The following is a 126722-nucleotide window of genomic DNA, read 5'->3' as shown; positions in this document are numbered from 1 at the left end:
CCATCTATCGGCTCTCCCCGCCGCCTGTCGGTGCAGGCGGATGTCCATCGCTCTCCTAACGGCCGTCGTGTGTGCTCTCGTTCGGCTTCTCCTGTTGAGACACTGGAATCCGTTGCCCGGTACGTAGTTGCTGGGACACCTGTCTCTTTAAGTCAGAAGCGTAAGCCTGGCTCCTCTCCTTCCTCTTCCCCGGCGGGTAAGAAGGCTTCGCTTTCTTCCTTAGCTCCTACTTCTGGCTCTGTTGCTCCTTCCCCTCCCGTTTCAGTGGTTGCGCCCCCTGTTCCTGCTATGGAGGTTTCTTTGGCCCCTGCTTCCCTTTCGGTTGCTGCTCTTGCTGGGGTGCGCTCCCCTCTTTCTACTCCCCCTCTTCCTACTGCTGTCCTTGACTGCTCCTCTCCGTTGTCTCCTCCTCTTCCTCCTCCTCCTCCGGACCCCGCCCGCCCACCTCTGATCTGTTCTCCCGTTTCCTTCCCTCCGTCTTTGCTCAGTTTACCCATGCCCCTAACCCTGACTTTGCTGACCCTGATCCCGACCCTGATATTCTTTAACGTGCTCTGTTGCTCTTTCGCCTTTGTTTCTTCCTTGTTCTCTGTTTTTGTCCTTTCTCTTCCCGTCGTTGTCCATTCTTCAATGGAACGTTCGAGGTTATTACGCCAATTTCCTCGAACTCCAACTTCTGATTTCGCGGTTTTCGCCCCTTTGTGTCTGTCTCCAGGAGCCAATGCTTGGTGCTCGTCCTGGTCGTTTTCGTGGCTATTCCTTTCTCTCCCCCCCCCCAGCCATTGCTGGGGCTTCTAATTCTTCTGCTCTCTTGATTCGTGCAGATGTTCCCTTTGTTCCTTTACTTTTTCCTTCGCCTCTCCATTGTTCTGCTGCTCGTATCTTTGTGGGGAAATGGTACACAGTTTGTTCCATTTATCTCCCCCGAGTGTCCCGCTCTCTCTTCCTGATTTGAAACACCTCCTAGACTCCTTGCCGGAGCCTGTGCTCCTGCTGGGTGACTTCAATTGTCGTCATTCTCTTTGGGTGACGTTCTGACGAATACCCGGGGTCGCCTCCTTGAGCCGTTTCTCCTATCTTCTTCCCTGTCTCTTCTGAATTCTGGTGAGCCCACTCATTTGGACTCTCGGACTCGCGCCCTTTCTTGTCTTGATCTTTCTCTCTGCTCTTCTTCTCTTTACTTGGATTTCACGTGGCAGGTTCTTGATGACCTCCATGGAAGTGATCATTTCCCCATCCTTGTTTCCTTTTTCTCTTTTCGCCCTTCCCTCTCTTTCCCTAGGTGGCAGTTTGCTAAGGCAGACTGGACCCTATTTACCCTCAGTGCTGCTCTCTCTGACCTCTCCCTTCTGCCTCTCTCTCGCGCTCTCCTCCTTTTTCATGACACTGTCTTCAACGCTGCCCTCCGCTCTATTCCTCGCTCTTCCTCTCGGGGTCCACGGAAGTGCGTTCCCTGGTGGAATGCGGACTGTGCTCGGGCTGTCCGCTGTAAGCGTGCAGCCTGGAAGAGGCACCGCCGTAGGCAGACGACCGATTCTTTTCTTTTCTTTCGGAAAGCGAGTGCGGTGGCCCGTAGGGCCATCCGTACGGCTAAACGTGAATGTTGGGCATCTTATGTCTCAACAATTACGTCCGAAACCCCTCTGGCCCAGATCTGGAAGCGTATCCGCAAGATAGCGGGTAAGTTCGTTCCCGATGTTTCACCGGTCCTTCACCTCCATGATACTCTTGTGGCGGACCCGTTGCAGGTCGCTTCCGAACTGGGTTCCCACTTTTCTTCTGTTAGCTCTGGTCTTCATCTTCCCCAATCTTTCCTTCTTCGTAAACCTATCCTTGAGTCTCGTCCTTTAGATTTCTGCACTCATCTTCAGTTTCCCTATAATGATCCCCTCTCTCTCTGAACTTCGTTCTGCTCTGGCCCTCTGCGGTTCTACGGCGGCGGGCTCCGATGGTATTCATTATGAGATGCTTCGCCATCTCCCTCCGAGCACGTCTCAGTATTTACTGAGTCTGTATAATCGGATCTGGGAGTCGTCGTCAGTCCCTGAGGACTGGCTCGATGCCGTTGTCCTCCCTGTTCGCAAACCGGGGTCTCTGGGTACTTCCCCTAAGGACTTTCGCCCTATTGCTCTCACAAGTTGTGTCTGCAAACTTTTTGAACGTATGGTTAACGTTCGTCTGATGTGGTTCCTGGAACACCATCACCTCCTCTCCCCTTCTCAATTTGGTTTCCGCAAGTGCCGCAGCACGACAGATGTCCTGGTGAACTTGGAGGTCTATATTCGTACTGCTTTTGCTGCGAAGACCTCCGTTGTTGCCGTCCTTTTTGACCTGGAAAAGGCTTACGACACCACTTGGCGTTATCATATCCTATCTCAACTTCATTCTTTTGGCCTTCGTGGTCATCTCCCTCTCTTTCTCCGCAGCTTCCTCTCTCGTCGTTCCTTTCGGGTGCGCCTTGGTACCGCTCTCTCTCCCTCTTTTCAGCAATATGAAGGTGTGCCCCAAGGTAGTGTTCTGAGCACTACTCTTTTTCTGGTTGCCCTCAATGGTCTTCTTTCCTCTCTTCCTTCTGGTGTCTTCTCCGCTCTCTATGTCGATGATCTTACCCTATGCTGTCAGGGTGATGATTCGCCTCTCCTTCAACGCCGGCTTCAACTTGCAATTGATGCCGTGTCGTCTTGGGCCACTGATCATGGCTTCAAGTTCTCTACTTCTAAGACTTGTGCCATGACATTTACGCGGAAACGGGTTGTTCTTCGTCCCTCTTTGTCACTTTATGGTCATCCCCTTGAATACAAAGATTCCGCGAAGCTTTTGGGGTTATTTCTTGACACTCGTTTGTCTTGGTCTCCCCATATCTCTTACCTCCGTGTTGAGTGCTCTAAGGCCCTTACCCTCCTTCGGGTCTTGTCCCATACTTCTTGGGGGGCAGATAGGCGCACTCTCCTTGCTTTACATTCTTCTCTCGTCCTGTCTAAGCTCGATTATGGTTGCCCTGCTTACTCGTCTGCTTCTCCTTCTACTCTTCGCCGTCTTGATGCTTTGCACCATACTGGGTTGCGCCTCAGTTCTGGTGCCTTTCGTTCGACTCCCGTCCTTAGCTTGTATGTTGACACTGGCTTCCTGTCTCTCCAGGACCGCCGTGATCGCTACTGTCTTCGCTATCTTGCGCGGTCCTTGCAACATCCTTCCTCTCGCCTCTGTCGTGCTTTAACTTTTACCCCTCCTGCGGTTCCTGTTCCTCTTCACCACCTCCCTCTTTCTGTCCGGTTATCTCGCCTGCAGGATTCTCTTTCCGTTCGTATTTCTGATGTTTCTCCTCGTGTTGTTCCTTCTTTGCCCCCGTGGAGGGTCCCTCTTCCGCGGTTTTGTACTTCCTTGACCCGTATCACTAAAGCTTTTACCCCTCCTACGGTTCTAAAACGCCTTTTCCTCGAGCACTTTTCTTCTCACTCCCGCTCCGTTTCTGTCTTCACCGATGGGTCTAAGTCAGCGGACGGTGTTGGCTACTCTGTTGTTTTTCCTGATCGCACTTATATGTGTCGCTTGCCTCCGGAGACTAGCATCTTTACAGCGGAACTTTATGCTATTCTCTATGCTCTTCGTCTCCTACTTTCTCGTTGTCAGTCTTCCTTTGTAGTTGTTGTTGACTCTCGTAGTGCCCTCATGGCTCTCGGGTCCTTTAATCCAGTTCATCCAGTGGTTGTCGAGATCCAGCATTGGCTGTTTCTCGTTCATAGTAAATTTAAGTCGGTTGAGTTTTGTTGGGTTCCCAGCCATATTGGTGTGTCTTTAAATGAGCGTGCGGATGCTGCCGCCAAGGAAGCTGTCCGCTCTTGTCCCATCTCTCGTAAGGGCATTCCGTATTCCGACTTTTACCCGGTTATCCATTCCTCAGTCCTTACCCGTTGGCAGGCTTCTTGGTTGTCTGTTACTGGTAACAAGCTACGTACTCTTAAATGTTGTGTTTCCTCGTGGCAGTCCTCCTTCCACCGTAACCGGCGGTGGGAAACAGCTCTGGCGAGGTTGCGTATTGGCCATACTCGCTTAACCCATGGTCACTTGATGGAGCGCCGCCCTGCTCCTTATTGTCCTAGTTGCATTGTCCCTCTTACGGTCGTGCATGTCCTTCTTGAATGTCCTGACTTCCAGGACGAGCGTGTGTCTTGCTTTCCGACCGCCCCTCGCGGTCACCTGTCCCTCGATAGAATTCTTGGTGACTCGGATACTTTTGATATCGTTCGCCTTATGCGTTTTTGTTCTCGTATTGGCATCCTTGGTGATATTTAGCGCCCTCTGATTATTTTGCGTATTTGATGGTGCTACATAGCCTTCCCGGTTTGGTGCCTTCTTTTGATAATTACTTACTTACTTACTTCAGACATAAATACTAATCAAATTACCATGGCTCTGACAAGGAATTCATTATAAGGCGATATAGTCTCCGTGGCGCAGTGCTAAAACATTCGCCCGACGCTTCACGAGCGCTTTGGCCTAGGTTCGTATCCTGGCCGGAGAGACTTGACCGGGCGCCAATCCATAACTGTAGCTTCTGTCCACCCAGCAGTGAGAGGGTATCTGGTTGTTAAAAGATTTGGCGGGTCAAATATTCCGGGGCAAATTACGATAAAGACCTGCCCGAAATGCTATGCATACAAGAATGTAGGACTCGTGTGTATATAAATTCCTACAAAGCTCTAGAGAGGAGTGAGCTGTGGAATACAAACGCAAGAGCCTAATTACACTGGAAGAACGAAAACTATGACATAGTTCCAGACAAGAGCCATAGGAACGAGACAAACCCGGGGTAGGGAATCACTGCAGTAAACATAAGACAGAAAGGAAAAGCGGGACCTGGGAGTTGAAATTTTCTTACAAACATAATTATGCTATTTTTTTTTTTATCCTGACACTATATATCTCGCATAATATATAATAACTCATTGTACACTTGACTGCAAATAACGCTAAAACTCCCAGGAACAAATCCACAGGGGCCGTGACGAGGGCTCGAACCTACGTCCGAAAGGATCCCAGACGCGAGAGATCTCAGGAAGGTAATCATGAGGCATCGCCACTCAGGTAGCAACTGCTGATCAAAATATGTGGTCTGCAAAGGTGCTCTTCTGAATGCACAGATAATCTGCTAAATAAATCGCTGTCAGCGTTGCTTGGTGTGAAGTGTTGATACCTTTGAGAGTTGCTGAATCTTAAGGGCATAAGTGACGCACTGCTTCGGTGTCGTATTGCCTAGCAGGACTCCTTAAGCATGACAGTCCAAGGAGCGGGAGGGGGGGGTGGTCTTAGGTTTGAACCCTTTCACCCCACGAATGCGTAGGACAAAAAGCAAAATTTTTCTTCCGTGAATCTAGAACGTTTTCACTTAAGCGTATAACTAAAATATTGGATGTACTGTATTAACAAAAGCCTCTTCCACTTCCTAAAATGAAAATGACTTAGCTGATCAGTCAGTCGACATCATCTTCAGTAATGAGATTATGTTGTGGCCTTTTCCTTACAAAGGAACAACCCCCCTCTCCCTTTTCCTTAGGGGAAGGTGGTGGGTGATATGTATAAAGCACAATATTTGCTTTAAAAGTTCAATTATTATGGGCCCCATCCTGTGATCAGTGATGCAAATGTTGAGACGTCTCTGGAACTTGTTTAGCATATTAAGTTACGCATTAATAGAATAGTTAGTCAATTTACAGTACCTTTACTGAAATCAGTTTTAATAAAGCGTTATACACATTCCGTGGACTGTGGCATATTTCAGGAGCTGGTTCAGTTCCCTGGTCCTGTAGAACTTTGTCACCCCCCCCCCCCCTTTTCTCCTTCCTTGTCCCCCTCTACAAGCACTCCTTTTCCCCACGCCCACCTCTCCTCGGTTCGCTTCCTTACATGTCCACCTCCCTCATGGTTCTCTCCTACATTCTCATCCCCCTTAATTCTCCCCACTTCCCTTTAGTGCCCCCGCCCCCGTGTCTACCTCTCCCTTAGTTTCCCATGTCCCCATCTCCCTTCAACCTGTCCTCCTACAAAGAACGTCGCTTTTCGATCGTTTGCGTTACATAAGGCCAAAAATTGTTGTACAGTATTAGAAAAGGGAAGCGGTTGGCGAAAGTGACGTACTGTACCATTTTCTGTTTTGGGTCCTCTGGTAGGTTAGGAGAGGACACTTTACATTAACCGTTTTCTTGACGTTGGGGAACCTTAGGACAAGCTGCTCTTTTAGTTCTCCCCTGTATGTGCCAACCTCCCTCGTTATTTGCCCCCTATGTGCCCCACTTTCCCTCTGGTTCTCCCCTAGCTGTGCCAACCTCCCCGTTACCTTCGCCCCAGTTCTCCCATGTGGGAGGGTTGGTACTCCCATGTTAGCTAGGGGTGGGGGGAGGGGGCGGGGCGGGGCATATTGTTATGCATCAAGTTTAACCATTGTATTTGTTGACCTTTTAAGCTTTTAAAATTTATGTACAACCAAAAATACTAAATTTACCCGAGGGCCACTAACCCTAGTGGCCTCGTCGAGGACTGGAAGCCGGCGGCTTGTCGAGGAGCCGCCCCCTTCCCCCCCTCCATTTGTAATGATCTTTTCCAGGTATATTTTAAAACAGTTTTGGCGGGTAGGCGAATCTATGGGTTAATAACCCTGTGGGTGAAAAAGCATCTTCTGTAGTCAGTCCTACATTGTGGCTTGTTGAGCTTGAAACCGTTGTTCCTTCTTTGTTACATCTGACCTTCTGAAAAAAAAGTCCAGATCAACATCCTCTTAACTTGTTCAGTATATCTTAAGGCTTCCTGAAATGTGCATTGCTTTCTGAAAATAAATACTGCACCTGTGCATTTTATAGTGTAATTATATAGTGTATTTTTCAATTACAGTATTGTATTTTTCAATATGGTCAGATACATATTTGCATACTATATTGCAAATGATACATATTTGCAGTACACACACTGCATTCAATAATACTTTTTCCTTCAGTTATGATTAGCAACATCCTCATTACACAAGTGTTCATTACTTGCATACATTTTGTGTGTGTTTAAGGTGTTGCCTCATAGATTTGACAGATAATGTTGCTTTCCTCAGATTAGTGATGTATGGTAATATTTTCCATAATTAGCAAGACATAGGTCAATCTAGAATTGTAATATATCTTATTAATTCTTGTTATTTTGTAACTTTCCTACTCCTAACAAAGCATTTGTTCTGCAAAACAGGCTTTGCTGAAAATAATCCCTGAGTGTGTAGGCTTACCATTATGGGTACTATGAGTGAGGTGGTTACATCAAGGCCTGCCACCTTTGATAAGAAAACTACAACCCCCCAAGCTCCAGTAACTGACAAACAGAAATCTAATTCTGCCTCTGACCACCACAGCACTCGGGTATGTGATTATTATTGTATTAGCAACATATTACTCACTAGCTTACTCTATCTTAGTCTCTGCATGAGGCTAAAGTACAGTAGTTCAAACCCATCACCCAGTAAAAAACAACTGTCTTCAGATAACATATAGTCCATCCTTTCAAACTATTGTAAGAATTTACATATGCTTCATAATAAAGTAAAAAGTACATAACCTAATGTCCTCACCATATTAGTGTAACAAATTACTTCCTTTTTTATAATTCATAATTATCACCTTTGTCTAATACTGTTATGTTCAGTGGTCATTATCCACTTATTATAATCTCAAATAACTTCAATTTAATATTTTCAAAATCACTAGTTCAGTTTCTTTACTGCTCACCTTCTGCAGTTTTCTTTATTTTTGTCAGATGTTTGTAAGTTGGGGAACCCCTGTACAGTACAGTATACCTTCTTTCATTCACCCCAACATTATTTTTTGTTACAGTATTTCTATAATGTTTGAATGTTTCAGAATGTGGATAAATCAGAGTCGTGCACTGAAAACCAAATGCAACCTGTCGAATGTTTTGGTCCATACTTTAGACTAATTCCTTGTAGTGGGCAAGTCAAGGAACTACAAACAATCATCCGGGACAGGCAAGTTTGGTGTTGTGTAATGCAGTTACAGTTCAATTTAACTGACACAGATGCAGTTAAATAGTACTATACATGGAAATAATAAAGTTACAGTACTTGGAAAATGTATATAATTTGATAAATGTCATTTTCCTGAATGATAATACCTGCATAAATTGATAGATTAATCAGTGTTGAAACATTCTACTTTATAATCTTAATACTGGCAATATTTGAATAAACTATTACTACAGTATATGCCTTAAATAGCAAGCTTAATGCTATACAATGTTTTTATTAAGAATTTTAGGCAATGTAAATTTTTTTTTACAGAAATACAACAAGAAGCGACTTCAAATTCTATGCCGACAGATTAGTAAGTAACTGGAAAATGCAATTGTTTAAATATTGGAATATGATCTAATATTTTAGAATTATCTTTTTGAAGCTTTTGTCTACTAGTTAGATCATACATATACTCTGTGCCATATTGTAGAAAATAAATTAAATTTTGAAGGAGGTTTTGGGAAGACGAACATGATAGCCATGTACTGTATGGATAATGAACACATGACAGTAATTCATGTAGGAAATATAATTTTACATAAAAGGGAAGCAAAATATACGATATTACAAACATTGCACTAACACAAGAATAAATTGGTCAGCTGCATGTGCTGCCTGTCTCCCAAATGGACAATTTCCTTGATGTCAATCTTAATTCTCAATTGTAATAAAGTCCAGTGCTCTTGTTCACAGGTATGACAAACTAAAGAGCTAAGATTTTTTTACCTAATATAACTGTAACTAGTCCTGATTTAACATTTGTGTGGCCTCCGTTTAAATAAGGACCTGACTGGTCAATGGATTAGTCGTTTTTTTTTTTATTATATATACAAAAAGTTCTTGCATTCTTGTTCAACCACTAGCATGCATAGTGTTTCAGGCCAGTCCTTATTCTTAATTTTCCCTGGAATGCGACTTGCCAAATCATTTGACAACCAGGTACCCATTCACTGCTGGGTGAACAGAGGCTGCAATTAAGGATTGGCACCCAATCAATCTTCCCCGGCCAGGATACGAACCCAGGCCAATGCACTAAAACGCTGCTGCTTTACCACTGCACCACAGGGACTGATTTGGTTACTGGTCACCCTAACTCTAGTAACAACCGACTCTTAACGACAAGAGAATTTCGGACACACCTGAATGATTCTCTCCTATAGTCTACAAGTGTGTGTATTTTGACACAAACTGAAATATTTAGTACCAGAATTACATGGCAAGTGACTGATGTCTCATCCCTTCAAAAGTTTATCTTGTATGCTTTATCCGTAATTATTACTAATGCGTCTGTTCCTGTGCCTCTCACTGGTTTGCATATTAGGATGTGCTTCAGTGCTTTTTGTTTTATCCTTTAACTACCTATTGCCTCATTCGGTCCAGAAGTCCTATCACTCTCGGCATGTGCTGTCTGTTAGCGCTGCCCTTCAGTTTTGGCTAAATCTGTGGCCATTTTGTGGGACCAGACAGCTTTTGCTAATCTTCTATTGCTTGTTGTCATGTTACTGGTCACCTGTTTTATAACTGTTTTCATTATTGGACTGTGCCACCCAGCAGTAACTATCATCCTATTTACAGCTGCAATACCTTGCTTCCTCCTGATAGCTCTCAATGAGTGGCCACAGCAAAAGCCTATTCAGGAGACTATCGTGCACATATCTTTTTTCCTTAAAGTGCACAAGTCCACCCACCTTTTTTTGTTAATCTTCCTTTCCAAGATTCTGGTCCTCTGGCTCTACCATGAGATAACCGTAGTTTCATCTTTGTACATCCTTCTTATTAAACTACTCTCGGGTATCTTATGTTCATACCAAGTGATTGATTTGCATTTCCTCACCATTTTCCACTGCACAGTGTCATTTAAGTACCCATCTCGACTCGCAATCAGGGATCCTGGGCTGGACCGAAATGGTTGGTCACATTTTTTCACCTAATACCTCTGACCTAGCAGTAAATAGGTACCCCAGGTGTTACTGTTGTTGGGTTGCATTCCTGGGAAGGATCGGTAGTTCCTTCGGGGGTGGGGTACCCTCGATATATAACCGTGTGCATTTAAATATAGGCTGCTTGTCCCCAACGAAGCAAAGTTGGTCCCGAGTTTGTGCATATTTCAAAGTTTAGGCCCCAATTCTAAAATTGAAAATGCTGTAGTTTTAGTAACTAAACCATCCACAAAGTTTTTGAAGTTAATGTAATTATAACTGGTCTAAGATTTTCAAGAGTGCATTGTACTGTACAGCATGTTGGAGGGATGCATGTGGTAATGGCATATTTTCTTGTACTGTAATGAGTAGTTAGTTTTTGTAATATTTAAGGCGTAATAAAATTATATCACAGCAATTTTCTTAGATTCGCTTGGTGGTTGAAGAGGGTCTCAATCAGCTGCCATACTCAAATTGCACCATTACAAACACCAACGGGTTGCGAGTACAAAGGCTTGCAGTTTGTTAAAGGCAACTGTGGTGTTTCCATTGTCAGATCTGGAGAAGCTATGGAGCAGGTGAGTTCATTCTCTTGTTTACAATAAATAAATCATTCCAGCAGTATTGTAAATTGTTTCTAGAAATGTGGTGTAAAGGAATTGATAAAAAAGGTTTGTAAAATATTGTATGGGACACTTCACAGGCAAAATGAAATCGTGTACAGTATCTTATTTTGGTATTACATCAGTACTGTAACTATAATAGAAATTAAAGCAGTAACATCTCTATAAAGAGTAACAATACAATGATGAAACACATAATATGTGGTTGATGTGTGCATTAGAATAGTGTTGGATACTATTATTATTATTACTGTTATTTTTTTTTACACAGGCACAACCAAAAATTAGTAGGTAAAATTTGATGAAAATTTTTCTGCAGATATTGTACAGGCACACAAATGTGACAAAGCCAAACCTTAAATACTGTACTGTTACTAGTGTTCCATTCGGTTAATTGTAATTTGTGTAGGCGTTCTTTTAGATACGAGAGAAATTGAGGTAATGGGGTTTCTATTAGAAATTAAATAAGCTATCTAGTCGTATACAGTGTTTGCAGGTTAGACCTTGGAGCTAATGGATAACCCACAATGTTGTGGGTGCAATGGGCAAGTTTTTGGAATAAATGGAAATTTAATACTTAGTTAACCTAGTGGTAGTTTTTTAGTCCAATTTATGATCGTTTGTAGATGTGTGAAGTCTTACTGGTGTGCTAGTGTTCACTGGAACCTAATGGATAAAATTAAATGCCTGAACCTATAGCAGATGCCTAACGTCTCAATGCTGAAGCCTCGGCTGTGAATCTCTTGGCAGCTGTCTGCCAAAATTCTTTGAGGGTGGATTGCTTTATGCCCATTTTCCAACTTATCTTTTCAAAGCAGTCAAGCTCATCCATTGTCTCCCTACTCTTCACTTTACACAAGCACTGTTATGCTGTGAACCTCGTGCTCGTCCTACTTCCCACCTCATCTTCCTCGCCACCACCTAACATTTCCTATGCATTCAATGTTCAGAAGATGGTAAACACTAAACTGATTTGGCATCTGAAGTAAAGTGGAGTTCAACAAAATAATTTTAAAACAATTTGGTTATTTATAGTTGAAGAGAGATTCATGTACTGTACAATATCCTACAAAGAAATATGCCAAGAGTAAGCCAAATATCTGATAACAGCCCAGCCCTATTCAATACTGTTTGCCAAGTTACTAGTCCTGCAGCCCACGGCCTTCCTTGTAAAATTGACGTCGGATGTTTTCATCACTTTTTTTTTTACTTTTATAGAGCAATAAAGTATTTTTGTAGACAATCTCTGATTGGGAACAGTTGACTGGCTATAGGCACACAAGCCAGTTGTTCTAGTGGATACCCACTTACTTATCATTAAAATTGTAGAATTGTATGCTTCTTCATGTGTGGGAAAATTTGTAGCAGGGCAGCATTATAAACTTGGAAAACTCGGGAAAAGTAGTCCATTTTTTAATTGCTAAAATGGTAAATTTTGTTGGTTGTTCAGTCATGGTTATCCTCCCCTTGAAACAAGAACAAAGTAGTTGTCAGTAGTTATAAAATGTTTGATGGGGTCACCCGGCTTGTCAGCATTTAACAGGATAAAAGGAAATGTAGGAAAATTACTTTGCACAAGCATTATCACAAAAAAATTATTTTTTGCAAATGCATTCATTAAAATGCCAAATTTTTTAACTTCATAATTCTTAGAAAATTTGTAATTTTGTGAGACCTAATAAAAGGTACATATTTAATGAGCATTTGTATTTTTTCCTCTATTTACAGGGTTTACGATCATGTGTCGATCAATCAGGTTGAGGAAAGATTCTAGTTGAATCAGATCTGGAAAACTCATGAGGCACGTGTTGTATATGCAAAATTTCCAGAAGATATTAGCCAACGGAAAGTCCTCCTCATGTATCCAATTATGAGTAAGTGGCTAAATGATGAGCATTTAGATTATGTAGCAGGTGCTGCTGTTGATTATTGCTGGAGTGGGGTGGGTGTAAAGGGGTTTGTTTGTGATGCTGTATATCATACTATAGTGTGGATATGATACTGTAAATGGATAAATGATTTTTTATAACTTGATATATATTAAGGATTTCATTTAAAAGTTGGTTTATGCATTATTTTAGGTTCGGGTAACACGGTGAATCAAAGCAGTAAATGTTCTTCAAGAACATGCTGTGGATGAAGAGAACATCATACTCCTCAACTTATTTTCCACTCCTGCGGCAGCACGTACCATTACTAGTGCATTTCCCAAGGTGAGTTTTGATACAACTTGCTCAAAACCAAATTTTGGCTCCTTTCATTTCTTTCACTATACTTTTACTGGTTTAAATGGAAATTTGTAATCTAATTGAGTTATTGTATTAACTTTGGGGAAATACCACTCCTAATTGTGCTAGCAAAGTTGAGCTTTAGCTCTTTGGTCCTGCCTCTTAACCTTTAATTAAGTACTTTGTAGGTTCTTGAGCCTATTGGGCTTTGGACCTGTAATATGTACATTTGAAGATGTATGTAGAGTCTGCTTCCACCACTTCTTGGTGAGGTGAATTCCATTTGTTCACTACTGATGCTGGTAAAAAAATGTATCTGGCCAGTTTGGGTTCTTTGTTTCCGCCAGTGGTTTTCTGTTGGTTTACCACCCGTGCTAGGTATGGTCCTCGTCTCCTCAGTTTCCCTGATATTTGTGGCTATGCCTACCCTGTTCTTCCAGTGATGGGGTTTAATTCCTCGAAGTCTTTTTGTATAATTCAGTCTACTGATCTCTCTAGTGGCATACCTCTGAACTTTCTCTAGTGTTTTGTTAAAAAAAAAATTGCTTCCAGAATTGAAATAAATACTGTAGTATTTAAGGTTCTGAATGATATTTTAGATTCCTAAAGGCAGTTTTTATATTGGCCAGCTTCCCTATGCAGTTTATATTAGTTTAATATGGGCTTCTGGTGACATTCAGTAATATCAGCAGTCATTTTGTTTCCAGGAGTGTCCTCTCCCATATGGTACTCTCTCTCTCCAGCCTCCTATTCCCAGCATTTACTTTTATTACTTTTCACTTTCTAGAATTACTCTAGTAGACACTTGCTGGGCTATTTCATTTTATCCGGGGTCATTTTGTAGTTTCTTCCGTCATAATATAATTTTTTGTAGTGGAGATGTTAAAAATCTATCCCCCTCTAGTACGTCATTTGCATGTATAACTTAGGAATACGATTGGCCCTAGTACTGACCCCCCTCGAGGATGCAACTCGTAAAATCATCACTCATAGGGGTCTCCTCTCGCTCTGTTTGCTGTAGTTTTTAGTGTTTACTCTGTAATTTTTATAGATTGTGCATTTATTCCTTAGTATTTAAAGAAAAATGTCCTAAATATTTACCAAATTTCATTCTAATTGTATAATTAGTCATATAATAGAACTACACTAATCCACTATATTTGTTTTTAACATTTTTGTTATATATCATGTTATATAACCACTACAGTACTTTACAGTTTTCAGCTTTAATTTCATAATTGTCTACTTATTAAACTTCAATACATGTATTGATTTTATCATTTTTGTATTGGGCATTAGCTTCTCTCATATTTCTAAAAAATTCAAATCCATAATTATAACACATTTTGGTGACAAAATTCTTGCCAACACTTTAATGCTCTTTTGAGTTATCACTACAGTTGTGGTAGTAAAGCATCACTTCATCATGAATTTTAATTTTTCAGATGCATATTCTCACATCTGAAGTTCATCCAGTTGCACCAAATCACTTTGGACAGAAGTACTTTGGTACAGACTAATAGAAGAGTGATTGGCACAGAACAATGACCAGTACATTGAAAAAACTGAGTAAATGAATGTAGAAATGCTAAGATGGGGTGAAATTTAGAATCTATATATATACTATATGTGTACATTGTGGATTGGTGGTGGTATGAGAAATGTTCTAGTTAACAAGGCAGATGCAAACGTTTCACTTATCATTTATTATAGTGATCGTTTCCATACGTTACGCGCTATATTCTAGTGGGTAGGTAGCCTGCATTTGCAAGGTTGGTTATTATTTATATTCATGTTTATATAATTTTTGACATTCAGCCTTAAATTTGGTAGTGTTATTGCATAGACTGAAGTGTGTAATTTAATCAAAATTGTCTTTAATTCAAATACAGTAGTTAATGATACATGCTCTTCAGTGCAGAGGCTTAGTTGACACTGCCAGATAATGTTTAGAAGTAACTATAGAGAAAAGTAATGTACAGTAAATCGCTGTGTATATATAATGTATACACAGGTTCGGGACGATTAATGACAGTAGTTATGGAGAAGTAGTGTGATCAAATTGACCCATGATGACCAATATTCTGACTACAGATGGGATTTGCCCTTTATCTCTGCTGTTTCTTCCTAGCTCTTAAACTATAAAGGTTGTGTACTAAAATCTTAAACTAGCTGATTGTATATCCAAGAGATCATCTTTAAGTCGGTAAAGTTCTGCATCTCAAGAGCTTCAAAAGTGCTTCCAGCTAGTAAGAACTAAGTTTGGCTGCAGCTTGTAGAGAGATATTGCACAGGGCAAATCCATGTTTGAATGGTAAACTTTTATGCATTTATTTTTTATTTTTTTAACTAGTCTGTGCCATCTCATCCTGTTGCTCACTCAATCATCAGTCTCATTGTAACTACCAGAATGTCCTCACAACATTCCTACGTTAGTTCATATCTCCTCCTACTCCCTTGGTGACAGAACAATGTCTCTTTACCACTCAGGAACAGGACACAATATATTGTTAAACCATGTGAGGGAATTGTTGGAGTATTTATTTATTGTGCATCATTGCATGTCGACTGATGCAGACGACTCCTATTTATATAAATATATATTATATACCCATGACGTGTTCCATATTGAATATAGTTTTTTCCATTTTTCTTCGTCGAATGAAGGAATAGTATTTATTACTGCACAATCTTTATAATCTCAATTTTTTAGCAAAGCCTTAATGGGCTTGTCAATTTTTGAAGCCTTTTTCAGACGGTACTTCCCAGATAACAAAAAGCAGTGTATGCTGTCAATTATGGAATAAAAGTTTTTAAATGTATTACTGATATTTTTTCTTGTGTGGTTCCTATTGTAATGCCAATCCTACAAATACTTTATCATGCAATACAGATAACTATCCCTTTTTCTTTTTTCTTTTTTTAAATATTCATCACACTACAGGATATGGATTCATATTTTCCCAATTACTCCCTTAATTAGCAACAATTTAACAGCAAATTCAAATGGCAAGGCTGGATATGATAGGAGTGAAACTTAAGAATTAAGAGTAGCAGCTATTTAACCTGGCCTCTTTGTTCCATGTTGGAAGTGACTAGTGATGTCATATAGAAGTAATGCTTTGTCATGGCGGCTTAGTTTTTTCTGGCCAAAGAATAGGAGCCAGATCAGTTACACTGTTTAATTAAAAAATACTATAACTAGATAAGTTGAACTAACATCCCACAAAAGTACAGTATTTGTGTGGTCAGGAATCTGCTCACCAGTTTCATGGAGACCAATAACCTCCAATGTAGGCCAATATGGATTTAGAACAGGAAGATCATGCCTCGCAGCTACTTGACCCGTACGACAAAATCACAATGCTGACATGGTATATACGGACTTCGCAAACACATTCAATAATTATGACCATGGAGTGATAACACACTGAAATCAGTGGTAAAGTAGGATGGTGGATACTTTTACTGTTCTGTTTGACAAAAAAAAGTCAACCAAATATAATGGTCAAAGCTCTGTACCTCAGGGTACAGTCCTTGCACCATTGCTTTTCCATATTCTCCTATCAGACAAAAATAAGTCGGGTTCATATCATCCTTTAAAGATAACGCAAAAAATCAGCATAAAAATTACCTCTGCTGAAGACATTGAAAACTACAAGCAGATATTAATAGTTTGACTGGACAGCAGAAAACCATGCTTAAGTGATAAATTTCTGTGCAGTAAAAATGAGGACCTTAAACAGAGTACAAAACACAAATGTGCCCATAGTAGGAAAGCAACATGTAAAGATTTGGAATAATGCCCGACAACCTAACATTTATGAAGCACAACCAAGCAAATATTGCATCGGCCAGAAAAGAGATGGGATAGATTACGGGAACTTAAATCCAGGGATCACATCACAATGGTTGTACTATTCCTCTTTTGTGCCGTTCCATTTTGAGTACTGCTGGAGACACTTCCCCATTCAAAGTGAGAGATTGCCGAAAGATGTAATAGAGAACGTGTACGGCATACATATACGTTAAAGCACCTAAATTAGTGGGATCTCAAAAGCTTTACAAATGTACTCGCTAGAAACAAGACTCGAGAGATTAAGTAATATACACGTGGAAAATACTGGAGGGTCAGGTCCCAAATCTACACTAAGATACTGGAGTGAAAGATATGGGAAAAAATGCATAGAACAATTGAAAAGCCAGGGGGTGCCATAGGCACAGCACTGTATAAACATCAGAGGTCCACAGTTCAACATATTCCCAAGTACAAGAAATATTGCCATAACCGTGAACATTTTGGAGAAAACTAGATAGTTTTCTTCAAAAAGTGCTAGACCAACCGGAGTGTAGTGGATATGTGGGCCACTCCAAGCAACAGCTTGTTGGAGCAAACTCAAGTCAAGCTTGGCCTCCGGCTAGGCTTGGGGAGTAGATCCCCCCTTATCAAGCAGGTATAACATTATGGAGAGCAGCGAGGCTTCTGACCTTGACCCGGTAGGGCTTGCATGATAATAGGCCGAGCTGTGTGTTCATCACACGAAGTTTAACTAATATTAGATGCTAAGCCACCTTTCTCTCAGAATACAGATTATGCAAATTTTGACCACCCAACTGGATAACACTGCCATTGCTATTTCTGTGGTTATGTCACCAAGTGTGATAGTTAATACAAAACTGTCAACTTTAGACCTTTAAGCTTCCCTTGTCAACCTAGATATCAGCAGTCACACAAAATCAAACGAGGACTTGACAGTATGTATGTATTCTATATAATATACTTTGAAATTGATAAATTGCTTCCTTTTTTTTATGCACAATTAAAAATTTTGTAAGCTTACAAGCATAGAACCAACACTGGTAAAATTTAAAGACAAGTCTTGACACTGCAAACATTCTACCTCTCAAATTGTAGAATATGGTAATATTTCCTTCTAGCAATATGACTATATTGCTTAGGAAATAACTTAAAATAACAAATTATTTGCTTCCAGGGTAAATACATTTGCTAAAGTACCCTAAATAATGCAACTGCTAAAAATCCGGACCTTTTCTACAATCTTCCGAATGCAATAGTGACAAATTTGACAATGGATCAGGGGCCATATTCATCACGCAGTTGTGCAAGTACTTATGAGCCTGTACATCAAAAATATTTGCCGTTTAATAAATTGAAAGTTCTGGAGCTCTAAAGCAGTTGGAGGCTGTGTGTAAAATAACAGTTGGAAAGTTTCGATGCTCGTAAACAGTTTCAATAAATAAACTTAAACAAAGATTGCCAATAGATAGATGCATAAATGCTTGTCAAATCCTGGCCCAGACTTTTGTAATCCTAATTAGCTTAGATTCTTAGTTGACTTAGGTACTTGGCAATTTATTAGGAAAAAAAAAAACCTAGAAATTGACCTAGGAAGCTAGTAAGGAAACCTAGGACAAAGTAACAAAAAATTACCCAGCCAAAAAGTTCACAGTACTTAAAAAATATTCAAAACTTCCTAGATATTCAAGATGCCACCATCATAAATCTTATCAAAATCAAAAGTGTAAAAGGAAAGTCAACATATTTTAGACAAAATTTTACTTCAAAAAAATTCACACAATATTACATTTGTGCAATAAGCAAACAACTGCAAATACAATCTTACTTCTTAGAAATTACCAAAATTTCACCTCATGTCAATAATCGGTTCCAAAAACTCTTGCTTTCAGTTCTTCTACAGAAGAAAATTATTAATTATTTCAAGAACCTTGTCTTTAATTTTAATTTGAAACATTTCAAAACTTACTATTCACAAGCATGTTAAAAACACTGACAAATTAGTATAAGTAGCTTTGGCAAATGCTTGGAATGTAAACATGAAGCATCTTTTTTACGTCAATACCTTAGATTAACAAACAAAAAAAAAAAACCTGCCCAAGTAGCTTCTGTGTATTAAATTAGGCAACCTACTTTTGTTAATAGCATTCCATCAAATTCAAACTTTCAATCTCTTAAGGCATTTCAATTTCAGACCTTGGTTCACAGCCATAATAACCTGAAGCTGCATTTCACAAAGTCTGTTCTCAACATGAGAAAATATGCCTTTGTTTACTATGGTTATCTCCATTTCAATTTGGAGAACTAGAAGTTGTGACCAACACACTTTTACAATTCCTCTTTTGCAGTGTCAATCACATCATCTAGATCAACATCTGAAAGATCTATATCTTCTTCTTCTGGTAGAGCACCATCTTTGCCATCCCATGGTTCAATTTTTGTTACAGAAGGCAACTGTGCACCACGAACTGGAGCAGTTCGTCCACGTCCGTAGGAAATATCACGTAGGAACTCATTTATTCCTTCTTCGCTAAATGATCCTTTTAACAATGCGAACTGCATCTTTTTGGCATTCAGTGCAGCTAGAGCTGGGTAACCAAAACCACCAATATCCAATGCTTGCTCTAGATCACTTTGAGCCATGGCTTCAGACCAAACCCAACCCCACATCTTTTGTTTGTACTTGTCACCAAGTTTAGTCAATGTGGTAATGTAGTTGTTACGGCATTTACTTTGGCAATCAAGAATATGTGGAAGGACAGCAATAATGCAGATAGGATGTTCTTTGCAAGCTTCTTCCAAACTTTCCTCATCAGTAATCTGCGTTACTTCTGGAGGTGGGATATTTGCCGAAACCTTATCATTAGCCCAGGCCACTATATCCGATGATGTTCGACCTCCATTATACTCTTCCACTTCTCCCTTATTGAAGAACTTTATAGTAGGATAGCCCTGTACACCATACCTCCTTGCCATAACAGTATGCACAGTAGCATCTAGAGCTCCAAGCTTAATTTTGCCTTTTAGCTCTGTGGCAGCCTTTTGCCAGTGAGGAGCCAAGTTTTTACAATGGCCACACCAGGGAGCGAAGAACTCAACAAGCCACTGTTCATCTGATTTTAGAACTAGTTTCTCAAAGTTGTTATCAGTCAGCTCGATTACATCATCAGCACTACCACTGCTGCCGCTGTCACCACCACGACCACCACTGCTGCTGCTCTTCTTTCCAGACATCTGGGCGTTCACTTTTTCTTTGGCAGCTTTCAAGCCCGCATCCACAATGCTTTGAGCTGTTCGTTGTCCATTGAACTCCTCCGGCTTGTTCTTGTCTAAACCGAAGATTTTGATGGTAGGAAATCCACGCACTCCATACTGTCCCGCTAAACTTTGATGATCATTAGCATTAACAGCACCAACTTTCACAACACCCTTTAAGGCCTGAGCAGCTTTTTTGTACTCTGGTACGAGTGCCTCGCAATGTCCACACCAAGGGGCATAAAATTCTACTATCCATACTTCGTCACTATTTATCACCTCTTGCTGGAAATTTGATGGTGTAAGATCTATCACCCCACTTGATGGCGAGTATAGCGCTGAAGCTCCTCCAACAAAGACTGCGTAGATAACTGTGGATTAAATTACATTACAATTAATAATAAACTTCGTAATTGTTTAAATGCCTTTCACTGCATAATTTAAGTAAATCATTTAATGTCAAAGACAGTGACAAATCTGACTCCAATATCATACTCGTCCTATTATTATTTGAATTTATATTTAACGTGTCAAGTAACCTCTATGGTGCACTCAGAAATGTTTATAACATCAAAAGACCAACTATTGTATTTAACCTATCCATAATTGTAATGACCCACCAGCCGTTCTTTGAGCCTGTGGGTTTATCTGGAAATAACTAGGCAAAAAAGTTACAAACAACCTAAGAACAACAAATTGGAAACGGACCTAAATACCTTAGATAAATAACTCGCAGCAATAGCTTTAAAATTAGGTTTTTTTTTTTTGTTTTTTTTTTTAAAGAGGCTATAATGTACTTCTTTAGGCCGGGTAATAATATTACAATTAACTAGGAATTATAATACTGTACACAGTAGTAATAAGTATAAACATTAAAATTTTATAGTCAATCTTTCCATAAACACCCTAATTTAGATCTAATGGTCGGTTGCTGATTGGACACCTTAAACCCTCTGAATATGACAATTATAGATCAAGAAATTTTAATACTTCGTACAAGTTGGCAAGATGTTTATTCAGGTAAAGGTATAAACATTGAAAATGAGTTACAAACAAGGTTGGATTTATAGATAAGAGTAGTATATACAGTGCCCTAAGCCACTTGTACGCATGGCATTTCGGGCAAGTGGTGGGAAACAACTTAAGACAAACTTAATACAGGTACTGTACTAATCAAGATCAAAAGCATAAATGGGAAAAAAAATTACACGATGGATTTAACATTAGAAATTTTACCTAAATAAACAGAGGATTACAATTTTCTTTAAGTTTATACATGGCAGATATCAGAAGTTAAACAAGTTGGTAAATAATCAATATTGTTTGAAAATAGGTTGATATTTAGGAGATAAAGTAGGTTACAAGGAGTTATTAGGTAGTACTTAGTTTTTCTCTTAAACTGGTTGAGTGGGGAACAGCCTTTGGCATGATTGAGAAGGTCATTCCACATTCTGGGTCCCTTGATTTGCAGAGCATTTCTAGTGTGGTTAAGTAGCACTCTTGTAATATCAAATACATTATGTATTGTTTCTAGTGTGGTGCCCATGGGTTCTGCTACAACATTCTAGGAAACATTTTAGGCCAGGATTGGCATTACAGTTCAGAGTTTTAGATATATATAGAGTACACTTGAGAAGATGTGCAGTGACTTAATACCTAACATTTGATTTAAGTAGGGGGATCAAGTGCTGAATGGGGCCAGAGTTTGATATTGTTCTAATAGCAGATTTGTGTTGGGTAATTAGAGGATGCAGATGATTTTGGGTAGTAAAACCCCCCAAGCACAGATACCATAATTTAGGTAAGGATAGACGAGAGTAATAAAGCGTTACAAGAGCAGGGCGAGATACATAACATCTGATCTTAGAAAGAATGCCAACAGTTTTAGAAACTTTTTTTTCCTATATAATTAATGTGGCCCTGGAAATTGAACTAGTTATCAATGAGAACACCAAGGAATTTATCATCTACGTACTTTGTTACTAATTTGGATACTGTTAATTCTTAAGATTAATTTAATTTAATCCGAGATTTAATACCAAACATAATATAGAAGGTTTCGTCAACGTTAAGGGCAAGTTTGTTAGCAGTTTGCCAAAGATGGACTTTATTTAGTTCAGTATTTACTGTATCATTCAGAATAAGAGGGTTTGGACCAGAGAAAATGAAGGTTGTGTCATCAGCAAACAAAACTGGCTTTAGATGTCGAGAGGCACGTGGAAGGTCATTAATGTAGACGAGAGAGGAGAGGGCCAAGTATACTGCCCTGTTGAACACCAATGTTGATAGGTAGGGTAGGAGATATGGAATCATTCACAGAAACATATCTGAGCCTGTCACTAAGTTAAGTCTGAAGGTATTGGAGCAAATGACCTTGACTCCATAATTATGTAATTTATGAAGGAGGTTGTGGTGGATGACAGTGTCAAGGAAAGGCCTTACATAGGTCAACAGGGAACTAATTTTTATCAAGAGCTGCATGTATCAAGTTAATCATACTAATCAGTGCATCATTAGTGCTTTTTTGGGGGTCTGAAGCCATACAGGCAGCAGCTAAGTATATTGTGTTTGTCTAGATAAAAGTAAAGCTGCTTGTATATTAGCTTTTCAAAGCTTTTTGACAAGGGTGGCAGAATTGATATACATGTAGGTATGAAATTGTTGACAACAGTGAGATCACATTTATGGATGGATTACTTTTGCTTTTTTTTTTAGAATATCTGGAAAGGGTTGGAGTTCAAGGGATTTGTTGCAGAGCAGTGCAATGTCTGGATCTTGAAATCTAAAGACTTTTGTAGATTAGAGTTGGTATCTTAGCAAGAGCACTTTACTTTGTTTTAAGAGAAAGGATTCCCTCTAACAGAGGAATTAGTGAGTTAGATATAGAGACTGGATAGTTTCCTTTAAGGTAGTCCTTAACATTAGTTAGGGAGGATGGGATATCATTTCCAAGGGATGTGCCAATGGATGTGGAGAAACAATTGAATTTAATAGTGTCAGAGGCAGAAAGCACACCATCATCATTGTATAGGAGTATTGGTTTTTAATTAAATATCTCCTTTGATCCTAATACCTGGGAAATAGTGCTCCATCTTTCCTTAATGTTGCCCTTAATTTGATCAAATTTATTTTCATAGTATTTTGTTTTGGCTCTAATTATTTTCGACAGCATTGATGAGTATCTCCTTCAAACTACTTTGGAGATGACCCTCTAACCTATACTACTTCTCATGGCCATGTTTTTTACTAATAGATTTAAGTATACCCTTAGTAAGCCACGGATTGGTTAACCTTTTAGTTGCGACTTGTTTCGTTAGCATTGGACAGTGGGTATTATAAGAGGCTTCGAGTTTTCTGAAGAAATGCTTGCAGTTAGGTGGAACACTAAGCACTAGAGCTTTATGTAGCAGTAAATTGAAAACATGGCTTGGTTTGATATAAAGAACAAGTTTATGTATCTGTTACATATCAAAGGGGCCCCGGCAGCCGACTGTATGAATGACCTCGTCCGTAGCTAAGAAACCTCATTAAACCTAACAGGTGGGGTATGGTAAAATTGTACAGACTTTTCATCAAAGTTTCTTCCATACAAAATTGTATAGTTTGATCAGCATATATTACCTTAGGTTAGGCTCAGCTGGGTTGGTTAAAGTTAAAGAAGTTTTAAAATTTGTTAGCAAGGTCTTCCCCCCCCCCCCCCCCCCCCTCTTGTGTAACAAGATTAACATGCTTCGTATTCTAGACATTGAAAAATTACTGTATAATGCAATACTCTGAAAAGATCATCTGTCATACAAGCCGATACATTTATGCAATATTAAGTTAAAATTTAGAAAAGATTAATTCCATATCGAGTACAATTAAATCTAGATCAAGATAATACGTGATGCCCTGGAATACATTCTTGACAGTTAACAGCCTGTTTCTTACTTATTAACAATCTCATGATGAAAGGTGCCGTAGTTTAACTGAAGGTGTAGAACCCACACCAGAACTGGTGACAAGTGAAGACTGGAGAGAGAGATGCTGTACTGTGGCTCTGCCTGGCTCTTGCCCTCCTCCTACCACTTGGCCGTAAACAAACCTTCCCCGTGTTCTAAACCCTTGCCAACATCTTGCTTGTTTTATTAGTAACCACCTTACTCGTATATAACACTTTAAATCTTCTGTGAAATGTATACACTTTTATTCTATTACTCAGATATGCAAACTAACCATAAGCAGTTGCCGAATAACTTGTATTACATATGGTAACGCCCACGTATTAATAGGTATAAGTTTAAGGTTTCGGATTCAGACACTGGTCGTGGAGGGCGGTGATTGGTCCAGGTAAACCTAAGCAACACGCGCCAAGTTTAAACACCTGTTGTCGTGACGAACGTGGCCTCGTTATATGTAGTGTGACGTGTCTCTCCACAGTGCAGAAATTTATGAGAAAATAATTGGAATGACTCTTACCCTTCCATTACCTGCCTCCCGCACCCATGTCTACCGTGATTGATCTCTGCTGTATAAACAGTCAGGAAGTTGTTGTTGTTTTAGATTCACCTTCTTGGAACAAAACTTCCATTCGGACAGGTTATCAAACAATCATTGCATTCAACGATGTTTATATTAAATTTTGAAGCAGCATGGGGTATACAACTGTCAAAGTGACGAGGTAAGATAGGAATTATCAGGCGAAAGCACTTAGAAGGGATATATGAGGATAAGGATTTAGACCGGACGAAGGAAAGAAATGGCCAACCACTTGGAATGTTGGGAATTGAACGCTGACCTGCAAGAAGCGCGTCGCTCTACCGTTCAATCCAAGTGGTTGGGGGAAAAAACGAGGATTGGGGGTGTTTAAAGTGGGTGATGTCAGAATTAATAACTGTGGTTTTATGTGAAACTAATTTGACAACTTATTCAAATTGGTGTTTTTTATGGTGCAATCTATATGCGAGTTATAAGTGGAGACCATTCAGATATTTTAAGAAGTCATTAAAAAATTCTAGCCGATATTGATCATTAGTAATACATGCAAATGTCTGTCTGAATAACCTAGTCTAATATAACAGAAAGTCTGTCCGTGTACAAATTCCCTGCATATACACTAGGTCATCTTGGCAACATATATCACCCTTGGCATCATGTCTCACCCTCAGCTACACGTCTCACCCTTGGCATCATGTCTCACCCTCAGCTTCACGTCTCACCCTTGGCATCATGTCTCACCCTCAGCTTCACGTCTCACCCTTGGCATCATGTCTCACCCTCAGCTACACGTCTCACCCAAGGCACATGTCAACTTAACCTTTTTCAACTACATCATTGTTTGTGTAAACAAAGCTATGTAATCCGTATTTCTGCAGCAACCTAAACTATACGGTATACTGGTTGCTCATAAATAATACTATAGCTTTTGTACCCGGCGTTACTTGGGTGCTGAAGGCCACATCAACGCTACACACGACTTTCATGACTGTAATCATATAAAATTTTAGACCAACTCCTTTAGATCAATATCAACTCCTGCCTTCCCTTTCACTCCTGCCATTGTGTGAGCATTGAAGGGAGTGACTCCTGACCTGCAGTTTGAGAAAAAAGCTATTGTGGTTAACGGTATCAAAAGTCTGTCACAGGTCAACAAATAAACCTATTTGGGGTACTCATTTTTGTCAAGAGCTGCCTGCGGCAAGTCAAGCATATTGATTAAAGTTGTGGGTCTGAAGTAATATATTGGCAAAAGCTATATACTTAGCTTTTGCCAATATATTACTTCAGATTATAAGAAGGGGACACAGGTGGAAACTGAGTACCCAAATGAGCCACAGGGACGTTAGAAAGAACTTTTTCAATGCCAGAGTAGTTAACAGATGGAATGCATTTGGCAGTGATGTGGCAGTATGGCAGTCTAATACCTAATTAGGCATTAGGCAGTACGGCTGACTTCATACACAGTTTCAAATGTAGATATGATAGAGCCCAGTAGGCTCAGGAATCTTTACATCAGTTTGATGGACAGTTGAGAGGCGGGACCAAAGAGCCAGAGCTCAACCCCCGCAAGCACAACCCACACTGCCAGTTAACAGTGTACGCGTTCCACAGGGTAGTATTCATGTTCATTCCGTTTTCTCGTTTACATCAGTGATTACTAAGTGTCACGCAACACCTGAAACCAATTATGTTTAATTGCTAATGATACAACCTTCATAATTTTATAAAATGCTAACTCACTTATTCTAAATGACACAGTGGATACAAAACTCAAAAATTTACAACTGTGGCTGACTGCGAACAAACTTACCCTTACATTGAAAAAATAATTTATATATTGTTCGGAATTAAGTCCCTCAATCAAATTAGACTATCAATTAGCAATAATTAAGAGCAGAGTAAATGGGAAATTGCTTGCTGTTCATATTGACAAAAAACTGAACATATACGAACAACAAATTGTCATATACGAAATATAAGAGAAAGTCTCTAAAACAGCAGACATTTTCTCTACAATTCGATACCTTGCTCTGCCTTGGTAATATTTAATTATTCACCCACCTACCCATCTCACCTACGCGCATCTACAACTCAAAATTACATACGACGCAATCTTACTCGATATAAATCAGCAATCAGAACAATAACAAATCCCAATTACTCAGGACACCTATTGCAAAAAATTACCTGTATAAAAGAGGAAATGTATATGTTTATCTCTCAGAATGTCCGGCAATATGTTTAATGTTTGTGATGTGTGTCTATATATGTATGAACACGTTGTACTGAACGGGGTGAGAATAGCTGAGCTACCTCATCCCCTTGTGTGTATTTTACCTCAATAAACTTATTTCAATTTCAATTCAATTCAACTTACTGCAATCCATGATTATGTTAAGCACCTCACACACTCTCAAGTGTACTCTGTATCTATCAAATTCTGAACGGCAATGATAATCCGGAAGCTTGAACAGAACCCATGGGCACCACACAAGAAACAAATATCTATTTGATATTTCTAGTGAGACTTAACCAAACCTGCAACTAAGCTTGCTGAACAAGCACGTGTGCAGTAGATGACGAGCAGGGGGCCCACAACGCAAGCAACAAAGCAAGATAGGACGCAACTGGCGAGGCAACACAGAAGCGGACAACGGAGACAGCGGAGGAAAGAAACATCACGTGAAGGACGCCAGTGCTGAGTGTGGGGGAGATAGCAAGATCTCCCATGACGTTGAAGACAGAAGATGCTCTACACCACCAAACAATGTAGATGGTGATTCAGGCGACCAGGAAATATGGGGCTTCCCTACATCACTGTACCCTCATGCTCCGCCCTGAAGGCGTGTCGAGAGCTCGCCGCTCCGTCCCCGGTCCCCTCGCCCACAGCAATCTTCTCTGTGAATTTCCTGTGGCTTATTTTACTTATTATATATAAGTTTTATAACTTACGAATTGTTTTACCTGTTACACTAGATACACTGTAAATTAGGCTAGTTTCCCGCGAAGACTAATTATAATTATCCATTATTTACAGGTTATACATCAACCTTGGGAACCGGTCGGCTGAGCAGACAGCACGCTGGACTTGTGATCCTGTGGTCCCGGGTTCGATCCCGGGCGCCGGCGAAAAACAATGGGCAGAGTTTCTTTCGCCCTATGCCCCTGTTACCTAGCAGTAAAATAGGTACCTGGGTGTTAGTCAGCTGTCACGGGCTGCTTCCTGGGGGTGGAGGCCTGGTCGAGGACCGGGCCGCGGGGACACTAAAGCCCCGAAATCATCTCAAGATAACCTCAAGATAACCTGTCCTCTTACAAAGAACGTCGCTTTTCGCTCGTATGCGTTACATACAGCCAAAAATTGTCGTACTAGAATTGTCATACGTACGAAAGTGACGTACTGTCCCGTTTTCTGTTTTGAGTCCGCTGGCAGGTTAGGTGAGGACACTACATTGACCGTTTTCTTGACCTTGGGAAACCTTAGGAGGGCGGATACATTACCATTTAGTACAGTTAATTCAATTATAATGCCACTTATTGTAAACCTTATACTGTAATTCACTTATTATCTACTACTTTCAGTTATGCCACTTATTGAAAGCCTTATAATTTACTTATTATTTTCAATTATATTACTTAGATGTTCATTTAATTATTAAATAAATATTTAGCCCAAGCACAAGTATTAATCGCCCTCCCAAAGTTTCAAATGTTGATATAACAGAGCCTATAGTAGTCTCTAGAGCCTGTAACTCATAATCGGGGATCCAGGGTTCGATCCTCGAGCGGGATAGAAATGGTACATTATGCACGTTTTCTTTCAACTAATACCTCTATTCACCTGGCAATAATAATAGGTGCACGGGAGTTAACCAACTGTTGTGGGGTTGCATCAAGATCAATAGTTTGACCTATTCGACAACGGGAATTATACCTTGAGGTACAATTAGGTGAGTACTAGTGGGGGAGGCCGGGCGGCAGCGTCTCCAGTCCTCAGAACCCCTAAACTTCCATTCTATATCTTACAAGCCTTTATTTATTATCTTAAGGGTTTTCACTTGTCTTTTGTCTAAGATAAATGAGATGGTAAGATGACAATAGTAATTCATTTTGTGTGTTAAAGATATTTAGAGTTTTGGGTTTAAATGCTATCAGTGTGTTATTTTTATATTTATCAATGATTTACAACCCAGTTCTTACTCGTTTATTCAACATAATACTATATAAAGTATAATAGATAAACATAATTATAATGATAATACTGAGAATAATAATAATAATGAAAAATAATGGATACGAAACCTTGATTTTAGATAGAATAATAAGAATATTCATAATAATTAACTTTTTTAATTTTTGTAATAAGTTTTTGACAATATTAGTGCAAAATATATAGTTATGAGAGAAGTAGTGGAGGAGGTTCTGAGAAAGAGAGAGTGTGGTTGTGTGGGTGAGCCACCATTACTGCAGCAGCCGGCGGTCGTCATCCACCTCTCCTACCACCATGTTGCGCTCCTCCATCACCAGGGCCTCCTGCCTCGTCAGGGCCGCCGTGCTCCCCACCACCTCCAGGCTACCTGCAGGTATGTTCACACACACACCACCTTGGTGACCACTCCTGGGACCCGACTCTCACCGCTCACCGGACATGTTTGCTTGTGTAAACGCGAACCATTAATCGAACGGCTTGTATAGCTGGGAGGTCATGTGCTCGCTCAGGTTAAGCACCGGTGGATCTGGCCACTAACTGGATGGGTTACAACATGTACGCCCTCGGCAAGAGTGTCCGTGGTAAGTCTTACGGCTTCCTGTCCCCCAGTCTGCTTTTTATCAGGTAGATAACACATTTTTGTTTTAATTGTTTAAGGTAAAATCTTCCATGATATGAAGAGTTCTCTCTCAATTTCCGCAATTTCAATTTGCCACAATTTCTCTCTCCACCTCAACGTTGTTTATCCACAAGAGTAAACACAATTTTTTCCTATTGACTTAATTTAGCTTGCCATTGTTTTGTAAGCATCTGAAGGACGTCTAGTGTAGTAGCTGGGAATACAATACTGTAGTAGCTAGGAATACAGAACTATAATATCTGGGAATACAGTATTGTAGTAGCTGAGAATACAGCGCCGTGGTAGGTGGGAGTACGGCACCGTTCCTAACACATTTGAAATGTAGTTCATTAGTTATAAATTATTTCATGTTTCAACATCTACCTGTAAAGTACTTTAGGCATTGGAAACTTTTAGAATATTGTACCACAAATATGAAGTTCGATTCAAAGATAATTAACATAGGTGTAAATGTGTTAGTTACCTCTTAAAATGATGGCATGAAAGCCTGGGGATACCTCTCTTGATAGCCAGCAATCAAAACCTACTAACTCTAGGCTATGGTGGTATTTTTTTCCATATCTCCAAGTTTAGTATTGGCTCTTTAGAAGCCAGATTATTTCCATTGCTTGGCTGAATAGTTTTTGTGAACTGTTCAAATGGTTTAGCTTGGGCTAGTACATAATTATTTACACTTTTGCTTTCTTTATGTACTGTACCAAGCAGTGGCCTAGTGGCAGTGCTCAAGCTTTAAAAAGTTTCTTTTAGTTCACTGATAAATTAATTTAATTTTCTGGAGAAAGGGTGTAGGAAAATAGCAAGTGAGCATAACAGTATTTCTCTTGCAGCCACAGCGAGCCGCAGCATGTCCAAACACTCGAAAGAGACTGACGAAGAATTGGATGCTAGATATGAAGCTTATTTCTCAAGGCCTGAAATTGATGCTTGGGAAATTCGTAAGGTGAGTGTAGGGTTTAGAATTTTGTATACAACATAGTACACTCTTAGTCATGTTTACAGGTACACTGTATTTTGATTTCTAGTATGACCTGGCCGCAGGGATGCTAAGCCCGAAAATACCTCCAGGTAACTAGGTACAAATACCAGTAACTAAGAGGTGTGGCTCAAAGAGCAAGATCTGCTTGACATACACTAATGGATTTTATATTGGTACATTTACTGCTGCCTCCGCTGTTGCTGCCACTATTACTCCACCTACAGCAGCTGCTGTTCATTATATTAATCTTCACACTCTTGGTACAATACTAATTTGACCACACTATTTGTATCCCAAAATATGCTGGTCCTTAGATATCTCTGATAAGTTATAGCCAAAGCCTATATAGTTAACCTTAAATTCAATACTATTACATAATGGCACATTTAAATGAAATTTAAGGATTTTTTTTTAAATGATAAAATTGACTACCCCATTCCTAGGCACTAAGTTGTGAGAGGCCACACTGCATCCTGCATACCTAACTCAAAATTCAGACTAGTTAAAATCTTAATTTTCAATTACAGTACATACAAGGCTCCAGTTTTAGCCTTAAACCTATTAAATGTGTAATATAATCTTGTCCTTGCTTTAATGTTTTAAATACTTTAAAGGATTGTTATGTTGCTTTCCAGGCCATGAACGATTTGTGTGGTATGGATTTGGTGCCAGAGCCTAAGATTATCATTGCTGCCTTGAAGGCCTGTAGGCGCAACAACGATTTTGCTCTAGCAGTTCGCTTTTTGGAGGCAGTGAAGGAGAAGTGCGGTCGCAAAGAAAAGGCTATTTACCCATACATTCTTCAGGTGGGTTTGGCATGTGTTGTTGAATAGTATCTTAGGTATTGACTTGGAAACTTTTATTCTTGTAGTACAGCAGTTTATTTTGTAAAAGTGAGTTGAAAGTGACTCGCCCATAATTTTACCTTACAGTATTTGTTATCCGTAGTCGAGTACCATTTTTTTTTATTTTTTGCTGATTTTCATTTAGTATCTAATACCTGATGTTGATGAAGTCCAAAAAGTATTGTACTTATTGAAATAAAGCATTGTAGCCCATTTAAAACTTTCACAAATTTGTAATAGCCCAAAAAATGCTGCATTATTTTCTTGGAAGCTACAATTTTTAAGTATGATCATATGTGGGATTCATTTTATTACAATTATATTTAATTATTTAAATCGGTAGAAATAAGTGAGCATTGTAATAAAATATTAGGTACCCACATTTGCATCATCCTAATGCTTCATACTTCAAAGTGTGTAGGCATTGAATTTGTTTAAATATAAAAAGCTTAATCTTCTTTCCATGTAAAAGAAAGAAGAAAGGAAACATTTGCATGCAAACTGAAAATATGCATAACATGGTTTGTTATACAGTATAGACAAGTTATACAGTGGTGTCAGACAAGTTATACAGTGGTGTCGGAAGAGAGGGGGAGTGAGTGTTGTGGAGTTCAATAACTAGTGAATGGGGTGGGAAAGGTATTAAGTTGGTATTGTTATAATTAATTACAGTATAAGTATATGCATGTAATGTACATGCATAATTGAGGCAGTTATGAGGCACATCAATGTATAATGTTATGTACATCCTCACACAATGTACTATACTCTAAATGCACTCCTGTTCCCTTTCAGTAGTTTTATTATAGTTCTGTATATTGTACTCAAATATGCAGTTTATACCACTAACATTACATTCCTGTGTTAAACTTAGTTATTTCTTTCTTCAGTGAACTTGTTGCACAATTTTGTTTTTTTCTTGTCTCCCCCCCCCCCCCCCCCTCTCCCACCTTCATCATTTGTCAGCATATCTTCCAATGCTAGCATGCCTATTTTAAGCTTTCCATTTTTCTTTTTACTCTACTGAAATTTAATAATTTCTGCATATATCTACACTGCACTAATATGCACCTCTGTTTTTTTCCCCATGGAAATTCTTTCTTATTTTTTTTTTTTTGGGCACTAGCAAAACAAATCATGTTTGCATTTTTATTTTTCCTCAATTTCACTACTGGGCTGTTGATATTGAGACTACAGGTACTTGCTCCACCTATTTACATTTTCCTATGTATACCTTTAATATTTAAATTGTTTAGAAACCACTTTTTAGGACTTTATTAACACTTTGGCAGTTCAACCCCTCATTGCATTCCTGTCAGTAAGCATTCTGGGCTCTGAACAAAGCACATATCGAAAAGTGAAGAAATGCCGACATTTCTGTCCATCCTGGCCCATTATGAAGTTGAGTAACCAACCGAAATGGTGTCCTTTCTTCACTCTCTGATGTGTGGTTTTGTCACTACTTCAGCCACGTTATTGTGACTCACCGTCTGCATTCTGGGCTTCCCTGGCAGCTCAGTGATGCTAAACTTTTTTACAAACGTATTGTTTTCTATGTTATTGAGTTATAACTATTTTGTATCAAAATGATTGCAAATGAATTCTCTTAATAGAAGCAACAACTAGTGAAATTTTTATGGACTGTGTGATAGCAATGAATGTATGAATGTTTATGAATAATAATCAGATGACGTGTTTTAGTACCATTAGAACACGAAGGTTAAATTTTCTAGGGTCATTTCACCTTTAACTTTGTTTTGATTTGGTACAAAATTTGATGTCGGTATGATGTCTGATAAGCACCTCATTTCAAATGAGGTAAGCAGGCAAGCAATTACTTTAATATGCTTCAATATAACAGTACAGTATCTAGTTTTAACCTGTATTCATCTTATGGTTTCTAAATACTGTACAGGTTGGTACATGAATAGACATTCTGACTCTTGTTAGCAGGCTCTGAGCTCATGTTAAGGTTTACCCAATTATTTTTGACTCAAAAATTTATTTACAACCAGGTTCCCAGTTACTGCTGGGTGTACAGATTAGTGCCTAGTCAATCCTCCCTGCCCAGGGCTCAAACTCTTAAAATAATCCTACACACAGGTCTGGTAAATGTGAACTATTAATATTTGTGTGAAGTAGTATTGATAACCTTGATTATCCCACAGGAGATCAACCCAACCCTGCAGGATCTTGGTATCAGCACTCCAGAAGAATTGGGTTATGACAAGCCTGAGCTTGCTCTTGCTACTGTATATGAATGAAATAGATCCCTGACTGCATAAAATTTTATTAGTGGCAAGGAATCCTTCCATAACGTGCAGGGATACTCTAGAGCCTGACAAGTACTTATACTTATGGATTGTTCATGGTCAGTAGTGATCTGAACATACGAGTTACCCAAGAGTTGTATTATAAATATTAATACAGTTCCCAATTTAATTGGGAATCGTTAAGTGTTTTGTAAGGGAAATGATTAATTTGTACAGTGGGAGATGATCCCAATTTTAATTTAATTCACAAATATATAATGTACAGGAGTTGTTGCATTTAATTTCACCTTATAGCATTGTAATGGGTATTCAAATATTTTCTTTAAAGGATGTTGCTGAAATTGGTAGACAAGTTATTTGCAGAGGAGTAGGGGAACTGCAAACTAGGAATGAATGTAGAAATACTGGAATGAACAACAAAAAGCTGGGGTTATCTTATTTCTACCACAGAAGTAGCCATTCCTTTGCAATGCCAACAGCACAGTACTGTACATAAATATTTTCTTTTCATTTACATGGTTAGAGATGTTACACATAATGTAACTTTTACAATGCTATCCCAGCTTTTACAATGCTATCCCAGAGCACTTTTATGTTCTACATGAACAGAGCTGGAGATGTAAACAGGTACTGGAGATGTTGTCGAGTACTTGAGCACAGATGATTAAAGTGCTGTAGCATTATTGCTAGAGCACTTTAATCTGTCGGTGTAATTAATGCTCCAGCTCTAGCATTACTTGCATCACACATAATTGTTATAGTACTTGTACATAGACAATCTTGGGTTACAGGTACAGTACATTAGCAGTGTGGAAGACTGGAAAATATTTATAATTCGGAATATCTCGATACAGGTTGAAAATCTGTTAGTGACATTCTACAATATAATGTTAAAGAGTACTAAGAGTTTTCAATGTTTATGTATTTGGCAAGTTATGCACCACTTCCCTTTTGCCACTTCCACCCCCTCAAACCTTTACTACTAACGTTGCTCTCACCCCTTCCACATCTCTCATCCCTCACCACCACCTACAGCTATGTACAATTATGCTTTCACTTGTAAACAAAATTACTAATTATGAAAGATAAATTATTACCAATATGCAAGACCTGTCATTATCAAGGAACGTCTATGTTGCCGTCAACACCAATTTTCTGGCATTGACAGCCTATGGTGACCTGAGCAACTGCGGCCGCTACCAGGAGCCAGGTGACCATTATGGCCAGGACGGGGACCTGACTGTATTGCCCCATCTATTGCACAGAAAATTGGGAGCGATACACACACTATTTATCCCCTGGAAGGTGTTCATGGCCAGGATGACCTGATGGGTCATGTGTGCCTCTACGTAGCATTGCCACAGGACTTGGTGACACTTTTCGTTATCGCACGGGACAATCTCCGTCAGGCACGCAAGCAACTGTTCCAGCGGGCTCCGGAGAAGGAAAATTATACTAAACAAAAACCACAACGTTGCCAGGATCATCTGAAGAAGATATTACAGCGCCGGTAGATAGTGAAATGGTACTGACCTCCACCAGTCCTAAGACTGAAACGAGTAAAATACTGGTTTAGAGCGCATACCTGAAAATTGCATCACTAGCGGGAGAACCAGAGACTTTAGGCCAGCGCAAGAATATCCCTGAAAAAAAAGCAGTGTCCGTCGTAGAGAGCTGCAGCACATAGGTCCTCTTCGTCTCGCAGGTACATTTAAGCAGGTGGCGTGGTCTATTGCATAGATGGTATGAGGATAAGGTGACTACATGCTGTCTGATGTTGGGCCTTGTTTTAAGTTCAAATTTATAATTTTTGTTGAATAATTCTGGGTAAGAGGTCGGCGCAGAAACCGGAAGTTTCTGAATAATAGTACAATGTGAGGCACATAAGGCCTGGTTTTACAGAGTATATCATGAGGTTATCTTGAGATGATTTCGGGGCCTAGCGTTCTCGAGGCCCGGTCCTCTACCAGGCCTCCTTTGTGTTACACACCCCCAGGAAACGGCCTGTAGCAGCTGTCTAATTACCAGGTACCTATTTACTACTAGGTGAACAGGGACACCAGGGTGAAAGAAACTGCCAATTTGATTCCGCCTCCACCGGGGATCGATCCCGGAACCTTAGGAACCCGAGCGCTGTCCACTCAGCTGTCAGTATACCTACAATATTGATCATTTTTATGTCAAGGTTTCAAATGATATGCGAGTACGCATATATCTTGATCCCGTATTATGTTTGCATTTTATTGTTTATTCAATTGACGTCGTATTTCTTTACCTCAGACATGCTCGGTGCATCATATTAGTTTTTAGGCATTTGTATTTCCATACAGTATTACTAGTTTGGTTTAAGAGTTTTTGGCGGGTTGCTAACACTACTAAAGTCTTTAACTTTCTCTTTTTATCTAGTTTATTGTCATTTTGTGCATTACCAATTGTACACTAAATTTATCCCATTTTTCACTACTTCATAAATCTTTAAACCAGCATTCAAATTGTAATACAATTTTATTACATGTATCATTTGCAAGTCCTCAAAAAAACAATCTCATGACTCGGTAAATAAGTATCCAGTACGCTGATCAGTTGTTATCTAAGATATAGGGGTGATACCTATTGCCCCCGTTAGCAGCTCTGCACTATCATACGTGCTTCATCTGTGTACAAGCTGGTCTCCTTCCCTGCCTCTACAACCATGTTCGCCTCAGGACCTAACTATAACAAACTCAAGACCAATCTGAGACTTGCCATCAATAGGCTCAAGTTGCTGGAGAAGAAGAAAACAGAGTTGGCTCAGAAGGCCAGGAAAGAGATAGCAGACTACCTCACCACAGGCAAGGTGAGTAGGAGATAGTCGACTACCACAGGCAAGGTGAGTAGGAGATAGTCGACTACCACAGGCAAGGTGAGTAGGAGATAGTTGACTACCACAGGCAAGGTGAGTAGGAGATAGTCGACTACCACAGGCAAGGTGAGTAGGAGATAGTCGACTACCACAGGCAAGGTGAGTAGGAGATAGTCGACTATCACAGGCAAGGTGAGTAGGAGATAGTTGACTACCACAGGCAAGGTGAGTAGGAGATAGTTGACTACCTCACCACAGGCAAGGTGAGTAGGAGATAGTCGACTACCACAGGCAACTAGGTGAGGAGATAGTTGACTGCCTCACCCCAGGCAAGGTGAGTAGGAGATAGTTGACTACCACAGGCAAGGTGAGTAGGAGATAGTTGACTGCCTCACCACAGGCAAGGTTAGTAGGAGATAGTTGACTGCCTCACCACAGGCAAGGTTAGTAGGAGATAGTTGACTGCCTCACCACAGGCAAGGTTAGTAGGAGATAGTTGACTGCCTCACCACAGGCAAGGTTAGTAGGAGATAGTCGACTGCCTCACCACAGGCAAGGTTAGTAGGAGATAGTCGACTGCCTCACCACAGGCAAGGTTAGTAGGAGATAGTTGACTGCCTCACCACAGGCAAGGTTAGTAGGAGATAGTCGACTGCCTCACCACAGGCAAGGTTAGTAGGAGATAGTCGACTGCCTCACCACAGGCAAGGTTAGTAGGAGATAGTCGACTACCTCACCACAGGCAAGGTTAGTAGGAGATAGTCGACTACCTCACCACAGGCAAGGTGAGTAGGAGATAGTCGACTACCTCACCACAGGCAAGGTTAGTAGGAGATAGTCGACTGCCTCACCACAGGCAAGGTGAGTAGGAGATAGTCGACTGCCTCACCACAGGCAAGGTTAGTAGGAGATAGTCGACTACCTCATCACAGGCAAGGTGAGTAGGAGATAGTCGACTGCCTCACCACAGGCAAGGTGAGTAGGAGATAGTCGACTGCCTCACCACAGGCAAGGTTAGTAGGAGATAGTCGACTACCTCACCACAGGCAAGGTGAGTAGGAGATAGTCGACTGCCTCACCACAGGCAAGGTGAGTAGGAGATAGTCGACTGCCTCACCACAGGCAAGGTGAGTAGGAGATAGTCGACTGCCTCACCACAGGCAAGGTTAGTAGGAGATAGTCGACTACCTCACCACAGGCAAGGTGAGTAGGAGATAGTCGACTGCCTCACCACAGGCAAGGTGAGTAGGAGATAGTTGACTGCCTCACCACAGGCAAGGTGAGTAGGAGATAGTTGACTGCCTCACCACAGGCAAGGTGAGTAGGAGATAGTCGACTACCTCACCACAGGCAAGGTGAGTAGGAGATAGTCGACTGCCTCACCACAGGCAAGGTGAGTAGGAGATAGTTGACTGCCTCACCACAGGCAAGGTGAGTAGGAGATAGTCGACTACCTCACCACAGGCAAGGTTAGTAGGAGATAGTCGACTGCCTCACCACAGGCAAGGTGAGTAGGAGATAGTCGACTGCCTCACCACAGGCAAGGTTAGTAGGAGATAGTCGACTACCTCATCACAGGCAAGGTGAGTAGGAGATAGTCGACTGCCTCACCACAGGCAAGGTGAGTAGGAGATAGTCGACTGCCTCACCACAGGCAAGGTTAGTAGGAGATAGTCGACTACCTCACCACAGGCAAGGTGAGTAGGAGATAGTCGACTGCCTCACCACAGGCAAGGTGAGTAGGAGATAGTCGACTGCCTCACCACAGGCAAGGTGAGTAGGAGATAGTTGACTGCCTCACCACAGGCAAGGTGAGTAGGAGATAGTCGACTGCCTCACCACAGGCAAGGTGAGTAGGAGATAGTCGACTGCCTCACCACAGGCAAGGTTAGTAGGAGATAGTCGACTACCTCACCACAGGCAAGGTGAGTAGGAGATAGTCGACTGCCTCACCACAGGCAAGGTGAGTAGGAGATAGTTGACTGCCTCACCACAGGCAAGGTGAGTAGGAGATAGTTGACTGCCTCACCACAGGCAAGGTGAGTAGGAGATAGTCGACTACCTCACCACAGGCAAGGTTAGTAGGAGATAGTCGACTGCCTCACCACAGGCAAGGTGAGTAGGAGATAGTTGACTGCCTCACCACAGGCAAGGTGAGTAGGAGATAGTTGACTGCCTCACCACAGGCAAGGTGAGTAGGAGATAGTCGACTACCTCACCACAGGCAAGGTTAGTAGGAGATAGTCAGGTGTGTGATAGACACACAGTCATAGACAGACAGTCAAGGTGTGTTGAAGGACATAACATTAACTTAAATTGCGACAATAATTTGACATAAGTCAGTAGTTACATTTCCCTGTTAAAGATGTCTGTTCACTGTGTAACTTAACAATTCCCTGCACATTCTTTATTGATTTTACAACTTGCTTGATACGTTCTTCGTTATAGTGATCATCTAGACTACTACTTAGTCACCAAAGCCTGTATTTAATAGGCTTTAATTACAGGCTTTGGTGTAATTAAACCAAAGCCCAGGTTTGGTTTAATTACACCAAAGCCCATTAATAAATAATGCCAACCCATCTTGTCCACACTAGAAATATTAGTTGAGGAAAGGTGTATTTTTTATGGAACAATTTGTTAATCACACAGTTGAGTTTAGTTCATGTATTAAGCATCCTACAGCCTATAATTCATTATAGTGTGTACAAGATGAATATTTTGTATGAATCACCATGCAGACAGCACGGGCCAAGATACGTGTGGAGCAGATCATCAGAGAAGACTACCTGGTGGAGGCGCTGGAGCTGACGGAGATGTACTGTGACCAGGTACTCTCTCGCTTCGGTCTCCTTCAGCAGCTTAGGTAACTTTAATTTCCTCTTGGCGTAACGTTATTCTACATTTATTATTTCAATTTCATTGTTTATAGCAGAGCAGACGAAGTCAACTGTAATATGAGGATTGCAAAGAAAATGTACTTCTGGAATGGGTGGGTCATTGTTTGTATCATGGGGAAAAGGTACATGAAATTGTCCAATTAGGCTGTGTTTATGTATATATGAGAGAGAGAGAGAGAGAAGGGGGGAGTGGGGGTGGAGGAAGAGTGTATACTCACCTAGTTGTACTCATCTTGTGCTTGCCGCGGTTGAGCTTTGGCTCTTTGGTCCCGCCCCTCAGCTGTCAATTAACTGGTGTGCAGGTTCTGAAGCCTATTGGCCTCTATTAAATCTACATTTGAAACTATGTATGGCGTGTGCCTCCACCAGATCACTTTCTAATGCATTCCATTTGCTAACTACTCTGACAATGAACAAAATCTCCATAATGTCTCTGTGGCTCATGTGAGTACTAAGTTTCCACCTGTATCCCCCTGTTCGTGTTCCACCCCATGCTAATTAGTTTGTCTCTGTCCTCCCTGTCAATACCCCTGAGAATTGTGTAGGTGGTTATCATGTCTCTTCTTACTCTTCTGTCTTCCAGGGACGTAAGGTTTATCTCTCGTAGGCTTTCCTCGTAGCTCATACCTCTCAGTTCTGGGACTAGTCTCGTGGTATACCTCTGAATCTTCTCTAACTTTGTCTTGTGTTTAACTAGGTATGGACTCCAGGCTGGAGCTGCATACTCCAGGATTGTGTGTTACTGTACTCATCTAGATGCACTACCCGGAACAAGAGTTGCATCCTCAACCCCGTTATCCCAAATGCTGGTGTTCTCGTTACATACCATGTATGCCAGCACTCGTCTCATTACATCTGCCTTTACAGTCGTGTGTACTGACTCGGCTTCAAGCAGTCACATTAATCAGTATCCTGCCACTACAGGGGCCTGGACGAGGGCCTGTCGGAGGCCATCTCGTCCTTGTTGTGGGTGTCACCGAGGCTCCAGACTGACGTCCCAGAGCTACACACCATCTCTCACCACCTCACACTCAAGTATGGCAAGCCTTATACTCAGGTGAGTCTCTTAAGTGCCTATAAGTAAGTATATAGATACCCAGATGAGTCTATATAGGTTGCCAGGTGAATCTTTGGGTATCTAGGTAAGTCTAGGTACCCATGTGAGTCTGTAGCTACCCTGGTGAATCTCTATAGGTTGTCACGTGAGCTTCTAGAGTTACCCAGGTGAGTCCTTAGGGACAGGTGGAAGGTGAGAGTTTAGACTCACCCGGGCACCTATAATCCTAGGTTTAAACCTTCTGCTAACCGAGCAGGTGTATGTATCATAGAGTACCAGAGGAAAGTTGTGACCTTCAGCTGATGACTCGGTTTAATATTCATTACTATGCTAGCTGTGTGTGCGCGCGCCTTAGCTCGCTGTTGTGTTTATTGCTTAGATCTGTGACTGGTCAAATCAAATTGATCCTTCGCCAGTGACGTCACTCGACCAATTGTGGGAGTCATACGATGGTGTTCGTGTTATGTTTACAGTAACAAGGTGAATAAAAAGCTGTTGCTGTAGTTCTAGAGCTGAGGTGACAATTGCATCAAATCGCAACAATGATCAAACTGCGCAGCATCATGGCCACTCTCAAGAGCTCATTTACAGTTGACGGCGACGTAATCCGGATGCTGCGTCATTTGACCTTCGTCTTTACGTCAACGCGTCGAGGGAGTCTATAGGTTGTTTGGGTGTCTATTGAATCGGTTGTATGTCTGGTTCACAGCTCTTTAATTATCTACGGATGCAGCCTCTCTAGAGGATTTTACCAATGAATGCGTCTGGTTATTTCTATTTAGATATAATTTGTCCGGCAGCAAAGACACTGGATTTGATTTTATCTGAATTTTCATTTCATTTGTTTGTTAATCAATATATTGGTAAAATAAGACATTTGTCTGTTGATTTATTTGGTTTTGCTTTGTCAAATGTTTCCGATTATGATCCATTAATTATATTTGTTTACAATTATTATGTAACATATTATGCTAGTAATTATTATTATGTTTACCTTCCGGCATTAAAATGCTCCGGTTATAATGACTCAATGAAATTTATTAATGTATGTGTTTATTACTTTTGTGAGTCAGGGGTGTCGGGGTCAGAAAGTGGACAAGGTGAGTAAGCGACTCATCAGCAGACTGAATATGCAGGCCCCGTCCAAGGTGCTGGTGGAGGAGTACCTGCTGGAGATCGCTAAGAACTACAACATCAACTACGTTCCTGATCCACAGGTCAGCCTCACACACCAGCTTATAATAATAATACATTGAGTACAGGGACAGGCAGCCAGTGTATATATATATTCATGCTAGGCTTATATCGACCCAAGGGTCGAATTGCTGACCCCTCCTAATGATGCAACCACACATCATGCTGATTAACTCCTGGGTATCTATTTACTGCTAGGTGAACAGTGGGATTAGATAGGAAACGCACCCAACCATACATGTCCCGCCGGGAGATTCGAACCCGGAAATGTAGCTTTAGATGTCTCGGGGAAGCGCTAGATATAATAATATACTGTATGTACGCATCTGTGTCCATCACTGGAGTACAGCGAATGTATTTCCTGTATGCTATGTTTAGTATGCCAGGAAGTGGTAGATGCGTGCATAAGTATATTTAAATGTCATTGTTAGTGATAAACAGAAGCTGCAGTCCCAGAGTCTTAGTGCACCGGGTTAGTCAAAACAAAATTGTACCAAACAAACCGGTTCTCGTGTCCGGAGACAGTAATTAACTACGCAGACCAGCGACTCCTAATCGACGTAAATTAACTTCTCTAGGGGTGTTGACAAGGCTCTAAAGTTACTTAGGACAGAGTCCTCGAGGAAGGTCTCTACGGTTGGTGGTATGTCAGTGTTGTTATAGGTATTGATATGTAGCTATTATTATCATAACTTTGTATTGGGAAATCATTGCTAGTTCACACTACAGGTGGTGTCTGTGATGGGCAAATAGCAGTACTGTTATTGCACTACATTACATGCCTGTATGAGTTTTCATCCAGCGTTCCTGCAGCAGAACGCTGGGCTGTGCAGAGTCTTAGGGTGCTCGAATATCTAAAAAAAAAAAAAACTAATTAAAATAAAGTTTTGGACAATAATTAGTAATTTTATTTAACTGTATTGGGCTTTGATTTGCCTTGCACAGGTACTGCGGAGAGAGGGGTCCAGCAGGGAGGAGTCACTTCTTGATACTGACGGACCCCTAGAGGTAAGATGATCAGTATCCGTCAGGTGTTATCTTAGGTGAGATGAAAGTCAGACCAGATCTGGGTGTATGAGGCATCGCAGGTATGTAATTACCTAAGTGTAATTACCTAAGTGTAGTTACAGGATGAGAGCTACGCTCGTGGTGTCCCGTCTTCCCAGCACTCTTTGTCATATAACGCTTTGAAACTACTGACGGTCTTGGCCTCCACCACCTTCTCACTTAACTTGTTCCAACCGTCTACCACTCTATTTGCGAAGGTGAATTTTCTTATATTTCTTCGGCATCTGTGTTTAGCTAGTTTAAATCTATGGCCTCTTGTTCTTGAAGTTCCAGGTCTCAGGAAGTCTTCCCTGTCGATTTTATCAATTCCTGTTACTATTTTGTACGTAGTGATCATATCACCTCTTTTTCTTCTGTCTTCTAGTTTTGGCATATTTAATGCTTCTAACCTCTCCTCGTAGCTCTTGCCCTTCAGTTCTGGGAGCCACTTAGTAGCATGTCTTTGCACCTTTTCCAGTTTGTTGATGTGCTTCTTAAGATATGGGCACCACACAACAGCTGCATATTCTAGCTTTGGCCTAACAAAAGTCATGAACAATTTCTTTAGTATATCGCCATCCATGTATTTAAATGCAATTCTGAAGTTAGAAAGCATTGCATAGGCTCCTTGCACAATATTCTTAATGTGGTCCTCAGGTGATAGTTTTCTATCTAGAACCACTCCTAGATCTCTTTCTTTATCAGAATTCTTTAAAGATTTCTCACATAATATATAGGTTGTGTGGGGTCTATGTTCTCCTATTCCACATTCCATAACATGACATTTATTAACATTAAATTCCATTTGCCAAGTGGTGCTCCATATACTTATTTTGTCCAGGTCTTCTTGAAGGGCATGACAATCATCTAAATTTCTTATCCTTCCTATTATCTTAGCATCATCAGCAAACATGTTCATATAATTCTGTATACCAACTGGTAGATCATTTATGTACACAATAAACATCACTGGTGCAAGAACTGAACCCTGTGGTACTCCACTTGTGACATTTCTCCATTCCGATACATTGCCTCTGATTACTGCCCTCATTTTTCTATCAGTCAGAAAATTTTTCATCCATGATAGAAGCTTACCTGTCACCCCTCCAATATTTTCCAGTTTCCAGAACAACCTCTTATGTGGAACTCTGTCGAAAGCCTTTTTTAGGTCCAGATAGATGCAGTCAACCCAGCCATCTCTTTCCTGTAATATCTCTGTGGCCCGATCATAGAAACTGAGTAAATTCGATACACAGGATCTTCCTGATCGAAAACCATACTGTCTGTTTGATATTATATCATTTCTCTCCAGGTGTTCTACCCATTTAGTTTTGATTAGCTTTTCCAATACTTTCACTATTACACTTGTCAATGATACAGGTCTATAATTGAGGGGGTCTTCCCTGCTGCCACTTTTGTAGATTGGAACTATGTTAGCCTGTTTCCACACGTCTGCTACGATTCCTGTACACAGGGATGCCTGAAAGATCAGGTGAAGTGGAATGCTGAGCTCAGATGCACATTCTCTCAGAACCCATGGTGAAACGCCATCTGGGCCAGCTGCTTTGTTCCTCCCGAGCTCCTTTAGCATATTTTCCACTTCATCTCTAGACACCTCTATCCGCTCTATGTTGTTCTCTGGAATTCTTATTGTGTCTGGTTCTCTGAAGATTTCATTTTGTACAAACACACTTTGGAACTTTTCATTTAATGTTTCACACATTTCCTTTTCATTTTCCGTGAATCTGTTTCCCATTTCCAACCTCTGGATATTATCCTTTACCTGCAATTTGTTGTTTATGAATTTGTAGAATAGGCCCGGTTCTGTTTTACATTTATCTGCTATCCCTTTTTCAAAATTTCTTTCTGCCTCTCTCCTTACTGCTGTATAATTGTTTCTCGCATCTTTGTATCGCTGGTATGTTTGGGGGTTTGGCCTCTTCCTATACTGATTCCATTTTTGTGTCTTTTGGTCTCTTGCCCTCTCACAATTTCTGTCGAACCAATCCTGTTTTCTGGTCCTGCATCTCTGTTTTGGTATGAATGTTTGTGTGCCTTCCTCGTATAGTTTTAAAAATTTGGCATACATTTCATTTACTTCCCTGCCTAGCAACAATTCTGTCCAATTACACTCATTAAAAAAATTTCGAAGTTCCCCATAGTTGCCTCTCTTTAAATCGAGTTTATCAACTGTTTCAATGTCCCCATTTTCTTCTAGATGATATCTTAAAGCATATTTAATGTCTAACAGGACGTGATCACTCTTTCCCAAGGGAGGAAGGTACTGGATGTCAAAAATCTCTTCTTCTTTCCTGGTGAATACTAGATCCAGTACTGACGGTATATCTCCTTCCCTCATTCTTGTGGCTTGCTTTATGTGTTGATACAAGAATGTCTCCAGAATGAGGTTCACAAATCTGCATGTCCAAAAGTCCTCCGTTCTTGCTTCATAGGCCTCCCAGTCTATTGCTCTAAAGTTGAAGTCCCCCAGTATCAACAGTCGTGATTTATCTTTATCTGCTTGTACAATAATATCTCTCATGACCATTATGAGGCCCTCTTGTTTGTCATCCAGTTCTTCCTTTGTCCACGTGTTGCTTGCTGGTGGGCTGTAGGTATTTACAATTATCAGGTTATCATCCTGATTCCAGACCTGCAATGCCATTATGTCAATATCTCGAGGGTTTTCAAATATTAACTCTTTTACCTTCAGGTGTTTTTTCACCAGTACAGCCACTCCTCCTCCCTTCCTAGTTTTCCTGTCACGTCTCCAAACTGAGTAGCCTCTTGGGAATATGACTTCATTTATTATATTTCCTTCAAGTTTCGTTTCTGATAATGCAACAATATCTGGGACCCTAAGCTGGATTATATCTTGCAACTCCAAAGTTTTTGACCTCACTCCATCTATGTTGGTATATACAATTTTCAGGAACATGTTCCCTTTTCCTTTGCTCTTTACTCCCCCTTCCACTACTGATCTTGTTGCTTTGTTTTTATGTACCATTTCACAAGCTTTCCAGTCCCTGTCACTTTGTAAAAAAAAGAATTTCTGTCTTCTTCATTTCTATCCCCATTTAGCCGTTTTGCCTCAATTAAGTTCATTTTCACCTTTTCTCTGTCTTCCTTGGAGAGGTCTTGTCTTATTGACCAAGATTTGCCAACCTCATCACTCTGCAGTTTCCTGGCATTTCTTAGCACTTCCATCATGTTTTTCACTCCATTAAAGGTCACCCTTAAGGGGCGGTTCTTTTCTTTCTCATATTTTCCTATTCTTCTAAAATCACTGACATTTTCCTTTGAGCCTTCTCCTAAACCTACTATTTTCTCTATGATTTTCATCTCTTCTGCCGCTCGGTCCACCCTAGATGAAATTTCCTTCTCTAAACATCCAAAAATGATTATGGACTTAGTTCTATCTGCAGTGTTTTGTACCAGTTTACTGTTGGTAACCAGTTCTTTCCTAATTGCTTGCCTAATTTCTGCTTCTTGTTGGTCATTTCTGGTTTTGACTTCCGAACACACTTCTTTGATAGTCTCTTTCTCTTTTACAACTTGAGCATATGTCGCTTTTATTTCTTCTTTATACTTTTCTAGTTCTTTATTCACCTCCTCTATGTGAGTTGTCAGTGAAGTTTCCAGTTGGAGATCCTTACCTAACTCTATGTTAGCCCTTAGGCTTGCTTGGAGTTGTTCACCATATGAGTCTATCTTCTTGTTTATTTCTTCAAAGTCACCACACTTCACTTTCCATGCCTCATTTTCTTTCACTAGTTCCTTGATTTGCTCCTCCTGATTTGTTACCTTGTCTGTTAATGCAGTAATAATCTTAATAATAATGTGTTGGTGGATTGATGCCTCGACTGCCGGTTGTCAGTATGTGGCATTCTGGGGAATGTTGTGTGTTTGGGGGGGGGGGGGGGGGTTCTCTCTCTCTCTCCCTCTCTCTCTCTCTCTCTCTCTCTCTCTCTCTCTCTCTCTCTCTCTCTCTCTCTCTCTCTCTCTCTCTCTCTCTCTCTCTCTCTTTCTCTCTTTCTCTCTTTCTCTCTTTCTCTTTCTCTCTCTTTCTCTCTCTTTGACCAAAGAGCCAGAGCTTACGCACCTAGCAAGCACAACTAGGTGAGTACACACACGACCGAGGCAGAAACAAATGACTGGGTGAGGACGGTCTCACTGTGTGTGTTAGGAATATAGTTAGTAGACATAACAGAGGAAAAATAAATTGCTTAGAAAGGCGGGGTCCAAGAGCTAATAACTGGATTCTGCAGGCACAGATAGTAAATACACACACAATGTCTTACAAATCTTAGTAACAAACTTCCACATTAATCAATGTTGCCACAACTCTCCTCCCTTCACTATACAGGGTTGTGTGGGGGGAACAGCGGTGACCCGAAGGGGAGCATCAGAGAAGTCTGGCTGGCTAGGGGCCACTCAGGGCCACAATGGCTGCCCAGGAGCACATCGGCATCACTTTTGTTGTCCAGAGGCACATCAGGGCCACCATGTCTGTCCTGGGGCACATCAGGGCCACTACAGGTGCCCTGGCTACGATGATCCACGACCACATGATGCCTACGTCGACCCAAAATTGGACATGATGTATAGCAGTATACAGGTAAGGTATGGTTGTATGACACTCTATGGTTGCTTGTAACATGCCATCAGTAACCGGTAATACAAGGGCGTACTGATTGCAGAAGGCCTCATAAATGGTAGCATCCCTTATTTTTAGAGAGAACTTTAATATATAAATATATATATATATATATCTATATATATATATATATATATATATATATATATATATATATATATATAAATATATATATATATATATATATATATATATATATATATATATATATATATATATATATAAAAATATATATATATATATATATATATATATATATATATATATATATATATATATATATGTATATATATATATATATATATATATATATATATATATATATATATATATATATTAAATTTGAGTCTTTAACAATTTTCCTTTATCTACCAATACATTTTAATTATAAAATGACAATTTTCAACAGCTATAAAAAATATTTTAATAAGATTTTCCTGAATTTACCTGAGGGTCACTTGCCATCTAGTGGCTTCGACGGGGACAGGAAGCTGATGGCTTGCCAAACCCAGTAAAACAAAAACATATTGGAGCGAACGATATGGTTGGAAATGCAGAATAGAGCCAGTGAAGAATAGAGGTGCCACAGGCACAGAGAACACTATATGAACATCAGAGGTCCACAGCTATATAATACCCTTCCAGCAGGCATCGAAATATATAGAATCCTAGAAATATAGGGAGTAGAGGAACGCAGCTATATGACCATTTGTTGGAGTATATTAGAACAAATATTTGTTATTAATGTGTTTTAAAAGTATTATAAAATTAGGCTTGTTTATTGTTTACTTCGTGTGTTTACCTTCCTTTGTATAGCGTGTTAGTGGGAGTAACCAATGGGAGAATGGTATGAGCATTCCTCCCCCACCAGCCTACTCCACCACTCCCTACAACATGGCTCCCAACGCTCCACTCCATGACGCCCACACCCAGCAAGAGGACCTCTTAAACCTGCCCCATATTACCTCTGGCAGCCCTAGTGTGAGTTGAACTTTCAACTGTATCAATCGTCATTATCCATCAAATGGAATTCTTGATTTCGTCTGTCATTAATCTGAATTATAGCTGTCTGTTTATGATATAAAATAAATCCCCAGTCAATTATATAGTTTTGCTAACGATCTTTCATTTCATCATCTTGTACTATTCTTAATATTGAAACAACTGTATGCTTTAATATATATATATATATATATATATATATATATATATATATATATATATATATATATATATATATATATGCGAACAAGCCTGAATGGTCCCCAAGACAATATGCAACTGGGGGTGTGAGTTTTCAGTTATATATATATATATATATATATATATATATATATATATATATATATATATACACATACAACTTTAGAACACTTTCCCACCAGGAGACTCGAACCCTAGCCAGCACAGAAGCCTTCCAGCAACTGACATAACAGGTACGCCTTTAACAGTTGTGCCAGTTGCTGGAAGGCTTCTGTGCTGGCTAGGGTTCGAGTCTCCTGGTGGGAAAGTGTTCTAAAGTTGTATAACTTCACTTGCGTGTTTAGGCAAGTTGTGCATATATATATATATATATATATATATATATATATATATATATATATATATATATATATATATATATATATATATATATATATATAAAACATCACCTGTCAAATGTAACAGGTAGGGGAGCAAGATGAGTACCGGTTGCCAGACCTGCCAGAGTTGCCAGACGATCTCCTCCCGCCTGCCACTCCCAAAAATTCTCCCAACAACACAAACACTCGCGAAGACATAGATTTTGATGACTTGTCTAAAAGATTTGAAAATTTGAAGAAAAGGAAATAGTAATGACGATAAATGATGATAGTGATGGTAATGATGAATGTAGGGATAATGATGGTAATGATAATGGTGCTGATGATAATGATGAATGTAGGGATAGTGATGGTTCACTTAAAGATATAATCACTGGAGCACTAACTCTGGACAGAAGAGCCTCCAATAGCAACAGGTGGACCCATTGTGCGATAAACACCATCAATACATTCGATATAACAAACACAGTCACTGAGAGGGGTGTCGACGAAATACATGCAGACTTTGTTATGCAAGCCCCTTGGGAATCTCCGCCAGCAGACTTTAAGATTATGGCTCTTGAAGGAAAGAAGAACCAGACAAATCCTCATCTGCTACGTAACATTGCACAGATGCATATAGAAGCAAACATGGCATCCGACAGCTTCACATACTTCACAGATGGATCAGTAGACCAGCAGGGACAAGAAACCGGAGCTGCAGTTAAAGCAGGAAACTCTGTAAATAGTGATGGTTGACAGCATAGTAGGCCCAGGACAAAACAATGCAATGGGGGGCTCCTACCATGATGATTGGTCCCGCTTAAGGGCAGGATTACTGTCAGTTCTGCACAAATTATTTATTACCTATCCTTACATTTATTTGTTAGCTAAAGAACCTGCCCGAAACGCTATGCGTTTAAGTGGCTTTGCAAGAAAGTTTCACTTAATCACTAATGTATGTATGCTTTCATACCTTCTTGTATATAAATATATATTCTTGTATATAAATAGTGATGATAATGGATGTATAGTGATAATTATGGGTGTAGTGATGGTGATGATTAACAAATCAACGCCGTTAAACCTTGCAATAGATCGAGGAAGAAAAGAACCTAATTGGAGTAAGAATCCAACAATCATTAAAAGTTGTACAATAAGTGGGAGCTGAAGTAAAAAAAAACAAAGCGAACCAAACCCTAAAAATAGTCAAACGAATCTTTGCCTTCAAGGAAAATGAGGAAGTTATTCAACTGTACAACTCCGGTGCGCTGGCCCTAGGCCAAGCTCGGGGAATAGAAGAACTCAAATCCTCTCCAGCCCCACTTGGATTATTGCATCCAGGCATGGAGACCTCATCTTCAGAAAGGCATCTGCTTTGGTGAAAGTTCAACTCTAGGCGACAAATGTAATTCCAGAACTAAGTCGACTCTCATGCCAGAAACAGTGACTCAGGACTAACAACACTGCAAACAGAAGTTGTCTGAATCAACATCCTTCAAATTGTTCAGTATTTTAAGTTTCGATGAGATTCGCCTGTCATGCCTCGGTGCTGATAGCCCCGAGTCTAGTTGACTTAGTTCTGCAATTATTTTCACACCATATTATTATATTCGTGATTGTTATTCTCCTCGTAATGTAAACTGTATAATTAAATCATTTATCTAAACACCTGGTGTTACTCATTCACCTATAGCACTGTACGTACTTATTGTACTACCTAAAAGTCTTCATGAAAAGTCGATCTCATCATAGTTGTATAGCCAATATCCAAATTTGAACAACAGTACATATTCATTAGTTTGAATTACTTGTTTATAAAATTTACTGTACTCATTTTAACTAACAATAACTACAAATTCTCCTTAAAAAGAACAATAGCTTTGGAGTACGACAAAAAACATGCCAGAACTTAGTCAACTCTCATATAAGGATCGATTGAGGACCAAAAGACTAACAACACTACAAACCAGACACTATAGACCTGACTTCATTGAAAATTTTTAAAATACTGAACAAATTAAAATATATTAGTCTAGACCACTTCTTTAAAAAGTTAAATGTAACACATATACAAGGGACAACAGCTTCAAGCTTAACACTTTGGCGTTTTCCAGCAGACCGTTGTTGGCACCAATATTATTAATCATACCGCACGCGTGCCCCTCGAGCGAGTCACGAGCAAAAATATTTGTATAAAATCCATTTATTATCCGATCAACTTGGGAATAGTTTACAAATGTTTGCTATGAAATTTACGTTTTCTCTAATAGCCGAACAGCTTATAAAAGAAAACGGCGTGGCAGTGAATCATCGTGGTAAAACAATTGTATTATTGACACGACGAGTGTAATCGACGTAGTTTTTATATATGTTGCCGGTCGAACGCATCCTTATGTGACCTTTAATACATATGTTCTTATAGAACATTCTATTGCGAGCACATTGGTGCAAAAATGAAATACATACATCGACAAATAATGTCAGGACAGTGAATTGAATATACACTTTTCAAAGCGAGTTTCGCCGATATGCCGCCGCGGGTAACACTTCGGCCACTTCCCACACTGTTTTGGGTGGGCTACGACATTGAATCTATATTTATATGCATATGTCCGTGTAGAGAATTTTATTGCGATTCCAATGATACCACAATTAGCGATGTAGGACAACTGTAGGCTTCGCAACCAGTAAGAGAGTGGAAACATTTTGTTGCTGTTTGGCGCTCTCGGCTAGTGATCTGAATAGTTTTTTATTTGGTGTTGATAATCCTTATGGTTTGGCGGCATTTTATAGATATGTTCTTATAGACAATTTTATTGCGAACACAGTGATACCAAATTTAAATACGTGCGCCTTCAATTATTATCAGGACAGTCAAAAGAGTGTACACTTTTTCGGTCTTACCGCGTAGGCGCGCGAAGCGCCGAAAGCATCTAGGGTATGCTTTTTTTTGAACGTCGAGAGCGCGAAAGTTATTTTATTTTATTTTATTTTATTTTATTTATATATATACAAGAAGGTACATTGGGTTTGTGAGAATACATTGGATAGTACAGTATTTACATTTTTGTAAAGCCACTAGTACGCGCAGCGTTTCGGGCAGCAAAGTGATTAACGAAAACTAGCCACAATGTGGGACAGAAAACAGTCTCGATGCCTTTTCACCCGTAGGGTTATAAGCCATGGATGGAATCACAGTGACGAAGCCGCAAAAGCAAAGACGGAATTCCAGTTCATAATTCAACTGGGAAAATTTTGGCTCTCCCATTAAGGCCAAGGATGATGGCCCCAGTTCTGGGGTGGGGTTCGAGGGCTGGCGGCCCTGAATCCATGGGTGGGTGCCAGGGAGGCCCCTAGTCCATAAGTGGGAGCCAGGGTAGCTCCTGAATCCATGGGTGGGTGCCAGGGAGGTCCCTAGTCCATAAGTGGGTGCCAGGTAGCCCTGGTCCATAAGTGGGTGCCAGGGTGGCCTTGGTCCATAAGTGTGTGCCAGGGTAGCCCTGGTCCATGAGTGGGTGCCAGGGTGGCCCTAGTCCATGAGTGGGTGCCAGGGTGGCCCTGGTCCATGAGTGGGTGCCAGGGTGACCCTAGTCCATGAGTGGGTGCCAGGGTGGTCCTAGTCCATAAGTGGGTGCCAGGGTGGCCCTAGTCCATGAGTGGGTGCCAGGGTGGCACTAGTCCATGAGTGGGTGCCAGGGATCCCTAGTCCATAAGTGGGTGCCAGGGTGGCCCTGGTCCATGAGTGGGTGCCAGGGTGACCCTAGTCCATAAGTGGGTGCCAGGGTGGCCCTAGTCCATAAGTGGGTGCCAGGGTGACCCTAGTCCATAAGTGGGTGCCAGGGTGACCCTGGTCCATAAGTGGGTGCCAGGGTGGCCCTGGTCCATAAGTGAGTGCCAGGGTGACCCTAGTCCATAAGTGGGTGCCAGGGTGGCCCTGGTCCATGAGTGGGTGCCAGGGTGGCCCTAGTCCATGAGTGGGTGCAAGGGTGGCCCTAGTCCATGAGTGGGTGCCAGGGGTCCCTAGTCCATAAGTGGGTGCCAGGGTGGCCCTGGTCCATAAGTGGGTGCCAGGGTGGCCCTGGTCCATAAGTGGGTGCCAGGGTGGCCCTGGCTCAGGGGTGGCGGCGCTCCCCAACCTTCCTCTGTCCTCACTTGGCGCGCTCCGCTTCGGGAGTTTGTTTACAATAACATGGACCTGGGTGCGTCCGGACTTCCAGTCCTCCACTATCATCATCTCTACCTCCAGGACTCTCACAATCTCTTGTAATTATATTTAATTAGTAGATATTTGTAATGAAAGGTTAGTTGTTTTAAGACCTAAGGCCTAATTAACTAATAAGCTTTTAATTTCCACATCTACCCAGAATTTCTGGTTGGACTGGCCTTAAGAGTTTTAGTGATATAAGTCACCTCGTAGACAAGACGGCTCGCCAACAGGGTTTAAAATAACCTAATTCAAGCTTGTGTTTAATCAGTACTGGTTGGGTGTCCGTACACTGAGCCTTAACTTTGGTTATGGAGTTAACAAGTCTGTGGAGTCTTTTAAGTCTAAAACCTAAGTGTCCTTAACAGTGGTATTCCATTCTAATACAGTAGTGCCCTATAGACTTACATCGGGTCCGTCTAATTACCGCAAGCTACCACAAGCTACACAAACTTCACAAAGCTTCCTGGCAATACGTTAGTAATGAATAAATATGATATGTTAGGTTAGGTTGACCTAACGTAACCGGCGCTTGGATCGTCGACTTGATTTGGCGTCACCAGCTCTTTATTTTCGTCTAATTTCTTTATAAAAAAATACTTTTTCAGATTAAAATTATGTTTTTTCGTGTTGTACATTCAGCATCAACATTGTAATGAGTAAATATACCATATTTATTCATTCATTACAGTACTAACGTATTGCCAGGAAGCTTAGTGAAGCTTGTGTAGCTTGTGGTAGCTTGCGGTAATTAGACGGACCGCTTACATCTAATATTTCTACAGACCTTTTAGATTTGGTTAGGATTAATTGTTCTGATATTTTTTGAAATATTAAGAAAACACAGCTCAGTTTTCCAATATAGTCTGCTTCCTGAAATGACTTGGAATATGTCCATAGAAGGTAGGATGAGTAATAATCAACTGACACTTTCAACCACTTGGGGTGGACGGTAGACCGACGATCTCTCTTCATGCAGGTCGTCATTCAATCCCCAACCATCCAAGTGGTTGGGAACCATTTCTTTCACCCCCCCCCCTTCCCCCCCGTCCAATCCCAAATCCTTATCTTGACTCCTTCCCAGTGCTATATAGTTGTAATGACTTGGCACTTTCTCCTGAAAATTCCCTTCCCTTCCACGTTTGCCTTGCTGTATATGAATGGCCAAAATAAATGTGGTAGAAAGTAAACTGATTCATTAACTTACTGAATAAGGCGTTTCATTGTTAGGATAGGAAGCCTGTTGGGCTTATTGCAGTCTTCCTTGGAAATTACTCACCTTTCCCAGGATGCAACAGCTGCCTAACTCCCAGGTACACATTTACTTCTAGGTGAACAGAGGCATAGGTGAAAGGAAATGTGCCCAAATGTTTCTGTTCTGACCTGGGGAATTTAACTCTGGACATTTTAATATTGATGAATGTGCTGATTTCTGTGCTACAGTGTAACTTGTAAAGCTGTTGTAACTTCTAAGCATAAATGAAAATGTATTTATGCATGATAACTGTGATTTAATTGTGACACAGTCACACACACTGTGGTACAGTTTTCAATACCTTACTACACATGTAATATAGCTACACAACTTGAAACCCTGTCAATGTAGGACAGGCAAAAATGTATATATGCTGACTAGAAATGTAATCATTATCATAACCAAATAATTATGTTTGTACAACAAAATGTACATGATTCAAAATAAGTACCAAATAACCCCACCAAATTTGACCTATCCTTCTTAGCCTAACCTAACTTGGTAATCACAGGGCATGCATATTATTTCTCGATCTTTTTTAAATAATTATTTGGCACAAATTTTGACTATCTTATTGTGTACACACACAAACATATAAATAATGATTAAAGATACAGTATAATAAAGATGAATTGCCCATTAGTTATGATGAGTTGGTGTATGCTAATTACACCAGGCTGTACTTATTAAACTTTAAAATTATTATTCTCCCTGAGCTTATTATATTTCTTGTATATACAGTACCGTACTCATTACAGAACCCTGTAATAATTTCAGCCCCCCCCCCTCTCCTTTGCCATGTTTATTATGTTACCTATTGCCTGAAATTTTCTGGCCTGTGGATACCTTTCTTGATCCCTCCTGTGATTGAAGCACATCTGCAGTAGTTAACCATTTATCCTGATTCACTGCATATTGAATTATGTGCCAAGTTTTACCATATGATAACTTATATCAGTCAAAATTTCTCATGTACTTTTGTTCATTTCAGAATATCGGTGACCTAAGTGCTGATACAGATACAAGTGCTGAGTAACTTATATAACCATGGAAGATCTTGGAAGTGGAACATCTGAAGAGGAGTATGACCATGAAACAAGCAGCTCAGATGGTGACTCTGAAGAAAGTGATCTTTATGGTGACTTGGAAGTTTCCCCGTTAAAAACAAAGCCATTGGAAGTGTCTGACAATAATGATGTAGATGATGCTGATATATTTTTAGAACTTGGAATGCCAATAAACTCCCCTCGTGAAAACAAGGAATGTGAGGCGCCGTGTTTAGCTGTGTCAAAAAGCCATGAACAACAAATCAGTAAACTTTGTGCGGGTGCAAGTAATGAAGGTAAAATTTTGCCTGAAAATAAATTAGATAAAAAGAGTGATATTCACACTTGTACACAAAGTGGTGCAGATGCAGTACCCACAAGAACTAGTAACACCTTGCTAAATAAAAATGAATTGACAGAAAATGTAGAGTCTGAAAATAACAGCATTTGTGAAAATAATGAAAACACTTCAGAAATACAATCAAGCGAGGAAATTCAACCAAATATGAAAAATGATAATTGTATGCCTCCTAATAGTGCAAAGAAAGATTCTTTCCCAGGTATTTCAACCAACAAAGATGTGCAGTTCATTCTTACCTGTATTGCCCGCCAGCAAGGGATTGATTTAAAGAAATCATTAAAGGTAGTTATGGACACTATCTTGCCAGATCAGAATAAGACAGTATGCCAGCCAAGTTCTTCTGTTAATGACAGTGACTCACTGCACGTGCCCACACATTCTCGACACCCTACACATACTGGACCTCCGATACATACAGAACACCCATCACATGCAGTTCACCCCCCAACTGCAGTTCACCCCACACCTGCAGTATACCCCCCACCTGCAGTACACCCCCCACCTGCAGTACACCCCCCACCTGCAGTACACCCCCCACCTGCAGTACACCCTCCACTTGCAGTACACCCTCCACTTGCAGTACACTCCCTTCATGCTGAACATCCCACACATGCAGAACACCCTACATGGGCTGCACTCCCCACACCTGCAGAACATCTCATACGTGCAAAAGACCCCACACCTGCAAAATATCTTTCACATGATGAGCACTCCACGAACGTTGAATATCATCTTGGTAGATCATGTGCTAGTGACTTCATGGATGTAAGCAGTGAGCAAAATAATGTTGAGCAACATGTGTCTCTAAAGCAGACAAAAAAAACAAGACGAAAAAGTGAACCAAAGAGTAAAATCAGTTCTCAAATGGATCTCTTTGAAGACTTTATTGTTGGTAGAGACAGAGATGAGGTTAGTTGTTATATGATACTTGTGTCCCATTTTGTTGTAATTTATTCTAGAAATACTGACTAACAAAAATTAAATCCATTTGCTATATGCTTTACTTTTTTCTTATTTTTTTTAGTACATTGTGCAGAATTTAATTAGTTCGTTTAATGTTTCATATCATTAGGGTAATGGGTGTGCATATATAATACTGTATAGAAAACATCATGAATAATTTAATCATGCTGAATTTACTTTTCATTATCAGCTGGTTGAAAAAATTGCTAAGCAGAATTTAGAGCAAGAAACCCTGAAGAAGCAATTGGATGAATCTCAGAAGCGGTGCAGTGGCCTGGAGAAAGACAATGCGACATTGCTCGCCAACGTATCAGCTCTGTGGAAAACGGCCAAATTGCAACTGCGACAAAAAACTACTGAGATAAGATCACTACAGAGAGAGTAAGTGAACATGTACAAAGAAATTTAATTTTATGTTTATAGATTTTTGTTGAAGGACAGCATCATTAGGAGTTGAGGAGTGTGGAAAATGATTGAGTATAGTTAAAGCATATTTCTGTGGTTGATTTATATTTTAAGTTTGATATGTAATGATATGATACTGTTCTTTCCCTTAGGCAAGTCATAAAGCTACTGTTTGAACAAATTTGGTTAAAGAGCTGAGGAGTAGAAAAGTCTAGTGATGAAAAAACTAATGAATAATCAGGTTTCCTGCTAGATGTCCATTATATGAAATGAAATCAAGATTTTTCTTGGTAAAATTCACCCATAGAGTGCAGAAAATGAGAGGTTATGTCATTTAACCCTTAGACAGTGGCTATGGAGAAATGGTCATACCCGCCTATGTACAAAAAAAAAAAAAAATTCCCCAAGCCCTCCCTCCCTCCCATACCCCCCCCCCCAAGCCTTCTCTTCTCCCCCACACTCCCTAATTACCCTGTGAATCAACAATTAATGATGTCTGTAGCCTAAGGATTAATATTGTCTGATTGTAGTTTTAAGGATTTTTTTGTATTTGGTCGTGTCACCTCGGTATTGTATTGATCTATGATCCTCATGTGCTTCCCCGATATAGAGAGAATGCAAGATATTGACCCTTGCGCCTAGTGCGTCAAAATAATCACAGGAAGCTGGTGTATTGATTGGGATGCAGTGCTAACTAAAACTTCCGGAGAGCCACTGGGGTGCTGTCCAAACACCACAGTTTACTTACACAATGACAGGAAAACTGACCTTAGGGGCTAAAGCTCAGAAACTTACTTAATCAGTCAATCGATCATTCTGGTATGAACGTATGCCGGCTTACACTAGTTCATGGTCAAAATAAAAATTTAATGCAGTATTGTTTAAGGCTATGGAATATTTATTTATAAATAATGTACTGTATTAACCTTAGGAAAGAAGCAATCATCTTTCGGAGGGCAATGCGCCAGATACCTAGAGATGACCTAGACCTCATTGTATCTCGTGTTGCAGCATACAACAAGGAGGAATTTTCTGCTTTCATGCAAGTATGTTTTAAAGTACTGAAGTTTTTAATTGGTTTTACCCAAGGACAATTACGTAAAAGAAAGTGAGAGTGTGAAAGTGAGTGAGACAGTGGATGAATGTGAGAGTGAATACATACTCATCTAGATGTGCTTGCTGGGGTGAATGTGTGTTCTCTTATGTCATATGAAACACTTTATGAAGCATTATTTTTTCATACAGGGTTAATTCGGTTTGTCACATTACATGTTTCACTACAAATTTAATCCCTAGTGTGGCTATAATCAAAGGTGCCTCTCTGCTTGTATGAAAAAAAAAATCTTACAAAATAATACATTTGCATGCAAAAAATAAGGAAATGTAAAAAAAAAAAAAAATCCCCACAAATGTCAGCCTTTTTGTGTTTTGTGCACATTGGGAGATTGCTGGTTGGGTCATTTGATCCAAGGACTGATGTGATGCAATTTTGCTGACACCAAGAAAGGCAGGAGCTGTGATGATTGTGTGTTTGTTGTTTCTCTTTGGTTTACATATGTGGAATAATTTACACATAATTGACAAAAACAGTGATTAACACTTTTGCATCCCAGGCATGGGCGCTGCCCACTTAGAGGTCATGCATCCGGCATGTAGGCGATCGTGCGGGTGAGCATGTAGGCGATACCGAAACGTGTATACTCGTTTCAGTTTTCTCACCTTAATTCTCGTGCTACGTCGTTTGTTTTAGTATCATTGTGTTTGCAATTAAATTCCTAGCAGGTGTATATGCATATAATGTCCAAAAGCCTGGCGTGACTCCCTGCAGCAAAGCCTAAAGTTACCTGTGAACGAGCACCAATTTGTACACCTCAGCCTAATGTGTATACTCGTTCAGTTTGATAACATCAATTTTCGTGTTACGTCTTTCATTTTGGTATCAAATTGTTCGCAATATAAATGCGCGTATTTTAAAACTATTCCCATAATAATAGAGCAATAACTGGAATTTTAACATATTTTAATTTTAAATGCTCATTATCACAAAATTATTTATATCTTTCCTGTGTTTGACATAAATTTTCGTGTTACATCTTTCATTTTGGTATCAAATTGTTCGCAATCTAAAGGCGTGCATTTTAAAACTAGTCCCATAATAATAGCACAATAAATAGAATTTTAACAAATATTTTAAAATTTTGACCAAAAACGTATTTATAATCTTTCAAGTGTTCTAACATCAGGTTTCGTGTTACATCTTTGATTTTGGTATCAAATTGTGTGCACTCTAAAGGCACTCATTTTGAAACTATCCCAAAGTCGATCGGATAATAAATGAATTTTATACAAGTATTTTTTTATCAGACGCATATCATGTCCGATGCTCGGACTCAAGAGAAAAAATCAGGCGCAAGTCATGTTTGTAGAGTGCTATACTGTAGTGTTAAGCACTGTATGTAGGCCTAAAATGTAATATGTATTCCTATTTGCTTTTAGATCTGTTAAATACAGCTCAAAACGTTTCTTGCAACCCACCTCTTTGCTGCTATTGTCTGGTAATGTCGTCCAGAAATATTGTAAAATGAAACTGGCGAGAATTACCAAATTTTTATTTGACAATACAGTACAGTAATTTCTTCTGGCACGAAATAACCTCATCGATTGTATGCAATTAAAAATTGTATAAATTTTTCATGTGTCTAGTTAACTCCACTACATCCACATAGATGTTTATAACCATATTTACATTGTAAAAACCTGGCTATAATAACTAATATTAACACGTGACGATAACTGCACTTCACGTGTTAAGGAAATTAGGGTTTCCTCATAAATACTTATAGTTATCATGATTTGACACATCTCTGGCTATTACTACCTAATATAATGATAAACCTTATTTATTTAAAAAATCATTGATTAGAAGAATTTTGGAGCACATGTCAAAAAATATTTACAGCATTTAAAATATTAAGTTTTATACCATTTTTGTTACATTTCTTAATTCACTCACATTTGTTTGATGTTTTTCCGGAATCCTACAAGAAAAGTAAATATAAATTAAGGTGAAACTCCTTTTCCAAATTTGAAGAACTGATATAAGTATCATTAATTTTAAATTCTATGTATTTTAGAAAATACTGCACACAGGATTTTATTTTAATATTTTACTTTGCTCTGTTGTAATGGTTGCAGTGTTTTAACACTGATTAATTTATTATGTAATTTTTCCCCTAACAAAGATAGCCTTCTCCTTTCCTATTGATTTGGTCAGGGAACTAATCTATTGCCTTTAGTATGATAATTAGTAACTTTGGTAACAAACCTTTTTCTGTGCACAAAGTTGTACTCATCCATTACATTTCTGATATATAATTTTTTTGCAAAGTAGAATTATAAGGTCATTTTAAATATATCTTATAGTGCTATTATGCTTAGGCCTCATCACCATATCCTTGTCTCTGGTCTACAATTTATCTTCACTAGTCCTAAAAGGCTCTTTATTTTATCCCAAACAATCTTTAAATTTATAACCTTTTTCTCTCCAAGCAAAAATTCTGACCTTTTTTCTGGTAGTTTAAATCCTGACAAATGAGAAAAACTGACTCGCATATTGACCTTGCTAATATGTACTGTCAGCCATGCTATATGTAGGGGCACCCAGAACATACATGAACAATTTACCACATAATTGATCTCATTTGTCAATTAATAATATTCGATTAACTTTGCAATTCAGTGTGTGACCTAGTCTGATCTGTGGTGTCCAGATTTTCAAAATTGCATGGTTAACTGTGGACATTGGACTCGGCTTGAGTAGATATTTAAACCAGACCCCTTTCACTCCAACCGACAAGGGAGACAAGGGAAACAAGGGAGCCGGTCGGCCGAGCGGACAGCACGCGGGACTTGTGATCGTGTGGTCCTGGGTTCGATCCCAGGCGCCGGCGAGAAACAATGGGCAGAGTTTCTTTCACCCTATGCCCCTGTTACCTAGCAGTAAAATAGGTACCTGGGTGTTAGTCAGCTGTCACGGGCTGCTTCCTGGGGGTGGAGGCCTGGTCGAGGACCGGGCCGCGGGGACACTAAAAAGCCCCGAAATCATCTCAAGATAACCTCAAGAGATAACCGTAATTATTTTGCATCCAACATTTGCTATTTTATTAAAAATATTATTAAAGTTTGATTAATGCAAACAATATACAGTAATGCCTTTTGTACACATTTTAATATTACAATCACTACAAAAGTATTTTTTATACATGTTTTGGCATCAAATTCTGGTGCAGTGAAAGCACAGTCTCATTTTACTGGAAAACTTCCATTATTTTCTGTTACAACCAAATATGTCGATTGAAATACTGGAACAAACTACAAGTAATTATGTTTCATCCGGTTTTCAGATGCACTGATTTTCATTCTAGCAGTTGTCCAGTGTGTTATTACCTTCCAGAAACATTTGCCATCTGGTATATCACAAGATTCATGACACTGACTATATTTAGGGCTGAGCAGGTCATGGTAAAACTTGGAGAATGGAAATCGGTTTAAATTTGAATGAAATTGACAAAAATCACAAAAAATTAGGCAAGTTCAAAGCCCTTCAGTAATGTTTCTTAGTAACACATTATTTTAAATAAATTCAAAAAATCAAGTTCAATCTCTTCTGTGTTACAGAGCCTGCAGAAGGAGGAAAAGGAATGTTCTTGCAGTAAGGGTGAATCAACATTTTCTAGAAAAGGAAATATTTCCAAGTGGATTCAGCTTAGTGTAAGAGGGCAGCGTGTTAACTCACTCTCAGATGATGATGCTCGCAACCTCCAGAGCATGATGGGAAAACAAGGTGAAAAGGTTACGTTCTCAGTTGAGAAATTTAACAGGAAAAGGGCAAGATTTTCAACAATGAAAGAAGATGAAGCCAATTTGGAAATTCAGAGTTCATCTTTAAGTTTCAAGGATAGTTCACAGACACATAGCACCAAGACACTTGGAGGTAGGCTAAAAATAACTTTAAATAATACAAATGATATTTTGCATGACAGGTTAAACACACACAATGAAGATGGAAAGGAGAGAAGAAGCGTGTTTTCTAGGTTAGGAATCAGAAGGCCGTCTTTAAATGTAAGTGGAAGGTGCACTGAAGGTGATGTCACAGGTGCTGCTCAAAGTGGAAATCAAATAAAAATTCTTGGTAAGAAAGATAACGATAATAACACACGCTTGTTTACTTCTCAAGGATTATCGAGTGGTAGTAAATTTGCCACAACACAGTACAGTAAACTTAAAGACAACAAACAAGAATCATTAATAGGGAATGATGGTGATGTTGCAGGCAGTGTCTTAAAAGCAGGAGAGAGCTCACAGTCATTTGTTCCAAGAGAAGATAGAGCAAATGTCAATATTAAGCTTTTAACAAAATCGCATACTATTAAGAACCATGAAGACATAGATTCTGGCATTACCCCAAAAGAGACAACTTGGACAAAACCTGCAACATGCACAGAGTCGCCAGAAGTGCCTTATAAGCAAAACCAATTTTTGAAAGTAGGCACGATAAGTAATTTTATGGAAAGTGGAAATTCCAGAGGCTTAGATGATGATGATGATGATGATGATGAAATGTTGACAAAATCACTCTTTGGTCAGAGAATGGCAGCAAAATTTAAAAACTCTAAAAAGCCACAAATGAAATCTGAAGGTCAGCCAATCAGTTCAGGTTTAGAGCACTCAACAGGTAATTCTAGTTCTAATTCTTCTGCTTCATTTAAATTAACAGATATTAATACACAGGTAAATAATGAATTGGAAGCCTCAGCTGTGCTTTCAAATATTGAAAAAAAAGAAAACAAAAGTGAAATAGATGATGATTTGCAGAATGTTAACCCAGTTCATGAGGAAAGTGTCAACATCTGTCAGAAGAATCCTGAAATCAAGACTAATCTGCCTGTTTTGGATAAGCCTAAATCACAACATGATAACCGTCACATTACGTTGAGAGGGAAAGGTGGTAGCTCAGGTGTAGAGAAGAACAAAATGCAATTTAAAGATATTAGTACCAAAGATCTAACTGTGGAAATGGGCATTAATGCTCAGAATGATGGTGAAAATTACATAAAAGAGGGTAATGAAAACACTGAGAAAATTAAAGTGAAAGGTGTCAATGACACAGAATTGTCATTTGTTGGAGGGAGTCATGTTATATCGGATGTGACAGAAACTCCGGACAGTGAAGTTGCTAACATTGAAGAATCTGAAGTAACAAGAAAAATGGCAAAGGGCAAAGAGGTAAATGGAACAATTAGTGACATGCTGTCACACCCCTGTAAAGAAATCAAAGTGTTGAGTTCCATCAAAGACCTTAGTGCATCAGGTGAAATACTCAAAGGTGAATCAGAAGATAAAGATGGAACTACAGTTAGAAAAAGTTTAAGCAGACACAGCAGCAAAATATTAATTATAGAAAACAATACAGAAACTGAAGGTAGTGGTAAAATGCCAAATTGTGAAGCAAGAAGTAAACAAATATCAAAGACAGACAACAATACAAACTGTATGAAAAACAAAACTAACTTAGATACCATAGAGACAAAGGAAAAAGATAAAAGCATTTGCAAAGTAGAACTCAAGGATGAAAGGAGAAATGCAAGAGATGAAAAAAAGAAAGGAAAATCACAATATAAATGTAGAAGAACAAAGAAGTCTGAGGAGGAGGAGGAGGAGGAAGAGGAACAGAAGTTGAATACCATTCCAAGAAGAGACTTTGAGGCAAAACAAGGAGAGAGAGATGAGTCATCAAAAGAGAGGGCAAAAAAGAAATGTTCAGAAGAGAAAGGAAAGAGAGGTAAGGAGTCAAGTGTTGATGTAAAAGAAATTAAATCGAAAGACAAAGGATGCATAACAAATTTAAGAGAGAGTGAAAAGAAAGAAATTAAATCAAAGGGCACAAGAAGACAAGAAACTAATTCAAGGGAGAGAGAGAAAAAAGAAATTATATCAGAGGAGGAAGAACAAAAAGAAAAGTTAAAGGAGAATAAAAGAAAAGAAATTGATTCAAAGGGTAAGGAAAAGGAAAATACAAACAAGTCAGTAGGAAGAGAAATGGATCCAAAAGATCAAAGAAAAACAGAAGTGCCAAAAGAAAAAGAATGGGAAGAAATTAAAGCAAACGAGATACCAAAAGAAATGAAACCAAATGGAGAAGGAAATAATCAAATACTGTCGAATTCATCAGATAATGTGACACCCCAAGAGGAGAAAAGACAAGATTTTGAGTCGAGAGTAAAAGATGCAAGTGAAAGAGAGTTCAGTCAGAAAGAAACAAATAAAATAAAACTAAAAATAAAAAAAGAGCGTGAGAAGTCTAAAAAGCCAGACAAAAGGTACGGAAAGTCACGAGAGCGAAAAATAAGCAAGGCAGAGTTACAAGACGAGGAGTGTGGGGATATAGAGGAGGTTAATAAGAAAGATATTCCGTCAAAAGACGAAAGAGTAGCCAAGAAGGCACAAGAAGCAGACATCAGTGACTCTTCTGAACTAAAAGACAAGAAAGATGGACGATTAAAAGCTATCATGTCAAAACAAAAACACAGAAAAGATGAGCTATCAGATGAGAAAAAACAGATTTTAAATGTGAAAAACAAACACAAATATTTGAAGTCTCTTAAAAATGAGAGAGTGAGAGAAAATATTGTAGATGAGACATTACATAAGATAGCTGGAGAAGGAGGGGCCCACATTAGTGAAGAACATGCCCATAGTAGTGAAGAACATGCCCATGATAGGGAAGAACATGCCCATGGTAGGGAAGAACATGCCCACAGCAGTGAAGATGATGCTCACAGTAATGAAGACCATGCTCACAGTAATGAAGAACATCCCCATATTAGTGAAGAACATGCCCATAGTAGTGAAGAACATGCCCACAGTAATGAAGAACATGCCCACAGTAATGAAGAACAAGCCCACAGTAATGAAGAACATCCCCATATTAGTGAAAAACATGCCCACAGTACTGAAGAACATTCCCACAAAAATGAAGAACATTCAGATGAAGATCATGCACATGAAAGTGAAGAACATTCAGATGAAAGTGAAGAACATTCAGATGAAGAACATCCACGAGAAAGTGACAAAAATGTGCATGCAAGCAAAGAACATTTGCATGCAAGTGAAAAACATTCACAAGCAATTAATGAACATTCCCATGTAAGTGAAGAACATTCACATGCAAGTGAAGATCATTTGCATGCAAGTGTAGAATATTTTCATGAAAGTGTAGAACATTTGCATGCAAGTAAAGAATACTTGAATACAAGTGAAGAAGATGAACACGTAAGGGAAGAACATGCAATTGCCAGTGAAGAACATGCTCATGCAAGTGAAGAACATGCACAAACTAGTACAGAACGCACACCCAGTATTGAAAGACATACACATAATGTGTCAGAAAACAGTATGTATGATGATGATGCCTTAGAGATTGAAGCACCTGAGTGGGATAATGAGACTTTTTCACTGAATAGTGAAGAATTTGAGAGGAAGAATGAAGTTGCAGCAGCAAAGAGTGAAGAACTTGGAGAAGATGGTGTTAGTGTCCAGAAACTAAGAAAAATGGTACCTGCCATATCAAGTACACCGAAGGAAGGAAGTGACGGAGAATCTTTGGGGCGTGAAAGAAGAAGGAAAGCTTACACTGCGTCTGAGAATGTGTCAAAAGGAGCACATAGTCATACTGCAAAAGCTTATGGTGATTTACCCAGTGATAAATATTTCATGAATGTCAAAGATTGTGCTGATAACAAATCTGTTAGTTCTGAAAGTGAATCACCTCAGAGTCAAAAAGTTGATGAAGCATTAGAAAACAAAAAGTGCAGTGATGACATAGGAGATTCTCAAGTAGAGAGTGGCATAAACAGCAAGAACAAGGAAAATGAAGTATTTTGCCATGAACTTGGAGAGAACATTGCAGATGTCATTCTTGATGACAAATGTGAAGATAGTCTTTTTCCACAGGAAGAGGAGCTTTTGTATGATGAGGGAACTGATGAAAGTGAGGATGATGAACCTTCTCATGACATTACTCTGATACAAAATAAGCAACATGTTGGTGTATCAGAGAAGGAAGGTGACATACTTAGCAGGAACAGTGAGTATATTGAAGCTTTAACTTATCACAACATAAATGTACACGATGAAAGAGCAGAGAGAAGATTAGGCAGTGATAATTTACATAGCAAACAGGAAAAGGAGGAAAAATTATTAACTCTGGGCATTAGTGAACAGCTAAGTAAGGATGATGGAAAGCGAAAAAGTGTTCACGAGAGATTGTGCTTTAAAAGCAAAGGAGAGAGTTATGAAAAAAAGAGTACCTCTCCTGTGAGAATATTGCCAAGAAGAGATAAAGATAATGATTACAAAGAAAATGTACTTCAAAATAGACAGAAAAGCAATTCACCAAGACACGAAGAAGAAAATTTAGACGTAAGAGAAATAAACAAAAAGTGTGAAGAGAGATGTAGTCCGTCACCCACATGCAATGAAATAAGTGACAAAAGGGGTCGCTTGAGAAACAGCTCTCCTCAAAAGGAATGCCATTCTGGAAAACTAGGTGGTAGACTTAGAAAAATAAGCCAGAGTTTTGACAAAAAGAATAATCTAGGGGAAGGTATCAGTCCTTTGATGTGTAGAGAAAATAAATTACTGACTCAGAAGAATTTTATACAAGAAGTTTCAAGAAAGAGAGTTAAAGGAAGCCCTGTCAAAAGCAGAACTTCTCAACTACAACGAGAAAGGACTGACAATGCTGACAGGAGCAGCCTCCATGAGCAAGAAGCTACAATCTCCTTAAGAAGTGAAAAACCCCTTGAATCACTTCACAAGCATAGTGTTAGCCAGCAAACAACGAAAGAAGATAGATATCAATCAAGAAAAGGCGAAGGACTGTTGGAACAAACAACATATAGGGACCAAAAAGGCTGTTCACCTCAGAGCAAGGATGAGAGAGACATTCACAAGAGGAAATGGCAGGAAAGTTCAGATGAAATGCCAAATAAGAGGCAAAGAGTGTCAATAAAGAGTCGCTTGACAAGGCCATCTAACAGTTATGATCAAAATAAAGATTCTGTAAGGTCAAGGTTTTGTACATCTTCACCAGAGCAAGAGAGTAGTATGAGAGCAAGCTCCAGACAAAGAATTCAATCTGCTGATATAAGACAGAGAGACAATTCTATCAACAGTATGCAAGAAAAAGAAACATATAATGAGAGGAGGAGGAGGAGGAGAGGCTTAAGTGAGGGAGATGAGTTAGGTGAAAAGTACCATAGTAAGGAAACCTTGGAGGATAAAGACATAGTGAAAGGAAGTTCTACTAAAATACCTGTTGATACTAAATTATTGCAGAGAATATTGTCTCGATCTCCTTCAAAATGCTCTGTGGATGATGATGATGATGAAAAAGAGGATGGTGAATTGGATGATGAGGAATGTGAAGAAAAAGCAGCAGCAACTCCAATTTCAAAAGTCAAGAAATCAGTTAAAGGTCATGCAAATATTTGTGTTTTGAATAATGAGGTGGAACTCAAACAGCAGATAGCGATAGTGGAGAAGCTCAAAGTTCACAAGCCAGAGAATAAATGTAACACTAGTAAAGCAGAGGATATTGAACCTAAGTATCAAGAAGACTTGCACAAGGAAAATGATGGGCACATATCTGAAGTGAAGCAAATTAGGTCATCTAGGAGGTTAGCTAAATTTAAGGAGGATAATTTAAGAAAACAAGAAACCATGTCTGGTAAAACAAAGTGCAATAATAGTGACGGAGTGCTTAATAAGGTCTTTGGAAAAGTTGAAAGTAAAATAAAACATATGGCAAACTCCACAGAAGTTATGAAAAAACAACTTCAAAAAAGAAAATCGTATGATGCTAGAAGTGTCATCGAAGATGCTACATTCTACCCAGCTGATCTTTTCCAGGTTGTCCCACTCCAAACTAGTACTTACCAAACAACTTCAGCATCAGGGAGTGATGACACAATTGATATGATTGTACAACGGCACAATGAAAAATATGCCTCTGACAATGATAATTCAAGTAATGACTCTGAAATGTCTCTCCTACAATTTATTTCTGAAGAGTCAGAAACTAACATGGAGGATAATGAAAAAGATGAAAGTATAGATAATATTTTTGAAGCAAATGAAAATGTAGAAAATAATTTTGATAACCTTGATTTCTGTAGCCAAGAAAAGAATACTGAAATAAATGATACACCAAAGACTAAAGTTTTACCTAAGAAGACTGTAGATGTTTCCAATAAATCTATCACTACAAGATCAAAGGCCCAGTTGTCAAAAATACGGCTGTCTGAGAAGGATAATGCTACTTGCAATAGGAGAGAAATTTATGATGCGTCTGCCATAATAGTTGAGAGTGATTTGGCATTAAGTGATTCTGGAAGTAATCCTATTGCAAGTTCTGATAATACAGTACCTCAAGTCTCTGGTGGAAAAGATGAGTTCTCTAAATCATCGCATTTGGTATTCACAGATAGTTTGCTGGCTGCCAGCAAGTGTGATGGTTCCAGGGAGGAGATTTCCAGTAATGATAATATGGAAGAAAAAGATCTTGGCAATCATAGTAGTGGTAAAGTTGAAAATAATGATACAGATTTTCTTTTATACAGTCCTAATCAAACGACTGTCAGTAATGTTAGTCAACATTCTGATGACATCCGGACTGACACATTTGAATCTAACATTGCAAATGTGAAAGTAGGTGTCATGCAAGATTCTGGTGCAGCATCCTCACCCAGTACTGCTGAAGAGGTGAACCATCTTGAACAGCATGCAGAGACTTCAAGGCCCAGTGATGGCAACTCCTCTAGCAGCTCCAGTAACTCTGATTCTGACAGTGATTGTCAGTGTAGCAAATGTGGTAGTAGCAGCAGTAGCAGTAGTAGCAGCAGCAGTAGCTCAAGCTCAAGCTCTGACACTAATTCAGTAGTTGATATCACGGATATTTCCGATATAGATACTGACATGAACCAAGAAATGCTAAATAATAAAGAAGCCTCAACACCAGACTTAGTGGAAAAATGTGATGAAACCATAAGCACAGTGGACTTTCCTTTGAATGATCCATTGCCAAATATAATTTCTGATGAGCTGCCTGTTAGAGATACTAGTGGACCAAAGTTGCCGCAGTCTTTGCTAAAGACTCCCAAAAAATCCCCCCTTAAGACTCGCAAATCACCATGCAGGAAAACTCCACACAAGTCGCCATGTAAGAAAACTCCACACAAGTCGCCATGCAAGAAAACTCCACACAAGTCGCCATGCAAGAAAACTTCACATAAGTCGCCATGCAGAAAAACTCCATGCAAAAAAAACCCACACAAGTCACCGTGCAGGAAAACTCCACACAAGTCACCGTGCAAGAAAATAGTATATCAATCCCCATCGTTCAAAAGTACTCCTATTGAGTCACCTAAAAGAACTCTTAAAGGCTCACACAATGATGCAATCCAAAAAACAAAAAAGATGCTAGATGGTTTGCTGAACTCTGACTTGACTAAGGCAGTTGGAAAAAAAACTAAACCTCTGTCTGTTTCAGTTGTGAACACTGAGGATGTAGATAACTTTGGAATTAGCCAAAGTAGACCTTCCATTGCAAAGAAAAAGTCTGGATGTTTCGAGTTAAATGATATTGGGATGGAATTTGAGAGCAACATACAGTTTAATTCCCCAGTCTCCAGAAATGCAGATAAAAACATTATTCAATCAGCTCCTGCTCAAAGTCATTTGCTGGAAACTAAGAAAGATCCAATTAATGGCACAGATACTACAGTCAATAAATCATCCAGCCAAATTGTTAATTCAATCCAAAATACATTGCCGCCATCTTCAAGCAATTCTAATTCAATAATACAAACTGTTGTTCATCGTAGACGTAGAAGAACAGCAAATATTACAGCAAGCACTACTCAAGAAAGTAAGTTGTCGTGTATCAATGTTCATAATGTTATCTCAGTTATACATAATGATATGGAAGCTACAAGGTCTCCAAAAACTTTCACAAGGAAAGCCAATTTCAATGCATCAAAAGATACAAGCTCATCAAGAAGGGCAAGTCCAATTATATCATCCAATTCCAGTAAAGACAAAGAGACCTTTTCCCAGAAGCGACAGTTATCATCAGAGAGTTGCATTACAGAGAGAGAAAATACACCTGTAAAGAAAATGAGAATCTTATCACCAGAAGTGTATCACAAGGTTTCAAATGTGGACGAGAGTGAAGAAAACATTAATAAGAGTCAAGACAAGTACTCAAGTCCAGCCGTTGCATCAGGTTCCTCGGTGAAAGCAAAAGACATGTGGTCTATAACTGACACATTAGCAGTTCCGGTCAAGATCCGTCGAGCCAAAAGGCAATTGCATTTGGGATTTTCAAGTTCAGCTGCACAAAATGTTGTCATAGTAACAGAAAATAGTTCCAATAATAAATTAGGTCCTTCACAAAGAGTTGCGTATAATTCATCAAAAATTTCACAGAACAGTTCAGATAAAGTATTAGAAAAGGTTGTTGTTCGTAGAAGTCCACGAAAGCATTAAACTCCTTTTGGAACAAAAAGAGAAATCAAAGCTTAGTGTAGAAGAGACTATGATAATGCAGCATATTTTTTTATAATCATAGTCGATGCCAGGTCTCACTTAGAATTTCTATGGGTCATTGAATGACCGAGCAATACTTAGCTACATGACATCTGGTATAGCCGCATGAGTCTTGTTACTATAATTAATTTGTTTATACAGTGGCACCTCGATTAATGAGCAGCTCTATCTACACGCATTTCAAGTAATGAGCGAGCCACTCGCAGAACAGTTGTCTCTACTAACAAGGTTTTCCTCGATTAACGAGCGTTTCTGCTGGTTCTCAGACACCTTTTACAACAGTTTTGTTGTTTTTTCCCAAGAAGAGTTTTCCCACATGATGAGCTCGGTGCTGGGACGGATTAAACTCGTTAATCGAGGTGCCACTGTACTTATATAGCCAGGCAAGGATGGGCCATGATGTTGATAATTTGTGAGCTCATCATCTCTTCTGACTTGCACATGTAAATATGACACTAATCCCATTCATAAATAAATGTACCACCGTTTCATACCTCTAGATGGGGGATGGGCCCCTCTTTCCCCTATTGTGCACCAATACACTTCATTAGGTGAAAGCCCCACCTCTGATACAGCTTTACTGCTTGTGCCTATGATATCTATGCCCCTAATATAACATGGAAGGTTCAAACCATATATGTTTGAACGTGTTTGCAGATAGTATTTTTTTACTTGTTGTATATGTTTATGAAGGAGAGGTAATGGTGTGTAATGTGGTACAACAGGATTAGAATTGAACTATAGAGACTGACTTGTGATATACAGTACAGAATTTTGTTTTATAAATGCATTGTAAATTGTAGTTTAGAGCATTTATGAATTGATTATTGAAAATATATTTTATATTAGTTTTTTACAGTTTTAGAAAATTGCAGATTACAAAATTTCACATATATTACTGTATTCAAATTCTACAAAATTTGAATATTACATTTATATTATATGTATTATCCTGTGAAAGTTTTATGTACATAATATAAAATAGCATATTTTTCCCCTCGAATGATTTTTTCAGACATCCTATATCAACTGTAAATATAATGAATAATTTTGGTAAAAGGAAAATAAAGCATTTGCATTCATAACTAATTTTTTCAATTACTATATCCAGCCATATATTTTGTAAAATATAATATGAGACCTATAAAAGGTGAGAGATTAATTGAAGCTTGCCAAGTCACAGTGCAATGAAATGTGGAGGTGCCTCTTTTCTGGGTGGGGTCCAAGACCTGAGAAAAGTGTGCACCTCTTGTCATCACTACTGTGTCAACAATTTAAGCCCTTATATGGCTTGTTCGAGGGGGTGTGGTGTCATAATGTTGATGCCAATGCGGGTCTTGGGTCCTACTGTCATCTCCCAGAGAGCTGTAAACTAAAGGGACACTTCGTATGCCCCAGACATAGGTGGAGACTGAAGCAGATGTAGGGATGGAGGCTAATGGTTAAGGACACATCAATCCTGGCACTGATGGTCAGGGACACATCAATCCTGGACTGGTGGTCAATGATAAATCAGTCTTGGACTGGTGGTCAGGGATACATCAGTCCTGGACTGATGGTCAGGGACACATCAATCCTGGACTGATGGTCAGGGACACATCAATCCTGGCACTGATGGTCAGAAGGCAGTAATCAGAGGCAATGTATCGGACTGGAGGAATGTCACAAGTGGAGTACCATAGGGTTCAGTTCTTGCACCGGTGATGTTCATTGTCTACATAAACGATCTACCAAATGGAATACAGAATTATATGAACATGTTTGCTGAGGATGCGAAGATAATAGGGAAGATAAGAAACTTAGATGATTGTCATGCCCTCCAAGAAGACCTGGACAAAATAAGTATATGGAGCATCAATTGGCAAATGGAATTTAATGTGAATAAATGCCATGTTACGGAATGTGGAATAGGAGAACATAGACCCCACATAACCTATAAATTATGTGAGAAATCTTTAAAGAATTCTGATAAAGAAAGAGATCTAGGGGTGATTCTAGATAAAAAAAAACTGTCACCTGAAGACCACATTAACAACATTGTGTGAGGAGCCTATACTACACTTTCTAACTTCAAAATTGTTTTTAAATACATGGATGGAGAAATACTAAAGGAATTGTTCACGACTTTTGTTAGACCAAAGCTAGAATATGCAGCAGTTGTATGGTGTCCATATCTTAAGAAGCCCATCAACAAACTGGAAAAGGTGCAAAGACATGCCACTAAGTGGCTTCCAGAACTGAAGGACATGAGCTACGAGGAGAGGTTAGAGGCATTAAATATGCAAAAACTAGAAGATAGAAGAAAAAAGAGTCGATATGATCACTGTACAAAATAGTAACAGGAATCGATAAAATTGATAGGGAAGAATTCCTGAGACCTGGAACTTCAAGAACAAGAGGTCATAGATTTAAACTAACGAAACAAAGCTGCCGGAGAAATATAAGAAAATTCACTTTTGTAAACAGAGTGGTAGATAGTTGGAAGAAGTTAGGTTAGAGGGTGGCGGAGGCCAAAACCATCAGCAATTTCAAAGCGTTATATGACAAAGAGTGCTGAGAAGACGGGACACCACGAGCATAGCTCTCATCCTGTAATTACACTTAGATAATTACACAGGTTATGATAAAGCAGTCCTTCCTAACCACCTCCACCTCGTTTGATAGTCATATTCACTCATAACAGGACTGTAGGACTGCAAAAGAATATTTAGTTCAAGATACGCTCTATAGTACCAAATTTACATAATAATGCTTGTTATCAGGTTTTATGTAAGAATATACAGTACCTCGGAGATTTACAGTAGTTGCCACCTAGTGAAGTAAATTCAGAATTACTATATTAACAATTATTAACAGTTAAGACCTCTGTGAATACTTTGGGTGTATGAATATTATATTATCATTCATACATTATTCCATACTTTACTGTGTCAATAAATTTAATTTAGTAATGAGTAAAGTGTAATTATCCTCTCAGTTTACTCATGCTTGGCCTCATACGTCCGTCAACAAGATGGGTATAGGGTGCATAGTAAATTAACTAAACTAACTACACAATTTACTCTTGCATTAATGTTGGAGTCTGAGAGTCAGTATCACAGTAGTATGAAGAGAGTGAAATATTCTAGGAACTGGTAGTGTGTGTATACATGCTCAGGTCAAAAGGCTGTATTATTTACCAAGAGCTTTAATATTCAGAAATAATATTTCCACTAGTTCAGTAATTTTCATGAAGGTTATTTCTGTTCATGTAATAACAAAGGTGTTGGGCACTTGGTAACACCTCATTACTACTAATGTTATAAAAAGTGAACACACTATGAAATAAGCTGGACATGCAAAACTCAGTATTCTCTCAGAGTACTGTATATCAAGACGGCAAGAGTCCTGTTTTGCTGAGAAGATATGACACCATGAGCGTAGCTCTCATCCTGTAACTCCACTTAGGTAATTAGAATGTGCAACTTACAGCATTTCCACATACTAGATGATTTCCAGCATGTGGAAATCATCATTTGTTGGTTGCTTGAGCCACCATCATTTGCAGATTTTCATTACTGTATTATTGTCCAGTTTTTATGCCAGTGATGTAAATATGGTTATAATGCTTCTATAAAAACCAAACTACACATCAAAAGATGGAGAAATGATAACGTTTCTCCATCCTCTGATGTGTAGTTTGGTCACAATATCTTCAGCCATGTCATTGTGACCCATTGTCTGCAATAATGCTTCTATAGGCTTACCTATCTGTGGATGTAATGGAGTTAGCCGAGACCCATGAAAAAATTCTGCTATTGTTTTGTAATTTTTACTATACAACCTGTTACCTAGCAGTAAATAGGTACCTAGGAGTTAAAGAGCTGCTACGGGCTGCTTCCTGGGGGTGTGTAACAAAAAGGAGGCCTGGTCAAGGACCGGGCCGCGAGGACGCTAAGCCCCGAAATCATCTCAAGATGACCTTAAGATGAGGAAGATAAGGTTATGATGTACTTGGGACCTGAGTTTATCATCAAATGGTGATTTGGTCTTTACTGCCAGTGTATGAATTCAGTTGTGGATGACATACCCAGACAGAATCACAGCAAAGTAGTGGGTAGGAAAACACTTCTTTGAGCTGTACCAGGAACAAGTTTACATACATATTACATTATAAGCCTATATTCAGTACAGTATTGTACTCACTGTTTTAATGAATTATGTATACATAAATTGAGTTATTCAGCACAAAATACATTGTTTAAACTAATAAGTGAGGCAGGAAACATAATACCATCGATGTTGAACATCTGAGTCTTCTCTGTACCATTGTGTCAACATGTTGACACATCAGGTGTCTACAGATGCATTGACCCCGCCACACAATTACTGTTTTCGCCTCACAAAGCCAGAAAATATGTAAATATTTAATTTTTCACCTTTTCCTTATTTTTGTATGCACATGTATTTTATATTATATAAGAAAATTATTTTGTTTAATTTTGTTTTTGCATACAGCTGAGGTGGCAATAATGTTAACAGCTGCATGTTGAGGGGTTTAGTTCCCCCTTGCCAGCATCTTCAACGCAACTGTTAGAGTTTCAATAATGTCCAGCTGAATCGTATTGCAGGAGCTACTTCTAGACTAATAATTATAGAAAGTGGTAAGTTAGTGAGTTGCTATATATTATTAGAGGTAAACATCAATCCTTGCACTGATTGTCAGACATCAATCCTGGCAGTGATGGTCAGTAACACATTAATCCTGGCACTGATTGACATATATTTATAATGACACTGACAGTCAGCACTGGATAATTATGCCTCTTGATTATTATTAAGGCATAGTCCTACTGAATGCTCTTTGTTCAATTCTGATGTGTTCACATGATTGGTTTATTCAGTCTTGTGGTAAATGTTCTGTGGTATGTGAGTTTAGTCTTGTGAATGCTTAGTGGCATGTGTTTAGTCTTTTAAATTGTTTATTTTGTTCAGTCTTACAATTTTCAGTGATGTGATGAATGTTTAATACTCATTAGTTTGAGTTCATGGCAAGTGTTTGCCAAGCAGTTGTGGTTCACACACATTAGTGGGTCTTGGCTCACAAATATTAATTAAGAAAAGATAATAATGAAACTCAAAGACATTTTGTCATTTAATAATAATCTACATGAAGGTAATACCACATCATCATCTCTTAATTAACTGATAAGGCAATGAAAGCAACAAAACATTACATTATGAACATAACTCAAATTATTTATAGTTAGGTATAAAATAACATGTATTTTGGAGTAAGATGGAGGAGATTGTAGCAGGTGGGTAGGGGTGGAGGAGTTAACTGGAGCAGGTAGGCAGAGTGTGGGAGGGTGGCTTATGGGTTGATCACAGAGGAATGAAGTAAGTGGAACTAGTGAGACTGTCTAGAATGAACATTAGTAAGTGGGATGGTCAAGAAAAGAACTGGAACAGGAGGATGAGATGGTGAGGGGGTGTAGCTAGAGCATGGAATTGTCAAGGAGGGGACTGGAATAGGTGGGGTGAGTAGGTTCGTCTTGAACCATCGGGACGGTAGGGGCAGTTCCACGAGAGGACACAGAAGGGATATTCTGGGTTAGGATTGAAGACAAGAGAGAAGGAGCAATTCCTGGGCTGGAGGCGTCCATCTCTGGTGCAGTGATAGTAGTTTCTGCAGCAGCCAGGGCATGCTGGGTAGTTGCCCTCTTTCTCGCACTTGCTCGTGTGTGGCTGCCCTGAGGGGCAATCTTGAGGCAGTACACACACAGGGTACCTTGGGTCTGTGTTAAATACCAACCCTCCAGGGCACTTTCTTGTTACGGGCTGGTAGCCGCGGCCGGAAGATGACGGCTCACAATGAATGAAGTGTGGGCAGCAATGGCGACACTTGGGAAAGCTACCAGGATGGAGACATGTTGTGGCATTGACTGTGGTGGTGCTTGTGGCTGGATCATACGGGCATTGGGAGGGTGGGACGCAGTAAGGATAGGTGGACACCGTATTGAACACCAGTCCAGTGGGACACCGCTCCTCCACACTCACACCACCTTCACTCTCTTGGTAGCAGTGAGTGAAGGTGCTGCTGCTACATCCCTCACTTCTAGCAAAGTACCCACTGTGGGGACACCAACCAACCTCCCCTGAGGCACCTGACTCAGGAGAGCCACCTGGACCAAGTGAACCACCTGAGATAGGTGAGTTGACTGGTAAAAGTAGGTCAGATGTGGTGGACCCAGTGGCAGCAGGTGATACTTGAGTTGAAGGCAGCAAATGTGGAGCACAAGGCTGGTAGCACGGGGCATCGGCCACACACCGTCGCTTGGTGACATCAAAGACAGGTGTGAGTGTTGGGCAAGTGGCACGTATGGGGCGGGGAGCCAAACTGTCAACGTAGACACACACGAAATATCTGTGGCAATTGCTGAGGTCTGCCACCAGGACACCTGCCTTGGGACACACAGGATCACACCTCACAACACCACCAGTGTTGTTTTCCCCTTCCCCGTTGGTGGTGATGTTTTCTGTGGCTGTTGTAGTGAAGCTAATATCTACTGTGGTAGGTGAGGTAGAGATGATATCTCCTGTATTGGTTGTGATGAAATTAGCATCTCCTGTGATGGTGCTAGAGCTCACTTCTGTGGTGGATATGATGGAGTTGATATTTGAGGTGGAGCTGGTATCTTCTGCAGTGGAGGTGGTGTCTCCAGTGGAGGAACTGACATCCCATGTGGTAGAGCTGGTGACTTCTGTGGTGGGACTGGCATCTCCAGTGGAGGAGCTGATGTTCCATGTGGTGGGGCTGGTGACTTCAGTGATGGGGCTAGTATGTCCTGTAGAGGAGCTGACATTCCATGTGATGGGGCTGGTGACTTCAGTGATGGGGCTAGTATGTCCTGTAGAGGAGCTGACATTCCATGTGATGGGGCTGGTGACTTCAGTGATGGGGCTAGTATGTCCTGTAGAGGAGCTGACATTCCATGTGATGGGGCTGGTATGTCCTGTAGAGGAGCTGACATTCCATGTGGTGGGGCTGGTATGTCCTGTAGGGGAGCTGACATTCCATGTGGTGGGGCTGGTGACTCCAGTGGTGGGGCTGGTATGTCCTGTAGAGGAGCTGACATTCCATGTGGTGGGGCTGGTGACTCCTGTGGTGGGGCTGGTGTGTCCTGTAGAGGAGCTGACATTCCATGTGGTGGGGCTGGTATGTCCTGTAGAGGAGCTGACATTCCATGTGGTGGGGCTGGTGACTCCAGTGGTGGGGCTGGTATGTCCTGTAGAGGAGCTGACATTCCATGTAGAGGAGCTGGCATTCCATGTGGTAGAGATGCCAGCTCCAGTGGAGGAGCTGATGGCCTCTGAGGTGAGGCTGGTAGGTCCTATGGAGGAGCTGATGTTCCATGTGGTGGAGCTGGTTACTTCCACAGTGGAGCTGGTGACTGTAGCATATGATGGTGGAACAACTATATCTTTACAAGTGGTGATGCAAGGCACAGCTCTCTGGCAGCTGTAGGTGGGCAGATGGAAGATGGGTCTTCTGGGTGGACACTGGATCCTGGTGAGATACGATTTGCCCCTTCCTATCATACACACATAGTAGTAATGACAGTCAAGTGGATCATGATGAATTGTGTTGTGTGAAGTGCAGTTGGGCCGACACTGCTTTGGCCTGTGCCCCTGACCCACAGTGCTGCTGACATCATTGACAGGAGTGCTGGTGACCATTGTGTTGTTGCTTAAGATGTTAGATAAAGATAATGTGGTAGAGGCTGGGGTTGTGGTGGTGGCGGTGGTGTTTGACTGGCAAGTCACCACACATTTGGCATTCCTGTTGCAGCTACTCGTGCTGTGGTCAAAGACAGGGAGATGTGATGGGCACCGCATCCTGGTGGGACTGATTATTATGCCATCAGTGGCTGAACAGATATAATAATGGTTACAGTCACGTGGGTCAGCCACTACAGTCTCTGGCTTAAGACACACAGGGTTACAGACATCATCTGCAAGTGAAGGTGCTGTTGTAAAGGTGGTTGTTGAATTCAATTGGCTGCAAGTTATAATGCACTCGGCTTCTGCCACACAAACTTTTCTCCTACTGTCAAAAAATGGCTTTGACTGTGGGCACTTGGTGCGGACAGCCCTCGGGGATAGGCTGTCAAGGATGACACAGATGTAATAGTAGTAGCAGTCTGTAGGGTCTGACATGCGAGAATTAGGGAGGACACAAGTGGGATGACAGTTAGGTGCATCAAGTTCTGCTAGAGACATGTTCATCTCGCTTGTGCTCGTTAAATTTTTACAAGAGGTGATACAACGACCTTCAGCAGTGCATCTTCCAAGCTCCTGGTTGAAAATTGGTCGATTAGTTGGACATCTAATTCGGCGAGGTCTGGCTATGACATCATTGATAAAGTGGCAGACATAAAAGAAATGACAATCTGTTGGGTCTGCCAACCAGGAGTCAGCAACTAGACATGTAGGATTGCAGTCAGCAGGAAGATTTGTTGTGATGGTTGAGGGTGAAGTAGTGGCACCTATTGTAAATGTCCCATTAGATGAAGGAGTGTCTATTGTATTAGTAATTATGTCAAAGTTGGTAGGATATGGGGAGAGGGAGGTGTATGTGGCCGGTGTCGAGTTAGAGAATGTGACGAGTGGGGAAGAGGAGGTGGGTTGTGGAGGTGGCAAGAAGATGAGATTGGTAGAAGCAGGGCACTTCGCCAAACAAGGGAACCTCTCTACACATTCACCTGTGCCAGCTTTGAACATAGGTCGTTTGAGTGGGCACTTAACCCTGATGGGTTTCAGCGTCAAGTTGTCAGTGAATCTACATATAAAGAAGTAATGGCAATCACGAGGATCTCCTACCTTCATGTCTGGTGCTGGACATGATAATTCACATGTTCCTTCCCATCCAGGTGTTGCAGTGACTTGGACCACTTCCGGCATTCCGGGGAATGCTGTTGCCTCTTCTGATACATGAGGTCGAGACTGTGTTGTGTTGGTTGGTGCATCAAATCCTGCCTCTGTCATATTGGTTGATATTGGAACTCCAGTCGTTGTCTCATATATTGCTGAAACTGTGTCAGCAGATGTAGCACTTGTGCTTGTCTCAAACAGTATTACATCATCTGTTAATGTTGCTGCTGTTATAACAGGTATAATAAATAATCCAGATGATGTTTCACTTGTACTGGCTGTTAAGATGATTTCAGATGTGGTTGGTAATGTTGAGACAAATGAAGTTGTATCAGATGATGTTGGACCTACAGCAGATAAGTCAGTTATTGGTACATTTGATGCATTAGTTGATGAGGGAGTTACCGTAGGTGTATCAGTTGGTACTGGGATGGTTACAGGTTTTTCCGATGATATTGGAAATAATGTAGATGTTTCAAATAATTCTGTTATATTTGTGACATTTTTGGATGATGTTATGACCTCATCAACAGTATCTGTTGGCATTAGTATCAAGCCAGTAGCCATTTCAGGTGATGCTGTTGTGTCTGCAAACAGCTCAGATGTCATAGTAAAATTTATGTTGAAATTTGTCAACAGTGGAGAGACAGATGTTTCCTGAGGTATTGTAACATTGCCAACATCTCCGGCCAAAACTTCTACAACATCTGCTGCCTCAGCTGTGGTTGTGGGACACGGGGCACGACACTTGATTCCTGTGAGGCAGAGCTGAAGGAAGTGGCTGAAAACGGGCAGAACATTTGGGCAGATGTAGGGACGGGGCACAAGGCGACCCTCCTGCAGGACACACTTGTAGTACCTGCTGCAGTTGTATTTGTCCTGTACCCGAGAGTTGATGGACATGCACTGTATGGCGTTGCAGTCCAAGGAACCTGACACTGACACAGGAGTTGCGGAGGCTGGTGATAATATGCTGATGGTAAGCACAGTTTCTGGTATAGTGCTGGCCGTAGATGTTAATGGTGGCTTAGTGGCGATGGTGGATGTGGTAGACACTGTTTCGGGTATGGTGGTTGGTGTGATGGTAGATGCAAATTCTATGGTGGTGGCTATGGATAGTGTGGTAATGGTAGACGGTAAGGTAAACCAAGTTTTGTCAATATTAGTGAAAGTTGCAGGAAATGGTGGAATCAAATCAAATATGGCATTTAGGGGCAAAGTGACAGTTGGTGATGCTACAGCTTCAGGAGAGGTAGTGACTGTGGCAGGCAGGATAACAGAAAATGGTACACTAATAGTAGCAGTGACTGGTGAGTGAGTAGTTATGGCAGCTGGGGACAATGTGGTAATGGTGGTTGTTGCTGTATCCAGAAATGGGGGAACAACAGCAAATGTTGTTGTTGTGCTTGAGAGAGCATTAATTGAAACTGTGACATTAGTGTTAATACTACTAATAGAGGTGGTAGCAGTGATTGTGGTGGTGGTTGAGCTAGGGGTGGTGTCAGAATTGGGAGTGGTGGTACTGGCTGCAGCAATGGAACTGGTGGCAGTATTAGTAATGATGGATGTGTCAAAGATGGTAGTTGAGGTGATGCTGGTGGGATCTGATGTGGTAGTTGTGGCGGTGGTTGGGTTGGCAAGCGTGGCAATTGTAATAGGTGTGGCATGTGAGACAGGTATAGTGCTTGGTGTAGTGACGGGTGTAGTTGTAGGTGTTATTGCAGATGTGATGGGTATAGTTGCAGGTGTAGTAGCAGGTGTGATTATAGATGCAGTAGCAGGTGGGTTGACATGTGTGGTTGCGGGTGTGGTTGCAGTTGTTACAGGTGCAGTAGGTATGGTTACAAGTGTAGTGGCAGGTGTGGTTATAAATGCAGTAGCAGGTGTGATGACTTGTGTGTTGGCAGGTGTGGTTATAGATGCAGTAGCAGGTGTGGTGACTTGTGTGGTTGCAGGTGTAGTGGCAGGTGTTGTTGCAGGTATAGTGGCAGTTGTTACATGTGCAGTAGGAATGGTTGCAGGTGTAGTGGCAGTTGTTACATGTGCAGTAGGTATGGTTGCAGGTGTAGTGGCAGTTGTTACATGTGCAGTAGGTATGGTTGCAGTTGTAGTGGCATTTGTTACATGTGCAGTAGGTATGGTTGCAGGTAGGTATGCAGTAGGTATGGGTGCAGGTGTAGTGGCAGTTGTTACATGTGCAGTAGGTATGGTTGCAGGTGTAGTGGCAGTTGTTGTTGCAGGTAGGTATGTAGTAGGTATGGGTGCAGGTGTAGTGGCAGTTGTTACATGTGCAGTAGGTATGGTTGCAGGTGTAGTGGCAGTTGTTGTTGCAGGTAGGTATGTAGTAGGTATGGGTGCAGGTGTAGTGGCAGTTGTTGTTGCAGGTAGGTATGTAGTAGGTATGGTTGCAGGTGTAGTGGCAGTTGTTGTTGCAGGTAGGTATGCAGTAGGTATGGTTCCAAGTATGGTGACAGTTGTGGTTGCAGGTATATGGTGATGAAGGGGAGCAGACTGGCACTGGAGACCCTCATAAATGACAGGGTCCCAAGTGGCAAACAAAAGGTCATGGGATGAACAGGAGATCCGACATCGAGCTTTCTTGGAGCACTTCTGGCGGTACCTGTTGAAGACTGGGGCGTGGGGTGGACAAGTACAGCGGAGGAGGACCAGGTGCTGGTGCTGGAGGCTGCACACGAAGTAGTGCTTGCAAGAGGTTCGGTCCAGCCTGATGGCACCATCTCTGCTGCAATCAGGAACGCACAGCCCACTACGTGTCTGCAATGTTCGTGAATACATGAATATGGTACAGTATTTCAAAGACTTAGTTAAACATCGATTTGAAGGTAAAGAGTTTTGATTTATGGAACAAATATAAATACTGTACATACAAAGGGTAGCAGCTTCATGTTCAAGAAGCCAAATGCAGGACAGAAAACAGGAGATGCTTTTTCATCTATAGGGTATTGAACACATGGAATTGCCAATCCACCAAAATTGCAATGCCAAGATAGTACTCTAGTTCAAAATTCAGGTATAAGAATCATTAAAAATAATGGAGGATCTCTAACAGCTTTCTGACTTCCAGTCTCCATTGAGGCCATTAGTGATGATGGTCCTCAAATAAATTTTTCCTTCCCTCTTAGCTCTCTTTTCTAGATATAGATTCCAGTGAAATATTCTTTAAATATTAGATAACAACAGAAACCTAAAAATCAGAACCAATGTCCTACCAAGTGAATTTAGTAATCATAACAATGGGCAGAAGGCTAATTATTTAGTCTCAATCTGTATCGTTTTGAACTAGGAACTTGCGAAGTGTTGGTATTAGTAAGCTAAACTTTGTATGGAGCAAATAATCAAGAGTTATCATGGGTATCCATCCTCGCACTCGTTGCAACTTGCTACCTGGCTTTATGTCCACACCTACACCTGAAGAAATAATTCACAGTCTAATGTTATAATTTTATAACTATGGAATCACCCTTCTGGTTAACAGCATGAGTTTATTTTTTCAGACATTTAAAATCACTGGCCATTCAGTCTTTACCAGAAGTATTACAATTGGAGGAAATTCCAATTAGTTGTAGAGATCACAAAGTGCTGACGACAATGCATTAGAGAAACACCAAAATGAGAGTACACTTTATATGTACGTGATGCTTTCCTTGTTTGGGCGTTTATCAAATTTAATAGATATAAACAGTACTAATGCTTATAAAAGGGAAAAAAACAGATCAGTGAGGTTAATGAGGTGTAGGCAAGACATGAAGGATTGTGTTATATTTTACCTTTATATAAGACTTATTACTTTAGCATGAGGGGGGAAGCATTATTTAATTTTGCTTCATTCTGTTCGATGATGTAGTGTTTGATAGGTGCAGATTCTAGTCTTCTTTTTTTTATGATGAGTTAGTCCTTCCTTCACCATCACTGACCTCAACCTCTTTTGCCTCACAGAGCTCATTCTTCATTTAATTTTTTGTATATACTGCAAGCATTAGTCAAATGTAATTCTGGTAGATTTAATAAAGCCATAATAGGTGAGGTATCATCTACAAGTAAAATCTCTAATCTTTTTGTACAAGAAAATATGCCTTGAGAATAATTGATGTGTATAATGTTTCTATAGGTATCCAAAAACAGTAACCAACAAGATATCTGGAGTATATCAGATATACAGCTGGAAATAATCTCAGAATTAGAAAAAAATAAAAGATGGCATTCAGAAGCATAATCTAAATCCTGCCTAACTCACATCTCTGAATATATACTGTGTTCAGAGTGAGAATACTGTTATTGAGCTGTGTTCAAATTATGTAAAGTATACTTCCATACACTAAACAAATTACTTAAGTGCTTATTGAAGTTTACATACCTCTGCATTTATGACAATAAATGTATTTTGCCCCTGACACATGATTGCAATTTATTTATACAGCTGGTCCCTATAATTGTGGGTGGTACAGGCAAAAATAATACTGTAATGTATAAATCATGGGGGACACATGCAGTAGTAACGGTGGTGTACATCATGGAGACACATGCAGTAGTGACGATGGTGTATCGACATGTGCAATAGTAATAATGCTATACTGTACACCGTATCCGAGATGAGATGATTTCAGGGCTTAGTGTCCCTGCGGCCCGGTCTTCGACCAGGCCTTCTTTTTGTTACACACCCCCAGGAAGCAGCCCATAGCAGCTGTCTAACTCCCAGGTACCTATTTACTGCTAGGTAACAGGGGCATCTAGGTGAAAGAAACCCTGCCCATTTGTTTCCTCCTCCACTAGGGATCAAACCCAGCAGAACCTCAGGACTACGAATCCGAAGTACTGTCTACTCAGCCATCAGGCCCCTGTGTGTGGAGATATTGTACAGTGGTGACAATAGTTTACACCATGGGGACATGTGCAGTAGTGTTGATGGTATGCACCATGGGGGGGACATACAATAGTGACTGGTATTCACCATAGGGATACGTGCATTAGTGACAAAGATATACACCATGGAGATACGTGCAGTACTGATAATGGTATACAGCGTGAGGACATGTGCAGTTGTGAGAATGGTAAACACAATGGGGACACATGCAGTAGTGATAAAGTTATACACGATGGAGACATAGAGTAGTGACAGTGGTGTACAGTCACCACGGGGACATGCAGTAGTGACAGTGGTGTACAGTCACCACGGGGACATGCAGTAGTGACAGTGGTGTACAGTCACCACGGGGACATGTAGTAGTGACAGTGGTGTACAGTCACCACGGGGACATTTAGTAGTGACAGTGGTGTACAGTCACCACGGGGACATGCAGTAGTGACAGTGGTGTACAGTCACCACGGGGACATGTAGTAGTGACAGTGGTGTACAGTCACCACGGGGACATGCAGTAGTGACAGTGGTGTACAGTCACCACGGGGACATGTAGTAGTGACAGTGGTGTACAGTCACCACGGGGACATGTAGTAGTGACAGTGGTGTACAGTCACCACGGGACATGCAGTAGTGACAGTGGTGTACAGTCACCACGGGGACATGCAGTAGTGACAGTGGTGTACAGTCACCACAGGGACATGCAGTAGTGACAGTGGTGTACAGTCACCACGGGGACATGTAGTAGTGACAGTGGTGTACAGTCACCACGGGGACATGTAGTAGTGACAGTGGTGTACAGTCACCACGGGGACATGCAGTAGTGACAGTGGTGTACAGTCACCACGGGGACATGCAGTAGTGACAGTGGTGTACAGTCACCACGGGGACATGTAGTAGTGACAGTGGTGTACAGTCACCACGGGGACATGTAGTAGTGACAGTGGTGTACAGTCACCACGGGGACATGCTGTAGTGACAGTGGTGTACAGTCACCACGGGGACATGCAGTAGTGACAGTGGTGTACAGTCACCACGGGGACATGTAGTAGTGACAGTGGTGTACAGTCACCACGGGGACATTTAGTAGTGACAGTGGTGTACAGTCACCACGGGGACATGCAGTAGTGACAGTGGTGTACAGTCACCACGGGGACATGTAGTAGTGACAGTGGTGTACAGTCACCACGGGGACATGCAGTAGTGACAGTGGTGTACAGTCACCACGGGGACATGTAGTAGTGACAGTGGTGTACAGTCACCACGGGACATGCAGTAGTGACAGTGGTGTACAGTCACCACGGGGACATGCAGTAGTGACAGTGGTGTACAGTCACCACAGGGACATGCAGTAGTGACAGTGGTGTACAGTCACCACGGGGACATGTAGTAGTGACAGTGGTGTACAGTCACCACGGGGACATGCAGTAGTGACAGTGGTGTACAGTCACCACGGGGACATGCAGTAGTGACAGTGGTGTACAGTCACCACGGGGACATGTAGTAGTGACAGTGGTGTACAGTCACCACGGGGACATGCAGTAGTGACAGTGGTGTACAGTCACCACGGGAACATGTAGTAGTGATAGTGGTGTACAGTCACCACGGGGACATGTAGTAGTGACAGTGGTGTACAGTCACCACGGGGACATGTAGTAGTGACAGTGGTGTACAGTCACCACGGGGACATGTAGTAGTGACAGTGGTGTACAGTCATCACGGGGACATGCAGTAGTGTACAGTCACCACGGGGACATGCAGTAGTGACAGTGGTGTACAGTCACCACGGGGACATGTAGTAGTGACAGTGGTGTACAGTCATCACGGGGACATGCAGTAGTGTACAGTCACCACGGGGACATGCAGTAGTGACAGTGGTGTACAGTCACCACGGGGACGTGGTATACGATGGTATACACCACCGTCATTAGTGCAGTAGTGACAGTGGTGTACACATGCACTAATGACGACGGTATACGCTATCGTCATTAGTGCGGTAGTGACGACGGTATACACCATCGTCTTTAGTGTAGTAGTGACGATAGTGAGACGCCTGACTTTCTAAGCTCTCTCTCTCCATGATACCGTCCACCACAGAACATGTAGAAAGGTAGAAACTGGAAAACGGTAAATTTGAATTTGAAGACTCGTTTAGTTTGATGTAGACCGTTTCAGTTTTTGCTAGATTACCCAAGATAATATATAATTTGATTAGCATAAATTAGGTTAGATAATGGGTTAGGCATAATAAAAGCAAGAAATATATAGGAGAGACTAAGAATCACTAAAGGTACACAGCTCTTGGCTAAGACAGACAAGGGCTGTGGTGGGTCTGTGGACACCGACGACCCCAGAGGGCGACCACACACCATACCTTCTCCGTCCCATGGATGCCTGCGTCCTCCTCGCTGTAGTCGTACTCGCTGAGGTCATCCTTTTTTATGTCCTCCTCCAGCAAGGAGGTCGAGTTGGCCTCCGACAAACACACTATCAGGAGCAAAATTCCTGTCGTCGCCAGGATGGTGAGTGTAGGGCCACCGGCCATGATTCTATCGGCAGTTTGTAATTTTGTATATATATAGTGCACAGGTCACAAGCCAAGTCCTCCAGTGCAGGTCATCGTTCACAGTCTAAGAATTCGCTTGTTTATTGCTCATTAAGAAGCACATAATGAGCAGCTATTCGTGTCTTCAGCGACTGTAATAAGTCTTAGTCCAGTTACAGTTTATATCCGGTGTTCGTCCTTGAAACAACACATTTGTTGTAGGCTTCACTCTCCTAATATGTATTTATTACTAATTTTCAGTCTCGATTCACAAATATATAATTTGGTCTTGGCCAGTGAAAACACTTAGGGTACTGCTCCTTGCTTAACTGGTGTTTGCATAGCTAATAGCCTAATTATATGAAAGCTAGATTATGCTGCCATAAATCGAGCACCGTTCTTGTGACTGGTGAATTGTTCTTAAAATACTACGCTTGTAGGCTCTTCGTCAGGAGATGCGACAGGTGTAAGTGGCAGCGGGCAAGTCGTGGAGCGTCCAGGTGCTCCCTCTGCACCGCCTGCTGCAGTAGTCTTACCAGGACATGTTTGGTCCCCCCTTATGTATGTGCTAGTGCGGCCACTGACCTCTGCTCGCTTCTTGCAATTAACTTCCACCAGATAAACGCCATCATTGGGCTTAGCCAAGTTTCGTGCACCTTGCGTCTATTATATATATCCTGATCAACATTCCTTCCTTTCCGTTTTGCACCTTTATGCACAAGAGAAGACAAAGGAGCATACAATGTCAGCTGGAAGGTGGTATATATGAAGGCGAAAAGGAAGGTGACGAGAGAGCATCCGATGGACCCCCCCGGCGTGAGTGGGTCCGCCAAGTCAAACACACTCCTCCAGGGGACGCTCACCCCAGCGTACCTCAACCAGAACGTTCAATTGTTGGTGTACATGTGTGTACGTGTGACTCTCAATGTCTTTTGGGCGGACATCCGGATTTGAACTTGCTTAGTATGTGTGTGTGTGTGTGTGTGTGTGTGTGTGTGTGTGTGTGTGTGTGTGTGAGTGTGGTTGTCTGTATACTCTCCTACTTGTTCTCTCAGCTCTTGAGAACCGCCTCTCCCGCTATCGACTGGATTAGCAGTGACGTCTTCAGTATAACTTGCCATATTTGCCTTTGAAGTTGCGGGTATGGGCACCATGTCACAGCTGCGGGTGTGGGCACCATGTCACAGCTGCGGGTATGGGCACCTTGTCACAGCTGCGGGTATGGGCACCATGTCACAGCTGCGGGTATGGGTACCATGTCACAGCTGCGGGTATGGGTACCATGTCACAGCTGCGGGTATGGGCACCATGTCACAGCTGCGGGTATGGGTACCATGTCACAGCTGCGGGTATGGGCACCATGTCACAGCTGCGGGTATGGGCACCTTGTCACAGCTGCGGGTATGGGCACCATGTCACAGCTGCGGGTATGGGCACCATGTCACAGCTGCGGGTATGGGCACCATGTCACAGCTGCGGGTATGGGCACCATGTCACAGCTGCGGGTATGGGCACCTTGTCACAGCTGCGGGTATGGGCATCATGTCACAGCTGCGGGTATGGGCACCATACCACAGCTGCGGGTATGGGCACCATACCACAGCTGTGAGTGTGGGCACCACGCCACAGCTGCGGGAGTAATTATCGAAGAGATGGTTACCCTAACAACACAACACGGTAATCTGTTCCTGTGTTCTCATTGGTCGGCTACGGTTGTAGACGGGGCGTGAATTGGCAGTTTTCTTTTGTTTGTGTTGATGCAGAGACGTACCCAGGTGTGAGCTGGCTCTTGATAACTTAATGTGAGTGTTTGATGGGAATTTCTTCTGTCATATCAAAACTCCTATTGTCGCTGTTTCTAGCGATTATTTTGGTGTTGCTGGTTAGGGTCTATTAAGGTAATGGTCGGGGTTGTGAACTTTAATAGAGCTTTGTTTTGGTTCTATGGTACAGTGGTCAGCGCAGTCCGGTCAAAATTGAAAGGATTGTGGCTCGATTTTCACTGCAGGACAGAAGCGTTTAAGCAACGTTTCCTTTCGTCTGATGCCTATGTTCACCTAAGAGTGAATAGGTTCCCTGGAGTTAAATAACTGTTGTGGTTCGCTTCCTGGGAAAGGTTAGTACGTAGTTGGCCTTAAGAGACCTCGATAAGCCTAACAGGCGTCCTGCCCCTTACTATGGTGAACCATATACTGTATAGAGAGTGTCGAGGCTGAACATTCCTTAGTGTTGATATATGATTATATGAAGCTTATTGTCTTTTTATGTGTACTCACCTAGTTGTGCTTGCGGGGGTTGAGCTTCGGCTCTTTGGTCCCGCCTCTCAACGGTCAATCTATTGGTGTACAGAGGTATGTGTATGTGTACTTACTATTTTTATTTACTATTTGTGTCTGCAGAATCGAGCTATTAGCTCTTGAACCCTGCCTTTCTAACCAATCTGTTTTTCCTTTTATATCTACTACATATATTTTTCTCTCTCACACACACACACAGTTCAACCCGAGTAAATGCAAAGTAATGAAACTAGGCAGTGCAAACAGGAGGCTAGATACAGGATACAGAATAGGAGGTGAAGTACTTAATGAAACAGACAGAGAGAAAGATCTAGGAGTTGATATCACACCAAACCTGTCTCCTGAAGCCCACATAAAAAGAATAACATCTGCGGCATATGCGAGGCTGGCTAACATCAGAACAGCGTTCAGGAACCTGTGTAAGGAATCATTCAGAATCTTGTACACCACATATGTAAGACCAATCCTGGAGTATGCGGCCCCAGCATGGAGCCCGTACCTTGTCAAGCACAAGACGAAGCTGGAAAAAGTCCAAAGGTATGCCACTAGACTAGTCCCAGAACTAAGAGGCATGAGTTACGAGGAAAGGCTGCGGGAAATGCACCTTACGACACTGGAAGACAGAAGAGTAAGGGGAGACATGATCACAACTTACAAAATCCTCAGGGGGAATCGACCGGGTAAACAAGGATAAACTATTGAACACTGGTGGGACGCGAACAAGGGGACACAGGTGCAAACTGAGTTACCCACATGAGTCACAGGGACGTTAGAAGGAACTTTTTCAGTGTCAGAGTAGTTAACAGATGGAATGCATTAGGCAGTGATGTGGTGGAGGCTGACTCCATACACAGTTTCAAATGAAGATATGATGGAGCCCAGTAGGCTCAGGAATCTGTACACCAGTTGATTGACAGTTGAGAGGCGAGATCAAAGAACCAAAGCTCAACCCCCGCAAGCACAAATATGTGAGTACACACACACACACACACAACAGGAAAAGGTTCAAAGGTTTGCCACCAGACTATAGTACCCGAACTGAAGGGTATGAGCTACGAGGAGAGACTACGGAAATTAAACATCACATCGCTAGGATTCAGAAGAGTTAGAGGGGACATAATCACCACATACAAGATTCTCAAAGGAATTGATAGGATAGATAAAAACAGAATATTTAACTCAAGGGGCACACAGGTGGAAATTGAGTGCCCAAATGAGCCATAGAGACATTGGATTTTTTTTTGTTAAAGTGTCAAGAGTAGTTGACAAATGAAATGCATTTGGAAGTGATGTGGCGGAGGCAGACTCTATATACAGTTTCAAGTGTAGATATGATAAAGCCCAGTAGGCTCAGGAACCTGTGCATCAGTTGATTGACAGTTGAGAGGCGGGATCAAAGAGCCATAGCTCAACCCTCGCAAGCACAACTAGGTGAGTACACACATCCCCAGGAAGCAGCCCGTAGCAGCTATCTAACTCTCGGGTACCTATTTACTGCTAGGTGAATAAGAATATCAGGGTGAAAGAAACTCCATTTGTTCCCGCCTCCGCCGGGGATCGAACCCGAGCCCTTAGAACTACGACTCCCGAGTGCTGTCTACACAGCCGGGAGGGCCCCCTCCCCATAGAGGTGTGTTATAACATATTTGTGGTCAAAAACGTCTCGTCTTTTATCTTTAATGTGTTGTTGTTATGGTTAGTTTCCAGCGGCGGTGGTGCACACTGCCTCCCAGAGCCCCTCTGGTCCACACACCTGTAGACTGAGAGGTATTACTGCACCTCCAACACTGCCTCCCGGAGCCCCTCTGGTCCACACACCTGTAGACTGAGAGGTATTACCGCACCTCCAACACTGCCCGGCAACAACCATCTTTGACTGTTCAGCTTGTATAGCGTTCTTGATGACCTGAACTGTCAAGCCTGGGGACAAAGACAGGCACACGCATTAGATCATCTTATACACTGTGAACATTTTGTCATTTAGAGAAATCTCTATGATAATGTTACTTAAAATGGAACATTATTTGATTTTAATTAAAAAAATATATGAAATTCTTGCACAGTTTCCATATTTTGCTTCTAATAAAGAAGGTACCCAGGAGGCTGGTTCAGTGCCATTGTCTTCCCAGCGGTACGTGCCCATTCAATGCCATGGGCACAATCAGAGAACACTGTATAAACATCAGAGGTCCACGGTTGTTCAACGTCCTACCAGCGAGCATCAGAAATATTATAGGAACAACCGTGGACATCTTCAAGAGGAAACTAGATTGTTTCCTTCAAGGAGTGCCGGACCAACCAGGCTGTGGTGGGTATATGGGCCTGCGGGCCGCTCCAAGCAACAGCCTGGTGGACCAAACTCTCACAAGTCAAGTATGTCCTCGGGCCGGGCTTGGGGAGTAGAACTCCCAGAACCCCATCAACCAGGTATCAACCAGGTATCTTGCTCCAAAAATTTTATCTTGGAAGTTGGATATAGTCATATGTTACTGTGATGTCCTTGTGTGTGTAACTTCAATGAACAGTGTTATTACACAGCAATTACAGAGCAAAAATTAGTTATGTTGGCATATAACTGCAAGTCTTTTTCAACACCATCCACCAAGTCTGATTAAGACCTTCTGTGCTCTCTGCAACCATCATTTTGCACTACCGCTCACAGGATGAGTAATGGGGTGCATAATAAACTACCTCTCACAAAATGAGTATGAGGTGCACAATAAACTACCGCTCACACAATGAGTATGATGTGCACAAGCAGGCGATGAGTCACAATAACGTGGCTAAAGTATCTAGACCAGACCACACACTAAAAAGGTGAAGGGACGACGACGTTTCGGTCCGTCCTGGACCATTATCAATTCGATTGTTGAATGGTCCAGGACGGACCGAAACGTCGTCGTCCCTTCACCTTCTAGTGTGTGGTCTGGTCAACATGAGGTGCACAATAAACTACCGCTCACAGAATGAGTATGAGGTGCACAATAAACTACCGCTCACAGAATGAGTATGAGGTGCACAATAAACTACCGCTCACAAAATGAGTATGAGGTGCACAATAAACTACCGCTCACAAAATGAGTATGAGATGCATTGCGTACCAATATTTTACGTCCTTAGTATAGTTGGCTCCGTTCTCTACTCCCAATCTTGGATCCTGGGTTCGATTCCCGGGCGGGACAGAAATAGTTGAGCATGTTTCCTTTCACCTAATGCCTCTGTTCGCCTAGCAGTAAATATATATCCGGGAGATAGGCAATATACGCTAATTATAGGTATCTATAATTAGCTATAGCTATCAACCAGGCTATATATATCTATATAGCCTGGTTGACCAGTCCAGCAATGAGGAGGCCTGGTCGAGGACCGGGCCGCGGGGACGCTAAGCCCCGAAACCATCTCAAGGTAAGGTACAATGATGCTTTCAGAACCTGTATATCACATACTAAGGTGATGAGTGCTTCATTATATTAGATGGACGTTTCATTATACTAGATGAGTCATTATATTAGATAAGTGCTTCGGTATACTAGGAATAACACTGCATACCAGACATGACAGATTGTTTAAGTTGTTAAGATTCGCTACTTGGAACAAAAAGTTCCAAGTAGCACGGGCTATGGTGAGCCCGTAGTGGACTTAACATGACAGGGCTGATTGCAGCGACACTTAAAATACTTAACAAATTGGAGGATATTATTAATCGAGACCACTTCTTCAGACGGTCAGATGTAACACGTACAAGGGGCAACAGCTTCAAGCTTAACGAGCCATACTGTAGGAGAGGGAGTTCTTTATTTATCCATAGAATTATAAACATGGAACCGCCTACTCGCTGAAACCATAAACGCAGACATTCTGTTTAAATTCCAAATATAAACAAATCTCAGAAATAATAGGAGCGGGGGGGGGGGGGGGGGACCTTTGACAAGTTGCCTGTTTCCTGTCCCCGACGAGGTTACTAGGGAGATGGTGGCCTTCAGGTAATTTCAGGATAATATAAACCGAAGTTCATGTAAGTCTAACTTACCCTTGAAACTTCAGCGAGCCCCACAGATATAGCGAGGAAACAGCCTTTAGTGTGAGGATATAAGCGCATATATGACTAGAAATGAATGAGAAGGGAATCATTAGATTAGACGACCGACAGCACGAAAGGAGGAGCTTAGGAGCTGAAACTAAACCCTGCAAATAATTCTTTACACGTTTCTGTACCTGCAATGGTGCAGGACCCGGTGCCTTCAAGACTGCACCTCCAACACTACCCACCTCCCCCCTAATCTTCCCCCAAGGTGTAGTTTAACATTGTGGTGTAATGCCCACACCTTGTTTGATCATCGCCTTGTGGCCAATGATCAAACAAGGCGGTTTTGAGGGAAGGAGGGAGGGGGAGAGGAGAGAGAAAGATCAAGAAAGAAATAACGATGAAGTGAGTTAGTCTAGTTTAGTTCATTTATTATGCACCCCATACCCATATTGTGGGCGGTAGCGGAAAGGGTTACAGAGGCACATAATGGGCTCAGGGACTGAACCCCACAATTCATTTAGCTAAGCAAGTTACAATCTTGATGAGCAAGTTACAAAATTCAATAGACATCGAATTATCATTGGGTTCGAGATCGACCACAAGTACGGTTTCTAAATTAAGCAACTGACATATGTGGAGAGCTAGTGTCACAATTGATATGTTTGTCCTGCACACCGCCCCCCAATCCAGTGGGCAGCGGTGGATAGGTTACAATCACTTAGTTACTACCTACAGTTAGCAAACTGGGGATATTTGGCTAAAATTTCTGGTAGCAGATCATTTTGAATGAAATATTTACACATCTTTGGAACATTTGTTATAGAATTGTCTCGTACTTCACGTATCTTTTCGCACTCCATCACATAGTGACGGAGGGTTGTGCGAATAATTTTGACACAGTTTACATTTAGTCAGGTCTACATCAGCAGATAATGAGATCGGTTACTTGTAACGGAGCCTAAGCCGAGCAGTAGTAACATCTAGAAGTCTGCTGATTTTATTGGATGATCTATAGATGTGTGGCTCCTCATGCATGATAGTATGATGATAGATGGAATTACTGGTGTTGATTTCACTTTGCCTCAGATCTACAAGATCTTGTTGAAGTTCTCGGTGTACTGTTGCTCTCAGATTGCTGATTGACAATCCAAGGTTATACTCAATATATATTTATATATAAATAAAGAGAGAGAGAGAGAATGAGAATGGTAGGTGGGGGAGGTTGCAGGGGTCATTAGTTAAGTCTGGAAGTCTACAGCGGGGAGAGTCTATGTTTACGCAAGGTTAGTCCGCGCGCCCGCACGCTCCACAAACACTGCCATTCTTCTCACTCACACACTCCCTCACTCCCTCCCTCTCACACGCACACACACACCCTAGAGATGGGAAGAAAGAAGGAATATGCGTACAGTACAACATACAAGATGCAGCTGGGGGTAATAGGCAAGGTGGACAAGGACAGCTTTATATTGAGAGAAAGATAGGACATAGGTGGATGCTGGAAAAGCAAGTCAAAGAAATGCAAGGAGAAATTCATATTCTGTACAGGCACAAGTGCTTAATAATTAGATTGCACCGAAGTTATGTAAGCTACCTCCTACAAAAATTTGGAAGGTCCAAGATTGTAAGGCAACAGGTACAAGGCTGGTAGGCGGGGGCAGTGGAGTAACTAAAGTATGACAGGCAGAGGCATCTTACCATCATAGTTGGCCCTGGGTAAAGCAATACACAATGCCCGTCCACTGAAGTGCAGAGAATGCATATTTGTGACGATGTGCATTGAATTTTGTAACTAGCTCAAGACTAACTTTCCCAACTAAATTTTGTTATATCGAACAAAGATTAGGGAAAGGAAGGGTCCATTAAATTAGGGAAGATTAGGGTCCATTAAAAACTGAGACAGGTCAGATTACCAATAATGACGAAGAAATGAATAGTATTTTAAATATTTTATCTCTGTATTTACTAAAGAGGAGCTTAACATTATGCCTTCAGCCGAACAAGTCTCTGTTGGTGGGGGAAGAGGACAGGTTGATTAGTTTAACAGTTACCAAGGAGAATATTAAAAAATGTTTCCCCTTACATGGGAGTGTACCTAATAACATCCTAAGTTGACCATTAACTTCAGTTCTATATTGACATTACTCAAGATGCCAGTAAGAGCACAAAGAAAAGATCCTTTTGCATGTGACTTTAATGGTGCTACAGTTCTACAATGGCTCCACATAATTATTTATTCAAAGCTGAACCTTTACATACTGCAAGAAAAATACTGAAGTCAAATTACTAGATACTGAAAATTACAAAAACAAAAATAACTGCATTTGTGAGATTGCGAGTGAAAAACACTGGTTATTTCTTCATCTTCAATAGTGCACATAATTGAAATAGAAACAACAGTTACAGGGACTAAGAGGTACTCATGCAGTTAACTGAAGACAAGTTCATACCAATTTAACTAAACCAAAATCTAGCAAGTCTTGAAATTGCAGTTGCTTTCTCAGATATCCAGAAGGGTTAGAGCTAATCCTGCTGTCACACAAGCACACAGGTAAATATGCATGTACCATTTTTAGGAGGACTTGAATCATACCAACTCAAAGGCATAATGACACTGAACCAAACAAAATTTCAAACAGCTTCAATAGGTAACTTCTGCGACCAATACCACATGAGTCCGAGATGACATTTTGACAGCAGGTTTCTTTGTACAAAGCCACTCCTCATGCTCAAACAGAAACAAAGAATTTGCTTTCAAGTATTAGTAGCCTATATTTCCCAAAACATGTAACAAAACTATTCTTAACGTAGATTAATTGAGACTGTTGAACCATGAAGGAAAGTAGAGATGCCTGCATGTTGTTCACTTTGGAGGATAACCAAAGTGGATTAACTGGAGATTCTGAATAATTAAATTAAATTCAAAGTACGATGCTACAAGGGGGAATTCAGACATACACAACAAATTTCATCTTTATTTGAAAGTTACAGCAACAACCAATATCTAGTTTATTTGTAACAGTTTACTACCATATAAACAGTCATAACACTCAAACAGCTTATCATTTCCATATTACTGTAATTGCCATACTCTTCAAATACATTTTTTACATTACAAAAGTTACTTTTTATGGAGGAAAATAAAATTCTAACACCAAATCATACACGTACAAATCTTTGGCACATACGGTACTTTTGTTTTTTATTATGATCTTGAGCATATAAGTTTCAACTGTCCTACAACAAAAACTTTTGGTATAATGGAAACCTCTCTGAAAGCCAGATTTTCTTAAGACACTTAAGCACCTTAATATTTTTTGCCGATGCAAATACAGTTCAACTTAATCAGTTAAACAATACACTGCCAGTGTTCTAGCATAGCTCACTTAAAACTTAAACAGTGTAAATACAAATATAATTAAAACTTACATCTAAGTTCCAATAAAATCATAAAAATACTATAAAACAATCGATGATTAATATAATAAGACAATCCTGCTTTATTACAATATTTAATAAGCTTACATACAAAAATTCTATTAATTGTTTAATTTCCCACAGCAAAGTAAATTCCACGACAAAATGCTAACACAGAAAATAAATTGAATTTACTTGACTAAAGCCATTTCTTAATCGTGAACTCACTACACACAGAAATCACAATAGTGTGATGCATCAAATTAACAAATTCGCAAGGGCCGTGACGGGGATTCGAACCTACGTCCGAGAGCATCCCAGATGCTGCCTTAATCGTCGTAGCTCAGTCGATAAAGGCAGCACCTACGATGCTCTCGGATGTAGGTTCAAATCCTCGTTACGGCCCTTGCGAATTTGTTAATATGATGCATCACACTATTATGATTTGTGTGTGTAATGAAGTAAGGGCGAAGAGGTAGAACGGCCTATCGACATAGCTCGAGTGCATGGGGGAATTGTGTAAAATCCTGGTTTGTGTCTCAGAGAGGCTGCAGGATCCAAGTAAGTTCAGTAGAACTTCTGGTTACAATTCTTTTGACCATGTCGTAGCTCAGTCGATTAAGGCAGCGTCTGGGATGCTCTCGGACGTAGGTTCGAATCCTCGTCACGGCCCTTGTGGATTTGTTCATTAGTGAACTCATCTTAACATTTAATAATTGACTTCTTTGAGGTAACATTAAGCCATTTTGAAATGGGCTTGTCTTATTTATTAGATGAGCACCACAATGCATCATTATAGAAATAGTAATTTTCCCAGAAGGCATCAAGCCATTACGACTATATAGCACTTGGAATGGACATAAGGATAAGGATTTAGGAGAGGAAAGATTAGGTTAGGTAGACAAGATCATTTTTTTTATACCAAATGTGCAAGTACCCTACTAGGGCCAGCCATTGGCTTTACACTTCAAATGAAAAATTTGGGGATTAAATACATATAAACATTACATAATACTGTATAGTCATTTTTAGGTTAATAATTTTGTTAAGTGGATGCTTGAACACCTGCTTATATTTGTATTACACGCATGCATGCTTTATAATCATCCAAGTCACCAACATCAAAATTTAATTTAAGTTTGCATGGTCAAACATTGCCTTTCCACAAGTGTCTGTTGGTCAAATAATATATCTTCATGGCTGAACAGCAAGATCTTTATCTTGCATTATTACTTTTGCATGTCAATACAAAATTGAACCTGCATTAGTAACATTAGCTGCAAAATATCAATATATTCTAGTTTATCACTTCAGTCCAGCCGAAGTAAATACCTTAACCTATACCACGCTGCAAGCACCACGAAGGAAAAAAAAAGGGGGGGTGACAAGGATATCTGGACATGTTTCAGTGTGACACTGTTAGAAAAGGTAAGGGGGAGGGGTGGGGGAAGTAGGTACCATTTACATGGATTGAAAAAAGGAAGCGAGTTAAATTGTATTGTATAATTATTTGAGAAATAAAGTATTGGAAAATAATGATTTTTATTAAAAATAGTACCATAAAAAAATGGTACTAAAATGAATTTAAGAGTAACAGGAAGATGGAGAAAGCACATGTGTCATAAAATGGTTAACAAGATGGGTAATGCACATTGGTGAGAACACAATACTAGTTTGTACAAATTGGTGCTAATTTGGGATATCCCCAGTTCCAGTTCACAGCACATTACAAGAACTGTAAGGCAACAGTAAACAACTATAATTAATAAAAATGATTAGTTATTTTAAAATCATGTAAAGAAAGAAAAGTGGGAAATCATCAGATCACTCCTGTAGTAGTACAGTATATGGAAAGAACATGTCAGGTGCACATACATGCACGGACAGATAAGAGGAAGTTAGGTTTTGTGTGGGTAGTTAAACCAATTGACTTTAACGTTAACACTAGTAAGAATCTAAGGTCATATTCCACACCATATTTGTAACACAGAACAAAACAAATACTTGTTCAGTAATCTAACGTGCAGCATCGTAGCCAGGAAAAAGTGTTTTAAGACAACTACCAAGGGACTTGTTGATTTCCATACTGTAGTCTTTACCCAGATCATATCTGCAAGCTGGACATGTAAAAACATCAGCTTTGAAAGATCGTTGCAAGCATGGTTGACATACATTGTGCTTACACTCTGTGGTGACTGGCTTGATGACTAGTTCTTGACAGCACACGCAAGAGAACCTTTCCTCAACACCATTCAAGAATTGCTGCAAAAACCACCAAAAGTTTTAGTCTCAATATTAGTTATACAGAAAAAGAATAAATTGTATTTTACTATATCTACAGAGCCTTAAAATCTGACTTACAACATGTGATATAGATTGCTACTACACAAGTGGGGACAAGAAGTGGGGAGGGAGACGTGAATGTTTTTTTTCCAAAGCTATGAATGACAACAAAGTAGTAGTACTTACAGTGCGACCTTCCGCAAGCAGCGATTTACATTCTTCCCAAACTTTGCTGTTTCTCAAGTCCTCTTTAATCAGGTTTTGCACTTTATTTTCAAGAGTATAACCAATACCTTTCCTTTTCTTGGTTTCAGAAGCCCCAGTTCCCTGTGAACAAAGCTCAATAAGTGATTGGGCACACTTATAATCTGTAAACACACAACCATATTCAGGTATGCCATGTACATTATTTGCTGGCATATAAGACAATTAAATGTATGTTAACACTCTCACTGTCCGGCACAGCATCACATCTACTAATCAAGTTAAATTAACCTGTAAACATTCAGATTTACTTACTTCATTGCTAAAATCTTGGCTGTTCTTCCTCTTGTTAGATTTGCCTTTCTTCTTTTTGTTTTCCTCCTCTTGATCTGACTCATTGTCTTCATCAGCTGTTCTTTCTTCTTTCTCTCTTTGTGCCTCCAGGTAACCATCAGGATACTAAAATATGAAAGATATCATATAAAATACATGTTTAGGCTTCTCCTATCTTGATTATAATTTCTGGAGTAGATATACAACAGCCATCAAGCAAAGATATGGCAAGGTTGGGCTCAACTATATTGTTTGGAGTACGTACACACACACACACACACAGGATACACCCAGAAATCCAATTCATTAAACACTCACAGCCTTCCCCATGCACTCATTGATGCTCACAGACTCCCTACCTACTAGCTCACTACAGTTGACTTTCATCAGGTGGCAGCATCATCACAACAGTCATTTTGACCCAGTATTATCCCTGACAACATAAGATAAGGTACAAGGGAAGGAATGACAAAAAAATCAAGTGTAATTGTATACTAAATTCACTCAGAAAAGTGAATTTCATGTATGATTAGACCTAAGCTGCTTAGTATGTTTCCAAAATGCTGCAAACAAAGAAGTGATGGAGGCATCAGCAATTGGACATTTTGGGAACACAGAGTTAGGCCAGAACATACTGGAGATGAAAAGAATACCTGAAGTGTAACAAACTTTTGCATGGCCCTAGGAACATAAATAAAATGGAGACAACTCAATTTAACCAGTCTGTGAAACAGTGGTTTCATAGAATGTTACAATGCAACACAAACTTCGACCAAAACATCTAATTCAGTGGCTGAAATTACACCTTTGTCGCAGCCAACATACACCTACTGGCTCTGGATCTTATCAAGGAAAGTAAAAATGGAGAAAGCCTGAAAACTGACCAACCCTGCCATTTCATGAAGAGACATTACCATTAGAACTGTAATGCTATAAAATAAACTGAATTAGGAATGTTATTTAATTATAACAATATAATACCTAGATGCATATACTCAGAGTACAAACCTGCATTTCCAATCCTAATTCCTTGATTCTCTTCTTGCCTTCCTCTGTCCATGGTGCAGATGTGGGATCATCACGACGCAACAGGTACCTCCACACCTTGAAGCCACTTTTACCCTTATCTTGCCAGTATTTTACAATTTTGTAAATGCCATCATACCTAAAAGTTAAGCAAATTAAAAAGAATATTTAATTTTTTATTTATATTATCACCAATACTGTACTGCAGAGGAATGAGACAAAAACAATGGCTTTCCAGCCCAGTCTTATCGCCATGTACCATTTTAATCAACTTGCTAAAGTCCAAAGCTATGAATGACAACATACACCTTTACTTTGAGTTCACTAAGAATTGTGTAAATAACCATGGAAACAATGCTGCAAGCATTGCAACAATTGATGCAAGTGTTCAAGACAAAGAATACTGCTAAACATTAATAAAAGGCATTCTGTATGTCTAAATAGGAAAATCAATACGGTGGACAACTTTGAAGTGGCTCCAAGAATCAATGCTTCTGCAGCCTGGCTTCTGAACAAGTCTATTATTTAAATTGGAAAGAGGCAGGACCAGACAGCATTGGTGGAAGCTAGATATGCAATGAAGTCGTAGAGATGTATGGAAATTTTCATAGAATGTATGCATGATTTGCAAGTGGAATGCATTAAATGTAGAAGTCACTTCCATTCATAAACTGCAGAAAATGATGAAACAGGATCTGAACAATAATAGAGGTAATAATCTTGGCTGACATAAAAGGCTAGAAGGTGGGTCGTTAGACCTAGATCAGTTCCTCATAGTCACTGACAGGTAGACACTAATTATTAAGTACTCATTTGCTACCTTTCCTTCAGGAAATTCTACTTTGTTTTCTCCCTCATCTGCCCCTCTTCCTCAACTTATGGTTTAACTAAGAAGGGTTGACTGCAGGGTTTTTATCATATGTTATGGATCTTACCTGTTGCCTTCCTCTGGTGCATATTTTGAATGCTTACGACCTTTTGAATTTCTAATCACACGCACAGGCTTGCCACCTTTCCAGTCTTTAGCTTCTGCCCCATTTTTGTTTACAGGAGTATTGCAATTTAAAGCAAGGGCTCTGGAACACAAAGACAAAATATACTATTAACCAGAAGTAAAATATACATAAAAACTGATAAAGATAAATAACATTCATTGTTTTGATATTTTTGTAATTAACTGAGAAGTAAAGGGGTTCCCCCATCTCCTATTTATGATTCTTTGGCTACTTTCCATATTACAACACCCACTTTCTCCCACTACAGTATGATAAAGTATTCACAATATTATTATATACATACATACATATTTTTATATTTATAATATATATATAACTGGATAAGGTTCATTTGCACGAGAGCATTTGAGAAATGTAGTCTCTGGGACAGCATATTTCCTGATACACTGGGCTTAAGTGAATTCATTAAAAAAAACTAGATAGCTTCCTACAGGAAGTTCTGGTTGTTTCTACCACTCTCAGGTTGTAATGAATATGTGGACCTGCGGGCCGCTCCAGGCGACAACCTGTTGGACCAAGTTATCAGTCAAGCCTGGTACAGACTGGGCTTGAAAAAGTATAAAACAGTTAGAACCCACTCGCAGACATACTCCAGGCTTCATTAGCTCAGACTGGTGTTAGTAACAGTCCTATGCTTGCCTATCAGTGTCTATGGTTAGAAAATAAGTATTTTTTTTATCTTAAATTTTACTTTACATACCCTGTACTTGCCTCTTATTCTATATCAAAAAAATTAACTGAACTTGCTACTCCCATATTCCAGCAATTACATCCTCTTCTTCTACCAGTTTGACAATCCTAACTGAAACTTGTATACATCACACATAACCAAGGTTCACTTTTTAAGTTTGGCCCAAATTTTTTTATCTTATTTTGTTTTTACGCTTATACTATCTACATTTCTACTTTGATTCTTTCACTTTTTCAATTTTCAAGGTACCATCGTCTTTTAATCAATCTTTCCTTAGAAAGCACTACCATATAATTAGATAAACCTTCAGTTAATGCACAAATAATCTTAACATGCTACTCTCCACAAGCACAGTCATTTAGATCATTTTTCTATTGCTTCATCACTCACCCTGTACCATGCATTTTAATGCATAAAATATTTCCAAGTAAAACACCTTTCATTGCCTAAATATTTCCAAGCTAAAGACAACATTTATAACCATCACAAAAACAGTAACTTATTGGCACTCTACCAATCCGAATCCCTAAACTTCTTGAAAATATCCCTCTTTTCTGACATCACAATCACCATCTTGATTCTATCAAACTTGAATATGCCCTTGAACCAACTAAAATACTGAATAAAGCATGTGCAATATTTACATAAAAAGGCACCCAAGCTAATTCGCTACACAAACTGTCCATAATGAAGGTATGACAAACGTGCTAAATAGTACTTCTTAACCTCTCTGCCTTTACCTGTTCATTCTAGTCAGTTGCTGGTCACAGGATTGCTCAGCAGTCCTTTTATTGCCAGAGAGGTCCCTGCCTCCTGAGCCAGTGTAAGTGAAGGAGTCCCCATTATCTTCATCATCTTCGTAGCCACCGGACAGTACGATGCTGTAGGCACCTTCATTTTCACGTCCATGGATTCCAGCAACATGCGGACGATGTATACCAGCTTCTGAAGCCTAAATATAATTCACTGTAATAAAGAAGGCCAACAGCTTTGCAGACAAGGTAACTTTACCCTGTTTTGAACGCTTGCTACTCTTTAAGTCATCTTAGTATTGATATAAATACTGTACCCTTATTATAGTAACAAATGCAGAATTTTCTGCATGGACAGCCCTGCCAGTAACATATTAGCATCACAAACTACAATCAGAAATTTTTAACCAAATATCTTCAGTTTGCGAACAGTAGGTAGTAAATATGGGCAAGTGTAACCTTTCCACAGCTACCCACTGGATGGGGAGTTGGGAGATTACATGTATAATAAGCAAATCAAATGATAAAATTTCCTCGCTACATATGCAAGTTGCTTAGCTTAGAGGCTGTACTTGTGATCATTCTCAAACCCATTATTGCTATAATAATTCAATAAACTGTGTAACCAGCTTATCAAGACTGACAAAATTAGTTAAATGAATTTTGGGGTTTAGTCCCAGATACTATTATATGCCTCTGTAACTACTATATTCCCACTACCGCACACAGGGTGGGTATGAGGTCCACTACCACTCACAGGATGGGTAGGGGATGAATAATAACAAACTAAACTTCCTTATACATCGCTTGTGACTAAACCAGCAGAAGTGTTATATATATATATTATGTATATAATTATAATGGATCAAAAGACCATAGATAAATGAATATAAGAAATATTAATGATAATTATAAATGTTACCAATATTACCTGTAATCGAAATTTCCACAAAGTTCCCACTTCAACACCAGGCACGGGTCCAAAATGGTTTTGTGGAACAATGGTGCAGATCTTCTGTCGCCCAGCACAAGCAAAGCCTTTCCCCCAGTCTCGTGATGTGTTGCCCTTTGATGAAGCCATTTTTGCCTTTTTCTTGCTCTCCTTCAGTTTCTCACCAGCTTTGACTATTTCACTATCATCATTTTTACACAAAGGACAGAACCTGGGAATATACATTTCACTATTATTTGGAGAATAAATCACAATAATATGGCTGTAAATATTTAATCCAACTCTCACATGAAAAGGGAAAGCAATAATGTTTTGATTCATCCTGGACTTCAAAATAATTCACTATTAACTTCATTATCCTAATCATTACCCAATTCCTCACTTTAATATTAACAATGAATTAAATTTTATTTGTAAAATCAATCAGTACAATATATCTATTTCTTGACATTTGAACACAGAATTTTCCTTTACAAGTGCGGAGACTAATGTAATTGTTGCCAGGTATCAGTTGATAAAATCGTTAACTAAAATGAACACCTAAATATATGCTAAAGAATTAAACACGCTTGTTGTACTACGAAAGAAGAATCAAAGAATGCAGGCAGTTTAAGTAGAATAAAGTAGCCAGTGAAAAAATAAATATATAGAGAAACAAAGTAAAATAATAGCATTTATTTAAGAACAATGTTTACATTCGAGTGTCTACAGAGAATGAGATTTGGCTTTTTGGGCCACGCCTCCTAGCCATTTATACCAAGTGTTAAATTTTGTTTGAACTTCTTTTTTTTTTTTTTTTTTTTTTTACATTTACTTTTGAAGATGTGAATGAATTGGTTACTTCTACTAATATAGTGCATTCCACTTTTTTTACCAGTCTCACTAAGAACAAGTATTTATTATTATTCCTCTCTCTGACTCATTTTTATATCCAGATTCAACTTATGTCCCCATTGTCTCAGTTCCATCAAATTAAAGAGATTGTCTTTGTCCATCTTATCTATTTTTCTCAGTATTTTGTAAAGTGATCATATTCCCTCTGGCCCATCTCTTCAATAGTTTAAATTTTGATCCCTTCACCTGTCTGCATACCTTAAACTTCTTAGTGCAGGCACCAGCCTTGTTGCACGTAGCACTACGTGCACTCTGAATTTGGCTTTCTCCCCCAAAAGCACGTAGTCTCACATTGGAACATGGCATCCATTCTCTAAAATGCTCAGCACTTTAATATTAGGCACCCAGCAAGTTAACTTTTCTTTAGAGTTAGGTGGATATAATTTAACATGCATTTTTGTTTATTATTTTATGTAATAAAAATTTTGTACTCTACAGCTTAAGATTTCCTGTTACAAGTTTGCAAAATATTTAGGGTATTGACATGCCTTTTGTTTATTGGTAGATAAATAGTTATTTTTATTCTAATGTGTACCTGTTAACTGAAATAGGCTCAGAAATATGAAGTTACTAAACTTTGAGAAATACTGCTGCTCTCACCAGCTACAGTATTTAATTTAGAACAATTCATTGCAACAAATAAAATATATATATTTTTTTTAACTTGCCATTCATCCACATCAGGTATGCTTTCCATCGGTGGTGTGAGACAATATATATGGAATGGCATATCACATTCATCACACATGAGCTGCTTCTCCGGATTCTCCTTCCCACCACATTCATTGCACCCACAGTCCTTACACTTGCGTCTTGGGTTGTCCTTACACGTTGAACAATTGGGAGCATTTTTTCCTGATGAAATATTCATAAATAAAAATGTGAATCATTACACTGGCCTACATATCTTGTATTATACACCATGGTGTTTTAAGACCTAATACAACAATAACTAAGCACCCCAATACATTTAATTGTCCAAGTGTATCAAGTTTCAAGTCAATAAACTGAATCTTGAGCAAACTTAAGTATTTTTAGATTCAAGTTACTGAAATATGATGAGGTGTTGGAGATACTGACCAGAAACTTAGAAGAAAATAAAATGCAAATTCATTAAGATTTTCTACTATGGTCACTAATTTTGGTACAGGTGTAGCCAAGGAACACAAGTGTGCATGTGGTAGAGGACATCTAACTAAGGAACAACAGGTGTGTATATAGTGGTACAGTTGTAACCGAGGCATATCACTGGACAAAGCTTACTTTTAGAAGGGGACCCTTCAACAACAATCCTTTTCATTTCTTCATTTCGTTGGCGCAACTTAATATTTTTTTCAACAGCAAACAGCTCATTTACAAGATGTATGTGACAGTCATCTAGAGTAGAATCGGATCCAATATAGACTGTAACAACTAATTCCTTTTGCGTTCTTGTGCTGATAATCTTCTTGACCTGACCAGAAAAATAATAATTTAGTGAGCAATTTTCTGCCTATTGCAGAACTGGAGTATAATGTGAGTTAGAGATAACCAAAAAGATTATTCAAGAGAAAAATTATTATTAAAGTTTACTGTCAAGTTGGATAGAACTGGTGGCAATGAATCGGTAAAAAATTATCATAAAATGAAAACGTCAAGAGTTAGACGAGAACTCTTATAAGTGGTTCATGCAGCAACACCATGTCAGCGTTTTGTATGTTATACAGTACTATGATATTGTAATGCACACCTACACAGGTTAACAAGAATTTACTTACTCATCATCAAAGTAAAAATAATTTTTTTTTTTTAATTTTGATCCTCTTTGACCTTTCAATACATAGAGTCCCTTCCAACTTAAAAATGGTATGCAACTTGGAACCAGGTTTCCCATATGTTATAAAATAAGGGATGCAAACCAGATCATCAAAAATCAACATATAAAATCCAAGTTTTGGGGATAAAGCTAAATTGGTACTCTACTTTATTTACTGTGAATGGTGGAGTTTTCCCTGGTTGACAAACTTTTTATTTTTTGAAGAGTAAAGATATTTAGTTATTAGTGGAAGCTACAGCAGAAGTAATGATGCATGAGCAGCAGAAATTGGTAGATGGCAGGGTTAGATATTAGTGGGTCATCTCCATCCTTTTCAGTGGCTGCTGTAGATTGTGGGCCACTTTTTCTGGAGAAACATTTACAAATAAGTTTGCACAATCATTACCTTTCAGGTTGCAGGTAAGATGCGAGGTCCCCTAATACAACTTATGACATGTTGAAATATCTTTCAGCACTGGGGGTCTGCTTGTGCCATTTGTGAGAGATTTCTCATCCACCACTCTGGAATTGGCTCATCCAAAACATTTGCTTCCTCCATTTCAATAAAGGTCCTCACAATTGAGAGCTCCTTTGAATGTAAATACAACAACACTTAAACAATTTCCTCCTCCAACTCAATGTCTAGCTGCTTAGCCATTTCAACAATTATTTTTGATTACCTTTAACTATTCCTCAAATCTTTCTTTGGAGTTCCTGGAGAAACAACTAATGTGGCCACCTTTTGATTAGCTCCCAGGAGGGAGCAACATCCGGGCTATTAAGATAAACACTCCGAGCAACATAAATCTAAATTACAGAGTTCTATTTACAGAAAATGTATTGTACTCACTTTACAGTCAAACCAATGTCCTCTTTTCTCAGGGTCTTCAATGTTGTAGTTGGCCATGATGATATCTCCAGGATTTACATCATTAAAACTTATCTTCTTGTGAGCACGGGGTCGGATGTTCTTTAGCAACTGCTCCGAGGGCTCATCACTCTCATTTCTAGGTAGATAAATAATCAATTAGACCTACCAGTCTACCACTGGATTCATTTGCCATCATAAAATATATTTTGCTTTAGCACTAGCAGTCTCATGTAAGTAAAGGTATTTTCAGATAACAGTGCTATAGGGAACATGGCACCCTTGCAGGACTGTCTTCTAGGCATTTTGGAATCAGAGGCAAGTTACTCAGAATCACCTTAAACTCACAAATTGCCAGCCAGATTAAACAACCCTACATTATAAACAGAAACAACCAATGGCACATTCCATTTAGAATGTTTTATAATATGATGATGATGCATATGAAATCAACTTCAATGGATTTAGAACAATAATGATGATTGTTTAAAAGTTTAAATTACAATATTTGCATACAAGACTCTAAAACTATAAGAAATGTATATCCACAACTGACAAAAAAAAAAAAAAAAATCAGATAACGCTGCTCATTTTTTGTTGTTTGATCAAATGACTGCTCTAACAAGATTTCATAATCCGACAAAGTCAACAACAGTAAGTACTTACCCTTCATAAACAACATGGTAGAGGAAACCATCATCATCACTAGACGTCTGTTTCGTTTCTGGGTTAGATGTTATCTTGACAATTTTTCCTTCCCACCATGTTCCATCATAGAGATATTTTCCATCTATCAGTTCTCCAACTCTGTAGTATTCACTTTCTTCTTCTATTATACTAATCTTGCTCTTCTCATTATTGTTCTGTAAAGAAATGATGAACAATAACAAATTATTAATCTATGTTAAATACACACACAGTAGATATAATAGGAATATAGGTTCAACATTTATCTTCATCTTCAATTCACTCGAGCCATGGTGATCCAGAAACAATACAGTACACTGTACTCAATTAAATAAAAAACTAGTCAAATTTTTTTTGTACGAAGCTAGACACAGGAGCATACAACTAACAGGCTTTGAGTGTTGCCGTTAGCCTTATGCTACTGGTTTATCCTGGAATACGACCTCCCTATCTGTTTACAACCAGGTCCTATTATTCCCAAGGATTTTGAACTGGAATACTATCTTTACACCTACGACTTTGGGGGGTAGGCAATTCCATGAGTTTATTATCCTATAGGAGAAAGAACATCTATTTTCTATCCTATATTGTGACTTGAGCTTGAAGCTGTTGCTCCTTGTGAGACATACAATGAATCTTTTAAAAATGCAGTTTGGATTAATATTTGCTAATTAGTTCAGTTTTTAAGGTCTTAATGAGTTCAGCTCTCATGTCTGGTTTACATGTCTCTGCATTTAACTTTTTCAAAGTAAATTTATTCTTATAGAAGTTGAAGTCTTCATGCTTGGATACAAAAGTCCAGACCACTTTCTTTTCCTTAGTCAAAGGCTCTCGTTTTTTTACCACAGGTTCTACTTACCGCAGAACTTTCAACAACTGGTAAATCATAACTACCAGGTCCTTTCAATTTTCAATCTGCTGTATGGTCTTTTTGTCGACATGGTCATCAAGATTTTTATCGTTAAACCCTGCCTACAAGGTCTTGCATTTTCAATATGGAAGAGATTTTGCCAGTCTTTTGACCATTTATGGAGATTATGTAGATTGATTTGAAAGGCATCAATCTTTGTTTTCACTTGTGTATTTACTATAGATCTTTGTGTTATCTGCAAATTTGATGGTGTGGTTTAGGATTTTCTCCTGCCATTTATGTACAAGACCCCAAGATGGAAACTTGCAAGTTCCCTCACATTTTCCTGTCAGATTTATTTCTATTTAAGATGACTATTCATTCTAGTAATTTGCATTTTTTCTATATGGTTATAATTTCCGTGAGTCTTATGTGTTATCTTATCCAAAGCTTTATATAATTGCAAGTGAATGCTTTCTTTTTATATATAGATAGGTACAGAACAGACTACTTCCAACTTCTGTTAGCAGGCCAAGAGCTTTCCCTTCCCATACCTCATGATAATTCTTACCCTACTAGTTTCCCTAGAATATGACCCACCAATCAATTTAACCACCAGGTACCTAATTACTGCTGGGTGAACAGAGGCAAACAGTTAAGAATAGGTGCCTAGTCAATTCGCCATGGCCATGTTAAGAACCTAGAAAGGTTTGCTCTTAAAGTGTGGGGAAAGTGTGTTATGACTGCACCATCAGTGATTAAACTTCTCCATGTGAAGTGCTCTTGCAACAACCATCACCCCCCCAACTAACGGGGGGGTGATGGTTGTTGTCATGATGGTTATTGTCTTCGTGATGGTTATGAATGTCTTCACAACATCTTCATATGGATGTTAGCTTACAAGGTTATGAATGTCTTCACAACATCTTCATATGGATGTTAGCTTACAAGGTTATGAATGTCTTCATAACCAGGCATTCTTTTCATTTTCATCTTCCATTGAAAAAATTACTATCACTTAAATTACTCAAGGTATTTAAATTCATCAGGAGTTTAAATAAGGAGTGTCCAGTACTTTTCCATCCACCTTTATTTCACACGGCTCGCCATAATGAATCATGTATACAAATTGGCTTAAATGATCATTACCAAGCCAAAAACAATAAACCTAATTACCTGTACATTTTCTTTATCTGCCTTAGAGCTGGTCTCTCTCTTCACACTGGGCTTATTTGAAGTGTTTGGATTAGTTTCTGTAAGCACTGGCTTAACCATCAGCTGAATTACATCGTTGATGTTAATATTGTAGTCAAACATGCTGTAGCCATTTTCCATCTGTTATGGAGAAAAGAATATTAATAAATTCATATACATAATATTTATTGAAAATAACTAAAAGTTACATGCAACCAAAGACAGAGAGGGTCCAGGACTGCTTACAACCAGTGTTAGTATGATCTGTACTAAAGTACAGATCAGAATTATTGAGAGTACAGCTATCATATGGGCTCTGCACACCTGATAGAATACTTTCATACTTATTGGTCAATAGTTTCAGAGCTATACCAATATGTAGGATTTAAATTTTTTAAAAATATTTTAATGCCTAAATTTATTTTTGCATAGATGTACAGTATAACAATATTTGTAAAATAACACAAAGATTTATAATTTAAATTTTAATTTTTTTTATATTTTAATGTAATGTTATTACAGTATTCTAAACAGAATATCTTAAATAGGTATCAGTAATATCAAAACTTACACTCCTTGAATACCTCATATTAAAAACTAAAACTTTACACGTTATGTTGACTGACAAATTCTTGGGCTGGACAAGATACTTGGCAAGATTCCCAGCAGTAAATAGGTACCCAGGAGTAAGACAACTGTTATGGGGCGCATCCTCAGGAAGGTTCTGCAGGTCACTGGCAAACCTAACATGCTTTCTGTCCTCAACAATGGGAAGCCTAAACCTAAATCAATTGCACTGTACTTTTATTATTACCAATTTCCAAAAGAAAAATATGAATGTTAGCTTACAAGGATAATTCTTGCATGAAACCACATAGATACAAAATTCGGTGTTTAGATCTGGCTATAAGGGGCACCAAGGCTGTCTCTGTATTTAACCTAGGGTCAATTTTGAATTCTACTCTTCACCTGCTTGCCGCTGCAAACACTTGACCTACTTGCCACAGTAAACACCTCACCTGCTTGCCACGGTAGAACAAACGCTGCCTGTCGGCCGCCACCTTCAACTTCTCCTCCACCATGGACCTGAAGTCCTCCACACTAGTCAGTTTGGATATGGTCACGACAGCAGTCTGGCTGCCATCCATTGTTCTCACTTTAACATACATCTTGTCTCGCCGCTGCTCGTCAATAAAAAGAAATCAAACAACCAGTTAAAACCGTAAAATATCGAGAACGTATCACCCCGACTCCTGCTCTCAGCTCGAGACCGCAATGTGTTCCTGAATTTGGCGGGAAGAGCGTGTGTATCATGTCAACATTCCGGGCGGGCTATGAGCCTATCACATCTTTGTTGTGTTATTATGGATACAACCTTAACAAAAACATTGCTACCTAATTTATATCACATTATAAAAATCAGACAAAATACTTTAATTTGGTAGAATAGTATTAATTATTGAAACAGATCTATATATAAAATTTTGCATAGAGTACTATAGGTACAGAAGATAGATCGCACTCATATTGTTACCATTTTGGACACAACTAGTACGTTTCGTATACATATCATTGCTCAATATTAAAACCACAATATAATGTTATTAACATTTAGAAGCTTCTACTTAGTAGGCATATCGTTATTAAATGAAGTTGAGTAATGTGATGGACATAATCTGGGCTTCATAAGAACAATGTCAGCACTGTGGAGAAATGTCCGACAGACCACTGAAACATTATCTAACGCAGTGCACAGTTACAAACCCATCATAGGACAAAATCTTACTGAAGCGACCATACGAGTCATAAATACTCATACTCCGCCCAAGTAAAACATAAACAAGCAACACTTAGTGGGCCAGCCAGAGGCTTAGGACCCGCGCAGGAATATCCCTGCCTGAACCGATTATGTGCCTCTGTAATCCTTTACACCACCGCCTACGGGATGGGTATGGGGTGCATAATAAAGAAAGAAATTAAATTGCAAACAAAAAACTACCGCAAGTTTAAACACTTCACATGTGAAGGCTACCATGATCGAACGCACAAAACACTAGACCGTGGCCAGCTTTTGGGTAGACTCCTATTACATTTACCGTGTGATAGTTATACTTATATATATTAATATGTATTAAGGGTAAGCGCCTAACATGTAATGTTAATTAATAAAAACAAGGACAGAAGCCACACGCCTGTCTCATCATGTCTTATGTGTTAAATTGGGCGCTCTTTTACTTGTGCGCTAGCTCACGTTCACAACTGATTGACTTAATCTAGTCCTTGAAGGTGAGATCAGTTGTTCAAGTTCAAGTATATTTATTGAGACACGAAAGATATATATCTCAAAAGGATAGAGTAGCTTAGGCTATTTCTACCCCCTCTACTTCAAGTCCCTCAAGGGGTGCACAAATTCAGTGAGTACAAATAGACAAATAACAGTACAAGAATCCCATTTAACATTGCAGGTTAATATAGTAAGCACAGCATATAAGTGTTACACTCTTGGGGCAAAATTCTTGTAGCTTCTAAGTATACTGTCTATCATACCATTATCACACATCCAAACAATTTGATGTGGTACATTACTTATTTCCTTATTTCTATAGTTATCAATAAGTTGACACTCTAATACATAATGTTCTAAGGTGTGGGCGTGCGGCATACTACATAAATTACACTCCTTTCTTTTTCACTGACATCAACACCGTATTGCCAGATATATTTGTATCCTAATCTTAATCTCATGTAAATTGAATCCTTCCAAGTAGACTTTCCTCTACCATAGGTGAAGGACGAGTTTGTATTTATTATTGAATAATTCTTAAGTGTGTTACTACTGTCCACCATTGCCATTCTCTTTACCATTTCTTCACCCTCTTGGATCATTTTGATTCTTGTTTTTATTTGTTTCAAGGTTATCTGACATACAACATCAACAAGAGTTTTTTCCGTGGCTCTCTTCGCTATCTCATCAACTACCTCATTCAACAGTATTCCCACATGTGAAGGGAGCCACATGAATCTTATTTTATACCCAGTTTTTTCTAATTTCTTAACATTAACACATTCTAATGTTACATTGTAACACCCAGATCAGAAGATACTTAGAAAAATGGTATACTATTTTACAAAATCCACTATGAGCTCTTTTTAATGGCAGAATTTAGCCATTTTGCGTAACAACTTTTATGTCTCATATTTGTTATTATCATAATAAACGAAAAAATTATATTTTGGATATACAAGGAATGAAACAGAAAGTCATGAGCTAGATCTGTGTACTGAACACTCTGATGAGGCGGAGCGTTTATCAAATACCTTCCTGTGATTGGCAGTTGCAGGGAATGCCAATATTCTTTTCTATGAATGAAATGGAAATTTAGACATACGCCTTTTTGCACAACAACCATCTTACTGAATAATATAGTTCAATAAGAGGGCGGAGCATTGTATCATCGATATTATTTGTAAGGCAACCCCCCACTGATGACGTCACAAGTTAGGTAGCCAGGCCATTTTTTTTAATAACAAATGTTATATCCTGCAATATTTAATTATCACTTTATTATTACTTTTAAATAATTAGCAATTTACGTTTAAGTAGATTAAAGTTGAAGCAGAATATCATAAGCAGGGCTAGTGTGCTGAACAAATATGATTTATTAAGTGGATGGAGCCTGTAGCTGATCCCTTCCTATGATTGGCTGTTGTGGTGAATGTCAACAAAGAATTTCTGCCAATGACATGGAAGCTCAGAAATTCTTACTTCAGCACAGCAACCCGCCTTATGGGCTGCTGTTCCGCTAGTGATAGTGCAATGTTCACGCAACAGATGGCGTTAGCTGTATTTTGAAGGATAACTGTTGATAGTATAATTTGATGTCAACAGATGGCATAAGCTGTATTTTATGGCTACTATTGAGGCTGTTGATAGTGTTATTTTCTGCCGATAGATGGCATCAGCTGTATTATTATTACTTTTTTTCCGAATTCACTTGTCTACAAATCCGGTAGTTATTTAGGTAACTGGGGTTCTGCAATTACTTTCTTATTATCTACTGTTGAGGATATTATCACATAACGTCTGGTTAGGATGTACTGCTCTTTGTTGAGATGTGATGTATTTCCAAACAAATTAAACATCAGTCCGTAATATTATTAAAACTAATATTATGCATGTAATAAAATCATTTCACACTAAAAATACTTGGATATATTGAAATTTGGTAGTGAATTCAAATCTAGGAATCTCCTAAGACGAAGCTGTACTGTGTTCGCTTTAGTAAGGTGTACTGTATATAATTTTGTTTTCTCTTTTATACGTACAAAAGTTCTTACATTCTTGTACAGCCACTACCATGTATAGCGTTTCAGACAAGTCCTTATTCGTTTTTTTTTCACGGAATATGACCCGCCAAATCGTTTAACAACTACCCGTTCACTGCTTGGTGAATAGAGCTACAGTTAAGGATTGGCGCCTAGTCAATCCTCCCGGCCAGGATACAAACCCAGGCAAAAGAGCTCGCGAAGCGCTGGTTGAGTGCTTTACCACAGCGCTACTGGGACTGCACGGGAATAATAGTTAATAATAACTCATTGTGTAGGGGGGACAGGCAGCCAGAGTCTATATACATGTTAGGCTTATACCGAGGTCCCTCAAAGATCGAACTAGCTATAGAAGGAGGGAAATATCGGGAAAAAGCGCCAAGCCAATACGACTATATAGCACTGGGAAGGGTCAGGATAAGGTCACACGGGAGACATCTCCCGTCACGCAGGGTGCAGTCGCACCTCCACAGATCTCCAGTATCATCTATTGATACTGGAAATGGCTCAAAAGGGCCACCACTTATGGGCTATTCATGCCCAAGCCACCTTTTGGGTGGCTTAATCTTCTCTCTCTCTCTCAGGATAAGGATTTGGGATGGGACGGGCGAAAGGAATGGTGCCCAACCACTTGGACGGTCGGGGATTGAACGCCGACCTGCATGAAGCGAGACCGTCGCTCTACCGTCCAACCCAAGTCCTAGAGTAAGACTGGGTGCTGCCAGACCCGGCCCTAGGGTTGCTGGCGTCCCGGGCAGGCTGAACTTCGGAGGTCTTACAAGCACAATTTTCTGAGAATCTTTACACGGAGGACCAATTGTAAATGTAGGAATGGTTTATTGCAACATACAAGCTAAAGAAAACAGTTCGGAAACTAAGGAAAATTTCGGAAACTAAGGAAATAAAGCTGCTGAAAAAAAAATATTAAAAAGTTCACTCTAACTTGCATATTATTTGAAGACATGCGCATATTATTTGATAATGTGCCATCTATTTATTCATATTTTTAATATTTATTTCATATTTATTCATATTCTTCAATTATAAACTTCTATTGCCCTCGTTTTTGGTCATTTTATTGTCTTGGAAGACGAGAACAGCAGCGAACACAAGCCAGCGCATATGTATATACGAAAGTGTTCATGTATTCAGAATTGTCAGTGAACAAACTGATTTTTTGTGTACCGAACCGACATTAGCTGAACCGGTTTATACGAAACGACCTGTTCCTTACTATGCGATCCATTGCTCAAAAGTTGTGAATACAAGAATTTCAACATATTAAAATTAAATTTGCGATATTTATATGATAAATAAAATTATATGTCTAATTTATATTACTTTATTATTCAAACACTGGCTAAGTTACTTACCATAAAAAATAAATTATATTGTTACCATGACAACGATGTAAACAACAGGGACACCTGACGAGGAGCGGACATCTTGACCTGCTCTATCCTGGGCACCGCTGAGACACGTGATGCTATTTTACCCACTGGGTCTCGATACTGCCATTAAGTACTCCTCTTCAACGGTCTGGAGTGATACACCTGGCGCACTTATCTCCTTCGGTCACACGGAAATTAATAGTCTTCCATTTTCCGGTTGGATCTTCGGGCTGGGATCGAGACGGTGTCCTGGTGCGGGCTTGGCCTACAGTTGACGGGTCTTGGTGGGCTCCTGGTGTGCCCTTGGAGATCACTGGAAGACGTCTTGCGTTTTATCCGTTCAGCCGCGACTTTGTTCGACTACCACCTGACGCCTTATTGTCTAGGGATCACTGGGTGTCCATAGTCTTCCTGCTGGTGTCCTGTGTCGGGTGGGGACCGTCGCTCACCTCACCGGGAGACTCTGCGGCTCACCAAACATCTGCTTAATTGTGCTTATTTAATAATAATAATAATAATTTGCCACAAGTTGCAGTAGATTTCCTGGGGCAGGCGACGAGTACAGAGGCGCGAGGCATGCGACGTGTGCTGCTCCTATTATCAGCAACAGTAGCAGGGACGGCTGTACATATTGTCATATCATGTTCAGGTACAGTAAACCTAATTGTAGAATAAATACTCTACAGAATTGTAACAGTACTGTATACAATAGTTGATAGTCATTTACGGATTAATATTATCTTCCAGAACGTTTAATGGACTGTGGGGGAAAACACAGGATGCACTGAGTGCCATATTAGAGAAGGATCAAGAACTTCAAGGAACATTTCATCATGAGGTAAGATTGTTTACTGTCAATATGTTGCATTATGAAAATTGTTATGCTCTAGATCAATACCTTGAACAAGTTTACCATTCATCGCTGAATTGGAGTGATTTACGCTCCAATGGGCCACTGGGGCCACAGATTGAGTTTTATAAATGTCGTCGTGGTTACCTTAACTGGACTCACACCATCTATAGTGTCAGCCCATCCTCCTAAAATGATAGCACTGATAGCAACTATTTGGTCCAAACGTACCAATATATACTGTTGGATCCCCCAAAGTAACATTCTTGTACTGTTAATTTTGTAAAGGCCAAAAATCTAAAACTCATACTTAAACATTACTTGGCATAGTATATCACAAGTTAGGTTAGGTTCTTTAGGTGCGTTTCCAGATTCCTATAATGCCATTAATTTGGGCTAATCAATAATACAAAACTTGAACTTTTTTGTTTGGTCTAACAGTACACATTGATGCATTTCACCAAATGGGTGCTAAGTACTGTCATTTTAGGAGGACGGGTTGCGATATTAATGTGGCTGATTGTTTTTTATGATGTGACTGCGATCAATTGTATTAATTTTTGTAGTGTTCAATTTTAGTTAGTTGCACGTCCGTACGGTGTTGTCTTGCATTGGATTGTACTATGTTGTAATGGATTGTATTGTGGTACACCGTGTTATAGCTGGTTATAGTGTTAACATGAGTTGCGTTGTGTTATATTGCATTGTACTGTATTGATACTGTGTGTTAAATAGTTAGCTGTATTACTGTGTTAGTTGTATTGGTATTATAGCTTGTATGTTAGACTGTATTGGTATTATAGCCTGTATTATTAGACTGTATTGGTATTATAGCTTTTATGTTAGACTGTATTTGTATTATAGCTTGAATGTTAAGACTGTATTGGTATAATAGTTTGTTAGACTGTATTGTATTGTACTACAATTTTCAGTCTTTTGTGAAAATGTACAGTATTACATTGTATAGTATTATTATAGCGTGTGTTGTACCGATTTGTAGTTTTGCATTACATTATTTTATCTTTCCGCAAATTATTATATCATCCGAAAATTTAGTGATGTTTATTTTTATTTATTTATTTATTTATATATATATATATATACAAGAAGGTACATTGGGATTGTGAGGATACATAATATAGTAATTACAATCTTGTAAAGCCACTAGTATGCTCAGCGTTTCGGGCAGAAATGTGGTTTCCAGCCATATCATCAATGTCATTGATGAGAGTAAAACATATTTTAGTGGGACTTCGCTGGCAACATTACTTCAGTCAGATTTCTGTTTTAGGACGATTCTTTGTTGTTTGTGTTTCAGTCATTATTGTGGCTATTTCAACTGTGTGCCAGTGATTGCATTTGTTTTAATTAATATTCCAGGTCAGCCTCTCGTCTGAATAGGTACATAGGTACAGTAATACAGCAGTAAATAGGTACCTGGGAGTTAGACAGCTGCTACGGGCTGCTTCCTGGGGATGTGTAACAAAAAGGAGGCCTGGTCGAGGACCGGGCCGCGGGGACGTTAAGCCCCGAAATCATCTCAAGATAAACTCGAGATAACCTCAAAAGATCCTCTATCTGTAGTCTTGGAAACGTCTATATACAGTTCAAGTTCAAGTAAGTTTATTGGGAAAATAAAATACATCCCAAAAAAGGATTGAATAGTTTAGGCTATTTCTTCCCTTCTCAATTTCAAGTCCCTCGAGGGGCTCACAAATCTATACAGTACACAAATAATAATCATAAAGTACATTTCAAATACATTTACATTAATTCACTGGTCATCACATAGTACATATTACAAAATATGTTACAAGAATTTTAGTATTACACTCTTGGCGCAAAGTGTTTGAACCTCCTATTAATTCTCTCAATCATACCATCGTCACAAGCAATTTACAGTTTAATACAGTGATCTAACCTGTGAGCGAGCCGATTATGTATACTGTACAAATCAACAAGGGCCGTGATGAGGATTCGAACCTGCGTCCGGGAGCATCCCAAACACTGCCTTAATCGATTGAGACGTAATATATACTGTACATTCCCATCCTCTAATTGAAATCTCTTCAGCTGTATAGTTGAATACGGTTTGTATAGTTAGATATACGGGTTGTAAAGTTAAATATAGTTTGTATAGTTATACATATATATGGTATGTACAATTCCATCATGTTTGTATAGTTAGAGATAAGGGTTGTATAGTTAAATGTAGTTTAGTTGTATATATATGGTGTGTACAATTCCATACGGTTTGTATAGTTAGATACTCATACTGTATCCAACTGTACAAATTGCATCCAATCATATAACTGTATCCAACAATACAATTTTTATAATTACTAAATTAATTATTTGATTATACAGTTTGTACATATGGTTGGATACAGTTGTATGATTGGATGCAGTTTGTATAGTTGAATACAGTTTTTATAGTTGGATACATTTTGTATAGTTGGACATGGTTTCTATAGTTTGTATAGTTGGATAAGGTTTGCATAGTTGAATGCGTGTTGGATTATTGTGTTGTGTTGTATTTTTTCATTCGTATTTTATTGTTATAGTGCGCTGTATTGTATTGGGTTGTATTCAGTTTTAATTTATGTTTTATTGTTCTGTATTGTGTATTGTATTATGCTGTACTGTATTTTGTTGTTATATTGTAGTATACTGTATATCATTGTGTTGTAGTGTGTTGTATAACATTGCATTGTATTATGCTATACTGTATTTTATGTTATATTGTAATGTGCTGTACAGCATTGTATTGTATTAAAATGTATTGTTATGTAGTGCAATATTGCACTGTGTTATTTCATGCTTTTGTATTGTTTTATGTAGAATTGCCATTCTGTTTCGTAATGATTCCTCCGACGTGTAGAAATTTTTTAGGAATGTAGTATACAATATAGTAGATAAGTAGGTCTCTTTGCACCTTCAACTGCCAGCATGTGTGTGCTTGCTCATTCCCACAAGTTCCAACAAAAGGGATAAACAGGAACGTATTACCCTTCGTTGCTTAATTAGTGCTTAATCAGCGTTCAGGATGTCTTCAACTAATTCCTGTGACATGCTCGTTTGTTCTAAGACTTTATTAAGCACTGCAGCTCAGCTCTCCCGTTACAGGGAGCTGCTGAGTCATCTATGTTAATTCAATATAACAAATTGTGTGCCTCATTATTAATTTATTGTGGCAGCACGATATAATTGTAAATTTAAATTTCGTTTATTTTCAATCTTGCATGGTTCTTCTTCCCCAGGAGGTAAGTTCATAGGAAACAAATCGACTCACGGGATTGATATAGTAAATGGAATTCTTCTGTTACATACTACTCGATCTTCCCTATGTTTGTGTTATATATATAGTTCTTGTTATAATTAATGCAGAACTTCATTATTTTATTGTAATGCCATTATAAATAGTCTCTGGTAAGTGTAATAGCATGTTTCACATTCAATTCTTTGATCCTGCTTTTAACTAGATAGAGTAAGTTTAACTACATAGACTGTCTTTGGGCAGCCCATCATTATTAACAAAGTGTTCACTCCATGCACCCAATAAACCATCCCCTTCCCTTGTTTGTGAATGACAATTTCTTTACACGCCACTCACAACTGATGTTCAAACATTTCTCGAATATTGCTTCCCTGTTTATATTTGATAGTTTATTGTGCACCCTATATTCTTCTTGTGAGCGATTGTTTATTGTGCACCCTATATTCTTCTTGTGAGCGATTGTTTATTGTGCACCATACTCATTCTCTGAGCGGTAGTTTATTGTGAACTATACACTCATCTTTTGAGCGGTTGTTTATTGTGCACCCTATACGCATCAGGTGAGCTGTAGTTTATTGTTTATCACATACTCATCCTGTGAGTACTGTATTGTTCATCACATACTCATCTTGTGAGTATTGTTCATCACATACTCATCCTGTGAGTATTGTTCATCACATACTCATCCTGTGAGCGGCAGTTTATAAAAAAAATTTATATTAACAATCTTATGTACAATTTGAATTTCATTATATAATGGGTGATGACAACTATTGTGTGAACTGTAACTATTATGTTTAATAGTGAAGCACTGATTATAGTAATTAGATAACACTAAAAATTATTTCAAAATTGGATATTAGAGTTATTTAATTATTGCTATTTACATGTAGTATTATATGAAGTTTGAATTATATTTTCAAAGATCATCATTTGTTTACATATTTTGCTTTGCTCACTAGAATACAAATTTATACACAAGGCCACGATTTCAGGTAATTCATTATTATCAATAATGTACGGTATACAGGGTCGAGTAGGTCATGGCCTAGGGCCCACCAGCACCAGGAGACCCACCAGCACCAAGGGGCCCACCAGCATCAAGAGGCCCACCAACACTAGGGGAGTCACCAGCACCAGGAAGCCCACCAGCACCAGGGGCCCGCCAGCACCAGGAGGCCCACCAACATCAAGGGGGCCCACCAGCACCAGGAGGCCTACCAGCATCAAGGAGCCCACCAACACTAGGGGACCCACCAGCACCACAATGAGACAAATATCAAATAATACTTGGAGTAATCAGTGACTTTGTAAAATTGGCGATTTTTTCCTGTGTAATTCCTGTACTGCAAACGTTGTCGTACGGGTTTCCAACGTTTCGTATGGCGTTTAACATTTAGCTGTTTTGGCCTGTGGGCCCGAAAACAGTTAGGCTAAACTTTAGCCTTTGAAAAGTCACACTGACCAGAGGGTGGGGCCCATTAACCTGCTTTGGCCTTGGTCCTAAGAAAGTTAGATCCGGCCTTAACGGTGTACTTAGATCTAACTCAAAATGGTAAAATTTTAACGGCCTTAGATGTAATACTCTATTGTGTGACCATGTCTTTGTCCAAGCATTTTACATTTCATGTGATCTAGTTCCAGATACAAAATGAACTGTCCGAAACACAAGTAGCCTAGTCGTATTCTAGTTATGACGGCATATACCTGCACTGATTTTGTTGCTCCGTGAGTCTTCTTTGATACATTTCATTATAAAAGACAGTGACTCTGATATTTAGTGTTTGTATTCTTAAAATTCGTCTGATATTGCCAATCATGGCCTTTTAAGATGTCGAGCAGTGTACATGTTGTTTAACGTGTATATACTACCTCTGCTATATGAAGTGTTTCAAGATTTATATTCATTGTGCAAAACCCGTTGAAGAAAGCTTTGGCTTTCCTTTTCTGAGGCAATTTGCTTATTCACTTAAGAAATTGCTTCGTAAACCCTAAGCTCATCTTGGGATTCATAATAGTAATACTCCCTTGTGCCTCATTAAACTTCTTATAATGTCAGTGACGAAATAATATTATACTCATGCATTTATGTATAATGTATAGTATTTTATACAGTATCATTCGAAACTAAAGTTGTTTATTTGGTTGAGGAACAGTTCAATATGCAGGTAACACATTGTGAGCAGGCGTGACAATTAACTGCCTGCTAACCAATGTATAACTGTTCGCCACTATTGACCCAGCAGTAGTTGTAAAGTGATTAGTACTTGGGTCGTGTTCCAGGGCAAAACTAGTTGGTTAAGGAATTAGAATAGCTATAAGAAGAGAAATATGCTTTTTAGAATCACAAGTCGTCTTCTCTCGTACCCACCTGTGAAAAAATAGCTTTCTTGCAGACACATTGATAGTTATTATGACAAGAAATAATAGTGTAAATGGTTCCTGTAAAACCCATTAACATCCTTAAAATACACTTAAGGATACTTAAGTGTATCTTACACTTAAAATACACGTAAATAAGTTAATTCGCGTAATGGTTCTTATTATAAGTTTTAACATGATTGTTGCTTAGATCCCAACGAGAGTAATACCTTAAACAATATTGTTTGTATGATGTACAATGAAAGTAATATTATAAAACAGTTTTGGTTCGTGTTATACTTTCTACAATATTTCATTAATAATGTGAAAACGGACTGTGTATTTCATTGTGTTGTCTTGTATTGCACTGCATTGTTATGTGTTTCATTATACATTGCACTAAATAGGGACGTATTTATTACTCGGTACATTATACTGCACTGATTGATTCGCGTTGTGTTGGACTGTCTGCCCTCGCCAGCAACGGGCTGAGGTGGCTACCAAGATGCGCCGCGTGTACGTCCAGTATCTGAGCGCCGCCCGCCAGATCGACGCCTGCTACGACCTCCTGCTCCACCCACAGAAGCGCCTGCTGCTGCGTCGCTTGCTGGACGCCACCATCGGCAGAATCGTTGAGCTGAAGGTGAGGAGGGGCGAGGGGTACATGCCTGGAAGCTAGACGCTATACCTGCTCATGGGCAATTCATGCCCGTGCCACTTCTTGGGTGGCTTAATCTTCATCAATCAATCGCTATACCTGCATAGTGTTTTATAAAATACATATGACATGAAGCAAATTGGCGGGTACTATGTTAGACAAGTACTGGTGAGTAAATACATTCACAAACAAATACATCCCAAACACAGAACGCCTATACAATGTTTTGACAGCAACTTGGTCTGATCCTAATGTCTCCATGTAGTGGATAACATACGGTACTGTAATTTGAAATATACAGCTCGCTTGTTTCGAAATATGGTGGTTGGTATGCTAGGTAGTCACGTAGCCTTATGCAGTGCCAGAGTTCGTACCCAACAATGGCTTTTGATTTATCTTAAGACCACTTTCGAGAAATTTCCTGCCCTCACATAATAGTTTGAGACCATTCTATCCTGGATTGATTTACGTTATGGTTGCCATATGTCCGTGTTTTCCAGGACGGCCTGGATTTAGGTGTAAAAATTTGCGTCCAGGAAGACTAAAAAATTCTCCAAAAGTCCGGAATTTCAGCTTCCATCACTCAAAATTTGTTCTATATATATATATATATATATATATATATATATATATATATATATATATATATATATATATATATATATATATATATGTCGTACCTAGTAGCCAGAACTCACTTTTTGGCCTACTATTCAAGGCCCGATTTGCCTAATAAGCCAAGTTTTCCTGAATTAATATATTTTTTCTAATTTTTTTCTTATGAAATGATAAAGCTACCCATTTCATTATGTATGAGGTCAATTTTTTTTTATTGGAGTTAAAATTAACGTAGATATATGACCGAACCTAACCAACCCTACCTAACCTAACCTAACCTAACCTAACCTATCTTTATAGGTTAGGTTTGGTTAGGTAGCCGAAAAAGTTAGGTTAGGTTAGGTTAGGTAGGTTAGGTAGTCGAAAAACAATTAATTCATGAAAACTTGGCTTATTAGGCAAATCGGGCCTTGAATAGTAGGCCAAAAAGTGAGTTCTGGCTACTAGGTACGACATATATATATATATATATATATATATATATATATATATATATATATATATATATATATATATATATATATATATATATATATATCATGATGAAGTAATTTTCTGAAACATCTGTGGCCAAAATTGTCACGAGTGCTGTCGGGTATTAGGTTAAAAGTTAGACTTTCAAATAATTTTGCAGTCTGATGATGGCAGAGTGTTCACGGGTGAGCAGTATTGATGCACATGTAGAAGTAGAGGGAGGCAAGGAGCATACAATGGTGACTAAAGTTAACCTCTCACCCCCGTTCCTCCTGCAGCACGAGCTGGTGGCTCTGGAGCTGAGTGATGTACATCACTGTGACGACGTCATGGTCGAGCTCAACCTCACGCCCCACGACCTCATCGTCCCCATCCCCACCTACATCAGGAGGGAGAGGCTACCTATCATCACGGAGGTCAGTGGACAGTGTGAATGAGAAGCTATCCCATCATCACAGAGGTCAGTAATTAAGCGAAGGAGAGGCTATATCCATCCCTAAAGAAGTTGGCAATTGGGTGAAATCATACACATATATTGATACTTGGAGCCTTTAATGTTTTACACAGTCACAACCAGACAAGGGATAAGCGAAAGAATGTCACTAGTCACAATACGTACATTGCTAAGTACGTATAACCCCAAACAGGGAACGAAAGGCACTGATACTCCAGTTGCTTGCACGGGAAGTGAGACGAACTGCCTGTTCTCCATGAGTTGTAGGGTCATCTCTTCAAGTCATGGTGTTATGTGAGGCTGGGGCAGTAGCTGCATGTGACACTGCAAGCCTAAGAGAACTAAGGTTCGTGGAGGAAACTCACGAGGCTCAGGAAACGTAGTCTCACAGCTCTAGAGGATAGAAGGAACTGAGGGGACGTAGTCACTACATACAAGATACTGATGGAATAGACAAGAACAGCCATTTTAAAGTGAGAGGAAATTTGGACAAGATGACGTAGGTGGAAGCTGGAAGGGCAAATGTGTTAAAACTCGTACTATACACGGGCGGCCAACAAATTAAAAACAAAAATAAATCGTGCAAGCAAGCCCACACCATTCACAAAATAACTCGAACATCAGTAGCTAAAAAAACAAAACCGCATCAGGTACAACAAGGCTATAATAGGTGGCGCCTAAAGGGCTAGACATCACGCCACTAGTCAGTTTCAGGTAAGTCGTCTGCTGTACTTAATGTGATAAAGCTCACAAACTTTGCTTATACTTAAGCTACTTATTTTTCACAGAGGAATATCTTGATAGACGACTGTCTGCGTCGTGCTGGGCTGGAGGCTGTGTCTGAGGACGAGGCGTCACCCTTGACGGTGTCCGAAGCTATACTCCTGCTACAGAAGCATGAGCGGGCCAAGCAGGGCCGAGCCAAGGCCGAACATCGTCGCGACCTGCTTGCCAGACAGGTACTCACATAGTTGTACTTATGAAGGAGCCTGTGGTAAAATCCTAATTAATGTGATCAAATATCGGTTAAATAAGGATACATGATTCCTAGTATTAAAAATCAAACTGACCTACCAGTTTAGATCAAGAGTTGAATTGCTGATTATTTTTTAGCGCAGGTACTCCAGCATGATAATGGTGACTACTTCAGCAACAAGTTGAAATCACGAGAAACGTTGAATTTAACTTAACCAAATAGTTAAGTTTGTCCGACTTGTATACTACATAGCCTTCCCGGCTTGGTGCCTTCTTTTGATAATTACTTACTTGTCCGACATGTACGTGTCCCATGCACGAGCGAAACCAAGGACATGTAGAGCGTAGTGTTTGTTAGAGTGTACTTGTCTCCTGCAGGAGCGAGATCGAGGGCGTGGCCGGCAGCAGGTGTCCGTGGAGGTGGCTGTGGTGCGCCTCCAGGCCGTCACCCGCGGCATGCTAGCAAGGCGCAAAGTGGCTCAGATGCGCTTACAAGAGGAGCTCTTCTTAGGTCTGGTGGGTACTGGCCTTTTCGCGCGCCTTGATGTATGTCTTCAGTTTGATCATATATGTTAGAATTGCGGATTTTTATCTAAGCTGCTACAGCTTATGACGACAACAATTTTTTTTAATTATTATTCTCTCACGCGTATTTTATACAACGTCAGATTTTAACGGGAGGATGAGAAAAGTATCGATTCCTCATTTATAATCAGTTATTCAACTCTCGAGTGTGACAAGGCGATGTTCCGGCAGCGTCCAGACCCGACATTGGATCGCAGCTGGGATGAGAAGCTCCTGAAGGTCCACGAGGTCAGGTACGCAGTCCAGGAAGAGAGAAAGGACGAGCTCGATGATCTTCAGAAGCGCATACAAACCAAGATTGTGTATGAGGAGGGCACCCACCTCCTCACCTCCCTGGAGGACAAGATACGTGAATGGATCTTCCAGAAGAAGTGAGCACCACCCGTGTGTTTGTGGTAGCCGGCCGGGTTAGAGATGGTAGAAATCCCCACGGATCTTGTTAATGGATATTTTTTTGTTGGACGTTTGGGACTTCTTTTGTTGGAACTTTTTGTTGGGTGTTTAGCACTTTTTTTGTTGGGCTTTAGGCACTTTTTTGTTGGCCAATTGCCACTTTTTTGTTTAGCGTTTGCCATTTTCTTGCTGGGTGTTTGCCACTTTTTTGTTTGGCATTTGCCACTTTTTTGTTGGGCAAAAAAAAAA

The 126722-nt window shown here is 39.8% G+C and overlaps 7 protein-coding genes and 1 pseudogene across 10 annotated transcripts in view; 5 read left to right on the top strand and 3 right to left on the bottom strand.

The window, feature by feature from the left end:
• Positions 1 to 7102: 7102 nt before the first annotated feature.
• Positions 7103 to 15654, top strand: LOC138358929 (uracil phosphoribosyltransferase homolog; annotated as a pseudogene).
• A 2739-nt stretch (positions 15655 to 18393) lies between these two features.
• On the bottom strand, positions 18394 to 24016 carry LOC123747049 (Protein disulfide-isomerase A6 homolog CaBP1). The gene is made up of 2 exons (XM_045729027.2): positions 23835 to 24016; positions 18394 to 20275 (listed from the first exon to the last, which is right to left on the bottom strand). The coding sequence occupies exons 1-2, from the start codon at positions 23848 to 23850 to the stop codon at positions 18978 to 18980; spliced, it is 1314 nt and encodes a 437-aa protein (XP_045584983.1). The 5' UTR covers positions 23851 to 24016; the 3' UTR covers positions 18394 to 18977.
• A 4789-nt stretch (positions 24017 to 28805) lies between these two features.
• LOC123747051 (Cytochrome c oxidase subunit 5A) lies at positions 28806 to 33594 on the top strand. Of its 2 annotated transcripts, none has more exons than XM_045729031.2 (4): positions 28806 to 28966; positions 30061 to 30173; positions 30845 to 31015; positions 33223 to 33594. In XM_045729031.2, the coding sequence occupies exons 1-4, from the start codon at positions 28888 to 28890 to the stop codon at positions 33316 to 33318; spliced, it is 459 nt and encodes a 152-aa protein (XP_045584987.1). In that variant the 5' UTR covers positions 28806 to 28887; the 3' UTR covers positions 33319 to 33594. The 2 variants fall into 2 exon arrangements, with proteins under 2 accessions (XP_045584987.1, XP_069173474.1); XM_069317373.1 differs by lacking the exon at positions 28806 to 28966 and adding an exon at positions 29025 to 29174.
• A 2315-nt stretch (positions 33595 to 35909) lies between these two features.
• Positions 35910 to 50257, top strand: LOC123747052 (IST1 homolog). 2 transcript variants are annotated; one of them, XM_069317381.1, is made up of 8 exons: positions 35910 to 36163; positions 38911 to 39035; positions 39994 to 40126; positions 41200 to 41343; positions 42266 to 42328; positions 46734 to 46985; positions 47841 to 48005; positions 48693 to 50257. In XM_069317381.1, exons 1-8 carry the CDS (start codon positions 36020 to 36022, stop codon positions 48855 to 48857), a joined length of 1191 nt encoding a protein of 396 aa, XP_069173482.1. In that variant the 5' UTR covers positions 35910 to 36019; the 3' UTR covers positions 48858 to 50257. The 2 variants fall into 2 exon arrangements, with proteins under 2 accessions (XP_069173482.1, XP_069173483.1); XM_069317382.1 differs by lacking the exon at positions 35910 to 36163 and adding an exon at positions 38365 to 38398.
• A 2491-nt stretch (positions 50258 to 52748) lies between these two features.
• LOC123747053 (microtubule-associated protein futsch) lies at positions 52749 to 71576 on the top strand. Its single transcript, XM_045729035.2, has 5 exons — positions 52749 to 52852; positions 55040 to 56364; positions 56609 to 56799; positions 57755 to 57869; positions 61501 to 71576. The coding sequence occupies exons 2-5, from the start codon at positions 55096 to 55098 to the stop codon at positions 70429 to 70431; spliced, it is 10506 nt and encodes a 3501-aa protein (XP_045584991.2). The 5' UTR covers positions 52749 to 52852; positions 55040 to 55095; the 3' UTR covers positions 70432 to 71576.
• Positions 71577 to 74115: 2539 nt separating this feature from the next.
• Positions 74116 to 86830, bottom strand: LOC123746974 (mucin-2). The gene is made up of 3 exons (XM_069317242.1): positions 86655 to 86830; positions 76624 to 82179; positions 74116 to 74241 (listed from the first exon to the last, which is right to left on the bottom strand). The coding sequence occupies exons 1-3, from the start codon at positions 86823 to 86825 to the stop codon at positions 74116 to 74118; spliced, it is 5853 nt and encodes a 1950-aa protein (XP_069173343.1). The 5' UTR covers positions 86826 to 86830.
• A 10580-nt stretch (positions 86831 to 97410) lies between these two features.
• Positions 97411 to 111422, bottom strand: LOC123747054 (E3 ubiquitin-protein ligase UHRF1). Its single transcript, XM_045729036.2, has 13 exons — positions 111131 to 111422; positions 110094 to 110252; positions 108047 to 108243; positions 107363 to 107519; positions 105981 to 106170; positions 105386 to 105572; positions 103803 to 104034; positions 102860 to 103071; positions 101348 to 101488; positions 100395 to 100551; positions 99369 to 99512; positions 99036 to 99176; positions 97411 to 98828 (listed from the first exon to the last, which is right to left on the bottom strand). The coding sequence occupies exons 1-13, from the start codon at positions 111278 to 111280 to the stop codon at positions 98583 to 98585; spliced, it is 2313 nt and encodes a 770-aa protein (XP_045584992.1). The 5' UTR covers positions 111281 to 111422; the 3' UTR covers positions 97411 to 98582.
• Positions 111423 to 115853: 4431 nt separating this feature from the next.
• LOC123747056 (IQ and AAA domain-containing protein 1-like) overlaps positions 115854 to 126722 on the top strand; it is a 23304-nt gene continuing 12435 nt past the window's right edge. For both annotated transcript variants that reach the window (XM_045729044.2, XM_069317372.1), the window contains exons 1-7: positions 115854 to 116477; positions 116576 to 116666; positions 122798 to 122959; positions 124345 to 124482; positions 125309 to 125479; positions 125874 to 126011; positions 126252 to 126451. In XM_045729044.2, coding sequence (XP_045585000.1) covers positions 116470 to 116477; positions 116576 to 116666; positions 122798 to 122959; positions 124345 to 124482; positions 125309 to 125479; positions 125874 to 126011; positions 126252 to 126451 — 908 coding nt within the window. In that variant the 5' untranslated portion in view covers positions 115854 to 116469. The remainder of the gene's footprint in view (positions 116478 to 116575; positions 116667 to 122797; positions 122960 to 124344; positions 124483 to 125308; positions 125480 to 125873; positions 126012 to 126251; positions 126452 to 126722) is intronic.

This window comes from Procambarus clarkii, chromosome 87, assembly GCF_040958095.1.
Source record: "Procambarus clarkii isolate CNS0578487 chromosome 87, FALCON_Pclarkii_2.0, whole genome shotgun sequence".
NCBI lineage: Eukaryota > Metazoa > Arthropoda > Malacostraca > Decapoda > Cambaridae > Procambarus > Procambarus clarkii.
The sequence above is the reverse complement of the archived record's forward strand: the minus strand, read 5'-3'. Positions and strand labels throughout refer to the sequence as shown.

Excerpts from the sequence above, each read along its gene's own strand:
- LOC123747053 (XM_045729035.2), top strand. The coding sequence starts at position 55,096 with ATGGAAGATCTTGGAAGTGGAACATCTGAAGAGGAGTATGACCATGAA. Across the intron at positions 56,365-56,608 it reads TTGGTAGAGACAGAGATGAG|CTGGTTGAAAAAATTGCTAA; the intron begins GTTAGTTGTTAT and ends TTTCATTATCAG. Across the intron at positions 57,870-61,500 it reads AATTTTCTGCTTTCATGCAA|AGCCTGCAGAAGGAGGAAAA; the intron begins GTATGTTTTAAA and ends TCTGTGTTACAG.
- LOC123747052 (XM_069317381.1), top strand. The coding sequence starts at position 36,020 with ATGTTCGCCTCAGGACCTAACTATAACAAACTCAAGACCAATCTGAGA. Across the intron at positions 41,344-42,265 it reads ACTACGTTCCTGATCCACAG|GTACTGCGGAGAGAGGGGTC; the intron begins GTCAGCCTCACA and ends TGCCTTGCACAG. Across the intron at positions 46,986-47,840 it reads TGATGTATAGCAGTATACAG|CGTGTTAGTGGGAGTAACCA; the intron begins GTAAGGTATGGT and ends TCCTTTGTATAG.
- LOC123746974 (XM_069317242.1), bottom strand. The coding sequence starts at position 86,825 with ATGGCCGGTGGCCCTACACTCACCATCCTGGCGACGACAGGAATTTTG. Across the intron at positions 82,180-86,654 it reads GCATCCATGGGACGGAGAAG|ACACGTAGTGGGCTGTGCGT; the intron begins GTATGGTGTGTG and ends CGAACATTGCAG. Across the intron at positions 74,242-76,623 it reads AGTCAGGTGCCTCAGGGGAG|ATAGGTAAGCCTATAGAAGC; the intron begins GTTGGTTGGTGT and ends TTACATCCACAG.
- LOC123747054 (XM_045729036.2), bottom strand. The coding sequence starts at position 111,280 with ATGTATGTTAAAGTGAGAACAATGGATGGCAGCCAGACTGCTGTCGTG. Across the intron at positions 107,520-108,046 it reads TACCATGTTGTTTATGAAGG|AAATGAGAGTGATGAGCCCT; the intron begins GTAAGTACTTAC and ends TTATCTACCTAG. Across the intron at positions 105,573-105,980 it reads TGAAGGGTCCCCTTCTAAAA|GAAAAAATGCTCCCAATTGT; the intron begins GTAAGCTTTGTC and ends ATATTTCATCAG.
- LOC123747051 (XM_045729031.2), top strand. The coding sequence starts at position 28,888 with ATGTTGCGCTCCTCCATCACCAGGGCCTCCTGCCTCGTCAGGGCCGCC. Across the intron at positions 28,967-30,060 it reads CACCTCCAGGCTACCTGCAG|CCACAGCGAGCCGCAGCATG; the intron begins GTATGTTCACAC and ends TTTCTCTTGCAG. Across the intron at positions 31,016-33,222 it reads TTTACCCATACATTCTTCAG|GAGATCAACCCAACCCTGCA; the intron begins GTGGGTTTGGCA and ends ATTATCCCACAG.